Source organism: Carassius carassius, chromosome 23 (genome assembly GCF_963082965.1).
Source record: "Carassius carassius chromosome 23, fCarCar2.1, whole genome shotgun sequence".
Taxonomy (NCBI): Eukaryota; Metazoa; Chordata; class Actinopteri; order Cypriniformes; family Cyprinidae; genus Carassius; species Carassius carassius.
In genome coordinates, this window is record NC_081777.1 from 1,440,375 (window position 1) to 1,584,553 (window position 144,179).

General features: G+C 39.0%; 1 protein-coding gene across 2 annotated transcripts; it reads right to left on the minus strand.

The window, feature by feature from the left end:
• Positions 1-3,250: 3,250 nt before the first annotated feature.
• On the minus strand, positions 3,251-68,013 carry LOC132101189 (inhibitory synaptic factor 1-like). Of its 2 annotated transcripts, XM_059505919.1 has the most exons (4): positions 67,510-68,013; positions 67,025-67,312; positions 66,068-66,850; positions 3,251-4,142 (listed from the first exon to the last, which is right to left on the minus strand). In XM_059505919.1, exons 3-4 carry the CDS (start codon positions 66,209-66,211, stop codon positions 3,402-3,404), a joined length of 885 nt encoding a protein of 294 aa, XP_059361902.1. In that variant the 5' UTR covers positions 66,212-66,850; positions 67,025-67,312; positions 67,510-68,013; the 3' UTR covers positions 3,251-3,401. The 2 variants fall into 2 exon arrangements, with proteins under 2 accessions (XP_059361902.1, XP_059361901.1); XM_059505918.1 differs by having other exon boundaries at positions 67,025-68,013.
• Between the last annotated feature and the right edge of the window lie 76,166 nt (positions 68,014-144,179).

Sequence of the window (144,179 nt, forward strand, 5' to 3'; positions counted from 1 at the left end):
GACAAATCTGTCGCTGGCAATCTGATCACCTAATGGCATGTTAGTAAAACAGAGCAAGCATCATTCTGTGTTTTAGCTCTTGGTCTGTTTTTCTGGTGATGGATGGCTTTTCTTGCAGCCGCTGCTTTGCTTGTTCATGCTAATGCGTCTGATGACCTGTTGGTCTTCAATCTAACCGGAGGAAATGGCAGCTGGAGCAGCGGGGTGTGATCCTTTGATTGTTATTCAATGCATCCTTCACCACAAAGCCCCACCAACATTAAACACACAAGATGAATGGAAATGTGGGCGAAACTTTGGGATCAGTTTGCCAGCATGAGTGTATTGCTGACACCATTGTTGGATGATTGTCTTCATTGCCTCGACTGCAATCCAATAAACTATACTGATTCTTTAGTCCCAAATCCACCATAATGCCTTATTTAACACAAACTGATCACATGTAGATTATTATTATTATTATTTTTAAATGTTATTATCTTCTGTTCACCAAGGCTGCATTCATCTGATCAAAAATACAGTTAAAACAGTAAAAAAAATCAAGGCATTAATGTTTGCCTACAAACCACCACTGGCTCTGCGCCCCTTTACCTAAATGCATTACTTCAGACTTAAGTTGCCTGTAGAAGCTTGTGTTCTGCAAGTGAACATTGCTTTATTGTTCATCCCAAAGAGGCACACAATCACTTTCATAGACTTTTACATCAAATGTTCCCTCCTGCTGGAATGATCTGCCCAACTCAATCCCATATCATTGCTCTTTTGTTGATAAATAAATGTACTATTTCTTAAAAAAAAACAAAAAAAACTCGTTTGCTGTAGTGTTGGCAGGTATCTTCTGACCTGTGCCGGTTTTTAGGTGACACAAAGCATACTAGTCTATAATGCATCCTCTTGAGTTTAGACTGAAAGTCATCCATCAGCATGCTTGATTTGAATCTACAATCTGACCTAATGACCCACCACCAGATTTCACTAGATAAACGTCTCGTCTTGAAAATGGAAGCAGTGTGTTTGGAAGCCCATTAGACGGAGTTTTGCGGAGTGAGTCGGTCATTCAAGATCTATGGGTCTGACCGTCTCAGCTCCCGCAGGACATGAATCCGAGTAAATGATTACACCGAGGGGGTAATTAAGAACCATCTGTCTTCAAACACTCATTTTGCTGGACTGCTTTGCCCTTCATTTGCCTTTCCATTTTCTCTAATATATAATTTTGCTCTCGTTTCTCTGTTCCTCCCACTCACAGGATTGTTTGTGCGCTGTGGAGTAAATACCATGAGCTCTAGCAGAGAGGCAGATTTTTGTTAAAGTCCCTCAAAGGCGCGAGACGAGGACTCAGCACGGAAACCCCTCGCAGAGGATCGATCCACTGCACTATTGGCAACATCCCTTTGAATGAAACACAGCACCATTGAGTTCACAATTCCCACTGGGCCCAAGAATAGGGAGACATAACCTTTTGCATCTCGGCATTGTGCGCTGAGATTCAAGTCGTCACCCCCAACGACCTCCACCTCCCGCCGAGAGCAGAGAGGCAAGAGAAGCAGTGTAAATGTCAGAGAGGAAAGCAGGCACTTCAAAATAGGATTTCTTTCTTTTCTTTTTTTTTATCCCTTCCCTCATCCCCCCCAACCAAAGACTCTGAACTGAGGGTGCGATCCTCAAACACTCTGAAAAATCTAAGGAGATTTACCTACCTACCTACCGCCTGTAGAGACTAAGATTTTGAATGTTTCTGAAAGAAGTCTCTTTCTGCTCACCAAGGCTGTGGTTAGCTGTGGCCTAATGATTAGAGAGCTGGACTAGTTACCAGAAGGTTGCAGGTTTGAGTCTCGGTGCTGGCAGGAGTTGTAGGATCGGAGGGAGGGAATGAACAGTGCTCTCTTTAACCCTCAGTACTCATGACTGAAGTGACCTTGAGCGAGGCACTGATGTGTGACGGGTGTGTGTTCACAGTGTGTGTGTGTGTTCACTGCTCCGGGTGTGTGTTCACAGTGTGTGTGTGTTCACTGCTCCGGGTGTGTGTTAATAGTGTGTGTGTGTGTGTGTTCACTGCTCACTGCTGTGTGTGTGCACTTGGATGAGTTAAATGCAGAGCAACAATTCCGAGTATGGGTTACCATACTTGGCAAATGTCACAACTTTCACTTTCACTGTGTTTGTTTGATGGCAAAACAGTAAAAATTTTGAAATATTATTAGAGTTTAAAATAGCTGTTTTCTATGTGAATATCTGTTGAAATGTTGAATGTTCATTATTCATTCCTCCAGTCTTCAGTGTCACATGATCTTCAGAAATCATACAAAATGCTAATTTGCTGCTCGAGAAACATTTCTGATTACTATCAGTGTTGAACACAGTCATGCTTCCTCCACGGTTGTTAAAGTTAATTAAAAAATAAAAATAAAACCATAAAGGCATTTTCATTAATTGGAATAAATTTTAACTAATATATTAGTTTTACTTTATAGTTTTTAATTAACTTTAACAACCTTGGAGGGAGCTCGACTGTTTTCAACATTGATAGTAATCAGAAATGTTTCTTGTTGAAAAAAAAAACTAAAAAACTAAAAAAAAACTTGAATTTGCACTAAAATAATAATAAATGTTTCAAAATATTATAGTATCTCAGTATCTACTAAATAATTAGTATTTATATATATATATTAAAGTAATACTGACTTCATATTTTTGATACAATTATATATATATATATATATATATATATAATATATATTTTAAATAAATGATTATTTATTGATTTATTTATATTAATTTATTAATTCATTTATCCATCCATTCATCCATCCATCCCAAACTTTTAAATCGTAATGTATAATTTCTTCTACAATAAATAAATGAAAAAGTGCGAAAAAAATGTTGCATCAAAGAAATACATTAATTTTTTTAAATATATTACAACTGAAAATGGTTATTTTAAATGTTAGTAATATTTTGCAACGTATTATTGTTTTTTTTAAACTGTATTTTTCAGCAAATAAACACAGCCATGGTGAGCAAAAGAGACTTCTTATAAAATCAAAAAGCACTAGTGTTGGTCTTGTGCGCAAAACAGTGTTTGAACCTTTCCTAACTTCAGCAGTTTTCATATGAACACTTTAAATACCTCAATATCAATAAACCCTAAACAGAATAATGCTGAAAGGAAACCAAGCTCTGATAATATTTGAAATGAGAAAATATCTTCTGAATACGTGCAAGAGTCATAAAATGGCTTTGGCAAGTCTTGAAATTTTCCCATATATAATTTATTGAATGATTCATTTATTTATTTATTTTTATCTATTATCTATGTATTTAATATTAAATAGTATACAGTTCTTTGTAATCCTGTCTCAGTCCGTTGGTGTTTTGTATATGTAAATTCGAGTGTTCTCTCAGAGGTCCTTGTTTTTCTGTTTGGCGGGGACGTAGGGCAGTACAGTCTGAGTGCTCTTATCCGAAACCGTCTGTGTGCTGCTGTTCCGTAGCAGTTTTTTGGGATTGAGAAGACCTTTCCTGGGTAAAGTGTGAGAGCTCATCACTGGCATCTTCACAGGAGAGGGCCCCGCAGACGCCGTTTCTCGACAGTTGTAGACGCCTGGCGGATGTTCAGCGGGCAAACGAGTCAGAGGACTGTGCTCGCTGTCTGTATCTGGGGTCCCACAGTCCCCTTTATCGTCCTCCTCGGCGCCACCATCCTCTTCCTCGTCTTCATCGTCATCGCAGCACAAAGCGTGGTAGAGGATCTTGTCGCTAAAGCGAACACGTTCTCTGGTTTTCTGGCTGTGAGTGGAGCTGGATGCCTCCTCGCTGGAGGAGTCTGGGGTGATGATTAGGGGCCCGTTGGGGATGGGGAGGCCCCCGTTCATCTGTGAGTACACGCTGGCTGTGGACGATGATGGCCTCCCAAGGCCCTCATCCGTCTCCTCTCGCTGTGCTTTCCGGTTGGAGGCCTCTAGGAAGTTGCAGAAGTCCCAGCAGTCGGAGAGCATGTCCTGGCCGAGGAAGTCCAGTCTGAAAGCCTCACCCAAGCCACGCTCGCTGCTCGACGTGCTGCTCGCTGTCGCCACCGTCCAGTCATCAGGCTCCAGGTCGAAGTCGATATCTGATGTGAGTTTGTCGATCTGACCCACCACCTGCATCAGAGAGAGAGACAGATGAAATAATCAGTTTGCCTTCCTCGATCATCAAAGATGCATTAGCATCACCTTGCAGGTCAGTTTAATTTGACTTTGGTCAACTCAGGAGAAACCAAGCAGAGCCCTGAAATGATCCTAGGATCATAATTAATTTTATCAAACTGTTTGCACAAAAAATGGAATTGAGTTTAGAACCATTTGACTTGAAGATTGTCCAACATGATATTCGAAGCGAGTGTCAATATATCAAATTAATAAACTACAATTATTTTTGTGATTCCCAGCATGGGATTTTATGACTTACTCATCAATATATTAAAAGTTGGAAAGATGCAGCACATCAAATTTATCTGCATTCACTGCAAAAAATAAAAATAATAATAAAAATAATAAATAAATATATAAATAAATAAATTTTCTTTTGCAAGTTTTTACACCCATGTTTTAAGTAGTGCTATAATAAAAAGTTTTTGTTAACATAATATATGTGTGTGTACTGTGTATATTTATTATGTATATAAACACGTGTATACACAGTATATATTTTGAAAATGTTTACACGTATTTACATGTATAAATTTCTATCCATATAATTTATATTATATACAAATAATATATTTCATATAAGAACGTGTGTGTGTGTTTATATATGCATAATCAATATACACAGTGGACGCACATATATTATTATAAATCATGATTAATCATTTGATAGCACTACTTAAAGTAATACTAAGTATGTAATTAAGTAAATCAATGCAAAATTAACAAAGAGAATAAGTCAATTGAACTGAACTTGTAAATTTGACCTAAACAGTGTAGCGATAGCAAGCTAGCTTTGAAAGCATAAGATCCCACCCTCCCTGCAAATCACTCTCCAAAGCCACGCCTCCTTTAAACACATGACCCCACACAGCAGAGCAGAGGATAACATGAGCACTGTCAAATTAGCATGTCTCATTCACTGATGAGAAAACATTACAGTACAAAGCGCATATTCTTACAATAATAGTGCCTCAGACCAAGGAATATGCTCCTAGGCCTTCCACAGATTATATAAATATATTTAGACCATTTAGTGATTGCTATCGGGATGAGAAGAGACTTCCATCCTAACATAACAAAACATGCATTTAAACCAAATCACATACCCTGACTTTAAATTGTGGGGTTCGCTTGAATAAAATATTCGAAATAGCTACCCTGTTACACTTTGTAAAACTGCATGTCTACATAGTATCATTAATGAGACCGAACACAGAGAACTCAAGACTTAGTACACAGTACACAATAACAGTGGACCGTTTTCAAGTCTGAATGGATAGACAATGAATTCCAGATATTACAAAACAGCCAGTTACTAAACCTAATAACAAAAGCAACGATAAAAACTTTATTAATCATTCATGCCTTAGTGATCAATGGGAACAACATAACTTTGATCATTTCTCAAAAAATCCTTGTAAACAAACAATTCCCAGTAAATTCTACTTATAAGTTCAAAGTTTAATTTCTACAAGTTCGAATTGAGTACTAATGTAGAATTTATAACTCTTGCCTGGACTACATTATTTGTAGTACATCTGTTTTTCTGAAGTATTTAATCATTTCGATCAGCGTACAGTTCATACAGCAAACAGCATATTATATAGTAAATATCAACTGCTTGTATCTTCACAAAATATATCCGCTCTAATCCACTTATGGGACTATAAAGCATGAAGATATTAAGATCATCAACTTCATTATTTCCTGTAAAGCTGCGTTGCATTGTGTATTGTGAAAAGCATTATATAAATGCATTATACATGATTCTAATAGTTTCAAGAACTGTTTTCTCTTTAATGAAACAATGCACTGCAGGATTGCATGCTATACTACATCTGAATCTATGTTAACCAACATAAGTATTATCCAGGAATCACTGAAAAATGTTGTTACGTGCATTACAGTACACATTAGTTTAATAACAAAGGCAAAACAGTGTTTAAAAACCTTCCAGGAAATTGTGTTCATTTATAAGGCCTAAGATAAAATGTATATTTATTTTTATGTTATGGACACTAACGATAAATGGTATTAAAACTGATATTAAAATTATTTTGTTTAACAGTCTAAACAGATCACACGAATACAAGTGAGTTTACTCATAACACTATTTAGAGATGACCAGTTTGAAAAATGGACATCCATTTGGACATTTGTTTAAGAATATAATATTATGAAATGATTTGTGTTTTTAAATATTACCTTTAAGCGAATATTAGAGGATGGTAAATATAGTTGTTATATAAACACAGGGTAAATGAGGATGTACAATACATATCCAATAATGGCTGATTATACATCAGATATGATGTACAAAACAATTAAACTCTATAAGCTCTAAGCAATACGGTGTTGATATGCTTTCTAAAAAAACTACCCGAATACACTGTACATTTTTTACAATGTTGTTTTGCCAGCCTTTAGTCTCGATAAGATCTGAATGAAGGCTTTTTTGTGGCCTTAAGAAAAACCCGTCACCTTTATTTCTATAGTGCTTTATACAACACAGATTGTTTCAAAACAACTTCACAGTGATAAACAAGGGGAACAATCAATGATGCAAACAGAAGTCAGTTCTGCTGTGAAGCAGCTCTACAAAGACAACAGTAAACAGATATTATTCAGTCGTAATCAGTTCATTGTTGATTCAGATAATAAGGAAGGAATAATAAGGAAATGAGGAGTAATTATCTAAATGTTCTTCAGACCTGCGTAACATGGTGTCTTGGTTTAGGTGTGTTTTTCCTGTCACTGTGTGGCATAAACACAGAAGGATCAGATGAATATGCCCTGCTGGCATGAAGGATTAAAAATCTAATTCATTTATCCAGCACAATGACTCCAAAGGAGCAATTAGGAGCTTTAAATCCCTGATTACACGGCAGCCAAAGCCAGAGGAGGGCCTGTGTTTCCGTGATCTGCTCGCTGATTTAACAGATCAGTTGCCTCAGACACTTTTTCTCATCTCTATCTGCAATCACTGACTGAACGGCTGATACTATATTTAAGCATGCACTGTGAACACAGGTTGTTGAGTTCACTCTGGCGTTTATGGGATACTACTGCTTGACTTCGTTCATTTAATGCATGCTATTTATATCAGGCAGAATTCATTTGTTCTGACTTGACCTACTGTACCTCGCATTGTTTGAGGATGTAGATTTAGAATGAGTGCCACTATATCATCAAATGACAAATATGATGTCCAGGATGAATGAAACCTCTTTAGTGAGAGATGTCAAATGCTATTAGCTCAGGAATAACAATCGGGTTTTAATTGAGTGACGGGTTATTAATGATGACATGAATAATGAGGACCTGGGCTTTTATGCTCTTATGATGTGGGGTTAATGTAAACAGCTTACTGTGAACACTCTTGTAATTCACTTCAACCTTTTCAAGCTTTATGAACAATTATTTTAGGTTCAAGTGGTGTGTGAAAGGAACTGGAAGCAAGCAGAGTATGTCTGTTTTTTAGAGCACACAGTGCCATCTGTTGCTAAAAATTAAGCTGAGAATCGATTCGACAGAGAATCTCAATGCTTTCAGGAAAACACATAATTGAGCAACAAATTAATTTATTGTCCAACCCCTAATGAAGACTGGAGTAATGATGCTGGAAGTTCAGCTTTGATCATAGGAATAAATAATTCAGCAGATATTTACATTGTATTATTATTTCACATTTTTTACAGTATTTTTAAATGCAGCCTTCAATACAAAAAGAAGGACAAATTGTAGTATTTTTGCCTTGTTCTCCAGTATAACTATGCACATATTCTTGAATCTATATATTTACTTTGAATCAATATTATTTTTCGTACTCAACTATATGTTCTCACACACACACACACACACACACACACACACACACACACACACACACACACACACACATACAGTACAGACCAAAAGTTTGGACACACCTTCTCATTCAAAGAGTTTTCTTTATTTTCATGACTATGAAAATTGTAGAGTCACACTGAAGGCATCAAGGGCTATTTGAGCAAGAAGGAGAGTGATGGGGTGCTGCGCCAGATGACCTGAACCCAATCGAGATGGTTTAGGGGTGAGCTGGACCGCAGACAGAAGGCAAAAGGGCCAACAAGTGCTAAGCATCTCTCGGGGAACTCCTTCAAGACTGTTGGAAGACCATTTCAGGTGACTACCTCTTGAAGCTCATCAAGAGAACGCCAAGATTGTGCAAAGCAGTACTCAAAGCAAAAGGTGGCTACTTTGAAGAACCTACAATATGACATATTTTCAGTTGTTTCACACTTTTTTGTTATGTATATAATTCCACATGTGTTAATTCATAGTTTTGATGCCTTCAGTGTGACTCTACAATTTTCATAGTCATGAAAATAAAGAAAACTCTTTGAATGAGAAGGTGTGTCCAAACTTTTGGTCTGTACTGTATGTATATATATATATATATATACTTTCTCCAAGTATTATTACACCTCCTTGGTTTTGAGGCTCTGCACTTTCAATTAAATTCAAGTTTATCTGTATAGCGCTTTTTACAATACAAATCATTACAAAGCAACTTTACAGAAAATTACGTTTCTACAATGTTTAGTTGTAGCTTATTAGTGGTGACTGTCAGTTTGTGTGCATATGACAGGATTTTTCAGAAAAATAATACAAGACGTAGTCAGCCAGACGATGAACATTATTAACAGCAAATTATTATATGATGCAGTCACACTTGTAGCACTTAATTTCTGGTGAGTAAAGCAGGTGTCACTGTCTGGGCAGTGGACTTTCTGTAACTTCTGCGGTTGGGTGTGTGTGCACTGAATGAAGGCTAGAGAAGCTTAACAACACACACTGAGGTGCTGAGGATGGCAGATGAATTGCTGGCCCAAGGTCGGATGAGATAGCTTTGTTTACTAGATTACTCGTCCCGCAAAAGCAGAATTTAATTCAATTAGTGTTTTCCGGATAGTCTGGCACTGTTAAACATGTTTCCCAAACCCCTGTCATCCAAGAGAGGAGCATAATGTTATCAATATTAGGTCCGTTATGACTCATGCCATTTTAAATATTAATCTGAACTGCACCACATCCTCACAGGAACAAGTGCACTGTCAGAAGAACTTATTTTCAATTCCAAATGAAAGGTGAAGTGTGTAATTTCAGAGCCACTGGAGGCACTAGACGTACACTCTTAAAATATAAAGTTTCCTTTTTCCCAGTGACGCCGTAGAAGAACCTTTCGTGATCAGTGATTAAAAGAACCATATCTGTCTTAGTTTGAAGAACATTAAAAAAAATCTAAATAAACTTTTTCCACTATAAAGAATGTTTTGTGCAATGAAGAGATTCCATGGATGTTAAAGGTTCTTAATTAAAGTGACAATAAAGAACATTTATTTCTTAGCGTGTACATTCAAGAAATTGGGTCAAAAAACATGCCCTGTAAAAAATAAATAAATAAATAAACAAATAAATCTTAAGGTTTTGCAGCCTAACCTCAGCCTGACCCGGCAAACCTGCAACAGAACAGATATATATATATATATATATGGTCTATTTGAAACATATCTATACAAAACAAATAAACAAACAAAAATATATATCCATATATAATAGCAATATGCAAAGCAATATGAACACATTTCTTCTTATATCAATCTTGTGCAAAAAACAAACAAACAAACCTTACACACGAAATAACAACGTTTATTCAACGTTTATTCACCTTATACAGTCTGACGTAAAGCAAGCTCAATCTAATCACCTCATTTCATTTAGTTAGTTTCACTGCTGGGTTTTAAAGAGCATAGATTGGACCAGTGTTGCTGTTTCGGGCAACATTTATCTACAATTAACTGCGGCAGGAGAAAGTATTTTAACATTGCAAAAAATACACACTTCACCCTCCTACCTCCCCCCTCGAACCAAACATAAACTGCTAACAGAAACAGAAAACAGCTAATTTCGCTCATAATGTCTGTTGTGCTGCGTAATCATCAGCCGCCGCCTCCATTCCCATGGCTCTCTCTGGAGCAGGCGTTCCTCGGGGTAAACAAAATCATTCAAATGAGCTCATTTAGGCAATGCCCTCACTCCACTATGGCTCCTGAAGCAATTTAACTAGATCGCAGCGCAAGATTAAAGGGTCTGCGCAAACCTTCTGGGTCACAGATGGGCTCGACGCAGCTACAGTGAACAGTAATCCTTGCACCTTTTCTCCGAGATGCAGAGAGAGTGAGTGGGCTACGGAGTAAATTATTGGGTAAGCAGATTGCTTAAGTGTAAAGGATGAATGAACACATCAGGAAGAATCATTAGCGTTGGGACACATTGTGTTTTAACTGGAAGGAGCACAATGAGAACCTGTAAAAGGAATTACAGTCTATAGGGTAAAACTCACATCCTTTTGTCGGCCTCGGCCATCATAATGGCAAAGATTGCAGCTGGATTTTTCAGTTCGGAAAAGATTTGTCTTCCCACTCAGATGCTTTCAGCTGATGCTCGTCTCACTGGAGTTAAATTATACACCAGCAGCAGCTCAAGGAAAACAGCACATTGTGGTCGAGGAGGGCGAGACAGACACAAAGCCTGCATTGTGGAACGATTATATCTGGTAGCACAACACCAAACAGGCCTTTCAAAGCTACTTTTCTCAAAAAGTGTGAAAATGTATCATTAATATATTAATAGTTACAGTTTCGATACAATTCGGTCAGTTACATTGTGCATTAGTGGTCATTTTCACTAACTCTTTCAGAAGACCAGTAGGTGGCAACTCTCTCTGAATCTTTCAATCCAATGATTTGTTCAAATAAAAACACACGGAACATGTGACTGTGTTTATGACTCATAGTTGAGTCATTGAATCAATCATTCAAGTGTTCTTTTTTTTTTATAATAACACGTATTCCTTCTGGAATTAGACTCAGAGATGTGTTTCAATTAGGTTATACTGTAATATACTGATGTGTAAAAAAAAAGGAATAAAGTAATAGCACAGTACTCATAATAATAATTAATAATTAATAATAATAATAATAATAAATACATAATTAAATGAATATTTTTTTCTTTCTTTAATAAACTGTGTGAGTTTACTGATAAATTGCAATATATATTGAGATGAGGTTAGCCTGTATAGGATAATGCATCATCAAATATACGGTACTATTAAGTGCACCCAATTATGGGTTATGAAAGGTTCATATTTTGGTTTTTGGAGTCCCCTAACAATAGGTTGACATGCATGCAATGTTAAAAAAAAAAAAACTTTCATTGTCATAATATGCATTCATTTTAACTTTATTTGCTCAACGACTCCCAAACGATTCGCTCAACAATTAATTTTCGGAATTCCTCCTTTGCACGATGCTAATCTGCAGTGATTGGTCCCTTTTTAATTTCATCATGCCCGTGATGCCCGGTAAAGCAGCATTTTTGAGCGCAGTGCTGCTTTGTGTGCAGCGTTACCGGGGAAACCACTATTTTACCACTCCAAAGTGGCACCTAGTGGCAAAGAATGAATTTGGACTGATTTTATCTCAAAATGGTTCACATATTTTTCACAGCTGCTCACAGAACTTGTTGCAAATGTTGATGTTTTGATAAAAACCATGAATAAAAGCATAACCCTTTGATAGACTGTTGAGTTTTAGCGACCACTATTGTCAGAAAAAAATTAAAATAAATCCTTGTAGAAAATTCTTATAGATCAACCCAGCTGTAATCACCTGCTGGTATTCAGAAAAATAGTAATCTTGCTTGTGTGATACTGTGCAAATATCTTGTCTAGAAATAGCAGCTTCAGTATAACGTGTACAGTATACTGAGTGTAGCATTTAGGTATTTCAGTGCTTGGAATGTTATTTCTATTTCTATCCTCAGTGATTTGAGCGGTAATTGCAGTCGGTGCGGAGCAGGTAACGGTGGAAGAGGTTAGCAATCCTGAGAGTGACAGCTGACTCTCTGCCAAAGCCTCCTGCAAAATGTCATCTGTGGCGCTGATCCGTGAATAACACGCACTGGAAAGGCGATGCAAAGCAACTCTGTGTGGAGTACAGACAGAAATACACATGCTGCTGCTGCTGCTTCATGTGTTTCAGCTGAACCCTGTACTGCACAGAGGTCACCTACATTTATGTTAAACATATTCGCTGCGTTAGAATCCTGTGCGCAATTTAACTGATCCTTTGCTGATTTCGTACATATGAATATATTAAATTGATTATAAGCATGCAAATTAAATGATGAATAATAAATATGTACACTACTGGTCAAACATTAGGAATAGTTTTTTTTTTTTTGAAAGAAGTCTCTCATGCTCAGCAAGGCTACATTTTTCTGATCAGAAATACAGACAGTAATATTTTGAAATATGTTTTTACAATATAATATATAACTTATCTATGTGAATATATGATCAAATGTGATTTATTCCTGTGATGCACAGCTATATTTTCAGCATCATTCCTCCAGTCTTCAGTGTCACATGATCTTCAGAAATCAGAATAATATGATGATTTACTGCTCGAGAAACATTTCTGATTATTATCAATGTTGAAAACAGTTGTGTTGCTCAATAGGTTTGTGGAAACAGAAAATGGTATTTTTCTGAACGTTCAATTCACCAAAGAATCTTGAAAAATGCATCATGCTTTTCACGAAATTAGTACATTTAATGATGCAGCGTTCAGCTCCACAATAACACTGCTGTCCTATTACAACTTCTGCTGAATCCTGATATCCCGTGCAGTGATGATTGTGGGCATTTATAAACCTCTTCAACAAAAAGACTAAACAAGATGAGTGTTTGTTTTCATGCTTTCTTTGTCTCAAACAACCAGTGCCATCAGGCTACTTTATATAACAGCATACAGACCAAAAGAAATAATTTCCATCAACTCAAAATAACTATTGGAAACAAGTTTGTCAGGGAAACTTTTCAGGCCCCTGAATGATCCATTATATAATAACCAGCCTCTGGCATGAATTTCCCCAAGAATCTGATTGAAATGTGAGCAGTAGGGTAACAGAGAGCTATTAAAACAGCCTTTCCATAGTTAGAGGCCGAATGTGATGATTAGGAACTGCAAACAATTACTGCAACAGTGTCACATGCTGATTTCAAAGTGAACCGTTGGTAAATATTTCCTTAATGTTTTTCGCTCATGTGGCGTTTGAGATTTCCAGGCACACAGCAATCTATTCATCGTCCTCTCTGTTTAGTGCTCTAGTTTGGACAGCACACGGGATGTCATCCTGCTCCCTACTTTCTATTTCGTTCTGCTGCTGCTTGAGTCATTGTCGTCTTTATTATTAAGAAATTTACTTATGAAAAAAAAAAAAAAAACATTACGCAAAAGCTCCAGATATTCAGTTGAGCTGATACTAACAATTAAATATAATTATTATATGAAAAGGGATTTATCTGAATAATAATAAGAATATATATATATATACACATATATATAATGACATTTAGTTGCCAACAGAAAAAAATGTTTCTTACAAACCTAGGAAATTAAGTCAAATGTACCATTTGTTTACAGTTACAGTTAGCTTTTCTATATGTTTTTCACTTGCTTTTAAGTGCATCAAACCTATATGCCTTTATAGATGTATAGTGTCACCCAATCAGACTGTATTGTAGCTGGGGATTTCAGTCAGAGCTTGTCTGAGTCTACAGGAGTAAGTTATCAGTGATACTGTGCATGAAAAGAAATCAAATCTTGTGTCAGTAAGATTTCATGTTTCTTTGTGAGACAGACCTCCGAGGTCTAACGAATGATCTGGGTCGCGCAGACCTGACTGGTTAGATGTGTCACTCATCCCGTGCTGTGGGTGTGAAGTGTGGCTTTGAAGTGCTCCCCCCGACCGTTAGCGGCTAATTATCCCGTCATACATGCGAGCAAGGGCTCTGGCGTGCATTAAGCACACAACACCCTCCTTTTTATCTATACTCCGAAATAATACTTCAAGCAGACCTTAGCACATGCTGCACATGAGTGGGGTGATGAGGCTCCCAACAGCTGGATAATCTGAAGCAGCATAGAATAACAGCTTTATAATGGGTGTCAGTCAATGGTGGCGAGTCTTGTGATCCGCGTTCATACATTCCTCTGCTCCTAATCGCAGCGGAATTGTCAAAAGCGATCATAATTTTCCCTCTCTTCTTCCAGAGGCTCAGCTGGCCGCAGTCATTTCAAACTCTGCTGATGAATTATGTGGGCCACGGTTGTAGATATGCTTAGGCTATCTTTAGATATAGGCTTGGCTAACTTGGGATGTGGGTTTGCTGGTTAATAATGGCTCTGTGAGCGATGCTGTGATACTGACTGGGCCGCTCTCTGGAGCTCTTTTACGTAACTCACTGAATGCATTACCTCAGGCATACAGCCAGTCAGAAGTTAGAACCAGATATCAGCACATATTCATCACCATTTCAAATAGGGTTAATTTAGTTTAATTAATGTAATCTTGCCGTGTTATTACCAGGTGGCTAGCACAGGTTCTTTAGGCTATATATGAATTATTCATTGCAAACAAGTCACACATGAATTATTAAACATACAAATCACTTACATCAATGTCCTGGAGTACTGCCAGTCATTTGAAATGAAATAATCACACTTTTGCATTTCTGACAGGATCATATTATGAATGTGTTACAAATGTGTTATAAATGTACTGTATATAAAAATAAAGTGCTTATGTAACGATAACACATCTATGCAACCTGTCCTCCAACCAATACGCTTGTATAGGTCGTTTGTCCAAATCCCTGAAATACGACCCATCAGAGGGTATACTACAATTGCGCCCAAATCGGCAAAAGGTTGTTTTCATATTAATGTTTTGTACTCTTTTATTTGCCCTCTGGTTTGCGTTTTGTGTAGCTCAGTTAGTAGATATTGCGTTATACCTTGATATGTAATCACGCTATCATGGATTCGATCCCAGGGAACGGATATGCACAAAAATGTATATGCTCAATAAATCATAATTTAGCATGATTTCTGTGAGGGTTAGGTTTAGGGATGGGGTTAGGTGTGGTCATTCGAACGAATAAGCCACCTAGTAAAATATGTAGGAAATACTGTGAGATCGGTGTAAAACGCCCACACATTGCATTTAAATAAACGTGCGTTTTGATTGGTAATGACGTTATACGTCAATTCATGACGACAGACGTAACGCGATACTGTCATTATTTTTACGCCCGCTAGAGGGCGCTTAACTTTAAAATGTAAATATAGGTGGTAATAAATACTTGCACAAACGACCTATATGGTAGTTTTTTGTTGGAGGACAGGCTACATCTATGATGACTACAGTATCTAACATATCTTTTTTTCTGTCCCCATATACTGCCAGCTAGAGACTGTCACCTGCCTACATCAACAAGTGTATTGATGATGTAACGGTCACAAAAAACATCACTGTCCAGGCCAACCAGAAGCCATGAATGACAGTGGAGGACATGGAGGACACGGAATGCTCCCTTCAGAGCTGGAGGTGAAGTGGGCCTGAGAACACCCACGGCCAACCTGTCCCGCGGCATCAGAGAGTCTAAGAGACAGCCCTCCGGGAGGATCGACTGATGATGCCATCTCCACTGCCGTCCACTCAGCACTCACACATCTGGACAAAAAGGACTCATATGTCAGAACGCTGTTCATAGACTCAGCATTCAACACAATCATCCCTCAACAGCTCATTTATAAACTGATCCAGCTGGGGCTCAACACTTTGCTGTGCATCTGGCTGTTGGACATTCTGACTGGAAGACCTCAAGCAGTACGGGTCGGCAACAACACATCCAGCACCATAACAATGAACACTGGGGCCCCCCAAGGATGTGTGCTGAGCCCCCCCCTCCCCTTCACTTTGCTGAGCCACGACTGCACATCGTCACACAGCTCCAACCTCTTCATTAAGTTTGCAGATGACACGACTGTGGTGGGTCTCATTAGCAACAAAGATGATAGAAACTACAGGAGCGAGGTGAGCCGCCTGGCCGGATGGTGCAGTGACAACAATCTCTCTCTGAACATGGAGAAGATGAAGGAGATTGTTGTTGACTTCAAGAGAGCACACACTCAGCACGTTCTTCTGACCATCAACGGTGTGACTGGGGAGAGAGTGAGCAGCACCAAGTTCCTGGGTGTGCACATCACAGAGGACCTCTCCTGGACTGAAAACACAGCAGCACTGGCCAAGAAATCACAACAGCGTCTTTACTTCCTCCGCAAACTGAGGAGAGCCAGAGCCCCGGCCCCCATCATGTACACCTTCTACAGAGGCACCATCGAGAGCATCCTGTCGAGCTGCATCACTGTGTGGTATGGCGCAGTGCATCTGTATGCACTGGGGTCTGAGAGTAAGGGGCCGTTCACAAATCGCGTCTTTTGCGCGCTCAAGTTCGTTATTTCCAATGTAGGCGTGTGGAATGCGCGCTCATAATGGAAGCGACGCGGTCGCGACGCGCACGCACGATTTTTTCCAGGCGCGTCCACACCGCATCGAGTTAAAAACCTCTCAACTTTTCAGAATGCCGCAAGTGCATCATGGGTCATGTGACAAGAACTAACCAATCAGCTTCATCCTTTGCCATAACAACGCTGAAAGCTCAGCCATTATGAAGGAACAGCTGATCATAACTGTATATGGATTGCCATTTTGAAATAAATTTAGTAGCAGAGCTTCTGCATGCGATTTTTAATGCTGCAAATCCATTTATCCTTTCCTGAAATGTCCCGGTCTTCATGGAAAGAGCACGTCATGATTGCTTAGCAACAGCAGACGTTTCAGGAGCGCAACTTCCCGAGCGCTATGGAAAGAAGGAGAAAGCGACGCGCCTAGCGTTTTCCACGCATTTTAGGCGCGACATGTGAATGACCCCTAACGCAATTTCGATTCTCTCTATGTATATACAGTACATGTGGAAGAATTGACAATAAAGTAGACTTGACTTGACACACCTGTATTATGCCCTTTTTGACAATATGTAATATAAGTCTCTGATCTCCTCAGAATATGTCTAAATCTGTTTTTTGTGCCTGTCTCTTTAAATGCTTATGTGCTGCTGCTCCCCGCCCCTACTCTAGAATAGAGCTGTGTTATTACAGCTCATATCTGGTTCTGATTATCATGTTTATCGCATTATAATATTGCATTTTAAACCATACAAACTTCTGATATACGGTTTTCTAAGCATAAATGTATAGAAAGTGGCTGTCACAGCATGTAAGTACTAAGCTAAGTTCACAACTTTACGGTAAAAACACACATGAGTTACAAAAACAGTGGGTTATGTCCGTGAAGGTAAACAGCTGGGAAATAAATTGTTAGTTTATATTAGATCTGTGTGGCAGCAGCAATATACAGTAAATAAATCCACTCCTTGTCTCCTCTGAGGCTGGGACTCTAAATAGTGTTCTGTACTCAACTGTGAAGCCAAAGACAGAACAGTTAGTGTGTTTTGCTCTGACTTTAGTAATGGCATTAGAACCAGTACACTGTTGTTGCTTGCAAAATCAAAATGACGGCGCCATGGGTGGAAATTTATAGATTAGGTGGTAATTTTTTTCACCGGTGACGTGATTATAGCTTTTACAACCTGGAAAAGTTAGATTTTCATGATATTTCACAAGCGTGGTACTCCACTAAAGATCTATTGCCAGTGGAGAACACCTTCACCTATTGAAGTCTGCCCAGACAACCGCATTTATACTTATATTTCATTTATACTGTTAACATTAAAGTTTGTTAAAGTTTTGTACCAAGAGGAACACAATTTGTAAGTATAAGTTGAAGTGTTATAAGGTAACACTATAGAACATTGTTCACTTTATGTGTAAAGGTAAATTTCAGTTTGTGAGATAATTTAAATTTAAAGACAGGGAAGAGGAAAACTAGAGCTTTATAGTTAAAAGCAATCTGTAGAAGCAGAAAAGACTGACACGGGTTGCATTAATCCATTTACTGGTATATTTTTTTGTATTTCTTTACTTTTGTTGTTTTGACTTTATTTGTAAAATCTACAGCATTAATATTATTTGCCTACTTGAATTTCAATACATTTCTTAAGTCACTCACTTAACTGTGTAGTGGGTTATGTTTCGTTGCTGTGGTTGAATTTAAAGGGTACATAAAGTGAACCTAAGTAAAATATAATTAATTTAATAACACATTTTATTTTATAACATAATTTCCCTCAGAAACAGCTAGATAAAAGGATCAATTAGAATTTTTAACTCAGGCTCTTATCATGTCCAGCAGTAAAGTGATAAGGGGCTACAATTGTACATATTTATTAAATCTTTCTTATTTCTTATAAAGCCCTGAATGGTTTAGCACCTCAGTTTTTGAACAAGCTCTTGTTACATTATAGTCATCCATGTCCACTGCTTTCTCAAAACTCAGGTAATTTGATAATACCTAGAATATCAAAATCAACTGCGGGCACCAGATCCTTTTCCTATTTGGCGCCTAAACTCTGGAATAACCTACCTAACATTGTTCGGGAGGCAGACACACTCTTGCAGTTTAAATCTAGATTAAAGACCCATCTCTTTAACCTGGCTTACACATAACATACTAATATGCTTTTATTATCCAAATCCGTTAAAGGATTTTTAGGCTGCATTAATTAGGAAAACTGGAACCGGGAAAACTTCCCATAACACCCGATGTACTTGCTACATCATTAGAAGAATGGCATCTACGCTAATATTTGTCTGTTTCTCTTTTGTTCCGAGGTCACCGTAGCCACCAGATCCAGTCTGTATCCAGATCAGAGGGTCACTGCAGTCACCCGGATCCAGTACGTATCCAGACCAGATGGTGGATCAGCACCTAGAAAGGACCTCTACATCCCTGAAAGACAGCGGAGACCAGGACAACTAGAGCCCCAGATACAGATCCCCTGTAAAGACCTTGTCTCAGAGGAGCACCAGGACAAGACCACAGGAAACAGATGATTCTTCTGCACAATCTGACTTTGCTGCAGTCTGGAATTGAACTACTGGTTTCGTCTGGTCAGAGGAGAACTGGCCCCCCAACTGAGCCTGGTTTCTCCCAAGGTTTTTTTCTCCATTCTGTCACCGATGGAGTTTCGGTTCCTTGCTGCTGTCGCCTCTGGCTTGCTTAGTTGGGGACACTTATTTTCCAGCTATCGTCGACTCGATAATATATAATTTATATATAAATAATAATAAGCATGCACTGTTATACATGTTATAAAGCTATTATTATTATTATTTTTTTTTTTTATCTATTACATAATATAGAGATAAAACACATACCAGCATCTAACATACCTCTATTTTAGTTCCTGTGTATTGTCTGTCACTCATAATGAAGCATGCACTCTACTTCTGAAGCTTTGACATGATAAAGTAGTTATGTTATACATGTGTTCAAAATGTCTTATAAGTAGTAAACTTGCTGAAACAGAACTGAAACCTCTACTATGAAGATTATGTAACATAACTATCTTTCTGTCTCTATAAATGGTGCATTTAGGTGCATAGGATGATGTTCATGGTGCCCGAGTCACGGGTTGTTTCGAATTGAGCAAAGTCTCTGAGAAGAATATGTAGAGATACTCTCAACGAGGACCTGAAACAAGATGTATAAAGCTGCTTTTCTGCAATAGACTAAATGTTTGCTCTTTCCTCTGCCCGATGCCTTGCTTTTTACAGAGAGAAACATTCTAACACATCAATTCTGATAGCATGTTCACCATTGGTAAAGACTGAGACAATGTGCAGAACTACTAATTAATGAATCAGAAGGTATACAAAATGAATCAGCTCTGCCCACAAAAACAACCATCTTAGACACATTTGCCTTCAATGATAATAACAGAAGCCTTGCTAAAGAAATATTTACACAAAGAAAACTGCAGCGAACCCACAGCCTGACTTTGAATTTAGGAGTTTTCTTCCCTTTAAGACATCTTAATGTACTGTCAGCGTGTGCTGTAGTTTCTTCCTCACATTGAACCTCAGGATTATATAATGAAGTCATTTCATCAGTGAAGCATGTGATCTCGGAACAGATTCTGAGCATGCACTCGATTGGTTGAAGCATTTTCTTATGGCAGTCTTTAGAGAAAGAGCAGAGTAAGCTGAATTGCATTCTCATCACGTAACTGATGTTCTCTGGATTTTCCGAATGATTTTCTAATACTTAAATTTGAATATTTTTCACATTGCGACTTCATGACGCAGTTTGCAATATACTTCATTCTCTGTAACTACCACTTTTCATAAACGACTTTTCTCATCACTTTGATGAAACAGTGGGGAGTTTATTTAGACTACCTGATGGTGGCTTAAAGAGAGTAATTTGTACGTTATAATGGTGAAACCTACTGCCTACTCTCAGTGGCTGACAGTATAATTGGTTTTAAGACAGGGAAGCACATTCGAAAAGACATAATAGAAGCGTATTAGTCACTAATTAAGTCACATGCATTTTCTCTTCCCTTGACACATTCATCATCCTTTCAATCCCTTCATGTGTTACTCAGCATGTAAGTGTGAAGCTGTGTTTATACGTGCATGTTTGACAGAGAGAGAAATGCACACAAAAGGGTGCATGGGTAGTAATTAACTCTCAGCAGATATAACCTGGATGACACACTGGAAATGGCCAACAAATTGCAAACTGTTATGCCAACTGAGCTATTGAAAGTCTGATTTTCACACCACATTTCTGGAGGTAAAGAAATTAAAGGTGCTTTAAGCGATGTCAGTCATTTTTTCTAAACATCTGAGGCTAAAATAGACCAAACACTGCAGAGTCATCATCAAATACATAAATGGAAGGGAGTTTTCTCATTGGCAAAAAACAAAAACAAAACAACAACAACAACAAAGAAAATCTTTACAAAACAAATCCTTGCAATATTTGAATGAATTATATTTGTATATGTATCACCTATTATACCAATATTTGAAGCCTTTTCAAAAGTGATTGCCTGAGAGCAACATTTCACACTGAGGATAAAAAAATAAATAAATAAATAAATAAATAAATGACAAAGTAAGTGTTACATTAAATCAAATAAACATCAAATAAAATGTCAGCTATTTTCCAAGGCAACATATCCAATTCTCATTTACTTTAACTTGATGAACTAAACTAGCAGCAACAAAATAAACTATATAAATAATTGTTTATATAAACTATATAGGCATATTTAAAATAACCAGAAACTATATATATATATATATATATATATATATATATATATATTCTCATTCAAAATAAACAACAAAACTGTAATAGTAAAAACAAAAAACAAAAAAAAAAGATAATTCATGACACTACTTAATTCAATGATGCTAAAACAACACTAGAGTGAAAACATGTTGAATATGATGATCAGGGTAAACTAACTTCTGGTAAACATGTATATTATTTAGCGTATGTAATGCTCAGTGGTAGAGCATTACGTTAGCAGTGCAAAAGGCTGTGGGTTCAATTCCCAGGGAACACACATACTGGTAAAAAATGAATAAAATAAAATGTAAAGCCTGAATGCATTGTAAGTGGCTTTGGAAAAAAGTGTCTGCTAAATGCATACAAATTAATAATAAAAAAGTATATGTTTATCCTTTTCAAACTAATCTTCATACATTGTGTCATTCTCTTCAGCATTAATGAATGTTTGCATATTTACAAAGCTAAGCAGATCATACTAGAATCAATTACATGCACGACGACGTGATAATTAATGAAATAATCTTGCAGATCCAGGTGTGAATCTCAAGACACCCATCAAAACCACAGTAACCGATAACATGAGCATCAGCTTGAGATCATATTGCAGTTGCTGTTTGTTTTTATCCAGCCGTGGATAGAAGGTTTTGCCGTGCTTGTCATTTTCTTAACCTGAGATGTTTGGATGCTTCCTGTTTTATCTCTGCAGTTTCCAGCCAGCCAGTATTTTCCTAGACTGTGGTTTGCCCTTCGTCACTCACAAGGCAAAATCAGGGCTTGAAATAGCATGGGGCTGGAGACTGTGAGGAGGACTCTCTAGTCTTATTCATAGACTCTCGTTCTGTCTGTGATACAGGCCATCAGATCGATGTTTCTCTGGCCCACACTGCATCTGTTTAAATAGCATCCCCTTTCTCATTTCACGAATCCCATATATCATTACCCAACAAATGAAACTCGCTTTACCATACTGAAGTGAAAATTCCAGCATTCTGGATAAAGAAAAAGATTTTTTTTTCTTCTCTCGGATTTCTGCTTTTATACAGCATGAAGCTTAGCAGCAGCAGATCTATTTCCATTTCTCCATTCTTTTTGTTTTGGATTTTCCAAGCTATCGTCAGAATTACCTTGACACAGCCAGGAACGGTTTACAATCAGTGATGCGGTGATTTGATGGAGGGCATGGCAGGACCTGTGGTGAAACAGTGACTCGATTGCCTGAACTGAGAAACATGAGCCACGCTGTTCAGTCTGCTTAATCAAGAGAACAAAGCCTTTTGATTTTGTGTATTAGTATTCAGATAAATCACAGGGGGTGTAGTGATTTAAAATCAGCTGGGCTGTGGAACAATATTCGCACTTTATGTTTTATGAATTTCTATGCATTTTTGGAAGGATGTTAAATGACTTAAGGAGGCAGTTTAAAGGATTCTTCACTCTCAAGATGGCTTTTTTTCTTCCCTAAAAGTCACTGGGTATTAAAATCATATGCATATTTATGCATATTTTGCTATGAGGTGAATAAAAAATATTGCAATATTGTTATGTTGGGTTTTCAGTGTCACAATACAATTGAACTAGTGTAATGGTAAAAGCAGTAAAAAAAAAAACCTAAAAAAAAAAACACTGGATTCAAGATAATAAACATGTTCCTGCCTAAATGTGACCCCAGAGCACAAAACCAGCCATAATTATCTGGTGTATATTTGTAGCAATAGACAACAATACATTGTATGGGTCACAATTATAGATTTTTACATTTTTTGATTATGCCAAAAATCATTAGGATATTAAGTAAAGATCATGTTCAATGAAGATATTTAGTAAATGTTCTACTGTAAATATATCAAAACTTCATTTCTGATTAGTAATATGCATTGCTAAGAAGTTCATTTGAACAACTTTAAAGATTGTTTTCTCAATATTTAGATTTTTTTTGCTCCCTCAGATTCCAGATTTTCAAATAGTTGCATCTCAGACAAATATTGTCCTCCTAACAAACCACACATCAACTGGTTTTGTGGTCCAGGGTCACAAATATAATAACACAAATATAAATGTATGTTCATACTGTACTGTAATAAATTAAAATGAACCTGTTCCTGCTAAAACTGTTGTGAGCTGCTGCTATTTGTAGTTTCAAGCCATATTTACTGAAAACACATCTATTATTGGATTGCTTTTAATAACTGATGCAATTTGCAACAGTGCTTCTCTGGAGGTTCAGAAATACGGATTTAACAGCCTCAAAGTTAATTATTTCTTCAGTCAGAAGATACAGCTGGTGAGTATTGAGAATACATACTCGTACTTGACAATCTACATCAATCTATAAGATGGACCTCATGAAGGGTGACTAAAGTCTTACACAAACACAAATATTCGCTCTTAAACCCAGCATATAGCAATTTATTTATTTATTTATTTGGGGGGTTAAAAATACTGTATATTAAATATATGTTGTAAACAATGAGGTTATGTAATGACAGACTATATATATTTTTTAGTGTGTACCAAAATATATGACACATTACAATTATACAATCGGAACCAACACTGAATCAGCTTTTAGAGCTGCTTTACAGACGTTTCTGGGCTCTCTTCATAGTTGAGTTTCCAGAATATAATCTATAATTGTCCTGTTTCTCACTGTGAAGCTGCTTTGACACGTCTGTATTGTAAAAAGCACTACAGAAATAAAGCTGACTCGACTATACAAACTACAATGACCTGAATACATAAATACGTACTTAAACTGGCATTCATTAAAAAGAGATTAAAACAGAGCAAAAGTAGGTGTTTGTACTGATGGTATACACACTCTTTTGGAAATGAGGGTTGACAGTGTTTAATTAGTTATTACAGTATTTTTGATTATTTTCTCATGCACTCAAGCCCAGACCAGGGCACGTCTGCATTCAAACGTTCAGAGGTCCTCAGGCCAGGAGTGAAAGATTAGCTTCATTCCTTCCCTCTCAGTGGGAAAGATCGAGGTTTGCTTCCAAAACAACAAAGGAGCTCTAATATAAGATGAGTTTACGAAGCTCAGCAGCTGCTTCCTGCTTTCACAGTTAGTTATCACCACCAAAAATCTTCAATGGCGTCGGCATTCTGCCAAACATGCTTTCAGTGCTGTTATTAGAGCGACTTCAGCTGAGAGATGTGAAATATGACATGTCCGTATGATGGATCGGCATGTTACAATGCTACACCTTACAATTCATGTACATTTACTGGTTATATTTGCAGAGTAATTGTGTTAATTATCTGTATCAAATCACAGTACAAAGAAAAAGAAACTGCAAACAGATGTGACTGAATTTAACAACAGACGAGATGCAACTACGCCACACACACACACACACGTTTGTTTTTGTGAGAAGTGTGTTCATCCCATAGGTGTAATGGTTTTTATACTGTACAAACTGTATATTCTATGGCCCTACACCTAACCCTAACCCTCACAGGAAACTTTGTGCATTTTTACTTTCTCAAAAAAACACTCATTCTGTATGATTTATAAGCGTTTTGAAAAATGGGGACATGGGTTATTAAACACACACACACACACACACACACACACACACGCACGTAAACACACACACACACACACACACGCACGTAAACACACACACACACACACACACACTGAGTCTGTTCAGACCCATTTTAAGAGCTCACCAGAAATACACTGTACACACGTCATCATCACAGTCAAAAATGAAGAAATAACACTATATCCTGCTATAACACTATTACTTCACCTAAACAAAACACATGAGGGGAAGAAGTAATGACTCCTCATCTAAACAGTGTTGGACATAGACAGGATGACAGAACGATAGATAGAACGATAGAACAATAGAATGATAGATAGAACGATAGATAGATAGATAGATAGATAGATAGATAGATAGATAGATAGATAGATAGATAGATAGATAGATAGAACAATATAAAATAAAATGCTGTCATCAGATAAATAAACATATGAGAAAACCAGTCCAGCAACCCGCAACTGGATTGATTAGTGAACGAATCATTGGTTTTGTGAACTGAATCAGCGGATTCATTAAACAGATCAAGCTCAAAGAATGATTCATTATTGGATGGACAAAATCAAGTGCCTAATAGATTTTTCTTGTTCATGTAACCGTTTAACTGAGATGCACATCATAATAGGAAAGAAAACACTATAACAACCTCTTTTTCGTGGTGACTTTAATGTAAGTCACAGGGTAACACCTCGATATCAACATACACCACTTGCTGATTAATCACAGTACATTAAGAAACTAGTTTTGATGATGACACATTATCTAATTAAATATGCACACATTTGCATACATTTCCAGAACAGAAATCTTAGTATTGGAAAACTGAATACGCCGGCATATGTAAAGTTCATTTTGAGAGAGCAACCTTTAAAGATATGAATTGAAATTGAAAGCTACTATGCAAATAGATAAAGTACAGTAAAACAAACACTCAAACGTGCATTTTGAATGTTTTCTTTCCACTAGTCTGGAAGAAGAAAGGTTATGAAAGCATAGACCAAAAGCTCAAAATTGATCAGTGCATGAAAAACAAAAAACAATGGCTTTTCCTTGTAGTGTCTAGCCTGAAATGCCAGACTGAATATTTTCTTTAATAATTCCAAACGTTGGTTCTGTTTGTGTACAGAGTTGTAAACAGAGTTGTTTTTGAAACTGTTGAAGCACTTTTTTTTTCTGTTTATGCAATTTAAGCTGCAGCTTTCAAACAGATTACTTCTAAATCATACGACTGGAAAGAGAGATAGTGTCAAAATTTGCAAACAAGTCAGGATGTGTACATCTGTTTTCCAGCACTGCAACTCTATTCAAAAGACAATGACACCACTGCATTAACAACAGGTTGTTCAGATCAGTAATGTACACACTATACAGATTTAATGTGCCCTGTAAAAGTGCTTTCTACTCTCGTAAATGTCAGACTTAACACTTCGAGCAGAAGTGGAGTGAAAGCTGCTTGCTGCTTATTCCTTCATCACAATAACGTCATGCAGGAGATCTGAGATCAGCAAAACTGAGCTGTCAAATCAATCCACCAAAATGCACACACAATATGCATGCTCTGTGCACTTTTGCTGATATAAAAACATCCATGCATTTATAGCTTTCATATTAATGTGCATGATTCCATGCCAACAACATTTACAATATTACATTAAGTAAGTAATCTTTATTGCATGAAACACGCTCAGACAGTTCCCAGTCCTCACTAGGCAGCTGATAGGAAACCAGTGCCTTAACTCGTCTTTGCTGTCTAAGCTTATTTAATTGTGCTAAGTGAGGTATAGTGATGCTATTTTACGGTACACACTTTTTTTTTGCAGAAGGTAAGAAGGATGAGCTTTTGGCCATTAATCAACATGCTCTCGGACGCACATGGAAACATAATCAACACTTGACAAGAATCAAATCAAGTCAATGTGAAATCAGAACTGGCCATATTTAATTTTAGAATAATTTACAATAATGCAATTAAGCTTAGTGAAAAAATGATAGATTGGGAAAAATAAGCATTACCCTTGGGATACATCGAGACACTTTCAAGGGTGAATTTTTGATGTTAAAAAAAAAAATGCTATTTCTCAGAGGAGACTCTGTCACAGCTCTTGAGGTTTAGTGGAGTTCATATGTCATAATATGTTATATGCTATAATATGGTAATGCTCTGTTTGTTACAATATTTTAATATTTTGGGTTAATGTACTGTTATATTTATGGTATGTCATGTTTATGTAACATTGTTTGTATATTCTAGGTCAGTGTACTGCTATATGTTAATGCTGTAATGTTATGGTAGGTTATGTTTATTTCATGTTCTGCTGCACTATGTCATGTGACACGTTATGTGCTCATGTGAGATCACTGGGTTTCTGTTTCCTCCAGAGAGTACTATCTGAGGAACAGGAGGCTTCAGCAAATGTCTCATTTTGCTGCTTGCTTTTAGTCTAATACCTCAAAACATTTGAGACATTAGAGATCTCATTTGAGATTTTTTATTCTCAACTGTGAGCTCACAGATGAAATCAATATCTCACTAACTCGCCTGAACCCTCAGAAATATGTCACCTCACCGAAGTGAAATGGATTGCGTTTGATGTATTATGACTGTCAAATCACTCTCACTTCGTATGTTTATGCAGGGAAATATGAAAGCATTTATCTGTTCTAAGCCGTTTTTTTTTTTTAAATCAGTCTGTGAGATTTGTTTGTATGTTCATTTGTATGTATGAGGGGGAATGCATGTTGGTCTTCCTTAAATAGCCCTGATTTTAATCTCCAGACACTGCTTTCTTGACAGCTCCAGCCTGTTTGCCTTTCCTGTAACCGTCTTTATTTAGCTCTCTCTCTCTTATTCTCTATTCCTCTCTTTCTGGTATTCTGACCATTGCTCTCTGGCCCCTAAAGCCGTTGTCTCTTCGTCTCTGCGTCTGCACGTGAAAAGTCCAGTGGATTTATAGGGTTTACTGCCAGCTCTCTCTCTCTCTCTCTTCGCATGCTTCCTGCTCACGCTCCTCTTTCTCATTCTCTCTCTCTCTCTTCACCACAAGCTATTTCATTTTTCATGCTATTCCTTTCTGTCTGGTGACACTGTCGTTATTTTCATTATGATCTCTGTGCTGTCGTTGTCTTAGTTCGCTGGAGCGGGAATGACCGGCAAGGCTCAGATGTGTTGTTTGCTTTCTGTTTTTTTTTTTTTTTTTGGTATAAATGTAAAAGTCTGTGTTCATGTGATCTGGATGTATTCAGGGCTGCTTACTGGAATGGAGGCAACCCTGAAACACCCAAACCTGAATCCATGTGAACAGAACACAGAACTGGAGGATGAATTTACGTTAAACCCAAACGCAGAGAAGAGACACGCGTGACTGATTCACACACTGTTGCTCTCCTGATGTGCTGAGAAGGAAGGCCAAAGATGAGATCTTTACGCTCAACGTATGCTTAAACTCAACATGTCTTTTACGTGTGTTTAGATGAATATGACTGCTGCTGATCCTGTGTGTGTGTTAGTGAGGGAAAAACACTGTATGCATCTTTGATTGTGCGTCATCCCCAAGAGCAGAGATCAGAGGTGAGATTCTGCAAACCCAAGACATGAGACTGAAGAAGCTCTTGAAGAAACAGCTGCTCTCAGCTCGGCAGACGCAGAGTAAAGCGTGACTGAGCGACTGTGAGTCACTCTCACCTGCCTCAGGCCTAATTCAGCTCATATTAGCCAGCACCCCACAAACAAGCTCTTTACACAGGGATAAACGTCTTTCACACACAGGAAGTGCTTCATCGCCACTCCAACAATACTATAAAAGATACTTATGTACATTACCAAACAGATAACTCTGGTCCTGGATGCAGTCTGGCTAAAACAGACAATATAAGAACAGCTGTGATACACTCCATCAGTCAGCTACTGTTCGTATCTCTACACTCACAAAGAGTAACTATTAACCTTAGTCAATAACCAGCTATATCAACAATAGCAATTATATATATGAATACATGCTCTACTGTACTTTTGTTTTTTAAGAATAGTAAAATTCACGGAAGGCTGTGTTATTTTAGTAACACTTAAATATATATATACACACCCTATTTCTTGTTTTGTTTATTTTTTTATTACATTTAATAATATGCTAATTTCATAATTCATTTATTTTGGTTAAAGTTTAAGTAGTTGTTGTTATTAATTACAATTTTGTCTATATAGATTTAATGGTATTTATTTATTAGTTTCTATTATTTTAGTAATTCATGTTCAACTAAACTGAAGGGTAAATGTTGCCTTGGCAGGAAGCTGAAATTATTATCACGGTTTTCAAAAAAATATTTTGCAGCACAACTGTTTTCAAAATTGATAATAATCAGAAATGTTTCTTGAGCAGTAAATCATCATATTATTCTGATTTCTGAAGATCATGTGACACTGAAGACTGGAGGAATGATGCTGAAAATACAGATTTGATCACAGGAATAAATCACAGTTTATCAGAGATTCACACAGAAAACAGCTGATTTAAACTGCAATAATATTTCATCATTTTTCCCTACAGTTTTGATCAAATAATGCCGGCTTGGTAAGCAGACGAGACTTCTATCATACAACTTCATCCTATATATTTAATTTTTAATATGCAATCGAAGGGATATTTTGCCCAAAAATTAAATATATAGTCAACTTTTATTTGTGTCACTGATTTGTAGGTTGGGAGGTAATAAAGCCTGATAGGGAGAAACTGTGCCTTATTAAAGTATGGTTTGTGGAGACATCCAGGGCAGGACCCAGAGGGAGCGTGTGCTTATTGTGCAAGCCTGAGATAGTCCTCAGAGCCGACCTTTCCTCTACACTCACAAGTGTGTCCCATAGGCTCATTGGAAATACGTGCATCTACCTAAATTTCTGCAAAAAAACAAACAAACAAAAAAAAACACGTACACATATGAATCGCTGCAGTTTTCAGTTGAAATGAACACTAGAGGCAGTAATAATAAGTGATAATAAGTGAAGTGACATTCAGCCAAGTATGGTGACCCATACTCAGAATTTGTGCTCTGCATTTAACCCATCCGAAATGCACACACACAGAGCAGTGAACACACACACACACACTGTGAGCACACACCCGGAGCAGTGGGCAGCCATTTATGCTGCGGCGCCCGGGGAGCAGTTGGGGGTTCAGTGCCTTGCTCAAGGGCACCTAAGTCGTGGTATTGAAGGTGGAGAGAGAACTGTACATGCACTTCCCCCACCCACAATTCCTGCCGGCCCGGGACTCGAACTCACAACCTTTCGATTGGGAGTCCGACTCTCTAACCATTAGGCCACGACTTCCCTTTAAAACTCCCACACCTTTATTTTCTTTCTTACACAAAGTACGAACTCCGTGAAACAGCTCAAATCCACATAAGAAACTTAAAACAGCACGGCTGCATCAACAAATTATTTTTTATATCACTTTTGCATTTGTTAACACTATCGGGTAGGTTAGGTAACTTTTATCGACACTCAACAGATGTTTGAATTATGAATCACTGTAATACGTACTTGAAGCAACGTAATACAAACACAGCAATACATGGCTCTATCAACATAACAAAAAAATATGTGCGAGGGTGACATACAGTATTGAACTCTTGTTTTAGCGGCACTCGCTGGACATTTCACTTTGAAACTGCATGTAAAAACAGTGCTGCATTAATGAATTTAGAGGCACATATTTCGAATGAGCCTGGGTTGACGAATCTGGTCCGAGCACAATCCCCATCCTTACAAAATGACATGCACTTTCACACACCAACCGTTACCCTTTTGCCATCATATCATGTAATTCCTCAATTTTGCAGCTCACAATTTGGCCACCCTGACCATACACCAACCATTTCTATTCTGAACCAGTCAGCCATCACCAAATGTCTCTCAAACAGGAATAATTTTTCCAGTAGCTGCATCAGATTTAGCAATGGAAGAGGTACATAATGATGGACCAAACACACAATTTGACATAATTCAGCTGCACAGGCCCTCGAATATTTGCCAGTCGGTGTTTGCAAACACACAACACCATGTAATCCAGATAATTTTCAATTACGTGAGTGCAAAAAGACAGAAAACAACACATGAAATCATTATTTTCTGCTTCTCTCCCTGCAGCACAGTCTCCCTTCAGGCATTGTTCATTAGCTTGTTAGCTCACATATGATTTTCGTGGGTTTAGTCTTTTGTCACCATAACAAACAAGCCTTATTTCTGTGAGCCGTCCAAGTTACAGCATTCCAAGTACAGCTCTGAGTCCGAGATCGACAGTGCGGTTTTAACAACAGATGCACAAATATTGAATGTAATGTGCATTAGGGCCTGAGGAGGGTTGCATAAACTACCTGGACTAGTCAAGACAGTTATGGTAGGTTGGTCTGATCTGAAATCTGAAAAGTAATCCTGAGTACTACTTGGCTAACTGCCAGTAAGACACAGTCGCTGCATGAACATGTTTATGAAACTGGCCCCTGAATTACAAGAGACATAAAATAAAATAAAAATAAACTAGGGGTACCCAACAAGAATGCAAAACTTATTTTACTTAAGGTTGTTAACTTTGGTAAATGCTTCAGTTGAAGCCATCAACCAGCATAATTTCAACTTATTATTATTATTATTATTATTTTAAACAATCATGTCAGTGATTGCATAATTACTGATGAAAAACTACATTACCCATAATTCTGCAGAACATCACCACAAATCAGAGAACAGAGACAAGCAAATCCTGCCAAAAAAGTTTCTATTTACACAGTCTACCCATTTAAATCAGTTGCATTATCTATTGCTTTTATTTTAACTATTTCACTAGTAATGCTTCGTGGGATTGTAATTCTTTTGCTCACTAAAGGATGCTTGTATTTTAATTTCCAATACTTTCTTGCTTCAAACTTTGTACTGTTGATATAAATAGACTTTTAAAAATCCAAATGAGTGTGGGTGGGAAATAATAATAACGAGAAAAATACTTCTCAGAACCTAGGCTGAAACTGTTTCACTCTTTAACCATGTAACACAACACCCTAGCAAACTCTCCTAGTATTGTTGCATTAGCATTATGGCAAGACAAGCACATCTAGCTGTATTTCTTAATTTGCTGAAACTTTTGTCACTGATGGCCCGGGGCACGACATCTGAAACTTTTCTATTAACAGAGTGGCTTTCCTCTCTCTAACATACAACAATCATTTATTCGTAATGAAAAAAGATTGAAGCTCCCCTTAAAAAACGCCTCTGAAGAACACATTGCAGTTCTGCTGCAGCTCTCAAAAACTGCCTCGCACTGAATCACGGTGTATTTAAAAGAACAGTTCTAAAAGATTTCAAATGACAATCCATCTGTCTTTGTGCAGTTCTGTCACAGATAAAAGTCCCTCCTGTCTCAGAGCTTCATTGTGTTAGCTTTGCACTAAACAAAGCACTTAGCACCGAGGCTTAAAGTTCAATTTGGGTGTCATCCAGCCATAGACTACTCTTACAAATTGGCGAGTATCTTGAGCCTTGGGCAGACTTGATGCGATGTGAGATTTCTCAGGGTCCCTTCATGTTCCCCTTTCACAGCTCGATTCATGAAGAGTGTGTGATGTTGAATGGTTTCTCCTATCTATGTCATACGAGACGCTGTAGCATTTATGACGGCCTCTCTTACTATGACTCCTATTGCCTGGACACTTCAAGACCGCTGTTCCACATCTGAGAACCTTTTAATGCAACTTTGTAGTATTCCAGGTATACTGGATATTCTTTATATTCATAAATATTAAGGTAGAAATATTCCCAATGCCTGCTCACGATCACAGGTAAAAAAAAAAAAAAATCCTGAAATCACAGACATAGTAATTCTGGCTGAAATCAGATACGTTACTAACTGAAATCAAAGGCATACTGTACATTTCACGGCACAGTCACTGTAAATGACTGTTAATTACACATCTACACATCTGTTAATAGGGCTGTCGTGATAGTCGATAAATCAATTTAATCGCACGATAAAAAAAATGAGCTCGATAATATTTTCGGCCGCGGAATTTTTTTCTTCTATTTTTATTTAAATAATGTGGCTTGTCATGATGTGATGTTGGGTTAGTCTGGAGTGCAGCCTGTGTACAGCCCTCTCCGATGCACAGATGTCACGGGAATAAAGAGATAACGTCTCGCTAGAGTGACCAGCTTTGGGAAGCACCTTTCATTTTCTTGTGGATGTTTGCGTCGCAAGCGATACAGCATTGTACAACTATTGTACGTCATTTTAATACCGCGTAGCATATTTTGCAAGTAACTTCGTTGCCCTTTCTGTCTAAATTGGCCTTCTTTTCGCTTGCTTCATTTGGCTTGCTCAGCTAAATATGTCTGTAGGCGTGTGGTTGCGTGTGTCAATGCGCCCAGTTAACACACACACATGCACACGTCGTTTTCTCCATTCCAAAGCGCTTGTGCAGTTGTGCTCCTGACGCGTCGGTCATTGCTAAGCATCCATCAGCTGCGATATCCGTTACAACAAGGACATTTCAGTAATGGGTTTCCACCACCGAAAAACCCTCGCTGTAACTCTGCTACAAGATTTATTTATGAAGAAAAGTAAAATAAAACTCTGCAGTGTTTTGGTGCACCCCGTTTTTCAAAAACATTGGTCACCCTTAATGAAGCTGATTGAGTCGGTTCTTTTCACATGTGTTGGTGTGCTTGCGTCATTCTGAAAAGCTGAGATGTTTTTAACTAGATGTGTTCCGGACGCGCCTGGAAAAAACATGTGCGTCACTTCCATTATGAGCGCACATACCACATTTGAAATAACGAACTTGAGCACAAAAAAGACGTGGTATGTGAACGGCCCCTTCATTGGTCTAAATGTGTACTTTCGGTTAACTGTTAAACGGTCAATATGAGCAACCCTAACTGGCATATACACATAATATAACATACAAAATTAATTCATTTTAAGCCACACAAAGTAAACATGTTGGTATTTCTTGCTCTGAAACTGCCATAAAATAAAATAAAAGTTTATTGATCTTTGAAAAGGTGTACCTGCGTTTTTATGCCATTATCATTATATTAGTTGAAACTGGTCTTAGAACGACAATATTATCGTCTATCGTGATAATTTCTTGTACAATTTATTGTTCAGGAAAATTTGTTATCATGACAGGTGTAAAGGCCCGTTCACACCAAGAACGATAACTATAAAGATAACTATAAAGATAACGATATTAGCGTCTACACCAGTGAACGATATTGTCTGTGCATTCTAAGCGGACGCGCGTCTGCTGCTTTAAATTCTCGAGCTCATTACAGCAGGATTGATTCTGATTGGTTGGCAATGTTTTATCGTTCATCAGGGGGAAAAATCGTTCTGAAAGTGATTCCAACGATATCGTTCCTCTGTGCCTTTATCGTTATAGTTGTGGTGTGGACTTCTTTAATATTGAGAACGATTTTTAGAACTATATCTTTATCATTATCTTTATAGTTATCGTGCTTGGTGTGAACGGGCCTTAAACGTTAAACTCTCTGACAACCAGTTATTTTTCACTAGTCGGTCACATCTGCTTACTAAGTATTGTACTCTCACAAACCAACGTTTATCTAAATCTCTAAATTAATTTTGAGCAATCGGGCTTGTACCTGCACATTTCACCTGTGATACCAGATATAATATTTTCTTTATTTACTTTTTGAGAAACACTCACTCATGCTTTGAATAAAACTCTTTTTAAATAGTTCAATCTCCAACCGAGAAAAAACGGCCAACGTCAAAATGACCAATCTCTTACAATAACACAACTGACAAATGTGTAAATCTTCAATAGAGCAAAAATGACCAACATTTAAATCTCTTACAAATAACAAAACTTACCAATATTTAAATCTCCAACTAGAACAAAAGTGTCTGACATTTAAATCTGTTACTAGATCAAAACCAACCAACATTTACATGTCTGAATGTAACAAAATCAACCAATATTGAAATGTCGTAATATAACATAACTGACCAATATTAAAAATGTCTTAATGAAAATAAATAAATAAATAAATCTGTTAATAGAACAAAACTGATCAACATTTAAATATCTTAATCTGAGGAAACCAACTAATATTTAAATCTCTTAATCAACAAAACTGACTACTACAAAATCGACTAATATTCACATTTCTGTGGCATTGACATGTGCAAGACAACATTATAAATACAATATAGCCAGATCTAAACTGAAGGATCACTCGTATCATTGCCCAAGGCCAGTGATAAACTTGCTCTGTGATAAAACACTAAAGCATCCCAGACATGACAGTATGACTTTCTGTGAAGCAGCTATGAAAAGATCCATACTGACAGCCATACAAATAAATTTGCCTTGACTTGACACATATTTAATACAGACAGGTGGGTTTCAAATCATTACTTGGAAGGAAGTTTAAGGGTTATTGTTCATCTAATGTGGGTGGATATACAATATTCAGATCTATTATTTTCTGTTGTTTATCTGTATTTGCTTGAGGAAAATATCCTTTTTGTTTTACTGTTTGAATTCAATGACATTTTAATGCAATAAAATGTTCACAAAAGTTCACAAACAAAACGGTGCATTCTTCGTTCTGGAGCTGTGAGAACACTTGAGTATTATTCATTCCAGGCTCTGATTGGGTGTCTCATGATCGGCTAAATGTGATGATCATGATCTCTCCAGCAGTTCTCATGTTGCAGCTTTAGATTTGAGAGATTTCTATTGTAAGCTTGTGTACCTACAGTGACACGGATGAGGGCTGGAGAAGAGTTTGTGAGCATGAATGTGCATGGATACATCTATGCTAAATGAAGGTCATGGGCTAGAAGAACAGAACGGCTTTAGTTCTCAGGGTGGCATCGCTTGCTTTTACACTTCTACAGGTCATGTAGCCAGACAATGGGGATGGATCTGGAACAGAGATGAAGCCTGGACGAGCTCCAAACGCTGGGGGGAAAAATGGGTCTTGGCCAGACAGCGGTGAGGTGACCGCTGGACATTTTGCTCAAACACACACACACACACTCGCGCCGGACGACCACTGTGCACTTGTCACTCGATTGATGAAGCACCTGGACGCTCCTCTCCTCTTCTGTTTTCTCTCTCTTCTTCATAATATCCTGGTCAACTTCAATCTCACATGACAGTTCAGTATCTACTGCAAAACTCTCTCTCTCTCTGGAGGATATTCTCTCAATCAAAATGAATTGTGTGCACTGATTTTTGTGTTGTTTTAGTAAACGATTCAATGAATTAAAGCATTTTTTTTTGGACTTGCTGGTTTGTGTTGGGATGCCGCAATCTGAATTTTACTTTACAGCCTCACTGCAACTCTTTACTTCAAGCACCTGGATCTCAAAGATGCCTGGACGTCTTTGAATTGAATTGAATTTTATTAGACAGTAACAGAAATAAATCCATAACAAGATAACATCACAGTGAAAATTATACATTAATCAGAACTGTCGAGGATAACACAAGAAATTTTCACACTTATGTCCATTGTGGTCCTCGTAGACTGATAAAGATGTAGAGGCAAGCCACTGATCGCTGAATGATACCTTGTGCACTCAACTCTTCCAGTTTATGATGCAGTTCTACATCATTTGAGGAATAACTGCTGCCATAATCAATAGAAAATGTAACAAACTTTTGGTTTTGGTGTGCAATAACGATATAGTTTTATTTGTCACAGGAATTTGACATTTTTCACATAATGCACTAAAGCAATAGAGTCAATGAGTCTAATTTACATAGTTACTAAATTTAGCAGATTATGTCCTTATTTAAAATTAAGTAAACTATGGAAATCAGATTAAATACAATTTTAATTTCAGTACATTAGCACCTGGTTTAACTGGATTGCATGTAGTGTTAATTTAGTATTATATACTGTATATAATATAATAGTATGTATTTACATATTGAATTAGCTTTTATTTTTAATTAAAAAAAATATTTTTGTATATTTCTCATAAGATTTTGTGATCTGTATTCATTTTTTTAACAATTTATTATCTATTTAGCTTAACTTGTATTTCGGTTTTATTAATTTTTATGCAAAAAAAAAAAAACGATTTATTTCAGCTATTTTATTTATTATTTTTTTCATCAAATATACATCTTATTTTAGTATTATATTTATTTAATTTATTTTATTTTATTTCAATTAATGATTTTTTTATTGTTGTTTTGAACTATTTTTAATTATTTTATTTATAGTTTATAATAGAAATGCAAATTCTGTCTTCATTTACTCTTACTCAATTTGTTCTAAACCTGTATGAGTTTCTTTCTTAACTTTTTTTTTGAACATAAAATAAGAATGCTGGTAACTAATCAGTTTTCTGTTGTGCTTAATGATTAACATGCAGGTTTTTGCACTGAATCACTAAATGCTAAATCATCAAAGCAATTTATAGAATTTTCCCCAATGACTACATTTCAGTGTATAAAAATGCATAGTTCCAGTGGGAGCGAGTGATTCACGTAAGAGTGAGTGTGCGAGTGTTTTTTCCATTGGAGGTCTCGTACAGTGGCAGTATGTGGGAGAGATAGAGATGGATTCCCCAGCGTCCAGATGCGAGCTGAGATCAAAGGCTGCTGTACTGGCCATCCATACAACTGTCAGCACTTCCCCTCAATCTCGCCCCCTCCATCCCTCAAACAAACTCCTATTAAAGAGCACAGCGCTGACGGCCTGATGCAGTCATCCAACTACAGCACCATGATGGATCTCTACTGGAGTTATGCGATATTCCCCAATCCATTTAACTGAATCAGTTTGTTTGGATGGTTCATGTATATCAAAAGCTTCCAAAACTATGCTTCTTAAGACAATAGTTTAGTTGCTGTTTCATGCTGCTTTGTTTTAAACATTAAACAATAAATTTCCATTTATTAACATTATCCTAGCCGATCATATTAGTTAACATCAATTGACTCTTTAATGAATTGTACTAGTTATTGTCCGGATGCATTGCAAACCAGACTTGCAAATTGCAAACCACAAGCTACAGTTCTGATGCTGATAAACCTGTTGTACAGTAAACCTCTTTTTACCCTGTTTAATCGGTCACTACACACCTCAAGTATGGCTGTACTCAAACCCGAACAGATGTGCATTCATCTTTAGTCCTGTGAATAATTCTACAATTTGGCATCTGCTACAGTCGTCCACTGGAGGAGAGAAGGGATAAGACAAAGAGAGGAAGAGAGAGGCATGGGGTGTAAAGATGGCCGGAGAAGTGAGGAAGAGAGACAGCAGAAAGAATCAATGTAAATAAGCAAAAACAAGAAACAGAAAGCAGAGATGGAGGATTTGATTGACTCTTGTCATGTATGTCCAATAACGCTTTCAGAGTCATCTCATTTGAACGGATCATGCAAATATTAAATCTGTTGAGTAAAGTAACAGCATAAGATGTTTAGTCAAGGATATGATCAGACTGTTTGATTGGCGTCTATAGTGAACATTAGAGTGCAAGTGTCTGCGTGAGATTTACTGTGCGAGAGACTGTAGCCTCGCTCAAGCCTTGCCGAGGGTTTGCAGTGTCCTGATTAGTATTCTGCAGAGGAGCAGGCCACGGTCTAAATATAGCCAATGAAAACAAGACCAGTAGCTTCACACTGCTAGCACTGGAACACTGACTGCTCACCAGTCAGACACAGAGCACAGACTCGCTCAGATCCAGACAGACATCAGCTCAAAAACCCGCTGCAGTTCACTTCTTAAAGGCAACGACTTGCTAAAATACCTTCTCTTGTCCCACATTAAAATGCACACATGACTATGAATAGCCATTTGTAGGCCAATTCAGCTGAAACTTGTGAAAACTTGCACTTCTAAAACATTGCTTTGTTCTGTTTAACAGCAAAACTGGCTCAACCAATGGCAGGAGTTTGGAGGCGGGGCTATCTGTTTGTCTGACCAATGATAAACGGGAGGAGTGTTCAGGAGATTCAAAGCTTCAGAGATTATTTCAAGAGATTTGTTAAATTTCAGTTCGTTCACCAAAATTAATAGTTCAGATTCGTTCATTGATTCCTTCAGTGACCATTTCTTCATATTACATAAATATGCCAGCAGGTGGCAAAAATATAAATATAAATAAATGGTCTTTTGTGTTATATCTTAAGTCAACGGATGCATTTACATGTTACAAAATAATGATTTGGCTTTATTAAAATGTGTGCATACTTTACTCATTAAATGAAATTAGTCTAAATGCTTGGTTCAGATGATCAACATTTAAAAAAATCCAAATTTATAAAAATTGAGTGTTTGATAATGTCTAAATGTACATTCAAATGCAAAACCTAAAAAAAGAAAAAAAGAAAAATTAAGCAATTATGACCGGCAGAACTCTATTGAGCACCTAGAATAGAGATAAATACATGTAGGCTGTTTTTATTAAACTGGAATATGAACATTTAGTGGTTAAACCATGGCATTACATATGAATATAATTTTTAAGGCCACCGAATACCTCCAATTTGCCTTTTTGCACTGGCATTTAAAAAGGTTTTCTCTATTTTAACCCTTAATTCTATACTTATTGTATTATAAAAAATATATATTTTTCAAATGGTCATTTGTGGATCATTATTATTGCACATATTATTTAGAACCAAAAAATCTCCTCAAAGTATTAGCTAAATAGAACTGAACTGAAATATAGCAAGATTATTTAATTGATTTGACTGCCAAGGAGTATTAGATCATATTAATGTTGTCTCTTTATCACTACCCAGAATAAGATGTTATGGTAAAGCGTTTGGAGCTACTGAGAGCTACGCGAACCACGTGATCATGTGGTGGCGTGATCAAAACATGTCACGACTCGGTTTCTTAACGGCTCTGAGGAGATTTTAAAATAGTCATTACTTTTGTGATTTGCAGTTTGTTAGACAAACGGATAGTCCCGACCCAAACCCATGCCTCTGGTTGAGCCAATAAGACACTTTAAGTTTACAATATAAAGGTGATTACATTTTTGTTTGCTAAAAGACTTCTCTTATCTAACATTCATAAGCAGAGATGACTATAATCAGCCATTAGTAGGCTGATTTGCCTGAAATGATTGAAATCTGGTGCTTTAAAAACATTACGCAAAACCGGCTCAACCGATGGCGTGAGTTTGGGGGCGTGGCTATCTTTTCATCTGACCGATGGCAAACGAGTGGAGAGTTGAAGAGATGTTGCAGCTCGAAGCACGTGGCACAGTATTTACACACTTTATAACCAAATCAAATTCATCTCTCCAAGCATTTTGAAATCCAAATCTCTTAAACTGCATTGAAATAATCAATCAGTTTAACATTGAGTGTTCACATGAGTCTTGAGACGTGCATTTCAATCTATATTTGAAATTACAAAGACATTTTTGTTTTTTTCAATGAGTTCATGTACAATTTTTGTCTCAGGAAGCCACTTATTTTAAAGCAAAAAAATAAATAAAATCCAATCAACTCAGTAAAACTGTCCTAAGAGCCCTAGATTAAAGTAATAACTGATGTGGTTTAAACAAGTATGAACTCTCTCATGACTTTGTTTCTGGATTAAAATAAAATACAATTTATGTAAATGTTTTTGGTCATTTTGGAAATATATTAGCATTTTTTTTTAATTTTTGTTTTTTTAATAATATATCACACTAAAGCATAACATTTCAAGAAAATGCATTTTTAATCCCATCCTCATAAAAGCTCCATTACTAAAAACATCCAAGCTAAAAGGAAGATATTTTTAGGCGAGCATGATTTTAGAAGCAAACATCAAACTAACTAGCCAACATCACTAATCATCTTCACCCATCTGAATCTAAACCCAGTGATCATATTTGAACTAACACTGTAATAACAAAGAAAATGTTTGAGACGAGCTCCTGTCCTCCTGAGGCTGTGAGCAGAATGAGGATGGAGGATCTGGATGCATCACTGGACGAGACTATTTGGAATCTGTAAGGTGACCTGAAAGTGGATCAGCCTCGCTCTCGCTCCAGACCACCATCATTTGTCTCTCTCATACACAGAGGACGCATCAGTAACGTCCTCGCATGGCACAGACAGATGCTAGCGTGCCGTGACACACACACACACTAAATTACTGCCCCAAAACTCAATGTTCCCATCAGCCGCTGCACAGCACAAACTAGGGCACAGTTAATCTGTTGAAAAGACGGTAGAGGTGTCCTAGTTTATTTGACACACTGCAGTTACTACACAGCATGCTGCGGAGGTTGAAGGTTTACAGGAAGTGCAGTGTACATAGAGAACGCTATACAAATATTACAAGAGCTAGATCTGTGTTTTAGTTATGCAAGCTACACACAGAAAATTGCCTTAAGAGATCAAGATTAAAGAAAGCAGTCATGAACAAATATGAACATCTTGTAACTAAACCATGTCGCTCTCTCTCTCTGTATATTTTCATGCTTTCAAACACGGCCCCGCACTAACATTTTATTAGTTGGACTTACTGAATATTTACCGAATGAGTCTGTGTTTGAGTCTGATACGAGGCATCCAACTAAATGATTCTCATCACAACTGTACGAGCCATTTAGCACATTATGAACTTATATTGGACTTTTTTTGCATGAACAAGAAAATCATGAAATAAATAGGATTTATCTTTCATGAATCTTCTTTATATTTTAAAATAAATATATAAATAAGATAAAATACTTAAACAAATTGTATTTGCATTTTTGTGTTTAAGCCCCTCATTTTCATGCAACATCCAAAAATTTGCATTAAAGAAAGAGGAGTCTGCAGCACAAAAGCAATCATAAGTAGCACAGGTATATTTGTAGCAATAGCCAACAATACATTGTATGGGTCAAAATTATACATTTTTCTTGTATGCCAAAAATCATTAGGATATTAAGTAAAGATCGTGTTCATGAAGATATTTTGTACATTTTCTACCTTAAAAATGTAAAAATTTTGATTAGTAAGACACATTTTTGAATAGTAATATGCACTGTATGCATAATATGCAACTTTCTTAGATTCCAGATTTTAAATAGTTATATTCTCATAACTAAATGATCTAGGTGTTAAAAAATTATATATATATAATTCTTGGGAACATCATATTGTGTCGTGGCCTCAAGATGTTATGTTGAGGGAACGACATATTTTTCTCGTGGTCACGAGATTAATGTGTTAACATTCCTGCTTGACCATAGCAACCCGGGATTATCAGAGATTTATTCATTAATATTTTATTTTGAATTAAGAAATTATTAAATTATTTATTATAGAAAATATTTAATTGTTAAATTATTATATTACCCATATGCCTTGTCTACCAGACTTTATTACTGTCACGGTGTCTGGTCTGTGTTTCCCTGGGTGTCCACTAGTGGTCTCACTTCCCCATAGGCACCTCACCGCAGGCACTACATTTCCCACAAAGCCTTGTCCCTTCATCACGGTAATTGCACACCTGTTAATTGCACTCAGCTGTCTTCACTTTCTTCATCATTATCCTGTCTATATAACCGGTCTGTTTTCTGTCTGTGTCATGGACTCCTTATTTTCCGTCACCTGGTTTCCTTGCGTTCCAAGTTTCTTGTTTCCTGTTTGTTCGTTTCTGGACTGATTTTTGGTTATGACCCCCTGCTTGTTTTGATTCTGATTTTTGGATTACCCATTAAACACACACTGCTCTTGGATCTCTCGTCTCCTGTGTCCCGATCGTCACAATTACGCGCATAGTCAGCATTCAAATGAATTTTATCATAAATAAATGTAACATAAAGTTCATAATATAAAATAGGCCTACAAGAAAACATTTTTTTTTATCCATCCTACGGTCTTGTAAGTCCATGATCAAATTGATCATCTTTTCCCCATAATATTTGTTTATTATTACTGTATACTAAAATATTTGCCAGAGTTACTTCCTGTTTTTACAACTGATAGTGTTTGAACAGACACCGAAATGTCTTGTTGATTATTTTTGTAATCAATTGATTTTAATAAAAAATTTAGTTTTTGAAATAGTTGAATCTCAGCCAAATATTGGCATATCCTAAGAAACCATACATCAGCTTATTTATTCAGGAAATTCAATTTCTGGAAATTGACCCTTATGACTGGTTTTGTGGTCATGGGTAACATATACTGACATTTATATATTATGTGAATATAATATATTTTATGTTATACAAATAAAATGAAATAAAATAAAATGTAAAATACTAGATATTTTATATATATTAAATCTTCTAGTTCAGTCCAGCTTTGTTATGACTTTTTTTATCCCAAAATGTGCATAAAAACATACTGAATGAAACCCTGTTACTGCTGCCACAAAAAAGCACAGTATGCTAAAATCATTTCTGAGAAGATGAATCTCTAAACTCAATCCCGTTACATCCGTGAAACTAAAAACATCAAAGTCAAAAGTCAGGTATAAGTCAATTATGATTTTAATTGAACTAAATGGGGCATTTAATTCTTACATGAAAATTTAACTTCTCTTTCATGAACGAAGAAGAAATCGTGTTCATATATGAACTGATTTAACTAGAATATCTATTTCATGAAATAAACTAGGCACCTGGTTTATATATCGAAAAAAAATACAAAAAATAAAATCATTATAAAAATTAGCTCAAAGCAGAGCATGCAAAAAGCCTATGCTAATTTATGATTGAACTAATTGAACTGTGACATTTCACGATATTTTTTATGAATCGGTAGAGTAAATTATTCAATGACTCACTCATAACACACAAAAACATACAAGTTTGTCCTTACTTCCTGCCGCATCGATGTGAGCTCCACTGAACGAATCTTTCAAGTGAACCTATTCAAAAGATTTGAATCCCTGGGATGGAAAATCCCCAGCACCAGCGCACGTGTGCATTTTCTCTCCTTCTTTTTGCTCCGATGAAGCAGCTGTTCAGAGTCTGACATGAGAGCAGTTGTGATTTAGCAGTCTCTCTTCTTATCTGCTCTCAAAACAACACCTCATTACCTGGTCCACCATATCCATTCCTTCTGAAGTCACTCAAATCAGCTTCCCATCAGGCGTTTTCCCAGCACTGTGTCACTCATGCTGGAGCAGGAGATGTTACTGACAGATATTTTGACAATTTCACAAAACGCTGCCAAACAAATATTTGGCTTGTCCTTTCAAGCATCAGCATGCAGTTTTTGTGCCATCTCTCTAAAGCCTTTCTCTGTGTTTAATAGCTTAATGCATCTTACTGAGATGATGCCTTGGGCAGAAGCCTTCTTTCTTTTCCAGCTTTTCACAGTATTTTACCCCCCCACCACCTCTATTTCTACACCAGAATGTTCATCTCTTGAAGCGAACCATTGAGTGGAACCAAACTGGCTTCCCTTGAATTACAAACAATATAATAGGGAGTCACAATGCAAAAAGCCATGCGGATTAAAGCGCATTAAAAATGTTAAATATAAAAAAGCATGGGCTCAGGCTCAGCATGGTCCATGACCAACGGCTGTGTCTCACATATTGGCTCAGCTGGCATTGATCATTTTACAGTTGGCTGCTGAAGGTTTGCGGACAGCAGACGTGCAAAACAAATTCACTCAGTAGGAGCCGCTCGCCTTGCTGCCCTTTATAGCAGCACTAAAACAATGGCTGCCGTCTACAGGTTGGGTAACAACCCGACTGCTGTCAGAAAATTCTGCTGAAAGTAAGTGTTCGTGCTACTTGTTTCCCCATTGTGAGGGCGAGCTGTCGGTTAAAGTGTTTTTCTTGTGCTAGGCTCCGAGGCGGACTGTTTAACATCTACAGGTGAGGCTGAGCTTTGGAATTAATCATTTGGCTCCCATTTCAACACTTGTAGGGTTCAATGGGGTAAAAGGCGCCTTTGATATTATTTTCCTCCAAACCACTTCAAACTTCATACTTAGCACTTTCTAAACAATCCGCTTTTCAAGATGCACGTGCAAATGTGGCTGATCCTTGATGTATTCGCAGGAAGCAGTGCAAAGTTGATTCATTGATTTCTTGATCTAATATTTGAAGTTTAAAAAAATGTTGTAGAATTAAGTAGCAAACGGGGTAGAGCTGAGCACACCCAAATGACAGTCTTGCCCACCCAATCAGAATTAGGTAATGATTGCATAATTTTTTTTAAACAGTGATTAAAACCAATCTGAAGCCGAATGTATTTTGAGAAGTTTAAGATATAGTTGGAGACTGCCCCAACAATTATTGTCACGGTCGGGTGAAGGGGTTTGGCGAAGACTAAAATGCAGGAAGATTAGGGCATTTATTAAAAGTAAAAAATAAACATACCTACAACAAAACTACCCAGAGGTTAACTCTGAGACATAACATTGAACAACGAACCAGCACAGGACTGCAGACACAAGGAGAATAAATAGGGAACCACACGAGGAGGTTAACGAGGGAGACACAGGTGGAGCAACTAAAACAATAATGAGGTAACAAGATGGGCGGGGTCAGACAATAGACAGGAGAGAGCACATGGCACCAAAATAAACACAACACAAGCCATGTGCTCACAGAAAAAAAAAAGTAATCTGGTGGCCATCCTGGGCACACCTGCTGAAGACTGTGACTGAACCCCTCCCTTAAGGAGCGAATTCCAGACGCTCCAACAAAAGAACTTCCGGAGTGAGGTGGAACAGAGGTGGAGCAGGGAGAGGGATGACGGGCCTGGAAACAGAGGTTAACAAGGGTACCAGGGTGAGCCGGCAGGTCTGGAAGTGCGAAGTTTGTGAGTTATGTATCATTGAAATTACCTGAGCAGTTGAATTAATGCTTACCCCTTTTGACTTGCTGTTAATGCTAAATGTAAGAATAAAAACTGAAAGTAAAAGGGGTGAAAGCTCATTTGTTACTATAGCAACAGTCGTCTCGACTGTATGTAGTGTTCCCCTTTTATGATGTAAACGGCCTTCAGTGATTCAATCTATTCAACTTATTTTTTTGTCGTATTCCACAATTTTTAATTTGAAAGTAGGCCTGTTGTTTATTTGATTCATGTAATTCATGTTTGATTATATTGACAATAGCATTTTTTTTTTGTGTTTTCAACATTTCCTACTGACACACTACAGCAGAAAATAAATAAATAAATAACTGCAAACCATTATATTTAGCTGGTGAGAATACTAGTGTTCTAATAATTTTGGGCACCACTGTATATTGAAATAAAAAATAATGATAACATATTAAATACTTTATTTGCATCAGCCCAGTGTTTCAGTCTAGTATTTTAGGCAACATCCCAAAACTGGCATTACAAAATGTTGACTGAAACCCTGTTATCCATTTTAAAATAAAAAAGTAACTTAAAGTAACCGTCCACACTACATGTTTTGAGAGTGAACGTCTACAGGTGAGGCTGAGGCTTGAAATGAAGCTGGTTTAATTGGATCCCATTACAACACTTGGACTCTATGTTTGTCAGATTTCAGACAAGTTGCGTCTTTAACAAAAGCACAGAGGTTCAGTAACGAGATGTTTTTAACAACAGCAGCTCTTGGCATCACTGGAAAGTTAGTTCTTTTCCTTCTCAAGGTTATTCAGCAGTGTTGTTCAGTCACAGATCAATACTACAGCCTTTGCTCGCCCAAGGTTTCCATAAAGGAGCTTCTTTGTGAATGGAATAGCCGCTAATATCGATTCGGTTTGCTTGTTTTATGTGTACGAAAAAAGTCTTGTCATTTTCGGCGACAAGTCTGGCTGTCGCTCAAAACAGTTTGCTCTGTCTGTTCCTACACATCCCTAACAGAAAAACAACAATATTGTTTTTGGGCAGGAAAACCACTTGGAGATCGAGGTGGGTAGTGTTTTCCAGCAGGACATACATATTCATGAAGCGCACAGATAGGGTTTTGGTTGAAGAATTAGCAGGATAGCTTGCATCTATCTAATTGCAGGATTAGCAGTTATGATTGCATCATACGGATGTGCTTCACCTAAATCTACCCCTCCGCTGCCACTAAACAAATATCCAGCACACCACACTCTCAAAGTCAAAGCAACCTTGAGGACGCTGCTGGCCGATATTGCCACCTGTCAATCAAATCTTGCAGCATTAGAGACGAGGTGTCAGTGAGCACCAGGAGCCAATCAGCTCCTTCGGACAAATGGATGTGTGTGGGCATATCAGATTTTTTTGATTGTCATTTTGTAAAGTTTTTTTTATTATTATGTTTATTATTATTACTAGAGACAGCAGAAAAATAAAGGCTCCCATCCGATTAAAATGGATAATGTTAGCTTTATATTTTTAAACTCTATAACTTTACAATACGATAGATAGATAGATAGATAGATAGATAGATAGATAGGTAGATAGATAGATAGATAGATAGATAGATAGATAGATAGATAGATAGATAGATAGATAGATAGATAGATATCTTGTTTAGATATTGAAATAAAACATAATAAAATATAAAATATAATATATATAATATAAATATATAAAATATAATTGTATAAGATTATATCATCATATCAGCAACTGATACTACTAGAGATTTCAATTCGCCTTAAAAAAATGTACTATTATTTTTTTTTGTGTGTGTGCAGTTAACCACAGATCTGAATGTTATTTGTATACCAATGGAAGCACAGTGATTTTGTGTATTTAAAGTCTCCTGTCTTGCTTTCCTTACACAGGGAACATGTATTTCCTCTCGTACAGTTACAGGTAACACAGCCATTATATTCCAGCAGTTTAATTTAGTGAGTGTTCGTGTCCCTGGTCTGTCCGCTCAGGAGAAATCATCCGTCAGGGTGAAACTCCCTGCAGGTGCGTCTTTAAGAGCACCAGGCTCTTTCTGAGCTGTCAGAAACACAGACACATTTTGTTTTCCTCTGCCAGAGGCATCAATTAGTGCTGGTGCAGAAAAGTGCTGGAGACACATCCACAACACACTGGTGTTCAGAACGACCGCAAGACCGGTTTATGGCCAGGTGAAGCACGTATGAAAGACTTTCTCAAACAGACTCTCTAATGAACATTTTAATGAATTAGCCCAGCTGCTACAGAGTCCCAGCATCCATCAGAACCAAATAATACAGAAATTATATAAACAAAATGTATGTATGTATGTATGTATTTGTGAGTGTATATATATATATTTAGAATGATGTGGGTCGATATATATATATATATATATATATATATATATATGGGGGGTGTGTTTGTGTATGTGTGTGCATATATATATATATATATATATATATATATATATATATATATATATATATAAGTCGACCCACATCATTCTAAATGCAGTGAAAACTTTCATATGATTTCTACAGGAGATCTTCTGGAAAGAACAGAACATGACGATCAGATATCAGCGGCGTTTCTCTGAAACTCTGATGATGGTTCTGGTTCCTCATCTCATCTGCTTTCTAAACGAGTGAAATATGAGCAGAACATTGATCTCTGAGAAACCGAAGATCAACAGAAACATAAGCAGAATTGCTGCAACCGTTTGTCAAGAACACAAACAAATCTGAACTCAGAAGCAGCTTCTAATGCTGAACGCATCTCAGCCAACAGTAAGCCAGCGATCACAGGCCGCTAATGAGGCTGAAATAGAGCATTACATTCCCGCCCACAGCCGTTGCTGGAAGTAAAAATTCAATACAATTTCTGCATTGACAGTTGGGGTATAAGCCATAAAAACGTAACCATACATGGTAGACTTAAACCAGCAACGGCTGTACTAAGCGATAGTATATGCTCATATAAACGCCAAAGGTTCATGGGGCACTAACCTTGTTTTGAGATAAATGCCTTTTATTCGCAATGTCTTGGATAAGTACTTCATTACCCACAATCCTGAACAATCCCACAGTGATGCATCTGATTGGTGGAACTCGTGTAACTGTCTGGTTAAACCCCGCAAAGGTCCGTGAAGACTGAAGATCATTAATAAAAAAATAAAATAAAATAAAAACCTGTGTTGCGTTTTTGCATGGTAGACTTATAAGTGCAATCATGTGCTCCTTGGCTGCCATGATGGCTTTTTTCAAGGAGGAAAACAAAAGTGTTCAAAGGTGGGAAAACCACTTTAGATCATGTAACGTTAGTTGAGTGTAGCGTGTCCGAGGGTCAGCTTGTGGGTTTTCTAAGTGCCAGTATGAAGGACAAAACCTACAAAGTTTTGGTGAGTTTTGCAGGGAGGTTGGTAATGTAAGTTAGCATTATCGTCCACTTTAGCTAGGCTACTGTAGCCTTCATATGGTATGAGTCATATCAAGCATTTTATGATGCCACTGTCAAAACAATATTTAGCCTAGGCATAACTTTTTGTGCATTTACTGAACATTTGTGTAATGGCAACGACATGTTGCTGACGTTAACCGATTTCAAAAACGCACACAATATATAAAATACCAGACCGTTCTCATCCCAAGGCGTAATGTACTGACCCTTTTGACATTTCGTCAACATCCTACGCACATGGCACCCTCTAGCGTCAATATTAGAAGCAGATAAAAATGGGCCAGAAGGCGCCTCCTAGCGGTCTAACCCTAACCCTAACCCTAACCCTAACCTTAACCCATAATCTGTGTCTCATATTGACGCTAGAGGGTGCCATATGCATAGGATGTTGACGAAATGTCAAGAGGGTCAGTATATGACGCCTTGGAATGAGAATGCGTTAAAAATACAGGATGATAAATATAAAAATCAATATACGATACCTATATAAAACACTTTATTTACACGATTAATACTGAAAGAACTGCTATTACTGCACATTCACTATATAAAATAAAATTCACTGGAGGAAAAAGTTCGCGCGACCGTCGTCAGATTTGAAAGTCACTCAAAAGGCTCGTTCGCGGCTGTGGGCTTCAGTCGAATTCAGGGAGGCGCGTTGGTTTATGGGATGAGTAGTTCCTGCACTCGAAATGAAAATATGTACACAGTCTTGTACATTTGACTTTTTTTGGATTTTCTCTTAATTTTTTCACTCGAAATGATATGTTGTATGCTTATGAGTTCAGCCGTAGCTGTTTATCCTCAGACACGCTCTAAAACTCTTTAGATACGGATTTTTCCAAAAGTCAATGGGAGAAATGAATGGGAAATTTACTTCCGGCACCAAAGCTCTCTCAGGCTGTGGGCGGGACTGTGATGCTCTATACGTACATATTACCTACAACAAACAAAAACATCTAGTTTGCAAAAGACAATAGTCCGTACTGCCATTCCTAGAGCATTTCTGCACTAAAGCAAGAACATGTATTTTTCAACACAGCGAGTGGAGAGCAGACGAGGAGACATTGATCTTTTTGGACTAATATGTAAAGTAGCAATCAGGTGAGATGGTGTTATGGCACAGATCAAAGCTCGTTAAAACACACCTCCATTAGCTGACAAATCACAGGACGTACAATTCTCTACAGGACTTCTTCATGTTTCCAAAGTTCACAAACCATCACTCAGACGAACAGCTGTAAAGCTCTTGTTTGAATAGAGCTGAACATTAGAGATAATAACTGCTTATACAGCAGTTTACACACCAGAACTTATGATGATGATGATACAGATATATAGTAGCTACATAAAAACACTTCAGACAGAAATAAACAACTTTTTGTGCTGTGATGACAATTTGAGTTTTTATTTTATTTGTATTACTATTATTGAATAATAATAATAACAATAGTTTTGATGTTAATATACTATTACTACTAATATTATTATTATTATTATTATTATTATTATTATTATTATTATTATTATTATTATTATACTTCTATATTATTATCATTATTAACTTTACAACAACACAGCAACAGCAATACAACTATTACTACTTTTACTTTAACTAATAATAATGTCAAAATACTAATAATAATTATAGTAATAATAAGTGGAATAAAACAGAACTATAAGAAATATTATGTAAATTACAGAATATTATTATTATCATTATAAACGAGAACATCAGAGCTTTTTCACAACAGTCTGATCAGTGACCTAGAAAACAATGCTGGATCAAAAATATTTCTCGTTACTCGATGATACAATTTAAGTAACGGAAATTACTTTTAAAAAGTATAAACATAACTTAAACATAAACATAACATAAACATAAAAGAAAGTATTTAAGCTCCCTTAAATGACACTGATATAGTTTAATTGGTGCAGTTTCAATCCCTTCATTAATATTTAGACATTTAAACCTAATGATCGACCTTGGATTTCCAGCCGAAAGTCGCAGTCATCCACCATTTCACTTATTGTCACGGCCCAGGCTTTTAGTCCAACGAGCTCCAGAATTAGTGACTTTGCCCATTAGTCGTTTAATTGCTTCTGGACAAGTGACATGCATACAGAATTACAGACTGACTGAAGGGTCTAAGGGGATGAATGTATAGCAATTAATGGGACCCACCAGCAGCTCTTGCTAAAACATTTCTTTCTAAAACAGAAACTACAGCAGATGAAGACCATCCCTTTACACACATGCCTCTTTTAGCCAGTGCTTACACACACTTTATCACTTCCTTCTGGGTCAAACTATACAAATGCAAATGCTAAAACATTCAAGCTAAATATTATTACAAACACACAAACAAACTAACTAACTAATAAATAAATAAATACGTTTTGCATGCAAATAAATATTAAAGGGGTCCCATTTTTCTTTTCCACTTTTTCAACTTTAGTTAGTCTGTAAATGTTGCTTTTTGAAAATAAAAAAGATCTGCAATGTCACAAAGCTCAAAGTCCAATTCAAAAGGAGATATTTTATTTAACAGAAATCTCTTTTCAAAAACTACAATTAACGACTTCTTTGGACTACAACGCATATTTTCTGGGATTTGTGACATCACAAAGATTGACGAATGGGACGAGACCTGGCTGAGTTGCACTAGATAAGACAACGAGTGTTACTGTATCACTATGTCGGAGATGTGCTAGTGTTTCCAAGACAGACGAGTTTAGAGTGGTTACAATCATCTGGGTTTAAATCGCACTCAAATTGATTTGATTTTGACGCAATATTTAAACTGAAGCTTGCAGCAGGCAGCTATGGTAAGAGGCGGAACAATTCCCGAACAGGCGCCGACAGTGTTGTGCCTGAACGCGTTCATTGAACGATAGTTCATGAACTCGTTCATATTTTGGGCGAACGTGAACTGAACGTGCTGTATTAATGCCTGATGAACGTTATTGTGAACGCGTTCATTCGGGTGTCCTTGAACGGCACGCTCTCTCAGGTTAACTTCGTTCAATAGGGTGCCAGATTTCTATAGAGCCTTCCAGGCGAAAACCCGGCTAAAACACACCGTAAACGAGTCTTAATATGTAGCGGAAAAACACCCAATCTGGCAACACCAGCCACCAGTGTCGCACCGCCGTCCGCCGCATGCGTGACGCGTCATCAAAAAAAAACAGCAAACGACAGCAGCATGTAGCAAGAAGGCGTATTATCATTTAAAAGAATTTTATGATGTTTATGACAAGGTCAGTGAGAATGGGAGACAAAGCATTAAAGCAACAATGGGGAAATGCTGTCCCCTCAATGCTAATGTAAACCCTGGTTGGATAAGGATTCAAAATTGGATATGAAGATGAAATCTGACGCATAGCTTCATTGTTAAAACTGATAAAATAATTGCTGTCTGTGATTCTATATGGGCTGTGGCAATAATTTTGAAAAATAATAGCTCGCAGCAACATATGGAAAAAAAGAACTATGAACTAGTTCATTTTTGGAACTGTGAACTTTAGTTCAAAATTTTGTAGTTTGAACTATGAACTGAACTAGTTCATTTTAAAAATGTGAATTGAACTTTGAACTAGTTCATGTAGAAAGTGAACTTTCCCAACACTGGGCGCCGAATGCTGTCAATCATAACACACACTGGACTAGCTAACCAATCACAGCACAGATTGGCCCAGCTAACCAATCAAAGAACATCTCGTATTCCAGAAGGCGGGCCTTCATTTGATACAGAAACTATTCGAGCCGTTCATACCAGACTGGGGAGAGAGATATTGTAATAATGTAAGATATGTGAAAAAGAACGAGTTTTTCAAACAACCTAGTATTAGAGCCTGTTCTAGTACACCCCCAAAACAAAATCAAGACTTTGTAAAAGAACATAGTGCAAAATAGGCACATAACAGCAGTTTTCTTCATTTTTTTTTTATTTATTTTACTCAAATGTAACAAATAAATACAAATATTGTTAAATACTGAAACATTGCATTATTCCACTGGTCAAGCTTTATTGGCCACTTATTACTAATAGAGAGCACACTAAGTCTGACATATTGACCAACTCAATGAAAAAGCTGCATCTCTCTGTTCTATTCTGAAGATTACAGTAGTTTATGTAATAATAATTGGACAAATTGTCTTGGCTATTTTCAGACTGCACGAGTGTAGAGAAACTGGCTTCAGTATTGACTTTTGACAGATGTTGAGCAGGTTGTGTAATTATCAGCCTCACAGGACGTTTGACAGTGAAGTTCAGCGAGGAATCTGTCTCATGTTCAGTAGATGAGCACACTGTCAGACTCACGGTTGAGTCAAGGACAGACATGCTTCTTCACATCACGGAGAGTAACATGAGAAAAACACAGATGTCAGCACTGCTCAGAGCAGGTGGTGATGTTTAGCAATATTTACTGCTGACATATTTTAAAGTCTACATATTCCTTTCATTTTACCATTGAGTATTTGCAATTTGTTATAGCTGTAGAAAGCACACTGAACTCAACCTTCAATCATTAAATATACTGTACTCTAAGAATACTGTACTTCAATAAACATTTTACATTAACATTTACATTCAACTAATGAACTTCATTTCTATTATTCTATATATATATATATATATATATATATATATATATATCTTTTTAATTGAAACAATAAAAATAGTAAATAACAAATTTTATAATTGTGCAAAGCATAATAAAATATTTTACTGTAAAATACTGCACTTCATAATTATACATTCATGCATTTATTGTCATTAAAATCTAACTCAACGAATTTGTATTATTTAGCCATATATATATATATATATATATATATATATATATATATATAATCTTTAGAATTAATCATTATTAAATTTTACTGTAATTTTAACAAAAGGCAAATAAAAACAGCAACACAACAGCATTATTGTTTTGCATGACACTTATCTTATATCATAATTGCACTCTTTTGCTTTTCTTTATAATAAATATATATGCTGTTTCTCATGTACTTCCTACAGAGCAAATCATATAAAACGGCATTGTTTAAAAATAATAATAATATGAAGAAGTCAGTTTATTATTATTATTATTATTATTATTAATAAACATCCAGATCATTTATACAATGGCAAAAGAAAGCACTTACTACTTTTGTTCTTTTTTTTAAAAGGCTCAAATCACAATTTTGTGAGAAAATAATAATAATAATAATAATACAAATATTTAGAATCTGATGTTTTTATTTTTATATTACATCATCACTTTGATTACAATTTCAGCTAATTTTCAGTTTTTATATGTTATATATGTTCCAGCACAAGCCAGTGGTGGAGGATTGTAATATTTTAACATGATATTTCAAACCAATGTTCAATTGTCACTCATTTAAAAAATGCCCTCAACACTGACATAAAACTGTAAATCTACCGTTTCGTCACTGAGCCTCATGTGACCACAAATTGGTCCAAAACATCCATGTAGAGCACATTAATCTCGTCCACCTCGTTCCATGCGCACAGATGTAATAAAAGACTCTAACAGCCGATTGAGAGGCTTTAAAGGTTAAAGGCTGCCGAAGCCCTGCTGCTTAAGCTCTGGCTGTTTCAGTTCATTCTATCGTGGCTACATTACGGGATCATTGCAATCTGGGTCACACTGTTATATCGCAGTGCTGAGATGGATGCTGTTCAGCCGCACTTGTTTCAAGAAAGCGTGTTATTTTCAAGGACATCATCGCATATACAGTAATGCATGTCATCGTACGTGATGGACGCTCAGAGATTGCAATCTGAAAAATGTGTTCATTCTCCGGATCCCATTATGCATTCAGACCCTGTTGTAGTTAAGGCTGATAAAAGTATTCGTGCATCTTTGTGTACTAAGCGTGCTTGAGAAACAATTAGCTCATGTAAAGAATCAGTCTGCCATTTCTCACCCCATTAAGTTCAGCCCAGTGGTTTAATTCATAGCATAAAGATGCACCAGGACCCGTCCTATGCACTAGCATCAGCGCGACTGCTGCGACCGACCACAGACGTTTTCACATGCCATTATCAGCCTGGCCAGTGAAAGAGAGAAAGAGCAACGGGAGACAGACGAGGCGTTATCACTGTCAATGCATGTGGAGGAAATGTGACTCAATGCATCGCTATTCTCTGCGTTAACAGATACTGTAGGTCTGAGGTCCTGTTTAATAAGGCAAAAAGCTGAAGCTCCAAAGATACTGGCAGATTTTGCAGGCATATTTTTATAAGCGCTCGGGTAAAACAAGAGTTTCCGATAACATACCCTGAAATCTTTGGGAAACGATTGCATCACTTCACAACAACGTCACTGTGAATATAATACTGTACAGGGGTGTTACAGTACGTCAGGAATACGTAACAATAAAAACTATGCCATTATTTAGTCACCTTAATGTTATTTCAAAGCCACAGTTTAATGAGTTTAATGTTCTATGAAAAATACAAAAACAAAGACAATTACAATAAGGCCCAGTTTTGGAGAAGCAGAAATGTGAACCTTATGACTATGATTTTGCATTAATTATGTTACAAAAATTGCTTTAGTTAAGTATATAGTATATATATATATATATAGAGAGAGAGAGAGAGAGAGAGAGAGAAAGTTACTCACTGTAACCCAATATATATATATAGAAAAGGAGGGACATAAAAATAAATTAAAATATATAAAATATAAAATAAATAAAACAAATACAGCTTACTATAAGACTTACTATAAGAAGGTAGTGTATTGTTCATAAGTGGTGTTTTTTTAAGTTCTATTATTGTGCTTTACTGAAAAAGAAGCACTGCATACAGGCTTGGAATCGACTTTAGAGTAAATGATGACACAATTTTCATTTTTATTTAAACTATTCCTTTTTTACTCAACTGAAAATCTTTGCCTCAGCATCCAGAAGCCTATAATGTCCACTAAAGATGGAGGATGTGGTCTGAGCCAAAGTGGGAGCTAATCCACGGCTTTCACTAGCATCAGTACCATCTTGAAGAGTCTGGAGGAGGGTGTAATGAAGCTGGAAACACACAGCGTTTGGTAGTTGGTCAGTTTTCACCCAAAAACCTTTCCAAACAGGCTGCTGAAATCAGACTTGGATAATAAAACACTGCTTCGTCATCATCAGACTGGATCTCTCTGAAGACCGGCTGATGCGCTCCTTCCTGAGGTGGCATTCATTAATTTAAGAAATTAATTTGAGTGAAGGAAATGAGGTCAAGAGAAAATGGAAATGGGTCTTTGAAAGAGGGTAAAGTAAGACGAACGGACAGAGCCAAGGATCGGCTGGATGCTTTGGTTTCTGCCCGGTTGGCCGAGCCGCAGCGAGAGAGAGCCACCGTTAACAAGCTCCTGGCTTCACCAAAGCCTCGCCGTAATCTCCAGCAAATTGAGTCTGCTGCTGCCTGCTGGGAAACAGCTTCGGATCAACACCATCCGAAGAGAACCAGTAAACAGGTCTGACTCCTTTAGAGCAAGTAACAGGTTTTGAGAGCTAGAAAACACTGAGTAAAGGCCTGTCCACACAACGGTAACTATATCCCCATCAGACCTGGGTAGTAACTGATTACATGTCATCTTGATTACATAATCAGATTTAAAAAAATGGTTACACTTTATTTTAAGGTCTCATTTTTAAAGTGTAATCATACATTTAAGTACTGGGTAACGTTAACTGAGTAGTATTTACTATATGGTTAGGTTTAGGAAAAGGGTTAGTTGCATGCAATTATGTATAATTTAGTGTTATTACAGTAGAAAGTACAGGTAACATGTGTAACAAGGACACCCTATAATAAAGTGTCACCCAGAAATTAAGTACTTGTAAATTAAGTACTTTATGGCATCAAAAATTATTTATTATTAAAAAAGAAGCAGAAGTTCAGCTTTTTTTTTTTTCTTTGTTAGTTTCTCATGAACTTAAATATCACCAGGTGCTTGTGAACCACTGCTTGGGAAGCATCTCAAGTTTGCGATTAAGTTGATCTATAAGATGCACAACTACACAAAGTGACGAAAAAGGTGAAATTTCAGAGGACAAGTCTTGGTATTCAAGAATGTTCAACCATGATATTCTGTTGTCCTGTCAACTCATGAAATCTATAATCATTTTATAGTCATTAGCAAAGGTCGGGTTTGGGCTGTGAGCAAGAACATATGCTTTTGGTTCTGAATCAATCTAAAGATGCAGAATCTGAAGGAATCGGTCTGATCACAGCGCCTCTAGTGGATGCGGTCCTGTCAGAAGGAAGCTGTGTCGGGGCAGGCAGAGTAAACAGTCCCAGCGAGAGCGCAGCAGGCTTTGATTCGGGGTTTAAGCCCCCTGTGGTTTCCTCCACGACCCGACTGATCCTGTCACACTCTCTCTGTCTGTCTGTGGGAGTGAGACGGCATCTCATCACACACTTCATCACTGCTGCTATCTCTCCTCCCATCACTCATCTCTCTCCCTCTCTCTTTGGCTGTCTAATGCTGTGTATCTGTTTTCAGGAATAGAATAAAATGTGATGTTTCTCATTTCTGTGCTAAAAATGTGCTGTTCTGCTGGGACTTTACTGTTATTTATGTATTGCATTTAAAGTAAACATTTATTAAAGCATATTTTCATTTATCTTAAAACAAATAAATAACTTGCTCTGTCTAAACTGAATTTCATTTTTAGCTGACATCAGAAATCCTGCTTGTTACGCAACATTTCACAATCGATTCCAGATGAATAAAATCAAGTGCTATGTCCTACATCTTCTCTCTTTAAATATCCTGTTTCATATATGTGTCAGATTAGAAAAGTGAAATGGGCTTTGAGTTTAACCGCTGACATTCTGTTCCTATAAGGCTACTTTTCAGCTGTAACGGTTGATGAGGAATTAGCCTGCAGCACTGTCTTTCCAGATGGGACTGATGCTGTTTGATCAGGGGAGCTTCAGTGAAGTCATGTACTGACTCCTTTGGCTTGATTGTGCCTTAAAAGTGCTATAGATCTCTACAAGGATCCAACCTGACTGTTGCATCTGTTGGGAACAGATATGGGATGCATATATGCAATATAATCCTTTTAGAAGGAATAGTTCACCTGAAAATGAAAATCCTGTCATCACGTATTCACTCAACATTTATTGTATGAAACACAAAAGGTGAAATGTTTTTAAGCAATTACAATTAACACATTTAATCCCCAGACGTGAACATATCCAAATGATTTGTCATTAGTAACCCTTTGAAATAATTAATAATTATAATAATTATTATTATTTTATTAAAATTTTAATTGTTATTTATCTAGTTTGGAAAAGTGTTTTTTTTTATGTTCAGTTACAAATGTGACTGGAGGGATAATGTGTAAACTGAATAAACATATTTCTGCAATCATAAAAATATATATATATATCTTCACCCAGCTATTTTAAATCGATTGATCACATTCTAGGGGTTACTAGTTTATGCATAAAATGCATAAAAAAAAAATAAAAAAAATAAATAAATAATAAAAATAAATTAAGAAAAAAAACAAAAAACGTATACAACATTGATAGACATTCCAACCCGATCTCACGGCAATTCGTACGTTTTTCACAAGGTGGCTTATTCATATGAATTCGTACGACCACACTCATACGATACGAAAATTCATACGATTGTTGCCAAATCGTACGTATTTTACGAGTTGCACAATTCGTATGAATTTGTACGAATGACCTTCACCTAACCCCGCCCCTAAACCTAACCGTCACTGCGGTTTAGACAAATCGTATAAAATCGTACAAGTGAGGTCGTACAAATTCGTACAAATAAGCCACCTCGTAAAATACATACGAATTGGCCGTGAGATAGCATTGGACATACTGAGATAGAACACAAAAAAAAAAACTACAACCATCAGCGTATTTCAAAGTTGTTACTTTTTGGTAAAATATATATTTATTATTATTATTATTATATTAGTGCTACCTGTATTACAACATCAATATTGTAACTTATTTGTAACATTTGAACTTTTAATTTAGTCCAATATTTTGCCATTGCAACATTTTATTGTAATTTTCAGTAACAACTGCAGTTGGATTTATATTGTAGACCTAAGATCACTGTTATCCCTCCGCTCACTATTGTGACCATCAACATGTTTACTCATTCTATGACCACACTCAACAAAACTGTATATATTCAAATGTATATATTAATACTAGACACCTTAAAGATAATGTGTACCAACAATCTTTCTCATATCTTTACGTTAACATACTTTACTAGCCTTTTGTTTTGAAGCTTTGACGCAGCCATCATCTTCTCAAGAAGCAAACAGGAAATAAGCTGCTCTGTTTATCTGACAATTTGCACTAATCATGTGAAACTGCACAGATTTATTTCTTTCATATTTGCAGGAAGTGCACTAAAACATTAGTCAGTAAGGTTTTTAGAGCTGCATAAATGAAAACCTTTGTTACGATCACTAATGTGTCCGGTGGGATTAAACGAAGACTTCAAAAAAGGACAGAAAAGTGCTATAAAGACATCATGAAAATAAACTTGCAAGTCTTCAAGAGTCATGTTTGTGTCATGATCAGAACAATAGTTGTTATTGACTTATAATCTTTCCCTCCATTAATCTACTAACTGAATCAGTGAGTCAGGAAGATTCATGAATCAGTCATTCAAACTAATATATTATATATTAGTATTGCAACAATACTGCTATTTTAAGCAACTTTGTTGCTGTTGTTGTTGTTGTTTTTGAAGCCAGAAATATATTATGCTGTAATGCAACTGATTATATAATACATGTAATAAATCAGGAAAGTAGATAGGTGTATGAGCTGACATTCTCTTGATTTGTGCTTATAGGTGAAAGTTCAATGACTCTGATGTAATTTATCAAATGATAACAATCATAATCAGTAATCACGAAAAAAAAAAAAAAAAAAAAAAAATATATATATATATATATATATATATATATATATAATTTTTTTTTTTTTTTTTTTTTTTTCGTGATTACTGATTATGATTGTTATCATTTGATAAATTACATCAGAGTCATTGAACTTTCACCTGACTAAAATTTGGCCTTTTTTTTTTTTTTTGGACTAAAACTAGTTTAAATGGGTGACTGTGAAACAGAGGAAGAGGATATATATATATATATATATATATATATATATATATATATATATATATATTATTTTGGCAGGAAACTGCAGGAAAGCCTTTTAAGTGTACAGTATATGGCGGCAGGTTTAGAAACACTTCTCAATACAACCTTGTTGAAATGCTGTATCTGTATCATCTGTTCACAAAAAAAGTTGAAAATTATACAAAGCACAACTGACACACATTATGTTCCCAAGTGCATCTCACAGCTCATGCAAAGATGGAGTTTGCAGCATTTACTGTGAACCGAGGCTTTCTGCTCACATGTGCATGAAAAGAAAGCGCAATAATATCATATGAGTTTTGAGACTCCATTGTAAATAAATGATGACAGAATGTCCATTTAGGGGCAAACGATTCCTTTAATGAGTCGTCTCATTATTATTTGAGTGAGGACCTTAGAAGAGGCCGAGCCATTTGGTCTGAAATCTCAACTTTCAGAAAGCCATGTTTGCCGTGGCATCACTCCCTCTGCTTCTGTGTGATAAACCAATCTCTCAAATTACTGAGCTCAGGCACAGACACTTAACCGAGCTGCAGACACTGCACTGGAGCAAAGATAAGTACTCTTTGTCCAAATGACACTCGTCCCTCTCATTACATGCTGTGAGACACAGTCTCCTCTCCATATTGTGTCTTTCTGACTCTGTCTACTTCCTCTCTCTTTCGTTCCTCCCTGGAAAGAATGGCACTTTTTTCACTTTCCTCTGACACTTCATTTCAAACAAAAAAAATTTTTTTTCTGTATTTTCTGGGAATCTATAGACATCTTGTGAGGGCCTGTTATGCATCTGGGGCGTTTAACCGTAATGGGAGTGTTTATGTTATCGATGGTTTTTGCATGTTGCTCTTCGCGCCACAGAGAATTGGGAAGCCAGTCGGCTCACTGAGGACAGCGGCAGTGAATCGACTCCCTAATGAAACATATTGATCATCAAATTCAGCACAACAACTAGCTGACTCCAGGGGGAGCGCTGTCTGTTTCAATCAGCATGATAATGCTACGCTTAAACAAAGGCCAATACAACTCTTGCATGTGGAGCGTGATCTTATAACAATATTGTGAATAATATAATGTGCTTAACACATAGATACAATGCCTTGCGAAAAGTTTTTTTTTTCCACATTTTATTATGCTGCTGCCTATTGATAAACTTCTTTAAATTACTTTTTTCCCACACCAATCTACACGCCATACACCACACTGACAAAGCAAAAACATAATTGTCTTCATAAATTTATTAAAAATAAAAAAACTGAAATAAGAACATCGCATTAAGTACATCAACTAAATATTTAGCTGAAGCACCTTTAACAGTTTCAAATCTTTTTTGCTCATCAGCATTTGGCAGTTATCTGCTATTCTTCTCCTCTGAAGCTCTGTCAGTGATCATGGAGCTCAACTAGAGTGACCATCAGTTTCTTGGTCACCAGTCTAACCTTCTCCTTCTCCATCGATTGCTCAGTTTGGCCAGGACACCAGCTCTAGGAAAAGTCCTGGTTGTTTCAGACTTCTTCCATTAAGGGTAACAGAGACTACATGCTGCTGTGACCCTTCAATGAAGCAGACTTTTTTTCTGAACTCTTCCACAGATGTGTGGCTTGACACAAACCTTCTGAGCTCTTCTCTTTTGCTTTTGATATGCATTATCAGCTGTTAGACCTTTTATTAAGATGTGTGTGCCATCCCAAATCATACTCATTCAATTGAATTTGCCATAGGTTAACTTAACTTGAAATGTAGTAACATCTACAAGCAAAATGAATGCCCCTTAGCTAAATTTCAACTGTCCCAGATAAGAGTATGAATACTTATGCAATGGAATCAATTTAGATTTAAAAAAAAAAAAAAAAAAAAGAAGATGGAAAGAACAAAACAAAACGTGAAAAAAAAAATGAATACATTTAATCCAAATCAATTTACAGTAGGGCAGTTTCAATGAGTCCCTTTGGAACAGCGATGGGTTAAGTGGTTTGCTCAAGTACACGATGGTGGTAGAACAGAAACAGGGTCTATGGTTAATGGATCACCTCTAAGTGGGATCAAACCTGCTGATTTACAGTTAAAAGCCTGGATGAGGATACCAGTAAGTGCCTTAAATTTATCAAGACAAACACCAGCATTGGCATGCCCATTGAAATTGATTCAATGATGATATATCTCAGCAATCAATCAATCTAAATAAATAAATAAATAAATATTGCTTTAAGTGTCACTTTGTTAACATTAGTTGCTACGACCCAGTTTAGGGATTAACATACAAAGCCATTCTAAAGGCAACAAATACCACAAATACTAGCAGCTGCACTCAGGAAAGGAAAAGGGGGAAAAAAGAGAAGGGGCTTGTAATATTAGTAAATTAAAGTAACAACACATATACTACATTTATTATGTAATTTTACTATGTAAATAAGTACTATGTACTTATTTAATTTTTTATGTAAATGCATTTATGTATTATTATAAAAGCATTTATTAATCTGGGTTAATGTGAACATATACAATTGTTGATCATGTTCATTTGTAATACATTATATTTAATTTATTCCACTAGATATAAAAGTTGCATTAGTATATATAGAAATTAATGTTAAACTAGATCAGGGTTATTATTGTTAATTAAAAAACAGAACAAACTAAAATTAGAGCCATAAATAAATAAATAAATAAAATATTGATGTAAGGTTAACTTTGTTAACATTTGTAAATTAATTAAATATACTAAATATTAACAGTATTTATTAATGTAGGTTAGCATCAATATACAAACTTGTTGACAATGCTCATTCATAACACATGCTTTTTAATTGATCCAACTAGATTAAAAATGCCAGAGTATATTTAGAAATTAATGTTTATCTAGATCAGGGTTGCACAAGTTAATTAAAACTTGAAATTAATATAAATGTTAACTAAAATAAAATATTAAAAACTTTTTTTTGACTATTTCAGGAACATTTCTCAATTTAATTTAGTTTAATTTGATATACTTAGCAAAAAAAAAAAAAAAAAAAATATATATATATATATATATATATATATATGTATATAAATTAAATGAAATCATAAATCTGTACAGACATACATATAAAAGAGCAAAAACTACTTGACAATGACAGAATCTTGACTAAATTACTAAAAGTGTAACTAACATTATAAATAAAATAAAATATTCAAAATAGTCATGAAACTATTATAGTATCTCAATGATACTAAAATAACACTGACCTACATTAATAAATGCTGCAAATGTATTGTTCATTCTTATGACATTAACATATATTTCTTTTTTGTACCTAATATTTAACTGCACAGTTATTGTGAGAAAACAACGTTTCAATCATCCACTGACAAGTCTAAATTGGGTCAGTCCAGTTAAGTCATCATCTGCCCATCATGTCGCTCCAAAATCGCATGACCTTTTAAATCAAAGTTATTAGCTATATTATCAAAATGTGAAACAGTGATCAATAGCTGTCAAGTTTGGCTCTCCTTCAGTCATGTCTTATTTCATCTAGTGCACCAGTGCTGCCCCCTCCCAAAAAAAAAAAAAAAAAAAAAATGCATTGCTGCCTTTATTTTTTATGCAACCCAGGTTGAGTAAACCATTCATTTTCTATACACTACGTCTCCTACTCGAATGTCAGAGGAAAGAGAATGCATCATTTCCCTCAGCATTTGTTTGCAAGGATGATCTTAGCCTGCGGAGGTTAGCATTAATTAAAAAGTGCAGCAGCAAAAGCTTGGAGGGTTGAATTTGAGTTTGAGTGGATGGAAGGAGACGCGAAAAGACTTGACTCGTGCGAGATGCTAAATTTCTGCAGAATTACTGAATAACTGATGACTAATTCAGAACTGTTTGGGTCATTTTATGTAAGTTACTAGTTGCGTTACATAAGTCTTTTCCATGTCAGCAGAAACTTGCAGTACTTTAAATTCAAATAGGGTTAAAGGGTATTAACACATAGTAGATTGAAGCTAATTAATTGAATGTGTGGTGAACTGCATGGAATCTGAGTGGCAAAGAAAACTGGGACGTGGCAACTGCAGGACAGAGAGAAAAAACTTCCAATCACATAGATATATGCAGTCAAACACCAAGAGAATGAATTTTCTGTAGCCTTTGAGGGGTAGAGATGGTTTAACTGTAACCCTTTGGATCTAATGTGAAAAAAAGCAAATGTCTCCTCTAGCAAAACTACCTGTACTTACTGATGTGTCAGAACAACAAACACACACACATTTGTTTTCCTATCATGGTGGGGACTTTACATTTACCATATACCATTTTCCTCTTAAGGACCACCGGATATCCGAAAATGCATTTGACTTCAGGTTTACAGTATTTATGGGGAATTCAGTCCTCACAATGTTGGCAAACCTCACACACACACACACACACACGCACACACACACACACACACACACACACAGTCAGGCAGAGTCTGCAGTCTCATGACGTGTGATGTGACCCCATTATTGCGCATTCCTGAAGAATCGTTCAGCATTGAGTGTCATCCATCAGTTACTCCTCTAAAACAGCCAAAAGAATTAAAGATTTTATCCGACATTCACCATCTACACATCTTCCCCTGGACTGATCATCAATACTCCTTAATGTAACGATCTACAGCCGTCTCATATTCTCCAACACACACTCTTACAAAACGCATACCTGTTTCAGAGATTTTGACTTTATTTTTAGACTGATCCATATGTAGAGTGGGAGTAGAGTCGTTTACCGGGCTACGCAGAGTCCTGGTGTTTATAAATAGCCATAGCGAGCATTATCCCCACATCATCAATCACGCTGGGGCACGAGGGAGAGACTCAAGGGGGTAGTTCTCCATGCCACATGGTCTGGAGGTGTGAGCTGGATGGGCTAATCTGGAGGGGAACAGATGCCTGTGCCCGGGGAGCTCGAAGAATGACGGATAGTTGGGGAAGGGTGAATTTTAGCTGGTGTGCTAGCCAGAGTGAACTGAAATATTTAATATCCATATGGAGAGGGAGAGAAACTAAAGAATTCATTATTTTCTCTCATGTATGTGCAGACTTGTTCACTTTTCAAACATTTCTGGCCCGTTTCTGCACATGAATCTATTCAGCTGAAATATGACATTGATGCAGACACACACTTGTCTTTTTTCTATGCCGTCAGCTCACTCCCAAACACAGAGCAAGGAACACACACACACACACACACACACACAAACACAGTGGAATCTTTTCATCTTGTAACCATGGCACTTGGTAGAATACAGTAGGAATCCAGCCGATAACAAAGTGCTTACATAACTATTGCATTGCCAAGCTCGACTCCTACCTTGCACACCTCTTTCCCTTCTTCTTTGCCTCTCTATTCTGTGTTCCGGTTATATTTTTCTCACTCTGTATACGTTCATGCCATCATTTGGCTTTTTTTTTTTTCACTGGAAAGTGCACCTCACCTTTGGATAAAAGAGATAAACCCCTCTCTTTTGGTTCCCAAGGCAGTCAAATTCTCAGTTTAGGGCCGCTTGCTTTGGTTTCTTAGTGTAATGAGGCTACATTGACTCCCCACCTGCTTCAACCTGCCAGTCCAAACTAGAAAACATTCATTATTTATCTCCTGCTGGAGAAACCACTCACCTGCAGTCCAAACCATATCAACAGTAGAAAGCAAGCAAACCTTACCTCCCGCAGTTCATGTGCCACATCTTTCAGCTCCTTGAGGATTCCTTCCAGCTGCCCAATCACCATCTTCATGTGGCTGCGGATCTGTTCTCTCTGACTGGGGGTCTCAGAGGGTTCCCGGGCTGGAGCTCCGCTCTGGGACATCCTTCACAGGCTGCTCACGGGCCGGGGTGTGGAGCGCTGAGGGCAGGGGCGAGCCGAGCCACGATCCATGTCTGAGGCCTCCAGGAGCCGCAGTGCTACTGATCCGATCTGGGGCTCGGGCCACGTGGGAAGGGTTCAACATCTTAAATACGCCTGGGCAGCCGAGAGACCTCGCTGGGTCTGGGGTCAAGCCTCCTCTTGCTGTGTACGGTGGGGCATCTCAGGACAGACGCGAATGGAACGGAAGGTGCCAGAATCATTGAAGGATGCTTAGGCTGTTAGATCCAAGAACACACACCAAACACCAGGATGAAAAGCAAAATGTGCAAGAAGCGGGGCTCATTTTCACCCTAACATGTGTTCAGTGTGCATGTGCGAGTCCTTAGGTGTAACTTTGAATGCAAAGCAGTTGTCTATGATGCAGAATTCTTCTCGTCGATGAAGACATGGCAAGGAGAATTGCACAAGCCACGCAAAATCCAATCCAGGAAGAAAAAGGAAACTCCCAAAGATGCTTTTCTTGCTAAGAGCTTATTTGTTTTAGATCTGCAATGTTTTTTTTTTCTTGTGTTCGGAGTAAAAATAAAAAGTCTAACCAAAAGCTAAAATATTCCAACTTTAGTTGTCCTTGAACTGGATCTGGAAGAAAAGGAGAGAAAGAGAGAGAGAGAGAAAGAGAGAGAGAGAGAGAGGATGTAAATTCAGCCAAAAGCCAGTGTTCGTCCTCGCTCATTTGTATGTGTCTGAAACATTAAACCAAGGCAACGGACATAATGCTTTCAGAGCGATTGCCAAAATTGCAACTACACTTACAATACGTGTTATGATGAACGTTTCACACGTAATCCCCGAGGGGCGTCAGACGGAATGACGCATCCTTTCCTCCGGGTCAGAGAGACATTTCTCACCCATTTTGTTAAATGGCTGGATAAAGATGGGTCTCAATCTAGTTTCCTTCAATTACGAGTGGAATCCAGTTGTTAGCATTTTTTCAAAAGCCATCAGAGAAGGTAAATTCCATGTCTTTTGCTCCAGGAAGAATTGGAAGAGAATAAAAGAGGAGAACTTGACCCTTTGAGGCGCAGCCAAAAGAGACAACACCTGGAAAGACAGGAAGGAGAGCAATTTCTCTGTTTATCTGGTAATGTCTCTCTTCCTGTAATTTTTCCTCTCCCCCATGTTCAATTTTCTCAAACACATATCTTGATGTTCAAGCTATGGTTTACTACACAAAATCAATTACAGACAGCAAAGACAAAGAGAGACCAAGAAGAACAGATACAATTGAACACGCTCACCAAATTGAATCCCACCAGTCCCCGTGGAAATACACTTCATAAGATAGTGATCTCTGGCACGCTGTCTCACTCTCACCTTTCCCCTGGTCAGTGGTAGAAAGTGCATGCAATTTTGCCTTTCCTCTCTCCTGAGGAATGACAGGAATACAGTTTTCAGCTCAGCTGAGCTCCGCTCATCCTTCCCATTTTGATGTGGCGTCAGAGACCATCACACAAGTCGTATTCCTCTCAATCACCCCCACTTCTCTTTCTCCCGTTTCCACACACAATCCTACTCTTTTATGTCTTTCCTTTCAGCGTCCATTCAGCCACACTCACCCACTGATAGCAGGAGGGTTCATTCAGAGCTGTCCTTCAGAGAGAAAGTGAAGCAGCAGCGGAGGAGGAGGAGGAGTGAGGGAGGAGGTGGTGGATGAAAGACTGGCCCCGGTTCCCCTCTTTTCAAGCCCCCGGCAGCCTTGGCTTCTCTGCTCCTGCTTGGAATCCTGGAAGTCCTCAGATGCTCTTGTTCCACCTCACAGTCTCTCGGCTGTGGAGCAGACACCTTCTGTCGCCGTGACGACAGCCTCTGACTGAGGGAGGGATGCTGCCTTTGCCTCCGTTTTCAAACCCTGTGGATCCACGCACACTCTGATCACCCTCTCTCTCTCTCTCAGTCGCTCCTGCCTGATGGAGGGGGAAGAGGCTGGAGTATATGGACAGGCTTTGGATGCTAGTGAAGACGGCTCTCTCTCTCTGGCTCTGAGGGGGGAGGAGGGAGGAACTATGAGGTTTAAAGAGACAGTAGTGAGCTTCACACTGCATCTCTTTTATGTGTCTTTCTTTTGTTTATTCATAGCCCTCCATTTTATTTATGGGTGCCTATAACCTTTCACCCAATATACAAAAAAAAAAGTTTTTCATGAAAATGTCATTGTATCATCATCAAATGCACTAGATACAAAGACTTGTTTCCCACTTTGAATTTTCTTTTCTAATTTTTCCTTTTTTAGCACACATCACGTATAACAAGTATATGATAATATGATATATATATATATAAAGATATCCCCCTACAAATAAATATTTTAGAAATAGTTCAGTAAATAGTGTAAATATTTTAAATATAAATAATTTTGAAAATGACAATGAATTTATTTTAATTTCATGCAATGTTGTATTATTTTCCCCAAAATAAACAAAGTGAATTCAAGGTATATTATCTTACACAATGTTTTAAAATATTTTTTGTTTGTTTGTTTTAAAGATATTTAAATATTTGTTAACAATTTAGATTAAGGAACACTTATTCACTGAGAAGCGTGACTAACATGGCCTGACTGAACTAACGCGATGCTCGATTTGCTGTAGTTCTCATGTTTAGGGTTATGGGATTTACAATATTGTCATGCATTCGCTTTATAAGTGCTAATAAACAGCCAATATGCTATTAGTGCACATGTTAATAAGCAACTAGTTAACAGTGTTCCCTAATCTAAAGTGCTACCATATATATATATATATATATATATATATATATAATTATTATTATTTTTTTCTGAAAAACAAAACAAAACACTGATTAGCAAATATTTTGTAAATAAATCTCAGGCTCGATCCGGACCCCTGATGGGAGGGTTACTGTGATGTGATGTTCGTTCATCACTCCGACAAATTGAGAAAATTATGCAGAGTAAAATATTCCCTTTTGTATCATCCTCTTTGATCAATGAAACATTTTCCCCTTCATCAACTCAGCACACTAATACAATGCTAATACACTTGGCTTCAAACATATGTTTAGCCATGTGTTTTCAGAGCACTGTTTTGAATTTGCTCTTATTTATTTGTATTTTTTTCTTCTTCATAAATCTCCACAACTAATTCAACTCAAACCACTAATGACTCAATTCAAACTTTTTTGCAGATCATTTCAGTCAAGAAATGTGAACTCATCGTTTTTGCATAATGCATTTTGACTGGTCACTTCCCTCACATCCATTTGCTTACAGGATTCTGATGTGTATTTGTTTTTTACCATCTGTCCAGCAATGAGAAAAGCCTGAAACCTAAACTTACCTGTAGCAGCTTACCTAACACCCTGGCTCGCAAAGGCTGATATTCCCTTCAGGAAATGCAGATGTAGTTATGAGTTTATTGTGCATTTAGATGTGGCTTAATTAAGGGCTATTGATCTACAGATGTGAAGAGTGTGATGGCTGAATTCTCCGTTTACAAAAGCAAATGTGCTCTGTGTATCTGTGAAATAAGATTATCTATAATGCTTTGGGTGCTTGAATTTGCTTATACGTAAAGCACTGTGTGTGTGTGTGTGTGTGTGGGTCTGTGTGGGTCTGTGTTGGTGGAGGCTGATGTGGCATTATTCTCACAGATCCATGTAGAAGCGTGTAGTCTTAGAGGAGCGTTTGCATTGCACTGAAAGGTGTCATTGTGATATGCCTTTAAAAGTCATAGATCATTGCAAAATCTCTTAAATACCTTTACAGCCCTGTTTAGTGTAATTTGGTGTCTAATGGACATCGATAACAGAGTGATTTCTTAAGAATTGTTGACAGACATGAGCGGCGTTTGACTGCCGTCGTCACCTCCCCTCCTGCCGAGATGATATTTCTTTAAGCTAAGGTCATTCTGACTGCCGGTTTTTACTAGCTGATCTGGAGAGAGGCCAAGGAAATATCAGCCCCACTTAATATTTCTGTCCTGGATTTTATTGCACCTGGCCCGATTATGGAGAAGTTTTATAGAACACAATATTTTTCTAGCAGGGCCACACGCTTGTGCTTTCACAGGTGTACTTCCAGAGGAATTCACTCGGGTAATGTGGTACTACAGAGAGAGAGTGAGCAAATACAGAGAGAGAGGAATAAAGAAGTGTTCAGGAAGAAGAAAGCAGCCAGTGGGGGTTTATTTGACCACTTCTGTTTACACAGCAATGAGTTATCATACCCCAGTTATTTGATAGCCTACTTCAAGATCAAGTATATTTTTATTAGACAAGTCAGTATTTGTCTGACTCTCTGCATGCTGGGATATTGCAGTTGTGTTTCTCTTTGTGCTTGAGGATTATAAGAATTATATTTTTCATAAACTAAAACATGATGTGGATGAGATTCTGTTTCTTAGTCAGATGGTTTTGTCTATCAAAGCCGGAGCTCACAACTGGACAGGAACTGCAGGCTTATCACTGCTATTTTAAAACACATGAAGCCAACTTCTTCTTGCTTTGGAAACCTGTGATTCTCCTCTCCACAGGGTGGCACAGTGGTGCAGTGAAGACTCTGGAAACACAATAATGCAACACAGATGACCTGTGGAAGAATCTTCATCTGTTCATTTATAAGAATGTTTGTAAATGTATAAATTAACATATATTTAGCCATTTTTAATAATATCCCTAAATAAACATAACAACCACCTTACTATTAATAAGCAGCAAACTAGGAGTTTGTTCAGGGAAATCTCTTAATAAAGAATATGTGTTACCTATTCTAAAGTGTTACTGTGTGTAAGAAACAATTGGCTCCTTCTATCAAAATGCTGTATGAAAGCAATAAGCCACCAAGCCCATGCATTACAGTGACTAAACCGTGTTTAACAGGGTTTTACAACACTGTACTCCCCATGATACAATCACTATAACACAGATCCTCCAGCAGCAGCTTATTGCTTTACTTGACCTCCTCACAGTCACAGTCCTCAAGCTCACCGCTCAGTGCTTTCCGTGTTTGTCAGATGAATGTGCATGTGAGCGAAAGGCTGGTTGTGATGGATTTTCTTCTTGTTTGTTTTCGGGACAGGTAAAAATGGAAACCATGATGTGATGATTTACCCCTGTCTGCTCTTCTTAACAAACTAGTGCTCAGTGTTAAGGAGTAACTAAAGTAGTCACATATAAGGGAATTATGCAATTTAGTGACAAAATAAATGTAACAGTAAAAAAAAAAAAAAATTGCGTAGCTTATTCAAATTACAATTACTTATGAAAATGTTAACGATTACAAAGGAGGTCATATCTGAACATTATCACACACATAAAGATTTGATTGATTTATTCCCAAATTGCAGTGACTGCTTTAAAATACGAGACACCAATGTTTCAGGAATTTAGGACACAGAATAGGACACGTTTATTTGATAACAGTTTTATTTCCTTCTTGGGTTTATGTTTATGCCTTATTTCTTTATTTTTCTCTTTTTTTATTAATGGTATCCTTTAGGCATTTTTAGATATTTATTGTCATAGCTTTGCAAAGATTCGATTTCAGAAACAGTATTCACTATTAAACTATATTTAGTGATTTTAAATCTGAATTTAACCTCATAACGATCTCAAATTAAAAAAAGGTATTGGCCTAAAATCTGATTTTGTGGTGACTGTGCTTAAAAATTAAATGATTATAATCTTAATTCAAGTGATGCAGGATTCTGAAAGTCTGACAGAGAAGTTCAATTCTTTTGATTTTGTTAAAATTATAGATTTTCACAAAAATTTGTTCATTAAGACCACAATGAACAAACAAATTACCCAGCAGCATTACATCTTTTCCCCCACTTCTTTTCTTATGCCCGGTTCAGACTAATCGAGCGCAGTGTTAGTTCAGTCAGGCCACGGAGGTATAGGCTGTGACCAGCTGATGCGGTCAGCTGTCAAATATCTCCAATCACTACCATTCTCCAATTAGACACGGGACATATATACGTGGCATTACTGCTCGGTAAGTATGCTCAAATGGCTCGCAACCCACCCTCCCTCCTTCCCCATTATAAGCATGAGCACATTACCGTGCACCTTCAGGTTGTCTCTTTGTTTCAGATCACTAAAGTCCCGGTTGGACCCCAATGCTCCAAATACTAATTAAACATCTAAAAGTACCTTTATTAGTGAGTTTTCTAAGAGAAGTACCTTTTCTCCACTTGCTTCTCACGCTGATTGACATCAAAGGAGTGTCCACATAAAGTCGACAGCATCCCAATACACATAGAGCCTAATACACAGATTTACAGTAGGCTAAGTATATTTAAGTATTCACACAAACATAATCGTTTATGTCTTAAGTAAATGTTTGGGAAACTACTGGGGAAAAACATTGGATGTGTAACATTACATTAGATCCGTGCAGTACAGTATCTTAACATAGGCCGTAATACACACTTGTTTGTTTCTTATACTTGTACTTTGTTTGCATCGGTTCTTATTTATAGCCACACAGATAAAATAAAAATAGCTATATTTTGATTATTAATCTAGTAATAATTTATACCAAGTTCAGACTACACAATATTTTTGTCTGTAACAATAGTCGCTGTGTCAGATTACATGATTTTGACTCCTAAAATCTTGTCATGTCGTGGACAATAAACATGTTAGACTACATGTTGCTTCTCAACCATTCATCACATGCCGTCTTTAACGACGTGCGAGATGTCATCGATAAGGCGGAGCTAGCAACTGACTTCCCCCAAAAAAGTGTAAATATTGCTTTCCGCTATCGTTTGCCAGCATGTTTCTTTTTTTGTTCTGTCATGATTCTTGTTAATCCAGGAACAACATTCCAATCAACCAATCAGAATTTAGATATAACTTAAATAACTGTAAAGGCTTCGATCAGGGTTAGGTTCTTCTACACCCTTATTAATCAGCTATCATTTCCCACTAATTTTAGGAATAAATTATGGGTAGAGGTAGGTTTAGGGGTAAGGATTGGGTTAAGTCTATTCTTTTGATCAATAATGTTGATCCAGGAACATCAAAAGATGTTGATCCAGGAACATGTCTTACTTGGTGAAATCACGGTGACCCTAGTGTTTCTGTCATGATCTCATGGAGCATCACAGATGCAAAATCAGTTATCGTCCACTATGACATACTACATGAGCTAAAATAATAGAATATTGCGTCCCGATGCCCATTGTCATCAACGAATCCCCACGACACCTTTCGTCAAGCAAATTGTGGCAAAATTGGGCTAATTATTTATTATTATATGTAAGTCACTTGGCAAGTTACTGAGTTTATTGAACACAATTTATCTTTGGCGGAATGGTTCCTTATGGGGGTTCTTGCTACCAAATTAATTGAACATACAAGAGCTTAAAGGTCCCGTTCTTCGTGATCCCATGTTTCAAACTTAAGTTAGTGTGTAATGTTGTTGTTAGAGTATAAATAATATCTGTAAAATTATAAAGCTCAAAGTTCAATGCAAAGCGAGATATTTTATTTAACAGAATTCGCCTACATCGAACGACCCGTTTGGACTACATCCCTCTAGTTCCTTCTTTAATGACATCACTAGAACAGTTTTTTGACTAACCTCCGGCCACAGGAATACACAAAAAAGGGGGCGTGGTCTTGTTGCGCTCCCACGGAGAAGAGGAAGAGTTGCGTTTGTGTTTGTCCCCATGTCGTCAAAACGCTGTTATTTTCATCTCTGAGTCCAATCACCTTTGTTTGGGCTTCCCAGGGACACTGTACTTAGAGATCAATGGTTACAATTTATGTTTAACTCGGTTCCCGAAAATTATAATCCACATGTAAAACTATGTGCAGCACATTTTGCTGAGGACAGCTTCCTCAATCTCAATCAGTTTAATGCCGGATTCACACAAAAATTATTCTTGAAAGATGGAGCAGTTCCCTCTTTGTCTGGAGAAGGCGTTGTTTATGGACCACAACTGGTAAGTGTATTTTATTATTTAAGATGGTGAGTTTAACAGTTTCTGTAACTTATTTCACAAAGGGCAACGCTGTTTAGCTTTGTTAACTAGATGTTAGGGCTGTGCAAAAAATCGAATGTGATTTTCATGCGCATCTCGTCAGTAAAGCTGTTCTGTGATTAGAAGTACATCTTCAGCACGTGCTGAAGATTAGGATTGCCAGGTTTTCAAAGCAAATCCTGCCCACTTGCTTCTCAAAACTAGTCCAAAACTAGCCCAATCGCGTTCCCAGGAGGGCAGCATGCGCTGAGCTGGTGTTGAATCATAACACAGGAACCGCTGGCACAATCATAACTCGTTACGTATTTCTGAAGGAAGGACTTCATAGAACAAAGAAGTCATCAGCACGTTTTTATCACAGTGAAAACAGCGGTATACAGATTGTGTGAAAAATATAGTTTTTTTACTCGCGAAACATGAACACATTATATTTCACACTGTAAACACAATCAAAACTTAAAAAAACATGAAAAAAGGGACAATTAAACATTATCCCCCCAGAACCATCAGCTTGGAAATACATGACAATTAAGACACTTAATAATGTCTTTAAAAGCAAACAGTGGTAATCGTGTAGATGTGGCAGTGGGACTTCAATCATGTAGCTTGGTTATGAGGATGAGTGTCTCTCAGTGGACCTCAGTGAGGTCCATACCAACCAGGACGTTAGTGATCTGAAACAAAGAGACAACCTGAAGGTGCATGGTAATGTGCTCATGCTTATAACGGGGAGGGAGGGAGGGTGGGTTGCGAGCCATTTGAGCATACTTACCGAGCAGTAGTGCCACGTATATATGTCCCATGTCTAATTGGAGAATGGTAGTGATTGGAGATATTTGACAGCTGACCGCATCAGCTGGTCACAGCCTATGCCTCCGTGGCCTGACTGAATTAACACTGTGCTCGATTAGTCTGAACCGGGCATAAGAAAAGAAGTGGGGGAAAATATTTAATGCTGCTGGGTAATTTTTTTGTTTGTTTTATATGTTTATTTATTTTTTTATTTTGCTTTCGAACCTTTAGAAAGCTTGAAATCATGTTTTCTCTACATTGACTTCCAACGACTTCAAACAGGTTTAGCTCAGTCATTTTTAGTCCGATTCCAACAAATAATAGAGTACATCACTTTGAAGGTCTTTTAATGGAGAATATAAATTTAAAAATAACTCCTTTTTTGATAATGTGCTCAGTGTGACTCATTTTGCCAACACAGGTCACAAATCATTAGCAGTTGAAAACTAAAAAAAAAGTAATCAAAAAGTAATCAGTTAATTCGTAATCTGTAACATATTACATTTCCAAAGTAACTTTCCAAACACTGCTGCTCAGAGAGGCAGCTGACTTTATTCAACAGCTTCTTCTTTTCCTTCATGAATGATTGTCTTCTCGTTGTCCTTGCCATGTGCAGGGGCTCCCTGAGCTCCGCTGTTTGCCGGGGGCCATGTGTGGAGCTCGCCGACCGATGCCGCATCTCCAATCAGCCCCGGCTTCCCCACCAGAGTGCTAACGAGCCACGGCAGCTCATTGGTCATTCCGCGGGAGTCCCATCACATTTCTCCCCTGGTCTGGCCTTGTTTAGAGCCATGCACCCTTCAGGAAACTCAGCTTTACAGCGGTTACGCGACGCTTAAGCAGCGGACTGCACAGGAAATGTCTTCACTCGCATCTCGTGCAAACATAATCGAGGGCGAGATGTCACTCGATATTTAGACCAGAGCGGATGCTGGCCCGTTCTACCACTCTCCACTTAAACAACGTCTCATTTCACCACACTTGGCTTTAGTAAATAAAGAAAAATACTTACTTTTGACTGATACAGTCAGCTTTACAGTAACTAGGAAGGAGGAAGTGTGGATGGGTTGATGCTTGGTGTGATTATCTTTTACAGTTACTTTTTGTGCTGTCAAACGATTAATCGCGATTAATTGCATCTGAAATAAAAGTTTTTGTGTACATAATATATGTTTTTGTGTGTGTTTATATATATATATATATATATATATATATATATATATATATATATATATATATATATAGCAAATATTTACATGTATTTGCATGCATTGATTTATATTCTTATTTTATACTATATACAAATGTATTTAACATTAACATTACATTTTTCATGAATAAATATTTTCATGTGTTTTTATACAGTATATATATATATATATATATATATATATATATATATATATATATATATATATATATATATAAAATAAACATTTAGTTTGGATGCAATTAATCACGATTAACCCTTGTGGTTTGTTCAAATTCACAACGTGATCTCATGAGAATACGTGTGTATTTTTACGTTAAATGTGGTTCTACCACACGTACATTTACTTACGTTTTCATGCACATAAAAACGTACAGCTTAGACGTATTTATAGCAGTAAAACGTACAAATACTTATGTGTTAACAGCTAAAAAAACGTAAATAATCTAACGTAAAGTGTGAATTTATATGAATTCCCATGTATTAATATTAAAATCGTGGCTTTAATGATTTAAATCTGTTGTATTTAATTGTCATATCAATACATGTTTTTATTGAATTTATTGAAAGCAGTTTACTTATCTACTTAATAGGAAATAACATTTCTGTGCATGCTGCAAACCATAGATACACAAAAGCACAGCATAAAATTACAAATCACATCCATTTTATTTGTTTGCTGTACTCCATATCTTTAGAATCCAGATGTTTGCAAGGAACATATCCATATCAATCGATCTTCATCTTCATTCTCAGCAACAGTGTCCATCACAGTCAAAGCCCGCGCTCGTTATGATTCGAATTTGAAAATAGCGCCAGTGCGCCACAGGAACGTTACGACATGGTTTACGGCACTAATATCGAACGCTCATTGGTTCTCACATAATTCGTCACAGATTGCGACATGTCGTGTTTCAGTTGATAGACATTTGAAATCAGTACTGCTACTGCGCCAGTGCGCCTTCACGGAGAGAAGACAGATTCATAATTTCACGGATTAATAAATTAAATTCTGCTCTGTACCCTATAAAAACTATTACCTCCAGAGAGGACTGTGACTGGAACTCATTATCATTTGAACTACTTTTGGTAACACTTTTGATATTTTTTCGCAAAAAATAAATGATTAACATTATGTTTGTTTGTCTGTTATTTGTTTATTTATAACAGTAACGTTATGTAGTTTTAAGAAATGGTTAGGGGTAGGTGTAAGATTAACGTTAGTGGCTCAAAATAACGTTTTAATGTTATACTTTTACTAAAATTGTGTTTTATTATGTTTTATTCTTTTAACATTCTGTATAAAATGGGTAGGTTTAGGTTCGGGTGAGGTATAGGGATCTTACATTTATCAAAAAAAAATTATAAAAAGGGAAAATATACATAAATATTTTAAAAAGTAATCTGATACGCATTGAAAAGCAGCTTCATGAGCAAATTTCTATGGATAACTGACTGGTCAGAGAACACGTTCTATCTGTACGTATTTGAGGTTGTTTTTACGTAAATTTCGATACGTATCGAACCTGTAATTACGTCCAGATAATACGTAAATGACACTGTAAATACGTAAAGGCACATACGTATTGGACAGTTTTAATTTACGTCTAAATATGTACGTTTTGATTGTGAGATCAGGCTGAAATTCACTAGACTTTGGAGTTGTTCGGGATGAAAACATCCACTCAATTAAACTGCTGTAAAAATGTATCAGATTCATATTTTTTTTCAATTTTTTTTTGCATAAATCTGTTAATCAACCTCAGTCCTGATCAAAACTACCAAATGTTTTAAAAAAATCCAAGATTTTAACTCTTTAATTGCCAAGTTCATAAATGATGTCACTGATTTGAGGAAAAAAACACACAAAATGACTTATTTTCAATATAAAAGTAATTGTGGCTGGATTTTTTTTTTACTTTTTATAACAGTCTTGGGCATGTCAAAGTTTAGTAGCAACATTGGCTTTGATGCATTTTTAGTTTTTGTGCAACATTAGATTTAATTTTTTTCTCCCTAATTAGTTGTTGGTGGCTGTTTTTGCCCCATTGACTTCCATTATAACAACATTTTTTGATTGCAAAGCCATGACACCATGTAATCTTGCATTCTTGATGTTTGTGGTTTTCCCTTTTGGGAAGAGGTAAAATTTGTTAATTTTACAGTTGATCACTAGGTGGGACCATTAACCCTTTAGATAGGCCTGTGCAAAAAAAGGCTTAGTTTCTGGCTTGTATATGGAGTTATATGGAGTATAACAGCAAATTATAGTGTTTGTGTGTGTGTGAGATTCTTGATTGTTGGTGGTTTTCCCTGTTGGGAAGAGGTAACATTTGTTATTTTTACAGTTGATCACTAGGTGGGACCATTAACCATTTAGATAGGCCTGTGCAAAAAAAGCTTAGTTTCTGACTTGTATATGAAGCTATATGGAGTATAACAGCATATTATATTGAGTGTGTATGTGTGTGTGAGAAAGAGAGAGAGAGTGTGTGTGAGAGAGACCTTTGCGCACTTACCTTAATGTATTTCAGAAAATCACAATGTACACCTCAGCTCTTAGAACTACATGGAGTAAACAAAAGTGTATTTATGCACCTGCTGCCTTTTAATGGTGGTGAAAGTATTCGGTTGTTAAGTGATGACGTAAGAAGCGCTGTTTCCGGGTCCAGGCCTCAACTCGCTTCACTTGAGAATATGACCTCAGCAGCCGTTTATGAGCACTGATTATTCATATTGATAATTTAAGTTAAACGCTTTCAAACTTACGATATACACTACAGTCTCCATGCTCACAGCGTCCCAAACACAAATAATTTTAAGATATTTTTTTTATATTTATATTTTCATTGTCTGGCTATCTGGTACTTCAGTATGGAGTTAAAGGTTAATGTTATAACTTTTTCACTAGTATTCTATCACAGTTTATATTAGCACCTTTTGTTGTTTTCTCGTGGTAACTGATAGAGCGTTTGGACACGGAAGCGCTGCTACGTGACGTCAGACTTAACAAGCGAATAGACTAAACAAAAGCAAAGTACGTGGATTTAAACACTTGCATGCCATCGTGCTGGATATTTAATGGTGAGAAAAGCAGCAAGCAACACGAGAAAGGGCTTGACTTGTACCAAAGTTTATAGAAATGATTATGTAGCATGACCCCTCCAGCGAGCTGCAGCTTATTTGAAGTTGGTATTGCATTTTGGTTCATAATACATTATGTTCATAAATTTGATGCAAAGTATATTTTTTTACAGGATTTTAAGGTTTTAAACTGGCTTTACCATCAAGAAAAGAGGAGCATTTCACTTATAGGCCATATGTACTTTTCACCATCAAAAGGAAGCAGGTGCATAAACACACTTCTCTTTTTATTGTTTATTCCATGTAGTTCTGAGAGCATGAGGTGCATATTTTGATTTTTTTCAAATACTGTACATCAAGGTTAGTGCACAAAGGTCTCTCTCACACCCTCTCTTTCTCTCTCTCTCTCTCTCTATCACACATACACACACACTATAATTTGCTATTATACTCCATATAACCCCATACAAGTCAGAAACTATGCCTTTTTTTGCACAGACCTATCTAAAGGGTTAATGGTCCCACCTAGTGATCAACTGTAAAAAATAACAAATGTTACCTCTTCCCAACAGGAAAAACCACCAACAATCAAGAATCTCACACACAAACACTATAATTTGCTGTTATACTCCATATAACTCCAAATACAAGCCAGAAACTAAAAAAGCAAAGTACGTGGTAACTAAAACAGAAATCTTTTACTTTTTTTGCACAGGCCTTAATGGTCTTAAAGGGTTAATGGTCCCACCTAGTGATCAACTGTAAAAATACATTTTTTTTTACCTCTTCCCAAAAGTGAAAACCACAAACAATCAAGAATGCAAGATTATATGGTGTCATGGCTTTGCAATCAAAAAATGTCGTTATAATGGAAGTCAATGGGGCAAAAACAGCCACCAACGGCTAATTAGGGAGAAAAAAATTAAATCTAATGCTGCACAAAAACTAACAATGCATCAAAGCCAATCTTGTTACTAATCTTTGACATGCCCAAGACTGTGATAAAAGGTAAAAAAAAATCCAGTCCACAATCACTTTTTATATTGAAAATATGTAATTTTGTGTGTTTTTTTCCCAAATCAGTGACATCATTTATGAATTTGGTAATTAAAAAGTTAAAATCTTGGAATTTGTTTAAAAATTTGGTAGTTTTGATCAGGACTGAGGCTGATTAATAGATTTATGCAAAAAAAAATTGAAAAAAATATTTATCTGATACATTTTTACAGCAGTTTAATTTAGAGGATGTTTTCATCCACGAACATCCCGAAAGGGTAGTGAATTTGCCCACAGTGTACCGTTGAGTTTTTGAAAAATTTCAAAGCATTTTCCCAAAATATGGGTCAAAATAAGATTTGTCACCAAAAATCATTCCATTAGCTCAAACACAGAGAAAGTTGTGGCCAAAATAAGACTCAACTTTACCCCCTAGTGGACGAAAACTTCCCCAACAACCCACAAGGGTTAATCGTTTGACAGCACTAATTTTTATATGTGACCCTGGACCACAAAACTAAACAATTAAAGCTGAATAAACAAGCTTCCATTGATGTATGGTTTGTTAGGAAAAGTCAATATTTGTCCGAAGATACAACTATTTGAAAATCTGGAATCTGAGGGTGGAGAAATATAAAAATATTTTTAAAAAATGCCTTTAAAGTTGTTCAATGGAACATAATCTTTACTTAATATCCTAATGATTATTTGCATGAAAAAAAAATAAAAAAAATAATATATATATATATATATATATATATATATATATATATATTTTTTTTTTGTCTGCTCCAAATCTTGTCTATCTATCTATCTATCTATCTATCTATCTATCTATCTATCTATCTATCTATCTATCTATCTATCACAGTAAATCATGAAAAATCTTTATATATATATATATATATATATATATATATGTATATATATATATATATATATATATATATATATATATATATACATATATATATATATATGTATATATATATATATATATATATATATATGTGTATATATATATATATATATATATATATATATATATATATATATATATATCATTTATGATGTACTGTCATCTTATGACCTCTGATGGCTTCATTCTGACCTTTCACATTTGACCTTCTTTAATTTACTAGTATTGGCATTTCTTTCCCATTTTCTTTATACTCCTGTTTTCTTTCTAGAAATTAAATTAATGCATGCAGGTCGGCCTTAGAGTGTGCCTTTATGAATCAATATGGAATAACAAATGCAAAACAGAAATGTATAGTTAATATCTAGATATCAAATAAATGCATGCTGGTTACCAGAGTCTGCCTTAGCTGATCAATATAAACAATGCATGCAAATACAGACTTATTGGGTGAACAGTATTTTGTGAAAAATTTCAGTAAAGAAATTTTGGAGCCATTTATGAAACTCAATAGTAGTCCTCTAAATCAAATCAGATACCAAAATCCTAGAGATTCACAATAAAAATATTTTATTGAGCCAATTGTGTCTGTTAAACATCAATGGTCACACATAACATTACAGTAGCTCAGGAGGTTTATTGCCCTCTAGGATATTCTTAGTGAAGCAGGTCTGGGTGTCAGGTTAAAGGAAGGGGAAGTTATCCCACTTATCAGAGAGCAAAGTGCTCTGTAGGAGGCCCTTCAGCCCCATCTCAAAGGCTGTCATCGCCGCTGCAGGCAGGCATCTGTTAGCTCACAGTCAGCCAGCAACGGCCGGAGCCTCAAGCGTGAGCTTAGGTGCACAAACACACAAAGCACATAATGCCTACTGTCGCTTCCCTTTGAAACGGAGTGCTCTATTTAGGGTGCAGGAGCTGTGCTAGCTGCCTACAGAGGTGAAAAATACAACCGCTGATCCTCATGAGAAGAAGCCATTCATCTTACTGACCTCTGTTCTCAGAAGATGCAGTCAGAGGACAGTAAACCCGAAATCATTATAGCAGGAAGAAGGACTGCCCATGGGGGAAAATAAATAAAAAAATAAAATCGAAGGAAAAAAAATTAGTATGGGGGAAGAAGGAATACTACTACTACTACTTCTACTACTACTACTAATAATAATAATACAGTGCTGTGAATATGGGTTTTCCAGCTTCCGTTTTTTTTTTTTTTTTTTTTTTTCATATTTGTCACAGTTAAAAGATTTAGGTCATCAAACAAATTTGTTTATTACATAAAGGTAATGCAAGTAAATACAAAATGCAGTTTTTAAATGATTTCATTTATTAAGGGAAAAAAAGCTGTCCAAACCTATATGGGCCAACGAAAAAAAAAAGTTTTCACGGCACTGTATATACACACATACATGCATATGTCTGTGTATCAATCAAATTTTTTTAAATCTGAAAAGGTGAATGTGGCCTGAGATCCTTTTAAAATCAAAGGTCAAACAAGTCAACAGTTTCCCCTTATTTATTTAGTAGTTTTATTTATTTAGACTGCTAGTCTTATATTTAAACCGTATGCAACAATGCAGAGTCCCTTTGGATTGATAATTCACCACTTTACCTTGACAAATATGTTTCTGTTGTCATCAGAATTTCTGATTAGCTTATCAGCTTTATTCATCATTTATTATAAATTAGGTCTCATAAAGGTATCAAATAAAGCTATCAGGGAGATGCACACTAGTGGTGTTTACTGCGGTAATTATCTGTGAACTTCATGCTGGAAAATATGTTATGGTGATTCCTAAAATAACATTTTTTAAAAATAAAATAGATTCATGTAATATACATGATTTGACTGTACCAAGAGAGACAGCTGAAGGCTCATGATGATGATGACTGAAGTTTGTACATGAACAATCAATACATCGAGGCCAAAAGCAGAAATGCAGGAATAGAGATGAAGGAAAGAGAGAAATATAGAAAGAGACTGTTTTTAAAATTTTAAGTGCTCCAATTGGCTCATCAACAACAATATGATCTGAACTACAGTAATATGCAAATGTTGATAATGTAATAAGTTTCAAAAACTTAAACTTTGAATCTTGTTTTCTTTCAAAGGTTAGCATTTTCATCCCACCTAAACGTTGTTGTCATGTAAATGAATGACCAAAATGCATAACAAGTGTTAGCAGCTCGATAACTTGAAATTAAATCGCAATCGCGATTAGGCTAAAGCTGCGATTGTTATGCTTTCACTGTGTGGTTCTGTGACCAGTAGTTAATCTCCATTTGAAGGCCAGATAAACTCCAAATACGCCCCACAGAAGAAATCCAGGAAATCCCTATAGCGCTAGCTAAATAAGCAGATTTAACTATTTTCAATGATTCAGCGTTACTAATAAACACTAAACTATGAAAATATATGGTTTATCAGAGTTCTTATCATAATTTGTTATGTGCCTTATTCTGTGTAAGAAGCCACATCATCAAGGATTTATTTCAAACACTTGACTGATACTATGAAGTGCGTTTGGAGTAAGACTTGTTTTTAAATGTGGTATTTTCACGTGCTCTCAGATGAAGCAACATTTACTACACAGAGCCATAGTTCACTGAGAAGCTACGAAAACCACTTTCATAAAAAAATGTATTTCATTATTGCGCAATTAAATCGTCTGCGTTAATGAACGTGATATTGTGTAGCTTGTCAGTGAACTACAGCTCTGTGTAGTAGATGCTGCTCCATCTGAAAGTATGTGATGGAGACATACTACTAATCACAGAACCGACTTTACAGACAAGATACTATCGTTTCGATTAATCATGCAGCTCTAAACAGAAAACGGTGTTAAGTAAATGCCCCTAAAATAGGGATGGATAATCTCTTATCATTTGCAATGTACCGGTTTAAATCCTCCCCATGATAAGAATGCCCACGATAATAATGATAAAGCCTAGTTGTTGAAATATTTTTGTGTGCAAGAGTGCTAAGCGGCATGGTGGAAGGCGGATCTAAAATTGATGAAGAGTTTATCGCTAAATGAGGAGCTCCTTTTACAATCTGGAACTGGTTTGGTCAGGACTGTACAGTGTGACAACAAAATCAGTGTGAGTCTGGAATAAATGTACTGCAGTAGCACATTTGCGATACAATTTTGCATGTGTATGAAACCAGTTTACAAACCTGTTTTCCAACAAAGATATCATTCATTGACATGCTTTTCTCTAAATTAACTTCATGACATCAGTCATCAATTGGCTCATCTAAAACTATATGATTTGAACTAATTGTACAGCTTAAATGGGCCAAATCTCATGGTACACAACTGTCATCCATTCTGCTTTGACCTCCGCAGAGCACTAGGTGTGTTCTGAGCCTAGTATGTGTCTCCCATTCACCTGCCCGGATACTAAAGAGGGATTTTCTCTCTGAGCTGCACCCCGCCGTGTGAGAGTGTCCCATTCCAGTCAGTGGAGCAGGTGACAGAAATTCCTACCAATTCGACATGGCTTTTTTAGATGAACATGCCACATCGGTATGAGCCAACGGACACAGAGCTGCCCTCGTGGCAGGTAGGAATCCTCGCTTGGCCGGAAGAGTTTATCTCCTCACGCAACTCCGCCAACTCGCTTTACCTCACCTGTCCCCTTCTACCCACTTGTTTTTTTCCCTATTTTTCCATTACATGACTACATGTAAGAGGGATTTAATTTGCATTTCAGGCCTCATAAGTGCACTCACCCGTCTTATCAGTGCATTCTCAGAGTCGACGACTGATCTTCAGTGTGTCGTAATCACACAGAGTAAAATATAGACTGATACGGCAGAGTCAATGCTGCCGCTTTTTTGAAGTGAAAAGCAAAATTGGTTTCGATTTCTCAGGACCTCATGCTGCTCCATTGTGATGAGGAGAAGTTTACACAGAGGCAGACAAAGCGATAGAATCACTCAACTATTTGGAAGCAGACACTTAAATACATCTATATTACAAAGCTGGGGATCTCCATTAAAGAGTCGTCCTCCCTCCTTCTCTCGCGTGGGGCAGTCAGCGCAGTATTCTCTAACTCAGGCTGACATGAGAGAGCATTAGGCCAGGAGCTGTTGATGGAGTGGTTGATTGGACCTGTCACCTTTTATTGTGGCAGTGCAGCTGAGCCGAGCTGTCACCGCTGCTGTTTGCTTTCCGTGCTGGCCCTCTGCACCCTTGCACCATGTGTGCACTTTCACCTTCAACCTCAGCCTTGTACAACCAGTCTCTGAAGCTCATGGTCAATATGGATGACAATCAATCAACAGCTTAGAGAGAGACATTTGAGAGGCAAGTGTAGGGTGCAGATGATGTTTGCTGAATAAGCTGTTGTGAAAATCAAATTGTTAGTCATTGTACGAAGGCGCTCAAAGTTTAGCTGATTAGCATGGGTTAAGTCCCTTCTGGCAGATACCATAACTACACCATCTGGACCCAGAATGCATCCTTTTCTATTGATAGCCATTCAAATGTAGATGCTATTCCAACCCAATCTAACAGGAAAAAAATAACTTTTTTCAACAATTTTGTATGAATTCTTATAATGTGAACCATATGTAAACATTAAATTTTTTATATAAAAAAGGAAACATGAAAAGTAACTGTGTGTTTCAACCTGATCTCACAGGAAAACGTAAGTGTTGTGATGATTTCATATGAGTTCGTACAATGGGAATCTCATGGAAACATAAAATTTTCAGATAAAAAAACAAACAAACAAAAAAACTAAATGTGAATGTGAATCATACAAAGAAAAAAAAACCATGAAGGTGCAATTATGAAAATTTACTACAAATAAAACCAAAAAACCATGGTTACTATAGTTAAACCATGGTAACCACAAATTAACCATGGTTTTGCTAAATTAACCATAGTTTAACCATGGTATTTGTAGTAAATCTGTGGTTATACAAATGGTAGTCAACACGCCAAAAAACCATGGTTTACTACAGTTTTACTATAATAAAACCATGGTTCCTTTTCAGGAACTCGAGCTGCGTCGAAACGCTTTTGGGGAACGTCCCTGACGAGACCGACTCTGAATATCGTGTGCAATCAGTCCATCGGAAAGGCGTGACGTCACGGGCGGGGTGACGTAGCGACCAGGAAGCTATAAAAGCACGTGCCGTGCAGCTGGCTTCAGCTTCGAATCTGTCAGCAAGCGCTCTGTGTGTGCATGTCAAAGTCTGTCCTGTTGGTCCTATTTATTGTTGTCTGTCCCTTAGCCATTAAAAGATCGCTAAAACAGCTCAATATGCCAAAACAAAAGCAAAAGACCTAACATATGAAGGGCGATTCCAAGCCACGTTATAGATTGTGTGTTCCTCCCTGCCCTCGCTACATTACGAGTGGGGATACACACAGTTTGTGCGAGGCTTGCCTGGGATCGATCCCGCAGGGCCCTCTTCGAGAAGTGAGCCTTCGCAAGCGTTCCTCGCGATGCCGGTTCCGCTTTCGCCGAGGCGAAGCCGCGCCGGCATTCGTTGGGTTCGCAGATCGATCTGCTGGAAGGTATGGAGACGGGCACGTCCTTATCTCCTACCGTACCCACCAGATCTGCCTGATTCCGGGGTTTGGAAGCCCGAGCTTCGGCTCTTCCGCCCGAGCGTCGGGCTTGACGCTCTGCCTTTCTTTCTCCGAGGAGATTGACACGGAGGGCGTCGGCGAGCTTGTAGTTGCACAAACAAAGTTGCATAAGCACAGTATAAAACAAACAGTGTCATTACGGGCAGCGTTAGTGAGCAGCTATTTAATCTCCGACGGGATTAATATTGTTTGTGTGACTAAGCTATTCGCGCGCTGTCGAGGCAACGCATGTATTACATCATTTTCAGTTTTGATGTGAATTTTTCCATACCCGACCGCGTGTCTGGTTATTTTAACTCCATTTAATAAGCAGGAGTTGGTTCTATCACTTCAATGTGTACTTTATCACAATCTAGACCGTGTTTACTTGTCTGATTGTTTGATTATTTTTAAATTCTGAGGAATATGACTCTGAGAAGTCAATATATCACTATATGTGTACTTTATCACAATCTAGACCGTGTTTACTTGTCTGATTGTTTGATTTCACTAAATTCTGAGGAATTTGGATTGCATTAGATTCTGAGGAATCTAATGACTGTTATCTAACTTCGAGAAGTTCAATATATCACTTCAATGTGTATTGTATCACAATCCAGACCATATTTACTTGTCTGATTGTTTGATTTCATTAAATTCTGAGGAATATAATGACAGTTATTTGACTCATGAAGTTAGATGTACTGGAGGGACTGCTGGGCGGGAGCAGCCCCCTCCGCGTACAAACAGTCACGACTACAGAGGGCAGCCCCTACTGGGGTAGAGCGGTGTCCACCTCATTACACGGTGCCCGTCTCACCTCAGTGCCCTCGGGAGGTGGGTCTGCCAACCCTGCCGGAGTTTCAGGGTGCAGCGGCCTCCAGCGAGCACTACTCAGTTATTTCCGCCCGTGAGCGTAGCGGAGCTGGGATGCTCGCCTCCCCTTCGGGGGCCTCTTATTTCAGAGATCAGTCTCGAGAGACTGATTCCCGTAGTACATTAGCTAGCAGCGTGGAAACTACTATCAATGTATCTCAATGGGTCCTGCGCACAGTGGAAAGACAATAGTCGGCCTCCTGCAGGCTCTGGTTATGGAACAAAAAGTGAATACCCTTTTTAGGAAGGAGGCCATCGAGGTGGTCCCTCCTCTAGTCAGGGAGTCCGGGTTTTATAGCCGGTATTTCATAGTTCCAAAGAAGGATGAGGAGTTGCGTTCGATCTTAGACTTATGTCATCTAAACCTCTCAGTAATGTCACTGAAGTTCAAAATGCTCACTGTCAAACAGATTGTAGCTCAAATCAGATCCGAGGACTGGTTTGTCACAATAGATCATGGGGGAGCTGGGTTTGGGACTAAACGCCAAGAAGAGTGTACTTTCTCCAGTTCAGAGAACCACCTATCTAGGCATAGTGTGGATCGAGTCGATCCTCACATCAGTCGAGAGAGTCAAAGAAGGCCAGTCACTCACTGTCAAACAATTCCAGAGATTGTTAGGGCTGATGGCAGCTGCGTCCAACGTGATACCTTTTGGCCTGCTGTACATGAGACCCCTACAGTGGTGGCTCAAGTCCAAGGGCTTTTCCCCGAGGGGAAATCCACTTCGAGTTATCAAGGTCACGCGGCGGTGCCTTCGTGCCTTAGACATGTGGAGAAAACCTTGGTTCTTGAATTAGGGCCCGGTGCTGGGAGTTCCTTGTCGCCGTGTAATGCTAGCGACAGATGCGTCCCTCACCGGTTGGGGTGCGGTCATGAGCGGCCACCCTGCCCGCGGTCTGTGGAGTGGTTGCCATCTAACATGGCACATCAATTGCCTAGAGATACTAGCGGTCTATCGAGCATTGAAATATTTCCTCCCAGACCTGAGAGGTCACCATGTGTTGGTGCGCACCGACAACACATCAGTGGTCTCTTATATCAATCACCAGGGGGGTCTGCGTTCGCGCCCCTTGTACAAGCTGGCACACCAGATCCTTCTGTGGTCCCAGGGCAAACTCCTCTCGATCAGAGCAGTGTATATTCCTGGGAGATTGAATGTGGGAGCAGACATACTGTCGAGACAGGGGCCGAGGCCCGGGGAATGGATGCTTCACCCCGAGGTGGTGAAGCAGATATGGAGAGTATTTGGCACAGCCCAGGTGGACCTCTTTGCCACTCAGGAGACATCGCAATGTCCCCTCTGGTTCTCTCTAGTTCATCCAGCTCCTCTGGGACTGGACGCTATGGTACAGACCTGGCCGAAGCTTCGTCTGTACGCATTTCCCCCTATCGCTCTGCTCCCGGGAGTTCTGGCGAGAGTACGCCGGGACGGGGCCCGTCTACTACTAGTAGCCCCGTTCTGGCCGGGCCGAGTATGGTTCTCAGATCTAGTCTCGCTCCTTTACGGCTCTCCGTGGGAGATACCGATCAGGACAGACCTACTCTCACAGGCGCAGGGCACGATAGTTCACCCTCGCCCGGAGTTGTGGAAGCTGTGGGTGTGGCCCCTGAGGGGGCACAGCTGCTAGCAGCTGGTCTCTCAACCGAGGTTGTTGAGACCCTACTCCAATCCAGAGCTCCCTCTACGAGGAAACTGTACGCCCTGAAGTGGAAGCTCTTCACTTCATGGTGCAGAGACCGCCAGCTTGACCCAGCAGACTGCCCAGTTGGTACAGTTCTGGAGTTTTTACAAGCCAGGCTCTCTGCGGGGTTATCCCACTCCACCTTAAAGGTTTACGTGGCGGCCATAGCTGCTTTCCACGTCCCTTTCAATGGTCAGTCAGTGGGTAGACACCCCCTAGTTACACGTTTCCTCCGCGGTGCGCTGAGGCTGAGACCTCCAGTACGATCCCGTGTTCCCCCCTGGGATTTGGTTGTGGTTCTAGAGGCTCTTTGTAAAGCTCCATTCGAGCCAATACAAGATATCTCAGATAGACATCTGACACTTAAAACTGCCCTGTTACTGGCAATCACCTCTCTAAAGAGAGTTGGAGATCTTCAGGCCCTTTCGGTGGCCCCTACTTACTTAGACTTTGCCCCTGGTATGGCCAAAGCATTCTTATACCCTCGAGCGGGTTACGTTCCGAAGGTTCCCTCTGTTACACCACAACCTATCGTACTGCAGGCCTTCTGTCCTCCTCCCTTTCGGGAGCCAGACCAAGAGAAGCTAAACGGTATGTGTCCAGTGCGAGCACTGGACGCATACGTCCACAGAGCTGCCCTGTGGAGAAAATCAGACCAATTGCTTGTTTGCTACGGTCCTTCTAAAAAGGGTTCTCCTGCCACCAAGCAGACCCTTAGTCGTTGGATAGTCGAGGCTATCAACGTCTCCTATGAGTCCTCTGGTCTTCCCCCTCCTTTGGGGGCCAAGGCTCACTCTACTCGGGGTATGGCGGCCTCCAAGGCCTTCTCAGCAGGTGTGTCCCTCTTGGACATCTGCAACGCTGCGGGGTGGTCCACGCCCTCCACATTTGTCCGATTTTACGATCTTGACATGCGAGCCACACCGGGCTCTTCTGTTCTCTCGTCTTAGCTGTGCTCTTTTGACTACACACTAGGCAGGGATTTGGAAGTCTGGCAGCGTGGGCACATCGTTCCCCAAAAGCGTTTCGACGCAGCTCGAGTTCCTGAAAAGGAACGTCTCAAGGTTACGTATGTAACCCTAGTTCCTTGAAGGAACGAGACGCTGCGTCGCAGAGCCATACTCCCGGCACCCCTGCCGGCGCTTGCTTCCCTACTCGAAGCTGAAGCCAGCTGCACGGCACGTGCTTTTATAGCTTCCTGGTCGCTACGTCACCCCGCCCGTGACGTCACGCCTTTCCGATGGACTGATTGCACACGATATTCAGAGTCGGTCTCGTCAGGGACGTTCCCCAAAAGCGTTTCGACGCAGCGTCTCGTTCCTTCAAGGAACTAGGGTTACATACGTAACCTTGAGACGTAATTTTTCGTAAACCTACGTAACTGTCATTGGGTTGTAATCAGATCGTGCAAACAAGATTGTATGAATTCCTGTGATATATCAACCAATTTTCCAAAAACAAAAAATATTTACAGATTACTACTTGTGTTCTAACTTTATTATTATTATTATTATTATTGTAAATTGTTCTTAAATCAATACTGATCCCATGTCCAAAAAGAATAAATGTGCGATAAGATTTTGCATACGCCCAAACGTTTTCAGATTTATAAAACCATGCGTACGCCAGAACCTGCACAAAAATCTCTTTATAAATCCCAGTCAGGGGAAGATTGTGCTTACATGCATCCCCACCTCGTCTCGAAATCACCATATATGGAGCTTACAACGCCTCGTTTACTATGCATAACCTCATCTTCATATCATTTCCATGCGAATTCCCATGCATGTGACACCATGTTTAACACAAAGACAGTAGGGAAATAAAATCTTTACTATGTTATAGAATAAATATATGAAAATATCCATAAAAACAAACTGGTTTCAAGTAGTTCTCAGATATATTTTAGATGATCTCATTCTTTTACACTGGCCAAATAGAATTTCAATTATTTAAAACAATTCAATTCAAATTAAATGTATGCTTTAATGCAAGTCGAACATTTAATGTAAATGTGTATATTGACATGTTTAAAATGGTTGTTTACTTCATTACTTTGCTCACACCATGAAAAATAGTTTGTACGCATGGTTTATAATGTCCGTACAGTGCGTACTTATTTACGCCAAGTTTATTTTTTATAAATCACAATATGTGCATGGTAATTTGTGCATACACAATGTTTATTAATGAGACCCCAGTGCAGGCTGATTCCTGAACAAATGACTCATGAGCTGGTTATTTTTAGTGAATCAAAACCATACAACAAAAACAGTTTAGCACAACCCCAATTTTTTTTAGGGGATCTAAAACTAATCCATAGATTTTGATTCCCAAACCAATAACAATAATGAGCCTGTTCTTTCTAATAAATAAAAAAGGACAGCACAAATGTAGTCTGAATCCCAAACTAATGACTCTAATAAGCCAGTCCTTTTCATTGACTCTGTATTATTTAGGTTTTGTTTGTATGCTACTATCTCAATTTTTTTAGTTTATCAAAACAAAGCATGACCACTGTGGTCATATTCTCAGCTGGTTCTTTTTAGTGAATCAAAAACTTACAACAAAATGGGTAATTATTATGAGTCTGTTCTAGTTGTGCATCAATGCCAAATAAATAAATAAAAATAATGATAATAATGACCAGTTTGATTTTCAGCACTTGTCAAAGGTGATATCATTCACACATGTTAATGAATTGTACAGGTGAGTCATATCTGTGCGTGTAAACCCAGACACCACTTTGGAATGACATGCTGCTTAATGGAAGTGATGTCTTTGTTGGCTTGAATTTCTCTCTCATTCCTCTCAGTGCAAAATAAATGGAGCTGTCCTTTTAGCTCTGGGTCAACTCCCTGTCCATCTCAGTCGTTCGCTCTCATTCTCATCCAGTCACTTCTCCTTTCTATGATCCTGTCCTCCGCCGTGCCTGTGTCCTTTTCATTTTAGCCTTATTATATGGCCGCTAACGGAGTAGCTTTTCCATTACATGAAAATATGACCCCATCTTTCCAGGGATCAGTGCCAATAAATAGGAGACAAAGAGGAAGAGCCACTAAGCCGGAGATTCAAATCGTCCGTCTGTCGGGTCAAAGGTTGCGCTCCCGCACCTCCACCTTCCGTCTCCAAAGGTAATGGTAGCATCTCCCCATCTTTCTCTCTCTCCTTATCCCTCTTTCTCACTTCCCCTTTATTCATGTTGACCTTTTGTTGAAATTAAGCTTGCCAATCCCCAGGCAGCTAGGGCAAAGTTTAAACCAATTAAAGATAACTTCACCAATCAGCAGCTCCAGAAAGACCGATTCTGCCCTGTCAGGGGCATTATGATAATTTGTTCTGTGTCACAGACGGCCGAGAGGAGGTGAAATGGAGCTCAAGGGTTGGACTGGGTGAAAATGTCTAAGTGCTAATGCCACTGTTTTCCAGCATTAGGGCGAACGCAGCCTCAGGTTTATCGCTGCCACGGACTGTGAATTACATAATGATGGCACCTAATGTACATCAGGATTCCTGTGACATCTAATGGGTCGCACATGATTACGCCCTTAAGAGGGATCGTCTAACAGGCCGTGATTAAAGCACCATTCAAATGTGCTTTAGTGAAGCATATGATTATGAAGTTGTCACCCTGGGCTTTCATGGATGAGTTAAACACAAACCCTTGTGAAAGGAAATGTTTCGTTAATGTAGCCTGAATGAACAATTCATTTCGACCTGATGTGCCACATAGAGTATATGAGTAAAAACCCATATTGTGAAAGGATACTATAGCAAAAACAAAAATATTGAGCAGCACAGCTGTTTTCAACATTAGTAATAATCAGAAGTTTTTCATGAGCAAAAAATCTGCTTGTTTAGTGTCAGTGTAACAAAATGAAGAGTAAATGCTTCATATTAGCTGTGTAACTGATGCACTTTCTGTTTTATCTGTGTTTTATCATTCTTGTGTTGCCCCAGATAATTGTGGGAAATTGCGTTTTGTTGTGTATGCCTGTAGTCTCATAAACCGACTAAATGAGTGGCCTTTATTGCTTTTCTTCATCAACAGCTAGTGCACAAAATGTGTATAAACCTAATTGTACCATCAGTATTTACAATTTACATTTTCTCATCACATGTCTCAGCCAATCACAATACAGAAAGAATTATCACAGTTTTAAATGATAAAAAAAGTAAATAACAAAACCCTTAAAAATATTGGGCAGCACAACTGTTTTCAGATTGATAATGATCAGAAATGTTTCTCGAGCAAATCATCAAGTCGTGACCTAGTGGTTAGAGAGTTTGACTGCTTACACTAGGGTTGTGGGTTCGAGTCTCGGGCCAGCAATACCACGACTTAGGTGCCCTTGAGCAAGGCTCCGAACCCCCAACTGCTCCCTGGGCACCGCAGCATAAAGGGCTGGCCACTGCTCCACGTGTGTGTTCACGGTGTGTGTGTGTGTGTGTGCACTTGGGATGGGTTAAATGTAGAGCACGAATTCTGAGTATGGGTCACCATACTTGGCTGTATGTCACGTCACATTAGAATGATTTCTGAAGATCATGTGACACTGAAGACTGGAGTAATGATGCTAAAAATACAGCTGCACATCACAGAAATAAATTACAGTTTAACAGATATTCACATAGAAAACAGCTGTTTTAAATTGTAATATTTAACCATTTTTACTGTATTTTTAATCAAATAAATGTAGCCTTGGTGAGCAGAAGAGACTTGAAAGGCCTTTAAAAATAAATAAAGTTACCAAGCCCAAGCCTTTGAAGAGCAGTGTATATATATTATGTCCTAAGCATAAAATATCAAACACAAAAATCATAAAAATATTCAATTCCCCCCCCCAAAAAAAGAAAAAAAAAGCTCTATCTATCATCCGTTTTGGTGTTTTTAATCAAAGACATTTTTTAGTCCAGGAAAGCGTCAGATCAGAGTCCAGAAACACAATCTTTAAGAACATAACCAAACTTAAATATTCATACAGTCCAAAGCCTAAAGCTTCCTCTCTCATGCCATGCCAACTAAGTGAATGATTTCCGCACATTATATATCAAAGGAGAATAAGGCTATCCTCTGGCTGCTCATTCTGAGGCTCTGTGCTTATATTCAGTCCTTTACCTAAGGTGAATCTCTGATTTGTTTACAGGCTCCTTGTAAAAAATTGATCCGTCTCTCAGAGAGCGAATGTGCCAGGCTTACGACATCCACTCAGTATGCTTCATACAGGGTATCTCTGGCCACCTATCGACAGCTTTTATACCCAGTGTCACCTTGGAGATTAATTCAACCTCTCAGGAAGAAAACCTGAATGCCATTATCTCTCCTGGGAATAGACATTTACTGTATGTCAAATTCCCTCTCGCTGTGTGATTATTAGAGAGAGAGAGGCTCGTGCCTTGCAAGGTGAGCCTTGGAAATCGAATTGTTCTCAATGGCATTGATAAAAGGGATGAGACACAAGCCTAACGTCAGTCAAAATATAATCTCTTAAATATTTGTTTCATCTCACCTGTCATCCATTTTAATGCTCAGCTTATTCACGATCTCCTTCCTCGGTTTTCTTACTTTCCTCCTCCAGAAACACGTCACATGGTTTTCTCTGCTGACTCATGCATGTCTGTTGTCTTTTTTTCTAAGGAAACTAGATAACCACAATTAAACAATGGACGATTTTCTCTGTAATTCTACTTTTCTTTCACGGCTGCTCCTCTGTTCTGTGTCTAATCTTCAGAGAATCTGTTTTCACAGTGTTGTGATGCCGATGTTCACTTGAATAGATTTTATTTTGGGACAAATTTAAATATACAATTTCAAGATTTTACTTGATTAAAAACCGAAGTATCTATAAAACAATACAGCCACAGCTTATTTTATAATTGTTTGACACTTGAATGTAGTTGTCTGTAGACTAATCACTGACAAGTCAAGCTCAATGATGATTACAACAACACGCTAAAAAGTATTAACAAATAATAATAATAATAATAAAAATAATTATAATTATAATTATAATAAATAAATAAATTAATTAATTAAAATAATTGGAAAACAAATAATAATATTTAAGTGGATCAAAAAACACTGTCATAGGCCTCATTAATCTGAGTTTATGCTCAGTTTTTGAGTGAATATTGTCAAAACTATACACAAATAATTTGCTTGTTTATTTACACAAAAACTGAGGTGCATGGGCTCAGATCAAAGAGGCCTTTAATCAGTCAGTTCAGTTAAAAGCTGTGCTAATTTACAAAAAAAAAAAAAAAAAAAAAAACACTCTGATTTGGTGATACTATAGCATAATAAGAAAAAAAGCTGGTCATTTTTGACTGGGAATATAACAATGCATTTGAAAACAAAATTAATTTATGATTTCCATGCAGCTGTAATCAAGTAATTAATTACCCAAAAACATTACATTCAGTATGCACTTAAGTGTATTCTTTTAAAGTATATTATATTCATAATAAGAACTCTTTTCAAAAGTATATTAACGTGGACCTTTTCACAAGGGAAGAATGTAACAACTGAAAACACAGTGATAAACAGCAGCATTTAATAAAATGTTTTGCTATAAAAATACTTATTCACTGTATTTTCTCAACTATAAAACAATACAACATTACAAGAGCACAAAAAAACAGCATGTAGCATTGTAGCATTTTGTCATTTAAGCAAAACCTTTGGAAAAAGTATCTCCAAAAACTACTGAAAAATGTAGTTAGCAACATCCCTACTTTCCATAATATACTCCCCGACACTGAATCAAATAATTCAGAGCATGCATGCTAACTACTTGTTGTTGACCGATATATTGTCAAAACCGACATATCGGCCGATATTTATATATTTTTTTATAATTATTATTATCGGCATCAGCCAACATTTTTTTTCGATAAAATTTAACCAAATTACTGAGTTCACTGTTGGTTGCAGTGTTCACTTTTTTTTCTTGTTCATATTTTGAATTACTTCTTTAATACTAATTAAAAAAATACTCTAATATATATACAGTCTGTTTATTTTACAGATTTATTTTTTATGAAGTTACTTTTTTATATTCATCTATTTTCAAATTACATAATTTAGTAAATATTATGTTCAGTACATATAGAATATAAATCGATGCATGTTTTTAAAATATAATGAAATATGATTTTATATATATCGGCTGTCCTGCTCTTTAAGATATTTAGTGAATATATATTGGTTTACCACAACTACACCAAAGCTTTTTTGCTAGTCTATAAACCAAAATATTATCCACTGAATTATTTCACTGTTGTTATGCAGCACATCTCTTTTTAACCCAAACTGCCAAACATCATCTTTCGAGCCGCTTGTTGAGCGATACAGGTCTCTGTTGACTTCGAGGAGGACAGCAGTAAAGCCCAGAGCTATGTGGAATTATATATTGTTTGTTGCTTCCATGCGTTATAAATGGTGATTCTCCCTGGCCCTGCCGCTGCCGGATTAACTTGTCTGCAATGAACCTTGTGACGCAGTCAACAGCACACATCAATCCACACACAGCGTCTGTGTAAACACACACACACAGGCATCAATCCAAGGTGAGGAGAGAGGTGACATCGAATGGAGGAGAGGATTGATAGGTAAAGAAGGATCAGCAGACTACTGTGTCTACTGGTAAGGGAGAGAGAGATGCAGCTTCTGAACTCCTATGTTCTGCTTACTTGTACTAGCTGTGACTAGCACTTCAGTGAGCACTGGCTCCCACTACAGTATGTATTTATACTGTATGTGTCTGTTTTAGGAAGACTCTCAGTGGTGGCTCATGGAAAGGCTTTGGGTTGATGGTCTATTACTGGTGGAACAAAGCAAGTCTACAGGACAGGAGAAAGCTCATCTCAGTGGGAGTTCATCAGACATATAATTAATGTTTATTCAGTCCACTCAATGAATCAAGCAATCGGTAATGATTGAAGATCAAACCAAAAAGTATAATACGAATAATACTAGGGGCTACAACAACTAATCATGTCTGTGCACAAAAAACATACAAGGAGGAATCAGACTGACCTGCTTTGGGAAAAGTGCACAACTACCAGCTGAGGCTAATAGCGCCCCGCTAACCAGCAAAACCCCGTGGGTAGAGAGTAGCATTCCTTATGTCGATCCCACAGCCAGAGGATTAACTAACAGGGCCAGAGAATATTCATATTTCCACAAGTCTCCTACACAACAGATTGCAGCATAGTTTCTGTCATGGCACGACTTATGAAACTCCAACCTCTTGCCAGTATAATTAGCCCTCAGGTTCCTCTGGAGGGAGAGCAGACTCTTCTCGCTGATGAGGTGTCAAAGTTTTACTGTAACAAGTTTCTGGTCGCTGGCCATTCGGATGCTGCATTATTGATGTTACGGCCTCGTTCAGGACAGGAAATAGTGCTTTCTGAGTACAGAGAGCAAATCGCAGCGGAGGATTCGTTCCGAACACACACAACACAGATATTAGAGCCTGGAGACTCGAAAAACCATTTGATCTGGCCCCTTTCAAGGTGTTATAGAGTCCCTTCTATGCCCGTGAAATGTCCATTTCCACTCTTCGTTTGGTTTCTGTCCCGCATCTTCCTCCAGGGGTCCGTTTCTTTATGTCCAAGTTCTGACTTCCTGTGCTCAAATTGATTGAATTCCTGCTCCACTCCGTGATAGTGGTTAAAAAACCGGACTCTTTCTGTCACTATAGCTCTGAATCTCTCCGGCTCTCTCTTCACCTGATCTCTAATCACAGCTGGTGTTTACGCGGTACCGGGAACGGGTGAATGGACAAACAGCTCTGAATGCTAATGGGCTACTCGGCCACATGAAGTAGTTGTTTGTTTGAGTATGTTTCAAGACCATGCATGCATATGTGTTCAAGGGCTGTTTACATTGAACTGAGTGTGTGCTCACTCAGCTGAGCTTATCTTGTCAGGATGTGCGTTTACTCTATTGAGGGAGAGTTTTTTTTTTTAAGCCCTGGATCCATTTGTTTGGTAATTGGTTCACCTCCAGGCTGCTAGCAGAAACATTTTTAATTCTTCTTACAAGGATATCCAGGGCTAACAGAGAAAATGTATTATAATAAATACATTTACTGCACCACAACTCAAATGTTGGTGAAGTTACTTTTACAAGTAATGCATTACAATATTGCATTACTTGGAAATTGTAAGTCTGCTAAATTAATAAATGTAAATGTGTTACTCACAAAAAAGTAACTAATTGAGTGATTTAGTTACTTTTTATGGAAAGTGTAATGGTAGGACTCAGACAAGCGTTGTAGATTCAAGTGCAAGCTTTTATTAAAACACAACATGGTCAAAACAGTCAAGGTCCGAACACCAGCAAACAGTATTAAGCAGAGTATGTACAAATATAAATATGAGTGCAATGTAAGGATTATATATACATTATGATCAGCAGCAATAAATACAGTTGGATGAGTGTTCAAAAGTATTGTTAAACAATGTATTCAATGCAAAATGATAGTAGTAGTTTACTGTGCTTTGTACCGTAACAACTCTAGACAGTTTACAGTGTAATGACTTGAACAATGTGCAGTCTGCGCAAAATATGATTAGTGCATTACTCATATTTTGAGTATTGCCCTATACATATGTGTAAAGTACTGTGACCAGTGCAGTAATAAAGCAGGTGCAGGTTAGATTGGTGGTGTGGCGTTCAGAAGTGTCACAGCCTCGGGGAAGAAGCTCTTCCTGAGCCTGCTAGGGCGAGAGCGTAGGCTCCTGTAATGCCTGCCAGATGGAATGAGGGTGAAAAGTCTATGGTTAGGACAAGAGGCATCCTTGATGATGTTTCTTGCCCCGCCAGACAGCGCTTATGATAAATGTTCTCAATGGAAGTTAACTGGGTGCCAGTATGCTCTCAATGGTACAGCGGTAGAATTCCACAAGGATCTTGGGACTGGTGAACGTTCTTAAGGCTCTGTAAGAAGTAAAGGCGCTGCTGTGCTTTTTTTGACCAGGGTGGAGGTGTTAAGGGACCAGGTGAGGTCATCAGAGATGTGGATGACAAGGAACTTTAAACTTGACAAATGCTCCACTACAGCTCCATTGATGTAGATGGAAGTCCACAATGGTCTCTTTTGTCTTCTTGGTGTTAAGTTCCAGATTGTTGGTGGCACACCACACAGCCAGGTAATGCACCTCATCCCTGTAGGCTGACTCATCGTCATCCTTGATCAGACCTACCACTGTGGTGTCATCTGCAAATTTGATTATGGTGTTGGAGCCATAAACAGGAATGCTGTCATGGGTGAATAGCGAGTACAGAAGAGTGCTCAGTATGCAGCCATGTGGCACGCCGGTGTTCAGGGTGATGATGGAGGATGAGAGGTTATCTAACTTAACAGACTGAGGTCTGTAAGTCAGAAAATCTAGAATCCAGTTGCAGATGGGTGTGCTGATTCCAAGCAGGCTGAGCTTGGAGATCAGCTTGGAGGGGATTACCATATTAAATGCAGAACTGAAATCAATGAACAGCATTCTCTCATGTGTATTTTGACTTTCCAGGTGGGTGAGGGCAGAGTGAAGTGTCATTGAGATCATCGAAGGTTAGCAGCCGAAGATTAGATATTGGTTAATAAATCTAGGATTGTATACATAAGGGATATTTGTGTTTGCATCATATTCTGAGTTTGCAATACACAGTTTTTATAGATTTCAAAGATTCTTTTAAATCATCTGTAGAGGAAATTCATTCTCAAATTTGTGAAACCGGTGATGTTATGGACATGCAAATCACTTGTTCAGTCTATAGGTATATGCACAAACATGTGGGCTACCATTTCTTTACATAGTGGAATCACCAACTCCTGGCCTGGCATGAATAATACAGCATTTAAAGTGGTATTGAGGAATCTGTGTAAATGTGGAACTTTCAATGTATAAAAGTTATGTGATTTTCTTTCAAGCTTTTAAACTTGAGGTATTGTGCAATGTGGGACAAACCAAAGTTTAAAACTCAAGGTTTATGGTTCTTTCAGATCCCCAACTTTGAACAATAGACCACTAGTGATGCTCTACCTTGGCGAGCACCACAGATAAATAAACCTCCCTGCAGACTTTCCTCAGAAAGATGCATGAGCTCCGGGGCAGATGAAGCTGAATGGGTTGTGAGTGAACAGGGACACGGGACACTCAGATGAACCTGTCTGCCAAACCGGGTGACAGGAAACATTTAGCTATTTAGCCAACTCATGTGTGCTGCCTGCAGGCCAAACTCAGGCTCTAACTTCTCTGGAGATGCTCTTATTTTTGGTTATCGGTCAATTGATTTCATGCTTTGCACAAATAACTAGTGTCTTCGAACAGTTTAATCCCCATTGACCACCAACTCCCCCCAGAAGTAATTAGATGGAACAACCTGACTATTTCGCAATTATCTCATCAGTTAAGTCCGGAAAAGTGTGTGTTGTCGACACCAGGGATTTCCCTTCTCTCAGATCTGAGAACATGTGCTGATTCTTCTTCTGTCTATCAATCTCTCAGCCTTTCGATTCCTGTAATAAAATCACACAATCTCTTTCTAAAGGTCCTCACTCAAACATGGGCTCTGGGCTCGAATTTTACCTCTATTTCATTCTTTCTCTCTCCCAGTCAGGCCTCTGGAGTCCTCAGCCTCACTAATGTGTGGAATAAGACGGCTCGCTGGATGCTGGAGAGGTTTAGAGAAATTAGTTCATGGACTGAGAGAAACTCACCAGGGACGCAGAGGAAGTCAGCACAATCAAGATTTCACTGCAACACTTCTGCTAGCAAAACCTAAGGTTCCTGTGTGGGCAGGGCAAATGTCACACCCAGGGGCTGGCTATGCTTTAACGAAGCCACACCCCTTCTCAACTTCCACCTCGAGGAGGTCCCCAAACCCGACCCAATGGCCCAACAACACGAGAACAAGTAAGTGATAAAACAATCTTTATTTAAATATTTAAAAATAGCTTGGGGAATAGGGAAAGGGCAATTAAAACTAAACTCTGACTCGGCCCTCCAGATGGGCTATGGCCGGGAAGAGGTCAGGGAGCAAGGGGGCCACGGGGATCCGGGGCGTGGGGCTCGGGCCCCGGCCTGAGTCTTAGGTATCCGTAGCGCCCTCCTTCTTCCTCCTCTTCGCTGAATACAGCTCACGGTAAGTACTGGTTCACACAGTTCGTTCTCGAGGTGCCCACTCTCTTTCTCTTCCTCCACAGGCAACGGCTCTTCGCTGATTACAGCTCACAGTAAGTACTGATTCACCCAGTTCGTTCCTTGGGTGCTCACGCTCTTTCTCTTTCTCCACAGGCAACGGCTGGGACACACAGGCACAGTTAGTTCAGCTTGGTTTTGCTCTCACCTCTTCGCTGATTACAGCTCACAGTAAGTACTGGTTCACACAGTTCGTTCCTTGGGTGCTCACTCGCTTTCCTTTCCTCTCCACAGGTATCAACTTAGACACAAAACACAGTTACTCTGCTTTGGATGGCTTTCACCTCTGGGCTGGACACAGCGTACCGTGCTATCTCCGGAGATCTGAAGCACGCTCACAACATATACTGTACTGAACTAGGCCAGGACCAGCAATCTCCTTGTCCTCCCACGCCGAAGTGCGTGAAGGCGGGGGTTTATCTGACAGGACACACGGCAATACACAGCAGCCCACAGCAATATACAACACCACGTCAAAATTATAGGTTTTCACAGCACGAAGACTCACCCACCACACTCAGTGTACGGAAAGGACACCCGTCTTCCTTCACTTCGCTTGGTTCGGATCTGGCGATGGAATATGCGGCCTAGCTAGTGATGTCGTCGTTGCGACTACTTCAATAAGTATTCCTTCGGCTCTCCCACCACACTATATTAGGGGTAGGGCCGCCCTCCTCCTCCTGGAGAGATCTACACAACGCCAGGTCAATATACAGGGCACTTTCGACTGGCTCTTAGTACTCACATCAATGCCACTTCCAATCCCCTTTTTCACGTCGTCTCAGTTCGCCGTATAATCTGTTCACTTCTCAACCTTTAAGGTTCGCGATGTCTTCACAATCATACAATTCCAGCCTGAGGGAGAGAGAGAGTTAGACAGCTACCAGCAGCGTACCAAGACGGGCACAACCCAGTGCTTCACACACACCAAAAAGAGCTTCCCAGACTGTGAAATAACTTGGCCTTAAGTACTGCCTTGTCCAGCGTATCCTCCAATCACCAACCGCTGTCCCTAACTAGGCACAGGTGCATCGAATTCCCTGATTTTCCTTCTTACGGCGCTACCGGAAGTTCCGGTGTTCTGTTTTTCCGGTCCGGGCGGAAACACTTCCGGGCGGAACCAAACTTCCCGAATTTTGGTTCCGCCCCTAAAGATCGTCACCTTGTGACATCCTCCCCCGCCAATCCGTTCTAGTCCCTAGAACGTCCTCGGGCTGTCCACTCCCCATAGCGGGCAGGGGGTCGGCCTCGGTTCTCTCGCTGGGATCGTCTCACTGGTGAATCGGGCTCAGCTTGTTCAGGGGCTGCTTCTGGTTCTCTCGGGGCGATCGGGGGTGGTGCCACCACGGGTCTCCCTGGTACCACAGCCCAACCTTCAATCCAGGGGGCCGCTGGTACAGGTTCCGTGGGGACTTCTTCCACGGCTTCAGGGTAGTTAGGGCATGGGCGAATCATGTTCCGGTGCACCACACGGTCGGGGCCTGACTTCCCTTCTGGCCGGATGGTATAGACCGGCTGCCCCGGCCTCTGCTGCCGGCAGACTACATAAGGGGTGGCCTCCCAACGGTCACTCAGTTTCCCCTTCCCCTGCCGCCGATTATCTCTCACCAACACCCTCTCTCCTGGCAGTAGAGGGGCTTCTCTAGCAGTCCGATCATACAACCGCTTACTTTTCTCTCCTGCCGTCTGTATCCTTTTCGACACCTGCTCGTAGGCGAAATGCAAGCGCTGGTGATGGCGCCCCACCCACTCCGTTACACTTGCTTCCTCTTGGTCGGCTATCACTCCTAGGACCAGGTCAGTAGGCATTCGTATGTGTCTGCCAAACATCAGGTAAGTGGGAGCGTAACCCGTAGTACTATGTATACTGTTGTTATAGGCCTGTAGGAGGTTTGGCAAGGCACTCACCCAATCGTCCTGCCGTTGTTGGTCCAAGGTCCCCAGCAGCCCCAATAGGGTCTGATTGAATCTCTCACAGCCGCCGTTCCCCTGAGGATGATACGAAGTGGTGTGAGTTTTCGTGCAACCGTACAACTGGCATAGTTCTCTAATTACCCTGGACTCAAAGTTGGCTCCTTGATCGGAGTGCAGAAACTCCGGGCATCCGAACGTCTGGAAGACGGCCCGCCATAAAACTGTAGCGGTGGTGGTTGCAGTCTGGTCGAGGGTGGGGATAGCCCAAGCGTACTTTGTGAACAAATCCGTTATTACCAAGATGTTCTGGTAGCGATCTCGTGGTCGGCCCAGTGTCAAGAAGTCCATAGCCATGATATGAAGGGGGGCCTTCGCATGGATGGGTACCATTGGCGCTCGGACCTCCCGTCTGGACTTAAACAATATGCATCTCGGGCAAGCTTGAATTAGGGCGTGCACCGATGCCTCTAGCCCGGGCCAAAAGAAGAATCTCCTAAGCAGGGACACGGTCCTCTCCTGTCCCTGATGCCCCAACTGGTTGTGGTACGCCGAAACTAAAGCCGTTACCTCATCTGCGGGTACCACGATCTGGCGTACTTCTTCGCCCAACTTCGGGTCACTGACCCTTCTGCACAAAACGCCATCTCTCAGCTCCAGCCTGTCCCATTGCCCCAGCAGCCTCCTCCCAGTATCCGTCTGGGCTAACCTCTCCGCTGGCGTCAGCCGTCGGCCCTGTTCCAGCCATTCTCTTACCAGCCGCACATCTTGATCCCTGGCCTGTCTCTCCCTCCACCGACGGGGATCCCATCCCCAGTTCTCAGGCACGGCCTCTTGTCTGCTGCCTGGTGCCTCTACTGCTCCTACCATATAGCCCTCCTCCGGGCTGGCCCCTCCGGGGCTTTCCGCTTCGGGCAGCCTTGAGAGGGCGTCCGCGTTCGTGTGTTCACGCCCTGGTCGGTACTGTAGTTGATAGTCAAAGTTGGCCAGTTGGGCCACCCACCGCTGCTCCACGGCTCCCAGCTTCGCCGTCTGTAAGTGTACTAATGGGTTATTGTCTGTAATGATCGTCACCTTGGCACCCCAGAGGTAGTCTTTAAATTTCTCACTTAGGGCCCACTTCAACGCCAGCAGCTCCAATTTGAAAGAACTATAGTTCGCATCGTTCCTCTCGGCTGGGTGGAGGCTCCGGCTGGCGTACGCGATGACCCTCTCAACTCCGTCCTGCCGTTGAGCCAACACCGCTCCCAGCCCGAGATTGCTGGCATCTGTATACAAAAGGAATGGTTTTGTGAAATCTGCGTATGCCAAGATAGGGGCCTGTAGCAGCTCCTGCTTCAATGTCTGGAACGCCGACTCACAATTTACATCCCAGTCTACGTTGGGCGACCCCCGGCCCCGGTTACGACCTGTGCCAACCAGCAACTGATTAAGGGGTTTAGCAATTTTTGAAAAGTCCTTTATGAAACGCCTATAGTATCCCACAAATCCTAAAAAGGATCGCACTTGCCTCACTGTCCTCGGGGCCTTCCAGTCCTTCACGGCCGATACCTTTCCAGGATCTACGGACACTCCAGCCGCACTGACCACGTGGCCCAGAAAGTTGACTTCTCTCCGTAGTAAGTGACACTTATTGGGCTGTAGTTTCAATCCGTACTTCTCCATGGCCCGAAAGACTTCCTCGAGGTGCCTCAGGTGTGAATCAAAATCTGGGGAGTAGACAATCACATCATCCAGGTAAACTAATACTGACTCCATTAACTGACCTCCCAAGCACCGCTGCATCAGCCGCTGGAAGGTGGCCGGAGCGTTACAGAGCCCGAAAGGCATCCGGTCCCATTCAAATAGTCCAAACGGGGTTGTAAAGGCAGTCTTCTCCCGGTCTGCTTCGGCCACCTGCACCTGCCAGTAGCCACTGGCCAAATCTAGGGTAGAGTACCATGCCGACTGCGTGAGGCTGGCAAGCGAATCTTCGATCCGTGGCAAGGGGAAAGCGTCTTTCTTAGTCACGAGGTTCAGCTTACGGTAGTCCACGCAGAATCTCCAAGCCCCCGTCTTCTTTTGCACCAGCACTATGGGGGCCGCCCACGGGCTGCTGCTTTCCCTAACAACTCCTTGCTTCAGCATGCCTTGCAGGAGTGTACGTACCTCGGTATACAAAGTGGGCGGAATTGGGCGATACCTCTCCCGGCTGGGCCCTGCATCCCCGGTAGGTATATGATGTTGTACCACCTGGGTGCATCCGTAGTCTTCATCGTGGGTGGCGAACACATGCTGCCATCTCCGAAGGAGGGCCTGTAACTTCTGTGTCTGTGCCTGCTCTAAATCCTCCCCTTGTAACGACTCACCCGCCAGGTGGCTCGGCACACTCCTCTCCATACCACCCCATGGGGTGTCTACTTGTGTCAGGGCCACCTCGATGACAGTGGGGCACACCTGACGAAAACTAATATCCCTCTCTTCCCTTACTTGGTGGGATGTAACCGTTGTCAGACGGGCTAATCGTTGGTGCCGATGTAGTTGCACCGCGTATGGATGTACATTCCGTATCCTCACGGGGACTCTCCCCCGCCGGACCGTCGATAGTCCTCGTGCCACTTCCACTTGTGGACAATCCACATGGGGCTCCACCAGCACCCACTCTTCTGGGCCCGCTCTTCGGGGCGGTACTCGCGCCCACACAACAGCCTCACTTTTTGCGGGGACAGACAAAGCAAAACGACACATCACTCTTCCTACCTCTTCCTGTTCCCTGCGGACTTGGCTCATTTGCACCCTTCGACAGTCAGCTACCACACACTCCCACTTGGGCCTCTCTGCAGGTGGTATCTTCGATACGGGCCTAGCCCGAAATAGCTCTTCCCAGCAATCAGCGAGGACATTCATGCCCAACAGGGCTCGATGTGCACCCAGACAATGGTCTTGCACGATAATCACACCTTTCTGGGGGACCATCACTCCGTGAACCTCTAGGTCCGTCAATCGGTAGCCAATATATGGGATGTCGAGGCCGTTTGCGCCCTTCAGAGTAAGCCAGGGGGCCTCCGCCCCTGGTGCCCCTTGTTTCCCAAACACTTCTTCGGATAAACTCTCAGCAAACAACGTCACTTGGGAGCCTGTGTCTACCAGGCATTGAATCTCCTTGCCGCACACTCTCACCTTCGCCACGGGGCTACGCCCAATCATCTGGCTCCTAGAGCCATATCCTCTTCCAGGGTCTTCTCGAGGGGTCCCGGCCACACGACCCACAGTGGCCGGCCGACCTAAAAACCCCCTTCTGACGCCCTGCGGGGCCCACACTGGCGGCTATAGTGACCTGGTTTGCCACAGCGGTTGCAGATGGGTCGCCCTTGCTCGTCCCATTCGAAACGGGGCCGGTTAAAGTGGTTCGGGCGCCTGAACGGCTCTCGGCCTCCCTCTGAGTACACTCGGTCTCGGGGCGCCGGCCGTGGTTCCTCCCGCGCCCGTCCTTGGCGCAATTCTCCTACGAGGGCTTTAGACAGTTCAGACATCTGATCGCGGACATCTTTCAAAAGTTCAGCCTTCAGTGCTTGCTTCCAGTCAGGGCCTCCGGGTTGTGCTGGTGCTACTTCACTGACAACCGCACACACTGGGGAACCACTCACCTCAGTCTCATCACCTTCCAGGGCCAGTGCCTCTTTCTTCAGATCTTCAAACGTAAGACCCGGGTCCCTTCGAAACTGGATACGTAGGCTCTGTCTCACCGGACCCTCCTTCAACCCCAGAAGAAACTGGTCCCGCAATAGAGTCTCTCCATCTCCCAACCCGTGGTCCCGACGGGTCTGTAGTCGGGCGAATTGCTCTCGCAACCTCAGGGCGAAAGCTCTAATCGGTTGGCGGGGGCCCTGCTTACAATTGAAGAACTGGGAGCGAAGGGCAGCTACGGGGGTGTGGTCACCATACTGTTCAGTGAGGAACTGGAACACGGTTTGGGCGTTGGCTCTAACGGCTTCGGGGGCGGCATGCACCTCTCGCCGCGCTTCTCCATCCAGGGAGTTTAACACAAATTGAAGCCGCTGGGCTGCACTAAGGCCCTGTAGGTCGGCCAAGTACTCTAGTTGAGCCTTCCATTCAGACAATCGTACCTCGGATTCTGTCCCCCCATATTTTTGAATCCAGGGGCTCCCCATAAAAACGGGCATGGCACGGGGTTGGGCTGAAAGCCCCGCGTTGTCGGTCATTGGACGACCTTGGTTACTCAACTCGAGGTGGAAATCCTGCCGACTACGCCAAATCTGTCACACCCAGGGGCTGGCTATGCTTTAACGAAGCCACACCCCTTCTCAACTTCCACCTCGAGGAGGTCCCCAAACCCGACCCAATGGCCCAACAACACGAGAACAAGTAAGTGATAAAACAATCTTTATTTAAATATTTAAAAATAGCTTGGGGAATAGGGAAAGGGCAATTAAAACTAAACTCTGACTCGGCCCTCCAGATGGGCTATGGCCGGGAAGAGGTCAGGGAGCAAGGGGGCCACGGGGATCCGGGGCGTGGGGCTCGGGCCCCGGCCTGAGTCTTAGGTATCCGTAGCGCCCTCCTTCTTCCTCCTCTTCGCTGAATACAGCTCACGGTAAGTACTGGTTCACACAGTTCGTTCTCGAGGTGCCCACTCTCTTTCTCTTCCTCCACAGGCAACGGCTCTTCGCTGATTACAGCTCACAGTAAGTACTGATTCACCCAGTTCGTTCCTTGGGTGCTCACGCTCTTTCTCTTTCTCCACAGGCAACGGCTGGGACACACAGGCACAGTTAGTTCAGCTTGGTTTTGCTCTCACCTCTTCGCTGATTACAGCTCACAGTAAGTACTGGTTCACACAGTTCGTTCCTTGGGTGCTCACTCGCTTTCCTTTCCTCTCCACAGGTATCAACTTAGACACAAAACACAGTTACTCTGCTTTGGATGGCTTTCACCTCTGGGCTGGACACAGCGTACCGTGCTATCTCCGGAGATCTGAAGCACGCTCACAACATATACTGTACTGAACTAGGCCAGGACCAGCAATCTCCTTGTCCTCCCACGCCGAAGTGCGTGAAGGCGGGGGTTTATCTGACAGGACACACGGCAATACACAGCAGCCCACAGCAATATACAACACCACGTCAAAATTATAGGTTTTCACAGCACGAAGACTCACCCACCACACTCAGTGTACGGAAAGGACACCCGTCTTCCTTCACTTCGCTTGGTTCGGATCTGGCGATGGAATATGCGGCCTAGCTAGTGATGTCGTCGTTGCGACTACTTCAATAAGTATTCCTTCGGCTCTCCCACCACACTATATTAGGGGTAGGGCCGCCCTCCTCCTCCTGGAGAGATCTACACAACGCCAGGTCAATATACAGGGCACTTTCGACTGGCTCTTAGTACTCACATCAATGCCACTTCCAATCCCCTTTTTCACGTCGTCTCAGTTCGCCGTATAATCTGTTCACTTCTCAACCTTTAAGGTTCGCGATGTCTTCACAATCATACAATTCCAGCCTGAGGGAGAGAGAGAGTTAGACAGCTACCAGCAGCGTACCAAGACGGGCACAACCCAGTGCTTCACACACACCAAAAAGAGCTTCCCAGACTGTGAAATAACTTGGCCTTAAGTACTGCCTTGTCCAGCGTATCCTCCAATCACCAACCGCTGTCCCTAACTAGGCACAGGTGCATCGAATTCCCTGATTTTCCTTCTTACGGCGCTACCGGAAGTTCCGGTGTTCTGTTTTTCCGGTCCGGGCGGAAACACTTCCGGGCGGAACCAAACTTCCCGAATTTTGGTTCCGCCCCTAAAGATCGTCACCTTGTGACACAAACACACACACACCAGTACTGTGTGATCAGCATTAGGGAACGCTACTTTTAAAAGTATCTTAAGGAAAGTTGTGTATTTGTTACTTTTTAGCATAGACAGCTATGAATTTAGGTATGAATGGATCTGAGGTATGAAGAAAGGAAAGGTTTTCAGTTATAAGTAAACTGATTGATTTAAAAAGTAATGCATGTGAAAAAGTAACGCATTACAAAAAAAGTATTACAACTTCCTACATGTCAATAAGTTAAACGAAAATGGGATTATGATCACAAACAAATCACTGTCTGAGCACTTACTTCTTATTACAGAGATATTAAATTCCACAATTCAAATAATTTATGTTACTAAAACATATAAATTATCACTGTGAAAGTATTTGGTCTTACAAACAAGACCACACATGCACACAACCCTTGTGACCCATGCAAACACTCTGTACATACAGTACAAATCAGAGGTGAGACCTCTTTCCATCATTAATTTTCTTTCTTTCTTTTCTGTATGAATGGCTGTTTTTAAAGCCAGTCTTTGTTTGTTCCTTCAGTCTCCACACAATACCCGTCATGCATCACCATTTACCTCAACAGACTTCATATCCTTCAGATTAACAGAATGATTAGTTGCCTCAAAGTCGGGCGATACTGTTTACTCCCCCCGTTATATTAAAAACTAGAAAGCATGAAATGAATGGAGAGACCAAGGGCAGATCAATCAGCGCTGAATAAAACAGTTCCTAAAGCATCTGGGCCTTACATGATTGAAAGCAGTAAAACAATTCATTACAGGCCAATAGCCTTGAACTCTTTAGGGCATGAAAATTAGCCTGGAGTGTCTCAGACAAGCCTCATGGTGAAAACGCAAGACATAATTCCAGAGTCTGTTTTTTTCTTCTGTGACAGTATGGATTGACAATACACAACTAACTCTCCAAGCATCAATTCTTCTCAAATTTTAGAACATTTACACAATTGTAAATACACTTTCTCTGAGAAATAAAAATTAAAATAAGTACAAAGCCATCACTGGAGTGATAAAAAGGTACATCTTTGTACCTTATTAACTCTTAAATGATACATATTAGTATCTTAAAAGTACAATATAATACTAAAGTGTACATATTAGTACATTTTGAAAGGATGGCACCTTTTTCACTTTTATTCAATTACAGGGCAAATAATAGAATAACAGGAAGATTTATTCTAATTTCAAATTTAGTATAATCAAATTATTTTCTTCTGATTTGGCTCAGCTGGTTCAGTCATATTTTTATTTATAAAAGGCCATGGATAATTAAAAAGCCATTTTATGAACCATTTATGATCACTTCTGGTGAGGAGTTGAAGTTCTGAAGTTTTGTACACTTATTATTGTTTTAAAAGCAAAATATTTAAAATAACAAATATTGTAGGTTGTATAATTTTATATTACATATTTATGTTTATATTATATTTTAGTTATTTGTATATGCAAATTAGGCTGATTATGTATAAGATTTAGTACAGAACTAGAGCTTCAAATTAATTACAACATTCATTACTTCATGTTGAACATATTACTCAGGTGAATAATATTTATAAATATTTGCTGAGAAAAAAAACAGTTAAGATAATTTAAAGACATTTCATTACTGTAAAATATTAAAGTATTAAATAGAAGAAAAAAAGCTTTTGGGATGGTGATTATATACACATTACATATTACAAGGTGTAGGATTTACTTTTCATCTGCTAGTAAATTGCACTAAAAAATTACAAAGAAACAGCAAGTAGCACATTGACTTAAATATGACATTTTGAAGCAGAAAGACTAAAATAGTTATAATCTTTATTTTATTTACAGCTTCAAAAAGGTCATGTTCTGGTGTAATTAATCACACTAAATGAAAACGTTTAAATGCATGAGGAACAAACCTAGCATGCTCTTTGATAGGAGAGGAGATATCGTCCATGAATCATATACTTTGTATCCGCAGGATCAGCATTATGTCGCCATCTGTCCTCTATAATGTACAGGAATGAGCAGTAAGCCCTGTTCTGTACTCATAGGAGATTGAGGATAAACCTCACATCACTTCAGGGTGATACATATCACAATAGTAAGAACAAGTATCCATTTCTGTTAACAGTACATGCATCGAAACTCTAAGCACATACAGACAAATATAAACATGCCAATGAAAACTTTTGTGTTGAGGAATAAAAAGTCCTTGAAGTCTGCCTTTGCATTACACTCCGCTGTGTTAAGCTCTTTTTGATGACCATTTCAGCTCCCAGGGCTCGCTTTGATTACTTCCATGTACCTTTCACCCTGAAACTACTGTATATTGATGTTCAATATAATTTAGCCTGCTGATATTTAAAAATCCCTGACTGGTCTGTCAACAAAGCACACAGGAGTGTGAACGTGCATCTCAATAAAAGGTCTCTGAGCGGTAAGCGCAAACTTATAATTCAGCAGAGCATTGCTGAGCCCTTATCTTGCACTTCTGCTATTGCCAGATGAGGCTTTTTGGGCCGGCTGGTACGTCCTCAAAAAATAATGCTGCCTTTAATTGTTTCCGGAGGCAAGAACTGACCCCGATGTGACCTCTTTTGACAAAAAAAACAAACAAAAAAAACTCTGAGTTGCAAAATCATCAGGCTGGCCTTTAATACATTTTGTTTCTTCAACCAAATAGGACCGATTTATATGTAAAGGCTGAAACATCAATAAAATAAGTTTGGAGGTTTGTGTGCAATTAGAGAGAGCCATTTTAACCATTAACTAGTGATAACATGATGATGGTTCATGATTAAATAAACAGTGAAACAAACAAATGGGGCACAAACGTTTCACACCATTAGGAAAATTCATTTGAAATATGTGAGCCGTGCATGTTGGTTTGATACCAGGAGAGCAGCGCGAGTGCTGGTATTTATACTGTAAATGTAATGGTAAATAAATATGTTTGTTCAAAGTCCATGAGGCTTGAAAATTCCAAAACGCTGAGAAAATGTATCTACTGCATGTAACGACGAGGCTAAATGTCTGAGGCTACCTTTACAAGCCTATATTTTTAATAAATGAATGTATTTAAAGATGAAGTGTGGCGTGTTTTTTTTTTATGTATTCTATCACAGTTTACTTTACAAAGACCAACAGATGGTGTGAGTTTAGGGCGGGACTATCTGTTTGTCCAGCCAATGGCAAATGGAGGGAAGGGTTAGTAACATATTAGAAATAATAATAATAATAAAAAAAAAACACATGCAAACTTCTTAATATGTACTCTTTTTATTTATGTGTAGAAAGTATAGAATATTATTTTTATTATTATTCTTTTAATGAGCCTTGTTATGACATCGGCAAAGTTTGATCACCTTGACATGTTTCCCTTTATTAAAAAAAAATAAAGACTGGTTCGAGTCTTGGGGCTGGCAGGAGTTGTAGGTGGTAGGGAGTGAATGAACAGCGCTCTCTTTCACTCTCAATATCCATGACTGAACCCCCAGTTGCTCCCCGGGTGCTGGATTCATAGCTGGCCACTGCTTCAGGGGTGTGTTCACTTCTCACTGCTGCGTGTGTGCACTTGAATAGGTTAAATGCAGAGCACCAATTTCAGGTATGGGTTACCACACTTGGCTTTTTTTTTTTACCCTCACTGGATTACATATATATAAAATATATTACACTTTGCTAGTACTGGTTGAACCTGAACCCCCTTTTGCATTCAGAATTGCCTTAATTCTTCGTGGCACTGATTTTGGTCCATATTGACATGATAGCATCAAACAGTTGCTGCAGATTTGTCGGCTGCACATCCATGATGGGAATCTCCCGTTCCACCACATCCCAAAGATGCTCTACTGGATTGAGATCTGGTGACTGTGGAGGCCATTTGAGTAAAGTGAACTCATTGTCATGTTCAAGAAACCATTCTGAGATGATCTGAGCTTTGTGACATGGTGCATTATACTGTTGGAAGTAGCCATCAGAAGATGGGTACACTGTAGTCATAAAGAGATGGACATGGTCAGCAACAATACAAAGGTAGGCTGTGGTGTTTAAACGATGCTCAGTTGGTACTAAGGGGCCAAAAGTGTGCCAAGAAAATACCCCCCACACCACAACACCAGCAGCAGCCTGAACCCTTGAGACAAGGCAGAATGGATCCATGCTTTCATGTTCTTTACACCAAATTCTGATCCTTCCAGCTGAATGTTGCAGCAGAAATCAAGACTCATCAGACCAGGCAACATTTTTCCAATCTTCTATTTAATGAGCCCGTGTGAATTGTAGCCTTTTTTTCCTGTTCTTATCTGACAGGAGTGGCTCCCGTTGTGTGTTCAGAGATGGTATTCTGCTTACCTTGGTTGTAACGAGCGGTTATTTGAGTTACTGTTGTCTTTCGATCATCTCTAAACAGTCTGACCATTCTCTTCTGACCTCTGACATCAACAAGGCATTTTCATCTACACAGCTGCTGCTCACTGGAAATTTTTATCTTTTTCAGACCATTCTCTGTAAACCCTAGAGATGGTTGTGCATAAAAATCCCAGCAGATCAACAGTTTTTGAAATACTCAGACCAGTCCATCTGGCACCATCAACCATTCCACGTTCAAAGTCACTTAAATCCCCTTTCTTCCCCATTCTGATGCTTGGTTTGAACTTCAAGTCGTCTTCACCACATCTAGATGCATAAATGCATTGAGTTGCTGCCATGTGATTGGCTGATTAGCAGTTTGTGTTGCCAAGCAATTGAAGAGGTGCACCTAATAAAGTGACGGTGAGTGTATATATATAATCTGTAATTGCATACAAATATCCACACTTCTCATATTTGATTGAGCTTCACTCTTTTACAACACATATGTAAAATATTTTTTAAACACGTTTTATTTTTTTTCCTGTATGTTTTTATTGAGAGCAAACCTAACACCCAACCATACAATCTATTTAATAAAGATACACAATATAAATCCAGTGTATGTGAGCTAGCCAACAAAACTAAGAACCTCAACAGTTCCATGCCAGTCTAAAGATCTTGTCCTCAAAACGTCTGTCTTGTGTTTTTCTCCCCGTTTATAATTATAGAGCACAGGCAGAAATTGTGCTGTGAGACTGTATGTGTCTGTCAGCAGGCCCTGCTTGAGCTTCATCCAAAGAGCTGTTTTTCATCCATAATAGAGGGCGAATCAAAGTGCTCTCCTCTCCAAACTCAGCACACATTACACAATGTAACTCTTGCTGCAAACCCTTTTATCCCACTCCTATACTCTCCTCTGTGTTTGATCTCTGTGATACTGCTAATTAGGGCACAGTCCTGGCAGGCACATGCCTCACACTAAAGACAAACACAGCGCCAAAATATGAAGAGCCTTCACATTTCATTCCACGACTAAAGAATGCACGATCACACAACTCAGCAAAGATGAATCGCAAACACCGCCCACAAGGAAAAAGCAAATCAGCAACTAATCTTGAAGTACAATAAAGATGTTAGCAGTGGCATGTTGTGGATGCCTCAAATGAGGCGGCATGGATTGTTTTTTTTTAGTCTAATATAAAGTCATGCTTCAGCAGCTCTGTTTGATGTTTAGCTACAGCATACAAAACAGTTTTACCTCGCACTTGACTTTCAACAGGCAAACATTACTATGAGCAGAGCCGATCCTACCTATACGCAAAATACACAAACTGTGTAAGTTAGTTGAAAGCGTTCCAAGCCACAGAAGAGACATTGCTTCTCAAGCGCTTTCCAACTAGCGTCATTTGAGATGGAGTGAAACACGGACAAATACGTTTCCTTCATTCGTTCATAACCACTCATATCTCACTCCACCGCACCGCCTAGAAGAGCTACAAGTGATTCTGAAATTTTGCAAGCCATTCCATGAATGCGTTATTGGCATGAAATAACCTACTGTGCAGCAGCACATTTATGCACTTAATTAATTGAATTTTAATTAGAAATTATTTTTAGATTGTATTTGTATTGCTATATGCATGCGGATTATACATGTGTATATATCATCGTAATTTTTATTGTTGTATCATTATTGTAATATACACAAACACTGAACAAAATTATAAACGCAACCGTTGATTACATGAAGAGACCAGTGCAGCATTCTTGGCTCATGTTGTTTTGTCAAGACATTTTTCTTTATTCAACTTGCACACTGAACATGGGTCTGAGCTCTTATTTTTGATCACTCCAGATTAATGGATTTAAATTTAAAATGTATAAAACGTATCACTAAAATCTTATGTGAGCATGATGTGATCCCCCACCTACCAACATTAGCCCCTGATGTTTTGGCTGCAGTCAAATCCTACAAACGCCCCTGAGCTTGAATACATAATACTGGATGTCTGTCAATATAATGGATCTGTGCATTTATTGCATTAATAATGTTATCAAACAAAATAAGAAAAAAAAATCACTCACTGCTCTTAATTAAGTAACTAATTGCTTTCTTGGGTATTTGTATATATTTACTGAAGAAGGTAGTACGTGATCTTGCTAAGCAATTTGACAATTGTAGGAAATATTTTCTTGCATCCAAAATCGTGCTAATTAAGATTCAAGCAGACATGCTAATCCAGCACAAATTAGAGCATGAAAAATCACCAAAATTAAGTATTTGAACCTCATAAATTAATACAAAATGGGTGTAAAAATTAAAAAGGTAAAAAATTATCTAAAAAACTTAATAATAATCTTTCACTAGGTTGGCATGTATGGAAGTAAACTATTGCTCAGAAGTTGCACTGGGCAGAGCATTCATGAATATAGTCGACTGCCAATGTACTGTATGTTATGTTTTGAGAGTCTTTAAAGGTGTGTCATTTGATAACTTTGCCAAAATGGATGTGATAAAGTTTCTGTTGTGATTATTCTGATAATGTTCGGGGTTCAGACACACTCTCTCTGTTTAAATCTACAAAACGCATCTCTTTCGCCAAGCATTCGAATAATGCATCTCTTAAATTGTGAGTGTAGTTGCATCTAATCAAATGTGCATTCTTATTCTTTAGCTTGGGTTAAACTAAATAATTTTACTTTGTTGGAACAGCAGCTATGCTAATGATGTCTCTATTTGTTTCTCTGGGATCTTCATCCCGTGGTAACTAGGATTTACACAAGCTCCAGTCTGGATCCAGAACACCTGAGAAGAGATGATGCTGACCCCTCAGAGGACCCCCGATGATGCTAAACCTGAATCAACAAACAGAACTAACAGATATTGCTACAAGTGTGATTGCATCATATAATAATTGCTGTAAATAATGTTCATCGTCTGGTTGACTATGTCTTGTATTATTTTTCTGAAAAATCCTGTCATATCCGCACAAAGTGACAGTCACCAGTTATAAGCTTTTACTAAATATTGTAGAAATGTAATTTTCTGTAAAGTTGCTTTGTAATGATTTGTATCGTAAAAAGTGCTATACAAATAAACTTGAATTGAATTCTGTGCCATTTTCTTAATCACTTGCGCAGTTGGAAAAATATCTTCCAACAGACTTGAGCATTAAATAACAAAAGAAACTGTGAAATGTTTTCACAAGCATGAACTGGAGTATTTGCATTGTGTACTTTTCCCCAAAATGATACATTTAGTTGATACAATGCACAATGGGGTTACAGGCAAAGTGTGCATGGATATGATAAATGCAGTACTTTCACAATTTATTGTTATTTATTTTTTCGGTAAGTGGGACTCTCACTGTATGATGCCATGAGTTTTCTCACTGACAAACTAGTTTGTTTGTTTTGTTTTTCCTCTTGCTATGCAGCATCCTGGCTCTGCCAGCAGTAAGCTTAGCTTTAGGCCATGGCACAAACAAATGTGCTTCTAACTAGTTAAACCTAAGCCAAATACAGTCCAGGCACACCTAACACACTGGTTTAGATACACCTTAAGGGTCTGTGGTCCAGGTACACAGCTAGTTCAAAAAGCTCTGGGCTTTCCTGGACCAGGTGCACTAACTATTCAAGTCATTCTGCCATGATACGTGTAGCAGCATGGCAATAGACAACAGAAACTATAACACTAGACTACGCCACACCAGGACTTGCACCCAGGGAAATACGACGCACTCGCAGGTGCTAAGCAAGGCAATACAGGTTCAGTTCCACAAAATAGAGCGAGAGACATGGGTACCAAAAAAAAAAGCTGTATTAATCAAAGTAATAAATTACTTAAGGACATTAACGCTGGCACACTTAATGATTGATTACTTGTTGCTGATCACACAAAAAGAGTAGAGATTTACAGGGCTGTGGTCAGCTGGAATCAGATGCTAAAGAAGCACCCATTCACACACACACACACACACACACACACTACCCAGTGAGATTTTGGTTGGTGATCGACATGCCAGAACACTGCACACGGTGACACGATAGCACCACCACCGCGCGCACACACACACCTATGGAAATCTGCATCCCTGCCCTTTTGGGGTTTGACCCACAGCACCTGTAAATGAACAAACAAGATCAAAAACACAACCAAAAACGAAGCCAATTTACAACAATTCAAACAAAACATATTCCCAAGAGAATAAAGAAATTAACAAAACTGAAATAAACAATGAAATGCACACTGGGCTCAAAAAGAAATGAGCAATCATAAACTTACATAATTTAAATCATCCGACCTTCCACATAGAGTACATATAGGGCAATATAAAAGGCCCTATATGTACAAATATCAAGTTATAGGCCAATATGAGCCATCCAACAAAGGAAATACAGAAAGGACAGAAACAAATGCACAAATAAACAAACCAACTAGGAACAAGACAGCAACACTTAATACTGATGTTCAGAGTCCTGCACTACAACAGGAACCCTCCAACACACGAGCACCTCAGCCACATTAAATGGACAGGGCCAGCACGAGCACTGAACCAAATCTGAACCAGAAGTTGTTAACAGAAACTAGAAAAATGCAGCCAAACACCACACCGAAGCAGAGCTATAAACAATGTACACAATGGTGTGGGAGCCAGGAGCGGGCAGCGACAAACGGCTGCAATGAAAAACAAACAACTAGTTCCCACAATATGGTTAAACTTTGTACTATAGTTCTTACATGTACCCAAGTAAACAGTCTGACCAAACACAGGTCGCAACATTAACCAGTTGATGTCATACGGCTATAAGTGATACAAAAAAATACAAAACACTAACATTAGCACGACAAGAGTAGAAAGATGCTAGAAGTCACATTACTCCAATGCTTACCTTTCAGATAGATGCACAAAAAGAACCCTGAGTGAGCCGTGACCAAGGTAGCCACACTATTAACAACAGTGTAAGCTGGTACCAGAAAGGGGCCGGGCACCTGAGAGCAACACATCCAAGTGACACATCTCCACCTTTTATACGCTCACCCATAACTACTGGTAGGCTAACAATCAATATAGGAGGATCTAACCATCCTGCCACACACGCATACACACAGTCATTGACAGACTCGTCATTTTGGCTTAGTGCTGTCAATTATTTGCTCATCTATATTCCTGTCTCTCTCGCTGCCCTGTAAAAATATGATCAAAGGAAGCTAAGAACATAAATCTGAATCAATAATCCTTTTGATATTTGATTTTAAAAAATAAACAAAAACCTAACCTTTTATTGGAGAATATGAATTTAAAATGATTGTTTTTCTCTGATACACATTGGCCACAACTAATCATACCCTTTTATTAATTACTTTTTGCAACATCCTTCACCTGCAACGCCTGATAAGTTTAGAGAACATCTGACAAGAGATCAGAGGTCACTCCTTCATCCAGATCTCTCCAGATCCTTCAGATTCACAGTTTCTTCTCTTCAGTTCACCTCACTCATTTCCCATAGGGTTCTGGTCAGAGGACTGGGTTGGCTATGGCAGAAGCTTGGCTTTTTTCTCACTGACCCATTTTTTATTTTTGAGATGTTTTATTTTCACAGCCTTCTTTGAATATATTTACCAAGGGTATGAATAATATTGACAAAACTGCATTTGCAGTTCTAGAGTTATTGATGAATGGACCTGTATATACACATCTGAGGTTGATGTATTTTGATGTCATCAGCTTTCATGCGTCTCTTTTAGAGAATAAATCACACTGTACATGGCTGAATGATTAGGAACACTATATCATGGAGAAGTATCAGATCTAGGCCTGTGCTTTTGTGTGACACGAGCGAATCCACTGATTGATCACCATCCGCTCTCATGTTGCATTCGCCACTGTTTCACTTAAAGTGCCTCAGTAATTGGTTACACACAATGAATTTGCTCTAGCAATGGCCCGCCGCTGAGTTCAACTAATCACATCAGCAGCCGAATTCCTCAACCCCACCAAATCCCACCATGAAATGGAAAGCCCTTAGAGTCTGTGTTTGATCTAGATACACGTTGCTCTCTAAACTGTATGCTGACTTCAACACGAGACGTGAGGATCAGGTAATTCATCTTACTGTGTGGGCCGAATGAGATTCTGCATCCGCTGTGTGTGTTAAACCTCCAACAAATGCTAATCTGTGAATTCCCAGAGATCAGCGTGTCTCCAGCAGAGCTGCAGTCAGAGACACAGGAAGATGGCAGAGAGCCTGGAAGAGCCTCCAAAAGCCCTTGATTAAGAGAAAATCACACACTATTGTGATGCATGTCCTGTTTGCTCTGAATGAACCTCGCTCGCAGCGCTTGATTTCCTGTGCTCACAGTCTTCCTTTTTTCTCTCGATGAATAATGTTTGTTTCTGTCCCCCGACAGCACATCCATGTAAGCCATACATCTTTAATGTGGCAAAAGATAGATGACTCCAGGAAATCTAAGAGAAGAGGCATGATCCTGCTGCCAGAACGATGCTGAGGATGCATGTGAGCCAAATTAATTTCAAATATAGAAGCATATATATGTAACCCCCTATTGCACAATGCTGCCTAAGGGAAACAAGCCCATTGCACGTCATGCATGTAAAGCAATTAAATGGTTAATAAAGAGGAGATGACTTTGAGAAAACTGATTAAAAGTTTGTTGTACACACAACATTATCTGATGGTCATTTTAAAAAGCTTGTTTCTGGTGAGGATGCATGTTTTATAACATGCACTTATGCTTTAAACAAAAGATTTATAAAATAAATGTTATATAAATTTTTTTGGTTTGAAGTATTTGATATGCTATGTTTGAACTGTATGTGCATCTGTGTTGAGATTGTGAAGCACTTTGGTCAAGATTCATGTTGTTTTAAGGTGCTATAGAAATAAACTTGACCTTGACCTTGACCTTGACCTTGAAGTCATTTGTATGTTATGAGGAATTGCTTAAATGTGGGTTGCATAGTGCAATTAATATGTATTTACCAGTTTATATGCATCAAGGACACATCAAATTGATCAAAAGTGACAATTAAGACATTTATAATGTTACAAAATATTTCAAATAAATGCTGTTCTTTTGAACTTTCTATTCATCTTTGAATCCTGAAAAAATAAAATGTATCAAAGTTTCCACAAGAATATTGGGCAGCACAACTGTTTTCAACTTTGATAATAATCAGAAATTTTTCTTGAGCAGCAAATCATCATATTAGAATGATTTCTGAAAATCATGTGACACTGAAGACTGGAGTAATGATGCGGAAACAGAACAGAACAGATCACAGAAATCAATTACACTTTAACAGAGATTCACACAAAAAACAGTAAATTTAAATTGTAACAATATTTTTAAAAATTACAGTTTTTACTGTATTTTAAACAAATAAATGCAGCCTTGGGGAGCAGAAGAGACTTTTTTTTCCAAAAAATAAAAAAAATAAAAAATAAAAAAAAAATAATTATAATAATTCAGGATGGGAGAATGTGTACATATTTAAATTGAATGGTTCACATAATACTTCAGAAATACGCTTTATATTTAATTCATCAGTCAAAAAAAAAACAAAAATTATATGAAAAATGACTGACTGAGCTACAAATACTGTTTCGAGCAAAACAGATGCAAGATGGCCTGAGTCATAAATTCACGCATTTGATGTAATAGTAGAGTTAGAGAGCGACTCCAGCCTCAAGCTGTGCTTAATGGTGGGTTTCTCCGAGAGAAATCCTGCAGAAACATTTGATGCGATTTTAGCTGTAGCTGTGACTCAGCTGACCGTGTGTCATTTTTTAGGCATTCAGCTGTTCCCCCTTCAGAACCTGCTCACAGCATTCACATGATACGCTCCAGGATTTACAGTATTTAGAGTAGATATTTATATTCATAGTATATTAGAGCAGCACAACACCAAACATTATGTATGACATAATCATAAAAATGAAAAATAAGTCCCTTTCCTCGAGCTGAGAGTCTGAAACACCTGAAAATGTGAGTGTTTTGAGGCGTTAGCTCATAAAATATGACTGACATGTCAGCACGATGTTTTAATTAACAACCTTACTCGTTTGCCTTAAACTAAAAGTGACACGCTGGTCTTAATTTCACACATTAAATAGTCAAACTCTCTTCCACAGCAAAACTGTCATTAATGAACCAAAATCATTTTTCTCTGCATTATTTTCGGCATGGAGGTGACATGAAGACTTGATGGCATTCAGAAGCATTTCTACCCTTTAAATTATACATACATTTCCAAAACCAATCAAGCTGCTTGGAATTAGTCCTGGTTACTACAGAAATTAGACACTAATTGGAATACTTTGTCACGGTTGGTAAACCGTGATCTCTGGGTTTTGCACTTTGTGGGTGAAGTCTGTGTGTTACGTGTCAGCACTGATTAGTTTGTGGGCGTCTCCGTTAATTGTCATCAGCAACAGCTGTCACTCATTACTCATCCCTATATATTGGCTTGTCTAGCGTCTTGTGTTCATGAGAGCGTTGTTTCATGTTTATGACCTATGCTTTGCTTTCTTGTGTGTTTCTGCATTGGATGTCCGTCTCTCCCCGGAACCCTGTCCACTCTACGCAACCCACCACCAAGCAACGCCACTTACCTTCGGCTCGCTTCCCTGCAGTTCCTGTGTCACCCTCTCCTGCTGCCAACTCACCTCCGCCTTCCGGATTCGTCACTCATCACCACCATCTTGGACTGTGCATTCCTCCCAGCATTGTTTGTGTCTCAAGTACTGTCTGTATCATTGTCTTAATTAAATATCATTAATCTCGCACTTGCTTCCTGCCACTCCTTCACCCAGGCATTACAGAACGCTCTCACCAAACATGGAAGCACCGAGCACCACTTCACTGTCTGAATTCATTCACCACAGCGTCAACCGCATGGATCAGCAGCAGGAGAGCACCGTGAACACCGGACGCGCGATCCAAGTGCTGGTGACACAGGTGTCCGAGCTCACCCAGCGGATTCATCAACTCACCTCTCCCACTGCGCCCACCGCACCGCCTGCGCCGCCCGTCCCCCAGGAGACCTCCCAGGACCACTTCCGGCCAGAGCTGCGACTTCCGGCGCCAGAGAGTTACTCCGGTGAGCCAAACTTTTGCAAGACTTTCCTTAACAAATGTTCCATGCATTTCGCATTGCAGCCCCGCACCTTCGCGACAGAGGAGTCCAAGGTTGAATTTGCTCTTACCCTACTCTCTGGCAGGGCCGCCTTATGGGGGACGGCGGTGTGGGAGAATCAACATCCGTGTTGCGCCTCGTTCCACGCCGTCTCCGAAGAGATGAAATGGGTGTTCGATCGAGCCGTGGCCGGCAGGGAGGCCGCTCACCAGCTCTCGGACCTCAAACAAGGAGAATCATCGGTGGCAGACTATTCTATTCGGTTACGCACCCTGGCGGCCTTGTGCCAGTGGAACAAGGCGGCGCAGTGGGTTCGATTCCTGCATGGGCTGGCCGACCGTGTTCAGAAGGAGATCTACCTCCTCGAGCTGCCCCCAATGGTCAACGGCCTAATCGACCTGGCACTCCGGCACTCCATTCCTAAATGGCCAGGAACTGCCACACGTCACCCACTACACTGAACCCATAACTCTGCTCACCTCAGGCAACCACAGTGAAACCATATCCTTTTACCTCATGGACTCCCCTGTTGCTCCAATTGTTTTAGGTCACCCCTGGTTAATCAAACATAATCCACGAGTGGATTGGTGTTCCAACACAGTCACCTTGTGGAGTGAAAGTTGTCATGAGTCTTGTCTGGTTTCTGCTAGTCCTGTTGTGCCTGTTTCTGTCTTTCAGAAAGAGACCATGGTGTTATCAAACATGCCCGCAGAGTACTTGGACCTGAAGGAGGTGTTCAGTAAGTCCCGTGCTGCTTCTCTTCCTCCGCATCGTCCCTCGGCTGTGCTATAGATTTAGTGATTGGTAAGTCTCCGCCTAAAGGCAAACTTTACTCTCTTTCTATTCCGGAGAGGGAGGCCATGGAGAAATAAATTTCTGATTCCTTGGCATCAAGGTTCATCCGCTCTTCCTCTTCTCCAGCAGGGGGAGGGGATTCTTTTTTGTGGGTAAGAAGGATGGTTCTCTGCGACCTTGAATTGACTACCGAGAGCTGAATAACATCACGATAAAGAACACCTATCCGTTACGGTTGATGTCTTCAGCTTTCGAGGGGTTACAGGGAGCATCCGTATTCACAAGATTGGATTTACGTAACGCTTATCATTTGGTCCGCATCAGAAAGGGGGATGAATGGAAAACCGCCTTTAACACCCCTAGAGGGCACTTTGAATATTTGGTGATGCCGTTCGGGCTCTCCAACTTGCCAGGGGTTTTCCAAGCACTCGTTAATGACGTGTTGAGAGACATGGTAGATCAGTTTATATATGTTTACCTGGATGACATACTGATTTTTTCTTCATCTCTCCAGGAACATGTTCAACACGTCAGACGAGTGCTCCAGAGGTTACTCGAGAATGGGCTTTTTGTCAAAGCGGAGAAATGCGTATTCCATGCACAGTCTGTCCCCTTCCTAGGGTATATCGTCTCGTCATGGGGAATACGTACTGATCCTGACAAGGTTAAGGCTGTGATAGATTGGCCATCTCCAGATTCCCGTAAGGCCCTACAGCGGTTTCTGGGGTTCACCAATGTTTTTTGACGTTTCATTCGTAATTTCAGCCAACTAGTCTCACCTCTGACGGCCTTGACATCCCCCAGTACTCCGTTTAGGTGGTCGGATGCAGCCAAAACTGCATTAACCAACTTCAAGAGAAGCTTCGTTTCGACTCTCATCCTTGTAGCTCCTGATCCCACACGGCAGTTCGTGGTGGAGGTCGATGCATCAGAGGTGGGGGTAGGAGCAGTTCTTTCCCAACGTGCTGCCTCGGACGATAAGATGCATCCCTGCGCGTTTTTCTCACATCGTTTATCTCCTGCTGAACGCAATTATGACATTGGTAACAGAGAATTGTTGGCCGTCAAATTAGCTTTAGAGGAGTGGCGTCACTGGTTGGAAGGGTCAGGGGTACCTTTCATTGTTTGGACCAATCACAAGAATTTAGAGTACATTAGAACTGCCAAAAGACTCAAGTCCAGGCAGGCTCGGTGGGCACTTTTTTTTCAGTCGTTTTGATTTTACTCTGTCGTACCGCCCGGGTTCCAAAAATGTCAAACCCGATTCTTTGTCACGTCTTTTTGATCCCTTCGCCCGCCCGGTGACTCCCGAGTGTATTTTACCTGAGAAAATAGTCGTCTCAGCACTCGTATGGGAGGTCGAATCGAAGGTCAAGACGGCCTTAAAAGGAGTAATGCCTCCGCCAGGTTGCCCACCGAATTGTTTATTTGTGCCGGAAGAGTTACGGTCCGAAGTTATTCAGTGGGATCACTGCTCTAACATTGCTTGTCATCCAGGGATAAGCGGAACCAAGGGGTTAGTTAAATAACGATTCTGGTGGCCACTTATGGCTCGTGGGATTTGTTTTGGCTTGCTCAGTTTGCAGTATGTGAGCGGTCCCCCCCGGAGGGAGGGGGGGGTAGAGCGCAGTCTCGGGAGTACCCCCCTGCCTGCGAGGGGCGATGGGGGTATGTGACGAATGGGGCGGGGCCGAGGGACGTGGGAACGAGCGAGGCCGGTGGAGTGATTGGGAAATGAACGACACCTGTCGACCCACCGGTCTTGAGTCCCACGGAGGAGATGAAAGGATATAAAACAGGAGCGACGACAGTGAAGGACGAGAGAGGACCAGGCCTGGGCTTTATTTTATGTTGTGGTTTTTATTTGTGCGCATCAGTCGTCCGCAAGGGGCTGATGCGCTGTTTTGTGTTTATTTTGATTATTAAAGTTTCATTTTGATTGTCCACCGGTTCCCGCCTCCTTCTTCCCGATGATTATGGAGTTTTAATTATTACATAAGTTATTTTCATTTTGTCTCCATCATAGCCTGCCTTAAGATTTAAAGAGCAGAGAGAGCGTTCATTCCTCACTGTGTAAATGCAATGCAAATTTATTCATATAAAAATCTCCTAATAGAACAATAGCACTGAATCAATAATAATAATAATAATAATAATAATCTCAAACATCAGAAGGATCCATGCTGAGTTGAATCATTTTGAGGTGATTATTCAAAAAAATAAAAAAAGCTATAATAATAATAATAATAATAATAAATAGATGCATTTTGAACAAAAAATGGACCAAAAAGAACACAAACGCTCGCATCACATTTGCCAAAAAAAAAAACAAACAAAAAAAAAACAATCTTGTTTATCCCCAAGACTTTTGGACAAAAATACTGTGGAATCAATAGACAAAAGTTGAACTTTTTGGAAGGTGTGTGTCCCATTACATCTGGCATAAAACCAACAGAGCATTTGATAAAAAGAACCTCATACCACCAGTCAAACACGGTGATGGTAGTGTGATGGCCAAGACCTGGACGACTTGCTATAATTGATGGAAGCTTGAATTCTGCAGTCTATCAGAAAATCCTGAAGGAGAATGTCCGGCTGTCAGTTTGTGACCTTAAGCTCAAGCACACTTGAGCTCAAACACACCATCAGTCCACCTCTGAATGGCTCAAGAATCCAGACTTAAATCCAACTGAGATGCTGTGGCATAACCTTAAACAGTTCTTCCAGGATCGAAAACTCTCCAGTGTGGCTGAATTAAACTCATTGCCAGTTATCACAAACACTTGATTGCAGTTGTTGCTGCAAAGGGTGGCACAACCAGTTATTAGATTTTAGGGGGCAAGTACTTTTTCATGTAGTGCCAGACAGGGTTTTTCCCTTAATAAATGAAATCATTATTTCAAAACTGCATTTTGTATTGACTCGTATTAATATATTTGTGTAAAATTAAAATTAGATTGATCTAAATATTTTAAGTGTGACAAATATACAAAAAAAACACAGGAAGGGGCCACTGTATATGATGAATGCAAAATACCACCTGGATAGTGAGGCCCACCTAATTTGACATTGAAACTCCTGGTTTAAAACATAATTGGTCTTACACAGTGAGTTTATACAGTGTCAGGTATTTTATCCAGCGTAATTACAGCACAACATGTTTGCTCAGACATTGAAGGTTCTCCATTGAGAGAAACACAGAATATAATAAAAAGTTAAATAAACCTCTGTCTTTGTTAGGGATGAAAGAGATGCATTTACTCCTTACATGATTATCTTGATAGCAAAACTAATTTAAGATCAAAGCATGTCTTTGGTTGGACTGAAGGGTCTGAACCTTCATTTGCATCTGTTTTTTAACGTCTTGACTGCTGTTGCTGGTAAATGTTTTGAGAACACATTTGTCACACAAGAATGACACAACCATCAATATTATAATTATATATCAAGCATACTGCATCAAGTCTATTAGCGGTGCCTGCAACCACCTGGCAACCCACAGTAACAATCTGTTAAAAAAAGAGCAAGAAAATAAAGCGATGACATGAGGATGAAGACTGGAATTCATAATATTATGATTCTGTATTTTTAGCCTGTTGTTTCCGCTGCAAATGAACTCCTAATGGCAGTTTAAATTAGTCTATATTGTCATGTTGAATCAGCCAATTATGGCATATGCACTGTAAGGCCAATCAGCACCAGTTACAATTCAGAAAACAATGACAGATTTGTTTGGACTGCAGTTAATAGACATGTTTAATGACTGCGTTGGCCATGTGGGCATGAACACATGGCCTCTGAATGAGTGTTATGATCGCACATGAACACTTTCCAACACAATCTCATCTTTAGCCCTCAGTCTTCCAATGACAACACTTGCGTTCAGTGCAGCAGGTACTGTGCTGGGATATTTTGACAGACAATGTAATACAATTAATAATCTCCCCAGTACGGGTTTATTGTTATATGTTTACGTTGTTGCAGGACTACTCATGTGAATGGCATTAAATACATGTGAAGGTTGTCAAGTTCAATGACAAACTCAGAGCCACTTTAGCTCATTATTTCTGCTCCAGATTGGTTACTACTACTATGTTTGTTTTAATCATATTTAAATTGTGTTTGTTAATAATTTGAAGGTTTTCTATGTAAATGTTATAGGAATTGCAGAGCAAACAGAACATGTCATTTATCTCTAGTGAAGCAATACATATATTCCTTAATGCCTCAAATGTGTGATGGAAATGTTAAACCCCTTAACATACTGTGATGCTGTGTCTCAGCGCCACAAGACAAAAACAATAAAATCCATTACAAATGAGGCATTTGTTGGATGCAGTAGAGACATAATTACTGATTATAATGACTTTTACTGTCTATTTACTTGTTGCGTGCATATTGCGCCACGTAAACGCTAAACAATGTCTGCATTTCTGATCAGAGAAACGACAAGTGACTAGCACTGCCCTACACTACTCAAAACTCGTGTTTGAATCAAGCGGCAACCTCCCACTCTCTTTCGTGAAGCCAACATGGAAGTTAAACTGTAATTTGCAACTGGCCGCTAGAGGCTAGCTGCAAAAGGAAGTCAATCCCATAGACTCCCCATATTAAAATGCTCAACTTTACAGCAAAAAATAAACATGTTTCCAGATTGGTTCAAAAAAGGATTCTGGTCCATATAGCTAACTTTACCCTTCATGACAACTGTGGGGGGTATTTTTTTTATTTTTATAACTCATCTGTTTAAATTATATTAAGCCTTAAAATTCTGCATAATTAAGAGTGTGTCCACCTGAGTGACAGGTGGATTGCCTCTGCTGACACTGCAGCCGTGCTATGTGGGAGTGGCTTCAGAATCCAGTTCCCGCCTTTTTTAAATTTTCCGGGATTATCTGGGAGTGACATACTGTCAAGATGGCGACGACCCACTCCGCCCACTTTGAGCTTCAAAAATGCTCTTCAGAAACCACAGGTGAAGTCACGGACACTATGTACATGTTTTTATACAGTCTGTGGTTTGAATAGTTAGTGGCAAATCCTTTAAATATGAAAACGTACTTACAGGCTGTGAGTCAGCATTATTTGTCAGAACACCGGTATTGTAGGCTACTCTCGCAGGAAACAGTCCTTGTCCTCCATAAAATGCGCTACACATATCTGAATATTTGGGTTGAACTGTTCTGGAACAGTGTTGTAAATACAACTTAACCACTGATTTCTAGTTGTGTCCTCTTTTGGAAGACCAAACAAAGTAGCTTAGCTTCCACTATGAAACTAACAGTGCCTCAATGACATGACAGCGGCGGCAGCAACAATATGAAAGTGAGAATCAAAGTTATGCCTTCTTTCTTTGCATGAACATTTGTGTGGCGTTATGCAAATCTTCCCACATCATGACATAGACATGTGGGGGCGTGTTTAAATTTGGCATTTTAGGATGGCGTGGACGAGTCTTAACTTACTGGATCAACATCTTTTGATGATCCTGGATCAATATTATTTTCCAAAAATAGAGATTTAACCCAATCAAGCTCGCCGGACACACTAGGTCACACTGAGCACATGGGAATTAAAACACAACAAAACAGTTGTCGATTATAAGTTAACCCTCAGCACATGTAGGTCTCTCATTTACTGCCTTATTTAAGATTTCTCCTTTGGTGGCTTCAGTTGATGGTTTTGTTGTGAATGCTTATGTTCCCTTCTGTCTTAGATTAACCTACAATGTCGAGAGGTCTCATTAAAAGTTGACTTATTAAATGCTGTTTACTTATTGTGTTCCTAGCATGTGGCCAGCATGTGTCTAACATGAATAGCATGTTGCTAGCATGATTACATGTTTTTAGCATTTTGTTAACATACTTCTAGCATGTTTCTGGCAAGATTAGCATGTTGCTAGCATGTTTTAGCATAAGCATGTTGTTACCAACTTTATACATTTTTCTTTTGAACCTTCTTGTCATGTCCTCAGTTTGATCACCCTGTCTTTCGGTTGTCGTGTTTTGTATCTGTCTGCATGTTATGAGCACATGGTATTTTGTTTTTATTGTTCACCTTGTACTCCTCCGAGGTGTCCTTCCCTGCCTCTCGTTACCCCCCCCCCTTACTGCTCATAATTGTTTGATTTCACTCACTTGTATTCAATGTTTTTTTTTTCTCTAATTCATTTATTCCCCTCATGTGTGTCGTCTGGTGCCAGATCTTTGTCTGCCAGTACGCCAATGCTCAGTCGCCCTGTCTTGTCCTGTCTTCTCCCTGTCTGTTTTTTTGTTTATTTTTTTGCCTCTTCCAGTTGTTTTGGTTTTCTTTTTCTCCTTTCCCGTTTCATAGGCCTGGTATCTGCATCCCACAGAAGTTTTCTCTCTCCGCTCAGACGACACCCTCAAATCCCCCCTCCCCGCTTCTTCCTCTCCTCTTTTTGAGGATTTCCACCAGTAGATGGTAAGGCTATTTGACCACTCTCCTAGGGGTCCGGAAACAGTTGACCGACTTCCATGGCTTCATCAGGCAGGTCGTTAAATGATGGAGTATGCCATCCAATTCAAGAACTTGGCAGCTTCCTGTGACTAGAATGAGAGGGCCTGTCGATCGATGTTCCATGCAGTACTGGAGAATGACATTCAGGATGAGCTGGCCACTCATGACTTACCACATGACTTACCCGGGGTCCCGGCAGAGTACCACGACCTGCGCCAGGTGTTCAGCAAGTCCTGGGCCACCTCCTTACCTCCACATTGCCCATATGATTGTGCCAAAGATCTTCTCCCAGGCACTTCTCTGCCTAAGGGTCACTTGTTTTTCCTTTCCGGTCCTGAAAGAGAGGCCATGGACAAGTACTATAACGAATCTCTCAAAGCCGGTCTTATCCGACACTCCTGCAGGTGCCGGGTTCTTCTTTGTCAAGAAGAAGGATGGTCCCCAGCATCCCTGTATAGATTATCAAGGCCTGATCGACATCACTATAAAAAACAGGTACCCCTTGCCTCTTATGTCATCTGCCTTTAAGCTTTTGCAGGGAGCCAAGGTCTTCACCAAGCTTGAATGCCGGAATGCCGAGTCACCTGATTCACATAGGTGAGGGGGATGAGTGGAAGAGACCCTTCAACACACCCACTGGACACTTTGAGTACTGGGTCCTACTGTTTGGTCTAACCAATGCTAAAGCTGTCTTCCAGGCCCTGGTTAACAACGTGTTGAGAGACATGATAAATCATTTTGTCTTTCTCCATTTCCACAGGTACACACTCAGCATGTTCGCCAGGTGCCACAGAGACTGCTGGAAAACCAGCTCTATGTCAAGGCGGAGAAGTGCATCTTCCATGCCCAGGCACATCCGTTCTTGTGGTTCATAATTTCTGTGGGAGAGATCAAAGCAGATCCCCCTAAAGTAAGGGCCATTGACGAGTGGCCAGCTCCTGACTCTTGTAAGGCTGTGCAGCCAACATTTAGCGGCATTTCATCCGGAACTTTGATCAGATTGCTGTACCCTTAATGGCACTCACCTCTCTCAAGGTACAGTTCAAGTGGAATGTTGATGCCAGAACGGTGCACAGGAGGCCTTTGATAAATTAAAGTCCTGGTTTATCTATGATCCTGTTTTGTCTATTCCAGACTCTCAATGTCAATTCATTGTTGAGGTGGATGCCTCTGATGTCAGAGTAGGCGCGGTCCTATCACAGAGGTCGCACCAGGATGGAAAGGAGCATCCCTGTGCCTTATTCTCCCACCACCTGAGTCCCCCAGAATGGAATTATGACATATGTAATCGGGAGTTGTTGGCGGTCTGGCTGGCTTTGGGGGAGTGACGTCATTGGTTGGAGGGTGCTGCTCAGCCCTTCATGGTTTGGACAGATCATAAAAACCTCAAATATAACCATTCAGACAGGAGGCTGAGTTCCCGACAGGCTCGCTTCGTCCTCTTCTTAGGCCGATTCAATTTCATCCTGTCTTACAGGCCCAGGTCCAAAAATATCAAGTCTGATGCACTTTCATCTCTTCGAGGCCCCTGGGGAGGTAGAGTCAGTTGACACCATTTTACCCAAAGAGGTGGTTGTGACATTCCTCGCCTGGAGCATAGGAAGATGAGTAGAGGAGGCTTTACTTAAAAGCCCAGTGCTGAAAGGGGTTCTGGTGGGCAGTCTGTTTGTTCCAACCAAACTACATGCTAAAGTACTCCAGTGGGGTCACTCATCCAGGCTGGTTTGTCACCCAGGAGTCCGGAGGTTGCTGGCTGCCACCTGTCAGTGATCAGAAATATACTTACAATGTTCCTGCTGTCTGTCTTCTCCACCCTTTGCCCATCCCTTCCCGCCCCTGGTCACACTTAGTCCTTGATTTTTTCACTGGCCTCCCTGAATCAAAGGGCAATGCCGTCAGTCTCACAGTGGTGTACTGTTTCTCCAAGGCAGCCCATTTCATTCCCCTTCGCAAGCTCCCCTCAGCCAAGGAGACTGTACAGGTGGAGGTTGATCATGTGTTCCGGATTCATGGTCTTCCGGTCGATGTGGTCTCTGACAGGGGTCCCCAGTTTGTCTCCCATTTGGAGGGATTTCTGTTGGCAGATTGGGGCCTCTACGAGTCTGTCATCAGGAAGCCATCCCCAGACAAGCGGACCTGTACACCTTGGCTTTCGTCCGACAGTGTCGACGCACTTGGAAGAGAGCTTAGGTGGCCTTGGCCCAGGCTAATAGGTGGACCAAAGCAGTGGCAAATCGTCACCAGACTCCTGCTCCCTGTTATGTGTGTGGTCAAAGGGTATGTTCTTCACCAAGGACCTGCCTCTCAGGATAGCCTCACGCAAGCTGACACCCAGGTTCATTGGCCCATACCAGATTACCAAGGTCTTGAGTTCAGCAGAGGTGCGGCTGATGGTGTATTCCCCTCTTGTTCTATCCCCCCCATCTAGTGGATGGTTCCCTGGTATATACCGTGCAGGAAGTTGCTAGATGTCAGACATAGGGGTTGGAGCTTTCAATATCTTGTGGACTGGAAGGGCTATGGTCTGGAGGAGAGGAGCTGGAATCCAACCTGGGACATTTTGGATCAGATGCTGGTCGAGGACTTCTGTCGGCAACAAGGATAGCCCCTTCCTTCAGCACGTGGTGGCATCCGCTGGAGGGGGCATACTGTCATGTCCTCGGTTTAATCAAACTGACTTTCGGTTGTCGTGTTTTGTATCTGTCTGCATGTTGTGAGCACATGGTGTTTTGTTTTGAATGTTCGCCTTGTACTCATCTGTGATGTCCCCCTCCCCATCTCGTTACCACCCTTACTGCTTATAATTGTTTGATTAGACTCACCTGTATTCAATGTTTTGTTCTTCTCTTGCTCTATTTATTCCCCTCTTGTGTGTCATCCAGTGCCAGATCGTTGCTTGTTAGTACGTCAGTGCTCAGTTGTTCCATCTTTTCCGGTCTAGTCCTGTTTAGTCGTGCCATTGTTGGCTCCCTGTCTGTTTTTTTTTAATGCTCCTTCCAGTTGTTTTGGTTTTCTATTTCTCCTTTCCCATTCTGTTGAGCAGAAGAGGCATCTTTCAAAAACATAAAAAAACAACAACTAACAAACAGACTTTTGCCCACCAGTCTGCATATAATACAATTAAGAAAAGCTTTTTGGACCCAAAGCTATATTTCCTAGATTAGCCAGTATATTTTAATTATTTCACCAGTATACTTCGGCCCTCATTTTGTGAACTCACATTTATAAATACTTTGGGAATTTTTATGGAGCAACACTGGGCTAAGTATTGACTATCACACTGTATATGTGTTCCTCAGTTTAGATTATGAAAAAGAACAAAACAACAAATGGGGGGGGGGGAGACAAGCAAATATGAGAGAGAGAGAGAGAGAGAGAGAAAGAGAGAGAGAAAGAGAGAGAGAAAGAGAGAGACGGAGCGAGACACAGGGGTCAAATACACTCTTAATGAGTCCACAAGGCTTTCCCATTCCACAGGGAAAATGCTGAGGATGAAGGAGAGACGAAAAACGTTCAAAATGAAGAAGAAAGCTGAGGCATGCAGTCTCAACAGGCAGACGGCCAGTGACAAAACCACACTGGAATCACCATTAGACATCATTAAGGAGCAGAAAGACTCAGAAACTGGGGCAATTTGTCTAGACTGCAGAGACTGTTTTCAAAACTCAGTACTCTTTTTGGTTGATGACATTTCAACAACTATTTACTGACCTGTTGCTCTCTCACCAAAAAAAAAAATAAAACCTTAAAAACCCAGACTGCCTTCAATATAAGCTTTTTAAGACTAATGACAATGTTTTGAGTTCGGAAACTTACAAGATGTTTTTATAGTACAATGACTTGATCAAGAGAATTTTGATTTCTCAGTTCATGACCCCTTTTAAAAACCACTTTATGTTTTTCTGACACACAGACCTCTGACCAGGGCTGTAGCTGGGGTTTGCGGGGCCCCGGTGCAGGTTGTACCAGTGGGCCCTGTTTGAACAGTATTTACACAGTATTTACATGTGTTTTTTTTTTTTCAGGTTTGTAGGTGTCCAGCTACAGAAACCAAATATTTAAATGTAAAATAACACTGCATAGTCTTCACTGTAATAATTAAATATACACTCAAACCAAAATTTATTCTGACACCTTCAACATTTCTCACCTTATCACAGTTATTCTATATAGTTTAGAAAATGGTAATAAAATATGACAAGAACTCAGAGTTAAACTGTCAGAATAAATTCATCCTGATAATGTCAGATAACTTTGATGGAAAGATATGTAATGGATTACAATCAATCAAAACTTCAGACAACTGTTATTATGACAATATTTACACAACTATCAATACTTTGTTCAACAATTACCAAGCAACACTTAATTTTGTTCAGCATGTGCTGTGAAAAGGTTGCATTTACAAATAAAGAAAAAACACTTAGGCAAAACATGGTCAAGTCGAAGTATCTGAATGATTTTTGGTCCCAATTTGTTTTTTGGGGGTTTTTTTTTAGTGAGCGCGTTCACAAAACTGCAGTGACGCTGCTGACATGTCATCTTTGTTATTGGGCGCACCAGAAAACACGTCAGCAGTGTTGTAAGTAAACTGTCACAGCAGTCGCACTCACAACAGACCGGAAGAGAAGACAATGCTGAATAAAAGTCATGATTTTTGTTATTTTTGGACCAAAATGTATTTACGATGCTTCAACAAATTCTAACTGACCCTCTGATGTCACATGGACTACTTTGATGATGTTTTTCTTACCTTTCTGGACATGGACAGTAGACCGTACACACAGCTTCAATGGAGGGACTGAGAGCTCTCGGACTAAATCAAAAATATCTTAAACTGTGTTCTGAAGATAAACGGAGGTCTCATGGGTTTGGAACGACATGAGGGTGAGTTATTAATGACATAATTATCATTTTTGGAACTGTGTTCCCTTCCTCGGACCTTGAGACCATAGATGTTCTCTCTGCCTCTTGTATCAAAGTTTTCCCTAAATCCCAGTCTCTGCCAGGAGTATCGGCTCCATCCTGGTGGGCTCCTGTTTTGTCTGCTCTGCCCTGGTGGTCTGCTGTTTGGCTTTGGTTGTCTTCTGCTCCACCGTGGTTGTATGCTCCTCCCTCTGCTCTGTCGTGGTGGTCCTCAGTCCCACCCATACAGCTGTGCGCTCCGCTATGTTTTCTGCTCTATGGATGTGCACTCCACTCAGTAGCTCAACCGCCAAAGCAAGCACTCCGTTAAAGGGTTAGTTCAGTGAGCAAGTGATGAACGAGGACCCTCGTGTCTAAGCTTAGATCTAAGAGGTTGATTAATGCCATCGCAGAAAAACTCTATGAAAACACAGTCTGGTAAATCTAAATAGCTTTTCCTATTTTTTGGCTAAAAACTCTCGAATGTGGTTCTCCAATGTCCCTGTGCCTTGTTTAAGGGCTAATAAACTCTTGCTAGCAGTGTCCATACCTGGCCAGCGTCCATGGGATAATTCAATATAAAGGCAGAAGGTCAGGGAACAGACTAGGCAACTCGAAAAGACTAGACTAAAAGTGAACTGGAACACAGGAACATGTAATGGCTCTGTAAAGCAGCTAACACGGGGGAGTGATAAATGCCTTAGTTAGGTAATTATAGCTAAACAATACTCTGCAGTTTGAAAGGGATCTGAGTGAGTGTTATATAGTGAATGTGTGATCGATTACAGCTGTGTGCAATCACTGCTGTGTGCAATCAGTGCAATGGGTGATGGAATATGTAGACCAGGATGACATGTAACAGTTTGTGTTATGCGAGAGTCAATGTAATGGAAGATTGACCTCTGATTGAGATCGGACGGAAGCTCATGGACCTTTTCTTCCAAAACTATTTTTTTCTCAGTGTTTAATTAATGCACTAAATTATTTACTATTTTCTGTGTTGCAGTGGAATATTTTTCAATATCATGTGTGTTGCAATGTCAATGCTTCATATGAATCTATAAAGAAAAGGGAAACACTTCATAATTTAAATTCAATCTATATTTCATGTCCATATATTTTATTCGGTAAGCATTAAGGCTCTTTTGGTCGTGTCTTTGTTTTTAGCATTCTTGTTTTCTTGTTGCCAATGATAGACTAACTTGCAGTCTAATCACGGCACCAAAGCCAATGTTGTTCCAAATTTGCTAAAGAACCCTTGCAAACACAATGCCTGATCTTGTTTATGTCTACTCATGTCCCGTTCCTTTAATAAAAATAAATCAACATTGATTTTCAGACTGATTCTAATCTAACAGCTTTTAGAAATAGCAGCTTGATTGAATATATATTAAGCTGTTGCATTATGTATGCAGGCCGCTGAATGAATAATGTGGACTGCTTTTTTTTTTTCTAGACCAGTGCTAATAGAAGGCTTTCCATCAAAGAGAGAGAAGAAATACAAATCACTGTCCTCTGCCCATCAGATCTTGCAGGCCGGGATCTTTAAAGCAGTCGTCCTCTGTAACGATGCAACGCTGACTGATTCTGAGCGACGTGCTTCTGTCACTCCCCATCTTTACTTTCTAGAGAGTATTTAGCTGGATGTCAAAAGGAATTATTTGGAGGCAGATATGAACGGGCTGATGCTCTGCACCGTGAGAGACTGTAAATTCAGGGTACGGTGAGGTGAAACTGGAAATCAGGTCACAGATTGGTGTTACTATGCTCTCTCATAACTCTTTCTCAAATGCAGCTTAATTGAGCTACTTGAGATATGAATATTTTCTAGGCCATCTGTGGGAGAGGAATGGAGCTGGAGTTCTAAGAAAAAAAGAGACATTTTGTATTAGTGATGTCAGGATTTAGGATGGGTGAAAAACCATTTGAATTTTTGGGCTATTTTGCACTTGATAATGTTGTTTCAGACTAGTGGAAAGAAGATATCCAATATGCACTTTTATGCATTTATTTAATTGCACTTTGTCCATTTGCATCTGTAGATTTGGGGAACACTTTATAATAAGTATAAAGTAATAAAGTGATGTATATTCATTTAAAAACGATTAGTTTGTAGTTCTTAGTTTATAAACTATAGTTGCTATATTGTTATTATAAGATAAGTTATAAGATATTAATAGGCCAACTACAAACAGTGTGTGCTTCATTTGTTGTCAATGTATTTTATTTTTTATTTTTTTAATTAGCTTATATGTAAAGATTTAGATGATGTGTTTAAACAACTTGGTTTCAAATTAGTTTGTATTTCACATAATGTGCATTTACTTACATTATGCATAGACACAAAAACATACACCATTTATGTATTTATTCAATTATTGTCACTGTAGATTTTTCTTTGTATTAGATGTTTGGTTATGTGAAGTGGTTTTATTTAGGATTGGGGATAGGGTTAAGAGTGCATGCATACTAATCAAAAGTGAGAACTATTTACTTCTAAAAAAAAACCCATTAACAACATTTTTTTTTTTTTTTTTTTTAGTTTTGTACATTAGGGTTGTATGTAAGACCTAACGTTGTTAATTTAATGTTTATTGCATGTGTTATTACCATGATGGTGTTTAGTGTTTGTGTGAATGACACTGTGCACCTTTCTATTTACAGTTTGTATTTAAAAGCTGCTTGTGATAGGCTTTGGTTCATCATGTGACTCTCTCATCACTATCTGCATTTGGTGGTTATCAGTGTTTTACAAAGGAACATTATATGAGTTAATGAAATTACGGTATTTCACTGTAAATGTAAGTTAAAACCGTAAAAGGGTTTGCTCAAATATTATTCACCTTTTTCTTTTTCTATAAACCGGGTAGAAATGTGTGTGGGATTAAAAAAAAAGTCTGATTAAAAAGAGACATTCAGTCGCTGAACATATTAAAAAAAACTAAATTTATTCAGAAACAATTTTAGGTGTCATGTAAAATGCATAACTTTTAGATGGTGCAATTTGTTAATGTACATAAAGTGTACTGTATGCATGCTAGAACCACATACAACATACCTGCCGTCATGCTTCATGTGCCAGGTGTTTGTTAATGCTTGTTAAAGTGTAAAGCTGGACATCTTGTCCACACAATCCATATCTTTCTTCTGGTATACCCTGTTTGGAAGCAGGCCGTGCATGTGTCACGCAGACTTTGAGAGCATCCCGTGAGTGTTTGGTGTGTTAGTACAGTTAGCCTGCGATTTAGAGACACTCAGTTTAGACGGCTCTTTCCACCGTTCTGACAATCCAGTTAAGAAAACACAGCACGCTGTTAGTGTGACGCAAATTGGCTGAGAATGTGCTGCCGGCGTTCCAGCCATGACCCAAGGTAAGACGCAATAACAGCTTTCAGAGGACGATCAATACTGACATGCATGCAGGAGAAAGAGAGCTGATACTGGATACGAGCTATATATAAATTCTAATTATGAAGCCTGTTACATCATACCAGAAACCATGTTCATTAGCCTTAACTAAATTATAAACATTTATGATGTAGAATGAGTCCAGGTCTGTCTATCTGCACTGTGAAGAAAATAAATGTAAGTTTTGATAGTTTAACTATAGGAACAAAGTCTCACTGCAAATAGTCTGGTGTTCTGTTAGAGAGTCATTAGTTTGAAGTAGAACGTCATGGTTTAAAGTGGAGCTGCTTCTCTTGCTCCACCAGCAGACCTTAAGTCAAACTCATTTTTTTATGATTATTTTTTTGTATTTAATTTTTACAGGCTTTAGATTAACAGTGAGCCTTCAAGCAGAAATCTGAATCCTTATCACTTTAGGTGACTTAAAAAAATAAATGAAAATATGCAGTACATGTCACCAAAAGCAAATGTGAGAAGACATGTACCCAACAAACAACAAGATCAAATTCTTTATCGGTTTCGCCTCGCTGACTTTATCAAATTCATATTAACCTGCGTCTTTGATCACATTCTCTGTGTAAACTATCAAATTAATCTTGATTTTAGCTTTGCAGTTTGAGATTAAAGAACTAATTCCCTGATTCCTGAAAATAGGATGCAGACGAGAACAAATTAAAGTTTATGCACAGAGCAATTGTTATGGATAACAAGTTTAAATATGTTCCTTGTAATCATCTTTCAGTATGAGTCAAATATTTAATATAAATATTGCCAAATCTAGCATTCAGCTGAATGAATCCAAAAGGTGGTTTTATACAGATTTTCAGATCCATTTATTGAAAACGCACTTAAGTAAGACCAATCTTGACAGCTTGTGTTGCTGACAAAAGAAAAAATCATATTTTGTGTATCAGTGCATATTATGCATTTTAAAGCTGTAAAGAATATGTCTATATTGTGTATTACTGTTAATTGGATCTACATAAAATGAGGGAAATGGTCTGACCCCCCTGCAACTATTATTTATATATATATATATATATATATATATATATATAATAGTTGCAGCTTTTAATCTCACAATTATGACTTTCTTTTTTGAAATTGAGAGTTTGTATATCACTTTTTTCCCCCTCAGAACTGCAAGAAAATCGTAAGAATTGTGAGATAATGTTAAAATTATGTAGAGAATAAACAGTAAAATCAGGAGTTCAGGCTGGAGTTACATATTAAACAAATTATAACATTATGTCAAAAGAGAAAATAAATTAGTATAGTACTTTTAACAACAGTGACCATCTCAAGTGTTACTGTTTTAAAAGGTTTATATTTAATCGTCATGTCTTGAGAACGAGTGAAGTGTTTCTGATGTTTGCACACAGTCTCTCACATCGGACTGTTTAGTTCAGGATTTCTCGGTGCTCTGGGCTTCGATCCGTCTCTTTAGCCAAAACGACTGTAGTGTGTGCATGCACCGATGAGCATGTAGCATTAGCCATGCAAACTGTAGAAAGTGTTTAAGTGATTTATAGCATCTAAACCGCAAGGAGGGTAATACATTTTGACAGAAGCACTTTATCAAGTCTGTATCAATATTATTTGGAGAGAGAGTGAGTGGGAGAGAGGCTCAGTGTATTTGTGTCTCTTGTTTTCTCAATGGAGTTGTAGTGCATGGCATGATTAATGTGTTTGTGTGTGTGTGTGGGTGTGTGTGTGTTTAACCTGTGGGACTTTAGTGAGCAAAAAGCTGAGCGAAAGAGAAATTGTATTAGTATGTGGGTCTGTGTGTGTGTGTGTGTGTGTGTGTGTTTGAGTCAGTGGTTCATTGATGAGGAACCTTACCATGACGTTTCCTTCAAGGTTTCCAGCATCTTCCAACTGATCAAGATACAGGAAAATCAATATTTATCTACTCATACATTGATCATTTCTGCTGCAGATCAGTTGTTTTTTTTTATCAAATTCATCTGTCATTTTTTTCAAACCCCGAGTCACAGACAGGGCCAGAGTGGCACTCATTTCCTGCCCTGGAGTTTCATGCCTGACTATATTAAAATAATGTAATTAAAAGTTCAGTATGTAAGTCTGCAATAGTGCACTGTTATCTACAGTCTTGTAATTCATTGCATTTTTCTAGCGATTTCATTTTGATGTACAAATGGGAAAGGGACAGTTGATTATTATATATATATATACATATATATATATATATATATATACATATATATATATATATATACATATATATATATATATATATATATATATATATATATATATATATATATATATATATATTTTAGAAATTAAGGACACTCAAAATATTTGTACTGTACAATAATGTACTAAGTAAATAAATAAATAACACAGGTTCAGATGAACATATTCCAACATTCCTGCTCTGCCAAACTCTGATGACTGAACCTGACACAGAGGACATTAACTTGATCTGTGTGTGTGTGTGGGTGTGTGTGTGTGTGTGTGTGTGTGTGTGTGTGTGTGTGTGTGTGTGTGTGTGTGTGTGTGTGTGTGTGTGTGTGTGTGTGTGAGTGTGTGAGAGAGGACGAGTAGTCATTAGTTCTCATTGATCATTGGACAGAGGTTGGTCAGGAGCTACGAGCACCTCTCGTGTAATTAGCATGTAGAAAATAACCTGCCAAATAATGAATATGTCTACAAAAATGCTATCTTCTTGTAATGAGAAAAAGCCTAAAGCAATATCTGCAGTGCGTTGAATTTGAGCCAATGGTATATGCAATATATATATCACACTTTTAAAAAATGTAAAACTACAGTATTTTCTTATATTCAAACAAATTTTTTTTAAGGTTTTCATGGCATTTGTTGCTTCACATATCAAGAAAATATTGAAATATAATTATTTAGAATTGAATAATATCAGAGTTTTCTTTAGATTTATCAAATGTGATTGATAAATTGATAACATTTTTTTTACATTTATTTCTTTATTTTTGTCTATCTATCTATCTATCTATCTATCTATCTATCTATCTATCTATCTATCTATGTGCATTCAAGCCATTGTACGTAGTAATGTTGTCATCAATTCATTTGTTTTTTTATTTATTTATTACTTTCATAAAAGGTGTTCACGCATTTGTACGGTGTCCTGAGAGCCACTCCTAACTAAAACAAATGGGCCTTTATTCCCAGCCTTCCTCTGCTAGCTCAGCTGTAGGCCGCTAAACGAAGCACCACAGAATCGCAGACAACGATGTATTTCCTGCACGGACAGCAGGATCCCGATATATCCGGCAAACAAAAGCATCCGAGGAAATCTGTTGTGTGAAGCAGGACTGGCGTGACTTGGCCTCTGTGGGTTTAACCGGAGCGTTCACCTCTACTAGGAACTAGAAATCGTTTAGTTGTAATGATTTTCACATAACACAGAAGAACACTAATCATAGTGACCTTGCTGTGGTGAGCATGATATCTACTTCATAGACCACACACAGGAGATGCTGCTGAATTTGACACATTTATCTGAATGTTGTGTCAATACGAGCTCATCATTTCATAGTCAACGCCACATATGAGCGTGAACGAATATAGATTCTGATGTGACTGTAGTCATTTCCTGAAGTGCTGATACTGAAGACAAAAAATAAATAAATAAAGAATTAAAACAATATAGTATAGTATGCATATGGTTATTTATTTGTTTGTTTGTTTTTTATTTGTTTGAAAAGTCACAGTTAATGATTACAAAAAATCAAACCGTTAACTGGACCAAACTGCAAAAATATGATTTTAACTAGACTTGAAACCACATAAGGATATGATTATTGAATATATATATATTTAAATACAATAATTTATGCAGTAAAATAAATGATAAAAGTAAACAAAAAGTTAAATCAATTGATCAACGCCAAAATGATAAATGCTATAAATAAACAAAGAAATAGATAGATAGATATAACTACATTTTTTATGTATATTACATTTAAAAAATATATAAAAATAAATAATAAACTAAATAATAATAATAATAATAATAATAATATATTTAAAGAAGTAAATACAATTATACTGGAATACAAAAATCTAATTGTAACAAAACCACAGTTATTTATTTATTTATTTATTTATTTTTAAGTCATGTTCATTCCGATTGGTCCATTGAGAGGTCAAACTGTATATTCCCTTTGTTTCGTGTGTGATAATGTCTGGTCTGCTGTACATGTTCATCTTCACACAGATTCTCCTCAGAGCTTTATCAGCCTGCAGTCCTTAAAAAAAACCACAGTTTGTCCAATAACAACTCAATCCCATCTTCTCACGTCCAGCAGCGCTCAATGCTTCTCGTGCCGACTAACTAAGATTTCAATAAAGACTTCAACAACACACACAACTTGAGAAAATCAGCATGTGCTCGGGCAGATTTTATCAAGGTCATTGGGCTGTTAGCGTGGCGATAAGACATTTTCTATAAGTTAATTAGCTTTTTATCGCACAACACAAATTAACAAATTGTCAAGCCGCTTGTTTAAGTTACAGCACAAAGCGTTTAGAGAGAAATACAATAACGCAGAGCAGAAGCGTTGGGCACAGGTGACACGGCTGTAATTCAGTCCCATGAAAAGTGCGGCGTACTTCGCTCGACTGCCACACTGATAAGAGAGATTAATGGGGTTGTCGCACTGCTTGGCATACGATCAGGACTTGAGCAGTCATCTGCATCCCTGCACACCACTGAAGTGGATGAAACCACAGGACAAGCCGTCTCGAACTGTACATGCGATGAAAAAGCCTCCGAAAGCAGCGACTCTGAATGCTCAAACATGTACAAATCAAAGAAAAAAGCACGGCTTGAAAAGGAGGAGTCGTGGAGTAGTAATGACTGCAGATATTTGCATGGAAATGACACCTTGTTCTATCGGCGGGTTTTGTGATCAGACTGGTATTCTCTCTGCTCTCCACATGTTTTATTTTCCTTAGTGTTTCTTTCAGAGATTCTAGAACATGGAAAAGAACAAACCTTCTTCTTTTCCATAAAATGTTTTCTATGCATTCCCTAAAACCAGTTCATGCTTTAATTTCTCTCATTTTACAGACTGTGATATTGAGCATTTCGGAAGAATTGCATAGTTTTATTAATCTAGGATGCATTTAGTTGATGGAAAGTGACAGTAAAGACATGTATAATGTTACTAAAGCTTTATATTTCTAATAAATGCTGTTCTTTTAAACTTTCTATTCATCTGTGAATCCTGAAAAATAAAATGTATTACAGTTTCCACAAAAATATTGTGCAGCACAACTGTTTTCAACATTTTTAATAATCAGAAATGTTTCTTGAGCAGTAAATCATCATATTTTCATGATTTCTGAAGATCATGTGACACTGAAGACTGGAGGAATGATGCTGAAAATACAGCGGAGCATCACAGGAATAAATTACACTTTAACACTTTTTTTTTTTTTTTACTGTTTTTTTGATGAAATAAATGCAGCCTCGGTGAGAAAAAATAATAATATAAAGGTCAACATAGTTACAATAAATTTAAACAATGCAAATAAACTTTAAAAGCAGCCTGAACGACTCATTTCAAGAATGAGCTCTTAACTGCAGAACTGGAAAACAAATCATTGAATCAGTCAGCTGAACCGATCAGACTTACTTCTGGATAGACTTCTGGATCAATAAAATTTACTCAATTAAAAATGTTGGTGCACTACTGTGTCCTTTGCCAGGATGAAGCTACTCGGATGTGTTTTAGAAGCTGTATATTCTGTACCAGGCTTCCCTTTT

Excerpts from the sequence above, each read along its gene's own strand:
- LOC132101189 (XM_059505919.1), bottom strand. The coding sequence starts at position 66,211 with ATGTCCCAGAGCGGAGCTCCAGCCCGGGAACCCTCTGAGACCCCCAGT. Across the intron at positions 4,143-66,067 it reads TGGCACATGAACTGCGGGAG|GTGGTGGGTCAGATCGACAA; the intron begins GTAAGGTTTGCT and ends TCTCTGATGCAG.